Source organism: Hemiscyllium ocellatum, chromosome 24 (assembly GCF_020745735.1).
Source record: "Hemiscyllium ocellatum isolate sHemOce1 chromosome 24, sHemOce1.pat.X.cur, whole genome shotgun sequence".
Lineage (NCBI taxonomy): Eukaryota > Metazoa > Chordata > Chondrichthyes > Orectolobiformes > Hemiscylliidae > Hemiscyllium > Hemiscyllium ocellatum.
The window spans coordinates 59365903-59510081 of record NC_083424.1 but is presented as its reverse complement, the minus strand read 5'-3'; the positions used below and the strand labels follow the sequence as shown (position 1 = coordinate 59510081).

At 45.0% G+C, this 144179-nt stretch overlaps 1 protein-coding gene across 1 annotated transcript; it reads left to right on the top strand.

Annotated features, from left to right (window-relative positions):
- The first annotated feature begins 50778 nt into the window (after window positions 1-50778).
- Window positions 50779-142887, top strand: LOC132827233 (glutathione hydrolase 5 proenzyme-like). The gene is made up of 12 exons (XM_060843861.1): window positions 50779-51306; window positions 95735-95865; window positions 99084-99173; window positions 102219-102420; window positions 104965-105131; window positions 114354-114500; window positions 115737-115864; window positions 116652-116833; window positions 119508-119593; window positions 125646-125764; window positions 131731-131841; window positions 138490-142887. Exons 1-12 carry the CDS (start codon window positions 51137-51139, stop codon window positions 138637-138639), a joined length of 1683 nt encoding a protein of 560 aa, XP_060699844.1. The 5' UTR covers window positions 50779-51136; the 3' UTR covers window positions 138640-142887.
- The last annotated feature ends 1292 nt before the right edge of the window (window positions 142888-144179 follow it).

Genomic DNA, 144179 nt, shown 5'->3' with positions numbered 1-144179 from the left:
AAATTGATTGGATTGGTGGGTAAACTTGGAGTACCATTGCTAACAGCATCAAACAGACAAATAAAATTAAGGCACTTGGGCTTAGAGAAAATATAAGAGAGACTAGAGACACTTTGGAATCAGGTGATATTCACTTCCAGGTCGTGGAGCAAAATAAAGAAACCAGACATGTCCCAAAAAGATAATGAAAGAGAGAGAAAAGAATAGCCATGTGAAAAGTAGAATTGGAATTACGAAGGGAGAGAAAAGGAAGACAGGATTAGATTAGATTAGATTACTTACAGTGTGGAAACAGGCCCTTCGGCCCAACAAGTCCACACCGACCCGCCGAAGCGCAACTCACCCATACCCCTACATATACCCCTTACCTAACACTACGGGCAATTTAGCATGGCCAATTCACCTGACCCGCACATCTTTGGAGTGTGGGAGGAAACCGGAGCACCCGGAGGGAACCCACGCAGACACGGGGAGAACGTGCAAACTCCACACAGTCAGTGCCTGAGGCAGGAATTGAACCCAGGTCCCTGGCGCTGTGAGGCAGCAATGCTAACCACAGAGACAGAGAGGAAGCAAAAAAGGAGAGAATATGAATATCCACAACAAAAGAATGCATTTGATTCAGGAGATGACCCGAAGGGGGTGGTAGGGGTGTGTGAAATTAGTCTTAACTAAAAGTAAAAGATAAAAATGTTTTGAGTTTACACAGTCCCTACCCAAGATTGAGTCGCAGGATGTGGAGGCATTGTTGATGTCATTTGAAAATAAATTGAGTAAAAGGAGACACTGCTCATGCAGAGTATGTTGGCAGGTAAAGTCCAGGAAACGTACACTTCACTGTCAGAGGACATTCCTCAGGATTATGGCAATGGAAATAAAGCTACATTGGCTGCAGATGAATTAGCGCCTGAGGCACGTAGGCAAAGATCTCTGAATTTAATTAATTAGTCGAGGCTAATTAATTTTGAATGTGGGTATGAGTATTAGAAGCCAAAATGAAATATGAAGCTCTTAGAGAGAGTATTTTCTTCTAGGAAAGTGAAAACGTACTACCTTCTGGAATAAGATTAGATTACTTATAGTGTGGAAACAGGTCCTTCGACCCAACAAGTCCACACCGACCCACCGAAGTGCAACCCACCCATACATTTACCCCTTACCTAACACTATGGGTAATGGGCACCCGCATGGGCCCCAGCTATGCCTGCCTCTTCGTAGGATATGTGGAACAGTCCATCTTCCGCAACTACACTGGCACCACCCCCCACCTTTTCCTCCGCTACATCGATGACAGTATCGGCGCTGCCTCGTGCTCCCACGAGGAGGTTGAACAGTTCATCAACTTTACTAACACCTTCCATCCCGACCTGAAATTCACCTGGACTGTCTCAGACTCCTCCCTCCCCTTCCTAGACCTTTCCATTTCTATCTCGGGCGACCGACTCAACACAGACATCTATTATAAACCGACTGACTCCCACAGCTACCTGGACTACACCTCCTCCCACCCTGCCCCCTGTAAAAACGCCATCCCATATTCCCAATTCCTTCGTCTCCGCCGCATCTGCTCCCAGGAGGACCAATTCCAACACCGCACAGCCCAGATGGCCTCCTTCTTCAAGGACCGCAGATTCCCCCCAGACGTGATCGACGATGCCCTCCACCGCATCTCCTCCACTTCCCGCTCCTCCGCCCTTGAGTCCCGCTCCTCCAACCGCCACCAAGACAGAACCCCACTGGTTCTCACCTACCACCCCACCAACCTGCGCATACAACGTATTATCCGCCGCCATTTCCGCCACCTCCAAACGGACCCCACCACCAAGGATATATTTCCCTCCCCTCCCCTATCAGCGTTCCGCAAGGACCACTCCCTTCGTGACTCCCTCGTCAGATCCACACCCCCCACCAACCCAACCTCCACCCCCGGCACCTTCCCCTGCAACCGCAGGAAATGTAAAACTTGCGCCCACACCTCCACACTCACTTCCCTCCAAGGCCCCAAGGGATCCTTCCATATCCGCCACAAGTTCACCTGTACCTCCACACACATCATCTATTGCATCCGCTGCACCCGATGTGGCCTCCTCTATATTGGTGAGACAGGCCGCTTACTTGCGGAACGCTTCAGAGAACACCTCTGGGCCGCCCGAACCAACCAACCCAATCACCCCGTGGCTCAACACTTTAACTCCCCCTCCCACTCCACCGAGGACATGCAGGTCCTTGGACTCCTCCACCGGCAGAACACAACTACACGACGGCTGGAGGAGGAGCGCCTCATCTTCCGCCTGGGAACCCTCCAACCACAAGGTATGAATTCAGATTTCTCCAGCTTCCTCATTTCCCCTCCCCCCACCTTGTCTCAGTCGGTTCCCTCAACTCAGCACCGCCCTCCTAACCTGCAATCCTCTTCCTGACCTCTCCGCCCCCACCCCACACCGGCCTATCACCCTCACCTTGACCTCCTTCCACCTATCCCACCTCCATCGCCCCTCCCCCTAGTCCCTCCTCCCTACCTTTTATCTCAGCCTGCTTGGCTCTCTCTCTTATTCCTGATGAAGGGCTTATGCTCGAAACGTCGAATTCTCTATTCCTGAGATGCTGCCTGGCCTGCTGTGCTTTGACCAGCAACACATTTGCAGCTGTGATCCCCAGCATCTGCAGACCTCATTTTTTACTCGTAATTTAGCATGGCCAATTCACCTGACCTGTACATCTTTGGACTGTGGGAGGAAACCGGAGCACCCGGAGGAAACCCACGCAGACACGGGGAGAACGTGCAAACTCCACACAGTCAGTCGCCTGAGTCGGGAAACGAACCTGGGTCTCTGGCGCTGTGAGGCAGCAGTGCTAACCATGGTGCCACCGCGCCGCCCACTAATAAGAATTTAATAAACTCATGTTGTGGACCCAAGGGTTGTAACTGCTGTACTGGCAGCGATAATAGCTGGGGATTCTGAGTTAATCTGTAAAATCTAAACCTTTTCTCTGTCACCCTTATAACTTTGACAGGGATAGAAAATGGGAGAATGAAAATAAGACAAGTAACCGGGGCATGGAATACCGAGCTGGAAATTCCTGAGGGTCTCCTCAGATCAGACCGGTCAGTGCTGAGGGCAGAGGTGAAAATGAGAAGCCAAGGTCTCCCATTGGAACAAGGTGGGATACGCTTGTTCAGAAGGCTGGAATTTGGGTGGGAAACCCACAGGGCGTGTTGGAGTTTGTAAGAATGAGGCTGAAAAGGAAACTCAGAAGGAAAAGAAGTCATAAATACTTTAATTACAACCAAGGGATGGGAGGTAGACACTGCTGTGATTGTAGAAGAACTAGATGGAGTAGGTGAGAGATATGAAGGGATTTATTGAAAGCAAAGATAATCCCTTTTTCTTCAAAGGAGCATCCAAGCCCATAACAATGCTCAGAGAAACCAGGGTTATTCAAACTCTATTAGTGGAATGGAGCATGTAAGGACAAAGAGGGATGGGAGGTTCATGTGTTGGCATCAGCTAGCACTAATGTGGCCTAAAGGTGATAAGAGGTCATGGGGAGGTGGGCAGGGGGCATAGGTTAGCACCAAGTTGGCTTTGGGTCTTTGCGGATGGGCAGGGTAGCTGCATGCGCTGTTCTGAATAGCCAGATGAGGACATGGGAGGGATGTTTGGATTATAAGAGTACGATGGGATGAAGACTAATGTTTAATAGTGCATTTGGATCAAAATTCCAGAGAACTGCAGCAGGCTTTGAATCAGCAGCCAGGTAGCCCCTACCAGCCCCCAGTGGCTGCTCCAGGGTGGTGGCCCTGACTTGCATCCCATCCTCATCCTCATCCCTGCAATGAAGATTCGAGAACTTGGGCCATTACGTAGTGAGGCATGAGCAGTGAGCTGGAAGCTTTCATAGCTCTTGTACTTCTTTCCCCAGGGATGAAACCCCAAGATCAGGTCACAGACGGATGACGGCAATATTCTATCAATAGCAGCATTTGGCTAAAGGACTAATTTCTGTCAATACCCAAGCCAATTCATTTAAAAGTCAGAAAGACCTATCATCTAATTTTAAATTAATTTAATTTTCTTAAAAACAATTCCTCATTTTTGTTTTATTACACATTTGAAATCATTAACATGCATCAAGAAGACCCCAGAAAGTTTTCCTTTCTGACATATTAATGAACACACAAGGGATCGGCTTTTAGTTACATCCAACCTGCTGTCAGCAAAAAATCTCATACTCTTCTGCTAGCATTCAGACCACAGGCAGGTTTATAGAGGGGTCCTTCTCAACTGTCTTTCTGAAGAAGCTTCCGCATTCATTGCTCTATATTACCATCTGGGTAAAAGAGTCAGGAAGGTTTTAAAGACTACTTCACTAACAATGGCAGAGTCCAGGCTCACGTTTACATCAATAGTTCATCTACAAACACAAACAACACTGCAGGAATACAAGGCTGAAGGATTAGAATCATTAGCTTGTTTCTTGATTAACAAAATTTCAATGAGCCAAAGGGTTGTAGGTCACTATGATTCGAATCTAACCTAGTTCAGGACTTTAGAATCAATACCAAACTCTGCCCCGAGGTATTTCACTTGTCTTTCTTTTACCTTTCTAATAGTTTAGTCTCAAACATAGTGAAAGTGGTCAAAACATCGTGATCACGTGGACTTGTGTTTCTAGTTCTTTTCTGAGACATTTTTGTGGTCAGTTCCTCGTTACTTAATCTGTAGTTGCTCTGCATGTACTTCCACTTTCATATCGTGCTATCAGATTGGCTGTGTGTGATCACTCTTGCACAGTGAGAAATTCTTTCTACAGTCCATGATGCATGTCGCTCCTGGTTCTCACTATCACCGCTCTGTCTTCTCAGTTTCTGACCTTTCACCTGGACATACAACCAAAATATAATTTTGCTAGGAGTCTTCTCTGCCTGGTCACTGATGTTTCTCTATCACTGCATCCCTCCCTGCATGAAACCCCTCTGTCACATAATTTGAGGTCCTAATTTGGGTATGTGATTGCTCTGTCAGCCACATGACCATTTGAGGTTCAACCCACATCGATTCCTGCCTGGGGTATGCTGATTCAGGAGGTAGACCAACTCTGGCACAAAGCACAGCCTTCCCTTGGGATAATCCCATTTCGTGGCAGTCTGGCTGCATGGTCATGAGGTAGGAAGCTTCCAGCTGCCCAATTCCCTTTACATGCTCAAATCCCTGCCCCACTCTCCCATCATTGCAAAAGACTGCAACTCTCAGAGTAAAACCTGACCTAAGTAGAGCATGTCCTAGGGAAGGAGGACGAGCTGAAGATCCTTGGACAGCACCTTCCACGACCACTTGCAACTGGAAAGACAAGGACAGCAGATCCATCCCCTGCAAGTGCCCCTCCAAGCCACTCACCGTACTGACTCAGAAACAATCCCTACTCCTTCACTGTTGCTGGGTCAGAATCCTAAGGGCATTGTGGGTCAGCCCCCATCACATGGACCGAGTAATTTGAAAAGGCAGCTCACCACTACCTTCTCAGGGGCAACTAGGGACGGCAATGAATGCTGGATCCACCCAGTGACATCCACATGCCATGAATAAATCATAAAAACCACAAAGAACAGAATTTAACCTGTAATTGTAACCATGAACTAATTTGTAAGGAGTATATATATAATAGAACACTTTGTCTAAAATGATTTTTGTGAATGATCCTTTCCTAAAACAATAGTTCACTTACAATCTTGCTAAAATGATATGCATCATCACATCAATGAGAGACTGATTCCTTTTACAAAGATGATTTCAAAAGGCTGTCAGCTGATACCCTCCTGACAATGACTTAAATATTCTCTCAGCACAGCTGTAATGCTATCCCTTTTCAAAAACACCACTCCCCCTCCTCTCTTGCCTCCCTTTCTATCCTTCCTGTAGCATTTGTACCCTGGAACATTAAGCTGCCAGTCCTGTCCATCCCTGAGCTGTGTTTCTGTAATTCCTATGAAATCCCAATCCCATGTTCCTAACCATGCCCTGAGTTCATCTGCCTTCCCTGTTAGGCCCCTTGCATTGAAATAAATGCAGTTTAATTTATCAGCCCTACCTTATTCTCTGCTTTGTCCCTGCCTGCCCTGACTGTTTGACTTGCCTTTATTCCCAACTGTACCAGCCCCAGATTGAACTCTCTCCTCACTATCTCCCTGCCCCCCCCCAATCACCTTACTAGTTTAAATCCTCTTAAGCAGCTGTAACACATCTCCCTGCCAATACATTAGTCCCCTTTCAATTTAGGTGCAATCCGTCTTTCTTGTACAGGTCACTTATAGCTTAGAAGAGATTCCAATGATCCAAAAATGGGAATCCTTCTCCCATACACCAGCATCCTCAGCCATGCCATTTATCTGCTCTATCCTCCTATTCCTGCCCTCACCAGCACTGGGAGTAATCCAGATATTACTACTTTCAAGGATCTCCTTTTTAAATTCCTGCCTAACTCTCTATATTCTCCCTTCAGAATCTGATCCTTTTCCCTTTCCATGTCATTGGTTCCAATGCGTACAATGACGCCTTGCTGGTCCCTCTCCCCCATGAGAACATTCTGCACCCTCTCTGAGATATCCTTGATCTTGGCACCAGGGAAATAACACACCATTCTGATTTTTTGCTGCTGGCCACAGAAACATCTGACCTCGGACAAGAGCGTCCCCTAACACAATTGATCTCTTGGAACCTGATGTACCCCTCATTGCATTTCAGCCTGTCCTACCTTGTTCTCTGCTTTGTCAGAAACTTGGCTGTTCATGCTACATTCCCCTGAGAACCCATTACCCCCCGCCTACATTTTCCAAAGCAGCATACTTGTTCAATCTCCAGATCCAGAAAATAGCGCTGACTTATTCCTCTACAAAACATTGCTCCAGTTTCTAACTTAATACTTATGGCTTATTTTTAAGTTTAATCAACAGGCATATCTCAATAAAACATAAAATCAAGAAAGAACCCACTCCACTCACGACTGCAAACTTACTGTAAGACCACACCTAAAAACAGTTGCTTATCTGTTTCTGTGTCGTGACCTCTCCCAGTTTCCTCCCAGATTAGTTGCGAATTTCACTGTTTGTTACTGTTCCCAGACGCACTCATGTCCAGTGATACATGAATTCAAACAGCAAAGGCAGTAACATGCAGGTTCACTCCTGTGTCAGTTAGCAGTGTGGGTTTCTCTCTCTCTCTCTCCTGCACTAACCTCACCATGTGTTGCCTTTGCCTGTTCCTCTCCCTTTTAAAGGTGCTATCGTTTTGATAATTTTTTTTCCAAAGTTCCAAAACAATGCAACAGCATATGAAACAATAATTGCTGCTCCTGAAATTCGAAGAAATCACCTCCAACATCTAAACTACCTCAAAAAAGGAGCAGCCTGATAGAGCCAGAAATTTCTCCCATCCTCCATCTTGGATTATTCTTTGCCATTTTTCCACAATTTTATCAACAGCATTTTCTTGCCATTTTAATTAATGTAGAAACGTTCAAGGACAGTTCTATAAAACAGAAATGGGCGTATTTCTGCCATACCTTCAGATTCATGACGATTACTTTGTCTAATTGAGATTTTAAATTAGAATTGGGTAAGCATAAAATTTGTGCGAAGATTTCTAGCTCGGGTGCTTGTTGTTGTGGTTTTGTTCGCCGAGCTGGAAGTTTTTGTTGCAAACGTTTCGTCCCCTGGCTAGGAGACATCATCAGTGCTCTGGAGCCTCGTGCGAAGCGCTTCTTTGATGTTTCTTCCGGTATTTATAGTGGTTTGTCCTTGCCGCTTCCGGGTGTCAGTTTCAGCTGGCCGCTGTAGTGGTTGGTATATTGGGTCCAGGTCGATGTGTCTGTTGATGGAGTTTGTGGATGAATGCCATGCCTCTAGGAATTCCCTGGCTGTTCTCTGTCTGGCTTGCCCTATGATAGTAGTGTTTTCCCAGTCGAATTCATGTTGCTTGTTGTCTGAGTGTGTGGCTACTAGGGATAGCTGGTCGTGTCGTTTCGTGGCTAGTTGGTGTTCATGTATGCGGATTGTTAGCTGTCTTCCTGTTTGTCCTATATAGTGTTTTGTGCAGTCCTTGCATGGTATTTTATAAACTACATTAGTTTTGCTCATGTTGGGTATTGGCTCCTTTGTTCTAGTAAGTTGTTGTCTGAGCGTGGCTGTTGGTTTGTGTGCCGTTATGAGTCCTAAGGGTCGCAGTAGTCTGGCTGTCAGTTCTGAAACGCTCCTGATGTATGGTAGTGTGGCTAGTCCTTTTGGTTGTGGCATGTCCTCGTTCCGTGGTCTATCTCTTAGGCATCTGTTGATAAAGTTGCGCGGGTATCCGTTTTTGGCGAATACCTTGTATAGGTGTTCCTCTTCCTCTTTTCGCAGTTCTGGTGTACTGCAGTGTGTTGTAGCTCTTTTGAATAGTGTCCTGATGCAGCTTCGTTTGTGTGTGTTGGGGTGGTTACTTTCATAGTTTAGGACTTGGTCTGTGTGTGTTGCTTTCCTGTGTACCCTTGTGGTGAATTCTCCGTTCGGTGTTCTCTGTACTATCACGTCTAGGAATGGGCGTTGGCTATCCTTTTCTTCTTCTCTCGTGAATCGGATTCCTGTGAGTGTGGCGTTGATGATCCAGTGAGTTTTTTTTCTATTTCCGTGTTTTTGATGATTACGAACGTGTCATTGACATATCTGACCCAGAGTTTGGGTTGAATTTGTGGTAGGGCTGTTTGTTCTAACCTTTGCATAACTGCCTCTGCTATGAGTCCCGAGATTGGCGATCCCATGGGTGTTCCGTTGATTTGTTCGTATATCAGATTGTTGAATGTAAAGTGTGTAGTGAGGCACAAGTCCAGTAGTTTAAGTATGCCATCTTTGTTGATAGGTTCCGCCTCCTGTTTTCTGTTCTGTATGTCCAGTAGGTTGGCTATTGTTTCTCTGGCTAGGGTTTTGTCAATCGAAGTGAACAGTGCCGTCACATCGAATGAGATCATGGTTTCTTCTTTATCTATGTGTGTATTCCTGATGACGTCCAAGAATTCCTGTGTTGATTGTATGGAGTGTTTGGATCCGCTGACCAGGTATTTCAGTTTCTGTTGTAGTTCTTTGGCCAGTTTGTATGCTGGTGTCCCTGGTAGTAATACTATGGGTCTGAGTGGGATGTCTGGTTGTGTACTTTGGGTAGTCCATAGAATCTGGGGGTGTTGTTGCTTTCCGGTTTCATTCTTCGTAGGTCCGCTTTGGTTATCTGTCCGTTTTTTTGTAGATTCCTTAGTGTGTTATTTATTCTATTGGTGAGTTGTGGTGTGGGGCCAGAATCTTTCATTTGGTAGGTGTTGGTGTCTGCTAGTAGGTGTTGTGCTTTTTTGATGTAATCTGATTTATCTAGGATGAAAGTCATTCTGCCTTTATCTGCTGGTAAAGATATACCAGCAGATAAAGGCAGAATGACTGTCATCCTAGATAAATCAGATTACATCAAAAAAGCACAACACCTACTAGCAGACACCAACGTTTGCAACAAAAACTTCCAGCTCGGCGAACAGAACCACTACAAGCATAAAATAATGAGTAAATAATAAGAGTAATTAAGAGTAAAGTTTAATACGAGTAAAGAATACTTTTTATATATTTTCACTTTTTACTAATATCTCCCATTAACTTCACATATCTGTCATTCACTACAGTAATCAAAGTAGCAATGACATCATGGAGGGGCCAAACACACTCAGTGGGCTGAATGGCCTGTTTCTACTCCTACATCTTATAGCCATGTTGTGGAGGAGCCGATGTTGTACTGGGTAGGCTATGTGTGTGGGGGATGTATATGTGTGCATCTGACAGAGACCGTGTGTATGAGAGAGGGTCTGCATGAGTCTGAGTATGTAATAGTGTGTGTGTATTTGTGCACACTACAGGTAACTCCATTACACTACACTGTCTCTGTCTGTCTGTCTGTCTCTCTCTCTCGCACACACACACTCATACACACACTCTCTCACAGGCTTATACTCCGTCACACACACTCACACACTCTACTAAGCACACACACATGCAAACACACACTCTCACATGCACACTTACACTCACATGCACACATTCATATGCACACTCTCAGACTATCTCTCTCTCTCTCTCTCTCTCTCTTTCTCTCTCTCACACACACACACACACACACACAGACACACATAAATTACGGGGTGAATTTGCATTTGCAGAATTATATCTGCATATACACTCTACTTTTATTCAAAAAGCACACAACCTGCAGACAGTCTATCCATATAACATTTCATAAATTCCCACCTCGGAAATAGAACCATTCTGAGTTGAGATTGGGGTAGGGACACCTCACACCTTTAATGCATTGTCTGAGCTGAGATGTCACCTTTTTTAATAAAACCATAAGTTATCTCGAGAATGTGATTTTAAAGAAGTTCTGGGATTTACATATTAATGAACCAAAACCTGCAACCCATTAGAAAAGATGAAAGACTTAACAGTAATCTAGGTTTGTTCAATTTATCAATTTAATTGCATGTCACTGTGACTTATTGCTATAAATTCTGTGTCTTATGATCCTGCTCCACCTGATGAAGGAGCGTCGATCCGAAAGCTAGTGCTTCCAAATAAACCTGTTGGCCTATAACCTGGTGTTGTGTGATTTTTAACTACATCCTATAGAACAGTACAAGCCCTTAGGCCCTCACTGTTGTGCCAACCTTTTTTTAAAAGATTAGATTACTTACAGCGTGGAAACAGGCCCTTCGACCCAACAAGTCCACACTGACCCGCCAAAGCGAAACCCACCCATTCCCCTACATTTACCCCCTTTGCCTAACACTACGGACAATTTAGCATGGCCAATTCACCTGGCCCGCACATCTTTGGACTCTGGGAGGAAACCGGAGGAAACCCACGCAGACACGGGGAGAATGTGCAAACTCCACACAGACAGTCACCTGAGTCGGGAATTGAACCCGGGTCTCTGGCGCTGTGAGACAGCAGTGCTAGCCACTGTGCCACCGTGCCACTTTTATCCTACTCTAACATCAAACTAACGTACATACCCTTAATTTTACTATCATTCACGTGCCTATGCAAGAGTCACTTAATGTCTCGAATGTATCTGACTCTTCTACCACTGCTGGCAGAGCATTCCACACACCCACCACTCTCAGTGTAAAGTTCCGACCTCTGACATCTCCCCGAAACCTTCCTCCAATCACCTTACAATTAAGCCCCCTCATGATAGCCATTTCTGTCCTGGGGAGTATTCTCTGACTAACCACTCTGTCTATGCCTCTCATCATCTTATACACCTCTATCCAGTCACCACTCGTCCTTCTTCGCTCCAATGAGAAAAGCCCCAACTCCCTCAACCTTTCTTCAGAAGACATGCCCTCGAGTCCAGGCAGCATCCTGGACCAGAACTGAACACAACATTCCAAGTGTGGTATAACCATGGAGTTATAGAGGTGCAGCATAACCTCACAGCTCTTAAACTCAATCCCCTGCTAATAAGAACCAACCCAGCATTTGCTTTCTTAACAACTTTATCAACTTGGGTGGCACTTTGAGGGATCTCTGGACATGAAATCCAAGATCCCTCTGTTCCTCCACATTGCCAAGAATCCTGCCTTTAACCCGGTATTCTGCATTCAAATTCAACCTTCCAAAATGAATCACTTCAAACTTTTCCAGGTTGAATTCTATCTGCCACTTCTCAGCCCAGCTCTGCAACCATCAACAGCCCTCCACACTATCCACAACTCCACCAACCTTCTTGCTATCAGCAAACTTACTAATCCAGCCTTCCACTTCCTCATCCAAGTCATTTATAAAAATCACAAAGAACAGATCCTTGCAGAATATCACTGGTCACCGAGCTCCAGGCTGAATACTTTCCATCTACTACCATGCTCTGCCTTCTATGGGCCAGCCAATGCTATATCCAGACAGACAGATTTCTCTGTATCCCATGCCTCCTCACTTTCGAAATGAGCCTACCATGGGGAACCTTATCAAACACCTTGCTAAAATTCAAATACCCATCATATCCACTGCTCTACCTTCATCAATGTGCTTTGTCACACTTTTAATAGCAAGCTTTAACAATTAAAAATTAATTTTGAGTACATTATTAACATGATTTATTTTTCTTTCTTATCCTTGACATCAGATGCCTAATACTCTATAGAAAACATTAAGTTTTGGGAGGGGTAATATCCTGGTAAACTGCACATCAACTAATTTCACCAAATGAGTAGTCTATTTGTGGTCCATAACAAGTTTCATTAGCACAACTTTCATACAGGCTTTAATCAACAATTGTCACTGGAAATTACATCACTATTTCTGAAATGGTATACCCCAGCTGTTTTACATGGATTTGGTACTCTCTTGAGTGACCTCGAGGTTTTGTCATCACTAACCAGAGCATCTGGAGGAAACGCACACAGACACAGGGAGAATGTGCAAACTCCACACGGACAGTCGCTGGAGAGTGGAACTTGTGTCTCTGGCACTGAGAGGCAGCAGTATTAACCAATGAGAAGTACTTTTATACAAAGTATGGTCACTTTTGTAATTTAGAAATGTAGCAGCAATTTACCGACATGAAGGTCCCACAGTCAGTGATGAGATAAGTAGCCAGTTGGCTGAACCACATTGCTTATGGATTAACTCATGACCAAGGCATTGAGAGGCCTTTACTACTCGTTTTCTTTAATTTAACAGAGGACACAGTGGCTCAGTGGTTAGCACTACTGCCTCACAGCACCAAGGTCCTGGGTTCGATTCCTGCCTGCCTCTGTGGAGTTTGCACATTCTCCTATATTCATATCATGAGCAGGTTGATTAGAACACCCTGCTGGTTGCAGGTAAGTACCTTCAGTGAGTTTGATCAAAACAGCAGGATAAAGCAGAAAGGTGCCAGCCCCCAGGATGAGAAATCCCTGCTATTATTCCATTGATCATTCACACGGATTGAGGGATGGCAGATATATTCTGTTACTTGTTGCATTGTCCTTCCCTCCACCTGGTATAGTCTTAAATGTCCAAGCACCTTGTATTCACCTTGCTACAGCGCTTTGCAGCAACAGACACCTCCTCAAAACTCACTATTGCCAATGTAAAGTAGGCACTATAAAAATGCAAATCTGTCCATAGAACCTTCATGCAGCAAAGTGGAGGGATTCTTTCACCTATTGGTTGAATAATAATTAGGCAGTGAGCAAGCAGAATATGCAAGTGCCACCAACAGGGTCAGAGTGTTACTTTTATTTATACAAACTTCGATTTGCGACAATGATACTTAGACTATCAGTCACATGTAGATTTTTAAAATATTATCTAGATGTACTAAGTCAGAATCAATGCAAGATTAAAGATTGTAAAAATCATTATTTGGTGGTGGAGAACTTTCAGTATTGCTGAAGGAAGATACATTTTGTCAAAGCTATTCATCAGGACATTTTACAAGAAGACAGATTCACAGGCAAAGGCAGAGTTGAAGGTGCAGGAGGGGAGAAGGCTAATAGATTGGCGGGTGGCCTCTGAATGATAGAGACTTTTCATACTCCATGGCAACACCTCTACTAACCAGAGTCCATTTGTCAATCTATCAGCACTCACCTCTCAGATGGGGATAGATCCTGTTTTCGGTGAAAATAAGGGCTGCAGATGCTGGAGATCAGAGTCTAGATTAGAGTGGTGCTGGAAAAGCACAGCAGGTCAGGCAGCATCCGAGGAGCAGGAAAATCGATGTTTCGGGCAAAAGTCCTTCATCAGGAATATGTACTCATCAGATCCAGTTTTATCCCTGTGAATTGGTATTCCTGTGAAAACTGATGAGTACGCAATGAAAATCTTTGATGGATGTATCTTTTTTCAAGAACATAAATGCATTTAGATTTAGAGTCATAGAGATGTACGGCATGTAAACAGACCCTTCGGCCCAACTCATCCATGCCAACCAAATATCCCTACCAAATCTAGTCCCACCTGCCAGCACCCAGCTTCTTTGACCACACAAATTTGTCTCAAATCAAGATGTCTACCTCAGCCAATTCTGATTAAAGACAACCATTAAAGCACGTTTTGGGGACAGTATAGTATTAGCATTCTCATGTCTGAATCAGAAGGTCAAGGGAGCTCATGTCTAACTCCACAAAGTTGAGCGCCAACCCACCTCCCCCCTGCCCTCCCACCCCACTCCCCTCAGGCCACCACCTTTCACTGCCTTACAGCCTGTTCCAGTTACTATCACTACTGCGCACCCGCCCGCCCCCCGACCCCCCGCTATTCCCCCCTGCCTTACAGCCTGTTCCTGCTGGAATCTTGACATCACACCCTCCTCCTCCATGTTCTGACTGTGAATGCCATGGTGGTGATCATTTCCAATAAGTCCCTCTCCCGTAGCATACCTTGCCCTGGGATACTGATTCGTATACACGCCACTTAACTTGAGTATGACTCCCCGCTCCTTGTCCTCTCCTCAGAAAATGCCCCTGCTTCTTACCCGTGCTCTCCCCCACAGCCTTGATAGCATTATTCCTTCTGGCAGTGAGTGTGAGTGTGAATGTATGTTGCTCAGGACGGGCCTGTTTAACAAGGGGACAGGCCTCAGCAGCTTGTCTGGTGCTGCCTCCTGAAATGAGCAGATACCCGATACTGGCAGCAGCAGCAGGAGAGGCCCAGGCCTTGCCCCTAGCTCAGCGTGGGGAGGGGTGCCCTCTTTCATATGGCCTTGGGTGCTAGCACCTACCGCCAACAAATAACAGAGATTACAGAGGGCCACGGAAAGGCAGTTTCCTGGGACAGGCCTTCCTGTTCCTGTTTCTGAGGCTGGAGCTCCTCTCTCTTGCCCAGAGATGGCCAAGGTTTCATGGTTGGGGGCTTGGGTGTCACGTCAAGCTCAAAGGGAAGACTCCATCTATGACCTTTTAAGGGGTTGAAGAGACTGAACTTGCCGCAGGTAAGTGAATGACTGGGGAGTAGTTTTTAAAAAGTGGGCGGCACAGTGGCACAGTGGTTAGCACTGCTGCCTCACAGCGCCAGAGACCCAGGTTCAATTCCTGCCTCAGGCAATGGACTGTGTGGAGTTTGCACGTTCTCCCCGTGTCTGCAGCGGTTTCCTCTGGGTGCTCCGGTTTCCTCCCACAGTCCAAAAATGTGCAGGTTAGGTGAATTGGCCATGTTAAATTGTCCGTAGTGTTAGGTGAAGGGCTAAACGTAGGGAATGGGTCTGGGTGGGTTGCGGGTTGGTGTGGACTTGTTGGGCCGAAGGGCCTGTTTCCATACTGTAAGTAATCTAATCTAATGGCAGCCAGTGACAAGTGTTGGGACCACAACTTTTCACTTTGTACGTGAACGATCCAGATGAAGGAATTGAGGGCATTCAGGCTATGTTTGAGATTATACAAAGTTAGGTAGAGGGACAGGTAGGATTGAGCAGGTGGGGAGGGGCAGAAGGATTTGGACAGGTTAGGAGAGTGGGCAAAGAAGTGGTAGATGGAGTACATCGTGGGAAAGTGTGAGGTCATGCACTTTGGTTGGAAGAATAGATACATGAACTATTTTCTAAATAGGGAGAAAATTCAGAAATCTGAAGTGCAAAGAGATTTGAGAGTTCTCAAGGGAAACTTGCAGTTTGAGTCACCTGTTAGGAAGCAATTGCAATGATGGCATTTATTTTGAGAAGACTTGATTATAAAAGCAGGCATGTACTTCTGAGGCTTGATAGGGCTCTAGGAAGGCCATATTTGGAGTACTGTGTGCAGTTTTGGGCCCTGTATCTCAGAAAGAATGTGTTAGTTTGGAGTGTGTTCAGAGGAGATTCATGAGAATGGTCCCAGGAATGAAAAGCTTAACATATGAGGAACAAAAGTCGGTGGAGTTGTGGATAGTGAGGAAGGAAGTGGTAGGTTACAGCGGGATATAGATAAGTTGCAGAGCTGGGCGGAAATGTGGCAAATGGAATTCAATGTAGCTAAGTGCGAAGTCGTTCACTTTGGTAGGAATAACAAGATGATGGATTACTGGGCTAATGGTAGGCTACTTGGTAGTGTGGATGAGCAGAGGGATCTTGGTGTCTATGTACACAGATCTCTGAAAGTTGCCACCCAGGTAAATAGTGCTGTGAGGAAGGCATATGGTGTACTGGGCTTTATTGGCAGAGGAATTGAGTTCCGGAGTCCTGAGGTCATGTTGCAGTTGTATAAGACTCTGGTGAGGCCTCATCTGGAGTATTGTGTGCAGTTTTGGTCGCCATACTATAGGAAGGATGTGGAAGCTTTAGAACGAGTGCAGAGGAGGTTTACCAGGATGTTGCCTGGAATGGTAGGAAAATCTTATGAGGAAAGGCTGAGGCACTTGGGGCTGTTCTCATTGGAGAAGAGAAGGTTTAGGGGAGATCTGATAGAAGTGTATAAGATGATTAGGGGTTTAGATAGGGTAGATACTAAGAACCTTTTACCGCTAATGGAGTCAGGTGTTACTAGGGGACATAGCTTTAAATTAAGGGGTGGTAGGTATAGGACAGATGTTAGGGGTAGATTCTTCACACAGCGGGTTGTGAGTTCATGGAATGCCCTGCCCGTATCAGTGGTGAACTCTCCTTCTTTATGTTCATTTAAGCGGGCATTGGATAGGCATTTGGAAGTTATTGGGCTAGTATAGGTTAGGTAGGACTCGGTCGGCGCAACATCGAGGGCCGAAGGGCCTGTACTGCGCTGTATCCTTCTATGTTCTATGTTCTATGTTCTAACGTTTGAGGATTCTGTGTCTATATTCGATGGAGTTTAGAAGGATGAGGGGAGATCTAATTGAAACATACAGAATACTGAATGGCCTGGACAGAGCGGATATTGAGAAGATGTTTCCATTGGTAGGAGAGACTAGGACCTGAGGGCACAGCCTTAGAGTAAAGGGAAGACCTTTTAGAACAGAGATAAGGAGAAATGTCTTCAGCAGAGAGTGGTGAATCTATGGAATTCATTGCCACAGAAGGTTGAGGAGGCCAGGTCACTGAGTATATTTAAGACTGAGAAAGATAGGTTCTTGAGTATCAAGGGGATCAAGGGTTACGGGGAGAAAATGGGAGAATGGGATTGAGAAACTTATCAGCTGAAAATGTGTTGCTGGTCAAAGCACAGCAGGCCAGGCAGCATCTCAGGAATAGAGAATTAAATATTTAAAGGGGACCTAAGAGGCAACGTTTTCACACACAGGATTGTGCGTGTAGGGAATGAGCTGCCAGAGGAAGTGGTGGAGGCTGGTACAATTACAACATTTAAAAGGCATCTGGATGGGTATATGAATAGGAAGGGTTTACAGGAATACAGACCAAGTGCTGGCAACTGGAACTAGATTAATTTAGGATATCCGGTCGGCATGGACATGGTGAGCCAGAGGATCTGTTTCCGTGCTGTACATCTCTATGACTCTAAGACTCGTCCACCCCTCTGATCACAAATCCTTTAGCTCCCTGCTCTGATCTTCTTCCTGCACTTCAATATCTTTTCTCCGCACCTTCTGATGTCCTTCTAACCACCCCCACCCCCCCTCCCCCCCCCCGGCCCCCCCCCACCATGACCAATCTCCACTCCCAATGTCCTCTGTGCCTTGTAATCTCCTGTTGCCTGCTCCTTCAGACTAGACGCTCTGACTAAAACTTTGGGTGTGTTGCGGTGACCCTGGTGTGGGTCCTCAGGTTTGGTCTGCAATTACCATATTTACTGTCACACACACGATATATTTTATTCATTTTTACTTCTGAACAGAGGTAGCTGGGTAACAGTTAGAGGTGGGAAGGGGAAGAAGCAGGCAGTGCAGGGTTCCCCTGTGGTCGTTCCCCTAAACAATAAGTATACAGCTTTGGAAACTGATGGGGGGGACAGCCTTGCAGGTGTAAGCTGCAGTGACGGGGTCTGTGGCGTGAGGTCTGGCTCTGAGACTCAGAAGGGAAAGGGGGAGAGCAGGAGAGCGCTAGTTATAGGAGACTCTCTAGTTAGAGGGACGGACAGGCGGTTCTGTGGACATGGGCAAGACTCTCGGATGGTTTGTTGCCTCCCGGGTGCCAGGGTCCGAGACGTCTTGGACCGTGTCTTCAGAATCCTTAAGGGGGAGGGTGTGCAGCCAGAAGTCGTGGTACACATTGGCACCAACGACATAGGTAGGAAGAGGGGTGGGGAGGTCATTCAAGAGCTCAGGGAGTTAGGCTGGAAGCTAAAAGCTAGGACAGACAGAGTCGTCATCTCTGGGTTGTTGCCGGTGCCACGTGACAGTGAGGCAAGGAATAGGGAGAGAGTGCAGTTGAACACGTGGCTGCAAGGATGGTGTAGGAGGGAGGGCTTCAGGTATTTGGACAATTGGACTGCATTCTGGGGAAGGAGGGACCTGTACAAACAGGACGGGTTGCACCTGAACCAGAAGAGCATCAATATCCTGGGGGTAGGTTTGCTAGCACTCTTCGGGGGGGTTTAAACTAATTTGGCAGGGGGATGGGATCCAGACTTGTAGTCCAGCAATTAAGCTAGCTGTTTGTCAGGATGTCCAAGAATGTAGGGAGGCTGTGGAGAAGGTAGCACTGACAGGGAATACTTGCGGACACAGAGATGGGCTCAAGTGCGTATACTTCAATACAAGGAGTATCAGAAATAAGGTGGGTGAACTTAAGGCGTGGATCGGTACCTGGGACTACGATGTTGTGGCCATCACGGAAACGTGGATAGATGAGGGACAGGAATGGTTGTTGGAGGTTCCTGGTTACAGATGTTTCAGTAAGATTAGGGAGGGTGGTAAAAAAGGAGGGGGGGTGGCATTGCTAATTAGAAATGGTATAACGGCTGCAGAAAGGAAGTTTGAGGGGGATCTGCCTTTGGAGGTAGTATGGGCTGAAGTCAGAAATAGGAAAGGTGCAGTCACCTTGTTGGGTGTTTACTATAGCCCCCCCAATAGCAGCAGAGATGTGGAGAATCAGATTGGGAAACAGATTTTGGAAAGGTGCAGAAGTCACAGGGTCGTAGTCATGGGCGACTTCAACTTCCCAAATATTGATTGGAAGCTCTTTAGATCAAGTAGATTGGATGGGGCGGTGTTTGTGCAGTGTGTCCAGGAAGCTTTTCTAACTCAGTATGTAGATTGTCCAACCAGAGGGGAGGCCATATTGGATTTGGTACTTGGTAATGAACCGGGACAAGTGATGGGCTTGTTAGTGGGTGAACATTTTGGTGATGGTGACCACGATTCTGTGACTTTCACCTTGGTTCTGGAGAGAGATAGGTGCGCACAACAGGGTAGATTTTACAATTGGGGGAAGGGAAATTACGATGCTGTAAGGCAGGATTTGAGGAGCATAAGTTGGAAGCATAGGCTGTCAGGGAAGGATGTGGAACTTTTTCAAGGAGCAGATATGACGTGTCCTTGATATGTATGTACCTGTCAGGCAGGAAAGAGAAGGTCGTGTGAGGGAACCATGGTTGATGAGGGAAGTTGAATGTCTAGCAAAGAGGAAGAAGGTGGCTTACATAAGGTTGAAGAAACAGGTTTCAGACAGAGCAGTGGAGGGATACAGGATAGCCAGAAGGGACCTGAAGAAAGGGATTAGGAGAGCTAGGAGAGGGCATGAAAAATCCTTGGCGGATAGGATCAAGGATAACCCCAAGGCATTTTATGCGTATGTGAGAAACATGAGAATGAAGAGAACGAGGGTAGGTCCGATCAAGGACCAGTAGTGGGAGATTGTGTATTGAGTCGGAAGAGATAGGAGAGGTCTTGAACGAGTACTTTTCTTCAGTATTTACGAACGAGAGGGACCGTATTGTTGAAGAGGAGAGTGTGAAACGGACTGGTAAGCTAGAATAGATACTTGTTAGGAAGGAAGATGTGTTGGACGTTTTGAACAACTTGAGGATAGACAAGTCCCCCGGGCCTGACGGGATATATCCTAGGATTATGTGGGAAGCAAGAGAGGAAATTGCAGTACCATTGGCAATGATCTTTTCGTCTTCACTGTCAACGGGGGTGGTACCAGGGGACTGGAGAGTAGCGAATGTTGTGCCCCTGTTCAAAAAAGGGAATAGGGATAACCCCGGGAATTACAGGCCAGTTAGTCTTACTTCTGTGGTAGGCAAAGTAATGGAAAGGGTACTGAGGGATAGGATTTATGAGTATCTGGAAAGACACTGCTTGATTAGGGACAGCCAGCACGGATTTGTGAGATCTATTCCTGAGATGCTGCCTGACCTGCTGTGCTTTGACCAGCAACACATTTTCAGCTGTGATCTCCAGCATCTGCAGACCTCATTTTTTACTTTGAGAAACTTATCAGCCATGATTGAATGGCAATGCAGACTGGATGGACTGAATGGCCTAAATTTCTGCTCCTAGGTCTATGGTCTTATCATCTTATGATCATAACTCATTCACTGAAGGAACAGAACAATCCATCTTCCAGGTCATGTATTTTGGTTCTATCAAGTCATCACATATTAAAAAGTCTCCTGTTGTCCCTGAAATCCTTGCATACTCTGTCTGAAATCTGTGATTACTGAGGTTCCTGCTTCTGCAAATAATTTGTAGCAAATAGTTTGTTTAACAATCATGTATTAAATCATCACTTAACTACCAGACTGATTCCTGGGAAGGCAGTTCTGACAAGGGATTGGATTGGCTAGGATTGTATTCACTGAATCTTACAAAAAATGAGGGGAGATCCCATTGAGACTTCTCAGAACTGAGCAAGGGTAAACCAAGACAGGAAGGATGCTTCTGATGACTAGGCAGCCTAGAAACAGGAGCTGTAATTTAATGACTGGGGAAGGCCATTTAGGATTGAGATGGGGAGACATTTCTTCACCCAGAGAATGGTGAGCTTGTGGAATTCTCTGTCACAAAAAACAGTCAAGGTCAAACATTGAATGTTCTCAAAAAGGAGTTCGATGTATGTCTCAGGACTAACACGAATAAAGGGTTTGTGGAAAAACAGGGACCGAGGAACTGAGTTGGATGATCAGCCATGATCATATTTAATGGGGATGCAGGCTTAGAGGAACTGAATGGCGTATTCCTGCTCCTATTTCCCATGTTTTTGTAAACATTCTCTACTCTCAGAAAATCAATCCTGTTGGATCAGGTTTCTCTGCATCATCAAAGTTCCTCACGCCCGGTGTGACCCCCGGAAAATATCCAGAGTGTCCTCACTAAAGCTTCCCCCAGTTGGGATGTGGTGATTATTATTAATCTCCTTCTCATTTCTGCCAGGAGAAAATATGGGATGAGGGGTGAGTTGTTAACAATGAGCCCTCGATCGAAATCTCTGTGCTGGGGGTTTTCAGACGGGAGGTTGTTTGGTGGTAAATGTGAGGTGGGAGGGGTCATCTCTGCCATTTCTGGGTCAGAAAGAGCTGGGTCTGACCTTCCTCCCTAAGCAGGAAGAACCCAAGGATTTGTAGATCAAGCTTTCTCCTGTCTACCCTACCTGCTGAGTCAACGTATCCAGCTGCAAGGTGCAAATCAAAAGCCAGAATATAAGGGTGAGACTCCATCATGGAAATAATGAACTATGGGAGTCAGTTGTTTGGATCTTCAATCTACTCCATCATTCAAAGCCCCCAACACTTCCCATTGCTTTCCCACCTCATGGAAATCTCCCACCATCTCTGTCCCCTCACAGTGTCCCCTACACCCACCTAACTCTGCTTCAGTCTCAGCCAATGCAAATTCTGCCCGAGCTCTCTCATTCCCCATAACTTCTGCTGCTCTATTAATGAAGAGAAGGATCCTATATTCTTTGGAACAGTGGTTTCAACTTGCCCTGTTATCTTGTGTGCATACTCCAGGCCATGTCCCTATGTTTCAGAGTCCTGTTTGGAAATAGTGCAGTTTTTGTCTGTAAGACTAAAGAGGAAATTGGGAACCAAACTGAGAAGATATAAGATAGAAGCCTCTATTGTGTTCATCCAACCAGGAAGGGGGTTTAAAACTGAACAGGAAGGTTTGGGTCAGGTCAAAACATAGAACATAGAACATAGAACAATACAGCACAGAACAGGCCCTTCGGCCCACGATGTTGTGCCGAACAAGCACCCATCCATGTATCTATCCAATTGCCACTTAAAGGTCGCCAATGATTCTGACTCTACCACTCCCACGGGCAGCGCATTCCATGCCCCCACCACTCTCTGGGTAAAGAACCCACCCCTGACATCCCCCCCATACCTTCCACCCTTCACCTTAAATTTATGTCCCCTTGTAATACTCTGTTGTACCCGGGGAAAAAGTTTCTGACTGTCTACTCTATCTATTCCTCTGATCATCTTATAAACCTCTATCAAGTCACCCCTCATCCTTCGCCGTTCCAACGAGAAAAGGCCGAGAACTCTCAACCTATCCTCGTACGACCTATTCTCCATTCCAGGCAACATCCTGATAAATCTTCTCTGCACCCTCTCCAAAGCTTCCACATCTTTCCTAAAGTGAGGTGACCAGAACTGCACACAGTACTCCAAATGTGGCCTAACCAAAGTCCTGTACAGCTGCAACATCACTTCACGAATCTTGAATTCAATCCCTCTGCTAATGAACGCTAATACACCATAGGCCTTCTTACAAGCTCTATCCACCTGAGTGGCAACTTTCAAAGATCTATGTACATAGACCCCAAGATCCCTCTGTTCCTCCACCTGACTAAGAACTCTACCGTTAACCCTGTATTCCGCATTCTTATTTGTTCTTCCAAAATGGACAACCTCACACTTGGCAGGGTTGAACTCCATCTGCCACTCCTCAGCCCAGCTCAGCATCATATCTAAGTCCCTTTGCAAACGACAACAGCCCTCCTCACTGTCCACAACTCCACCAATCTTCGTATCATCTGCAAATTTACTGACCCTCCCTTCGACTCCCTCATCCAAGTCATTAATAAAAATTACAAACAGCAGAGGGCCCAGAACTGATCCCTGCGGAACTCCACTTGTAACTGGGCTCCAGGCTGAATATTTCCCATCTACCACCACTCTCTGACTTCGACCGGTTAGCCAGTTTTCAATCCAATTGGCCAAGTTTCCCTCTATCCCATGCCTCCTGACTTTCCGCATAAGCCTACCATGGGGAACCTTATCAAATGCCTTACTAAAATCCATGTACACTACATCCACTGCTCTAACCTCATCCACATGCTTGGTCACCTCCTCAAAGAATTCAATAAGACTCGTAAGGCAAGACCTACCCTTCACAAATCCGTGCTGGCTGTCCCTAATCAAGCAGTGTCTTTCCAGATACTCATAAATCCTATCCCTCAGTACCCTTTCCATTACTTTGCCTACCACAGAAGTAAGACTAACTGGCCTGTAATTCCCGGGGTTATCCCTATTCCCTTTTTTGAACAGGGGCACAACATTCGCTACTCTCCAGTCCCCTGGTACCACCCCCGTTGACAGTGAAGACGAAAAGATCATTGCCAACGGTACTGCAATTTCCTCTCTTGCTTCCCACATAATCCTAGGATATATCCCGTCAGGCCCAGGGGACTTGTCTATCCTCAAGTTGTTCAAAATGTCCAACACATCTTCCTTCCTAACAAGTATCTATTCTAGCTTACCAGTCCGTTTCACACTCTCCTCTTCAACAATACGGTCCCTCTCGTTCGTAAATACTGAAGAAAAGTACTCGTTCAAGACCTCTCCTATCTCTTCCGACTCAATACACAATCTCCCACTACTGTCCTTGATCGGACCTACCCTCGTTCTCGTCATTCTCATGTTTCTCACATACGCATAAAATGCCTTGGGGTTATCCTTGATCCTGTCCGCCAAGGATTTTTCATGCCCTCTCCTAGCTCTCCTAATCCCTTTCTTCAGGTCCCTTCTGGCTATCCTGTATCCCTCCACTGCTCTGTCTGAAACCTGTTTCCTCAACCTTATGTAAGCCACCTTCTTCCTCTTTGCTAGACATTCAACCTCCCTCATCAACCAAGGCTCCCTCACACGACCATCTCTTTCCTGCCTGATAGGTACATACATATCAAGGACACGTCGTATCTGCTCCTTGAAAAAGTTCCACATTTCCACCACATCCTTCCCTGACAGCCTATGCTCCCAACTTATGCTCCTCAAATCCTGCCTTACAGCATCGTAATTTCCCTTCCCCCAATTGTAAAATCTACCCTGTTGTGCGCACCTATCTCTCTCCAGAACCAAGGTGAAAGTCACAGAATCGTGGTCACCATCACCAAAATGTTCACCCACTAACAAGCCCATCACTTGTCCCGGTTTGTTACCGAGTACCAAATCCAATATGGCCTCCCCTCTGGTTGGACAATCTACATACTGAGTTAGAAAAGCTTCCTGGACACATTCCACAAACACCGCCCCATCCAATCTACTTGATCTAAAGAGCTTCCAATCAATATTTGGGAAGTTGAAGTCACCCATGACTACGACCCTGTGGCTTCTGCACCTTTCCAAAATCTGTTTCCCAATCTGATTCTCCACATCTCTGCTGCTATTGGGGGCCCTATAGTAAACACCCAACAAAGTGACTGCACCTTTCCTATTTCTGACTTCAGCCCATACTACCTCCAAAGGCAGATCCCCCTCAAACTTCCTTTCTGCAGCCGTTATACCATTTCTAATTAGCAATGCCACCCCCCCTCCTTTTTTACCACCCTCCCTAATCTTACTGAAACATCTGTAACCAGGAACCTCCAACAACCATTCCTGTCCCTCATCTATCCACGTTTCCGTGATGGCCACAACATCGTAGTCCCAGGTACCGATCCACGCCTTAAGTTCACCCACCTTATTTCTGATACTCCTTGCATTGTAGTATACGCACTTGAGCCCATCTCTGTGTCCGCAAGTATTCCCTGTCAGTGCTACCTTCTCCACAGCCTCCCTACATTCTTGGACATCCTGACAAACAGCTAGCTTAATTGCTGGACTACAAGTCCGGATCCCATCCCCCTGCCAAATTAGTTTAAACCCCCCCGAAGAGTGCTAGCAAACCTACCCCCAGGATATTGGTGCCCTTCTGGTTCAGGTGCAACCCGTCCTGTTTGTACAGGTCCCTCCTTCCCCAGAATGCAGTCCAATTGTCCAAATACCTGAAGCCCTCCCTCCTACACCATCCTTGCAGCCACGTGTTCAACTGCACTCTCTCCCTATTCCTTGCCTCACTGTCACATGGCACCGGCAACAACCCAGAGATGACGACTCTGTCTGTCCTAGCTTTTAGCTTCCAGCCTAACTCCCTGAGCTCTTGAATGACCTCCCCACCCCTCTTCCTACCTATGTTGTTGGTGCCAATGTGTACCACGACTTCTGGCTGCACACCCTCCCCCTTAAAGATTCTGAAGACACGGTCCGAGACGTCTCGGACCCTGGCACCCGGGAGGCAACAAACCATCCGAGAGTCTTGCCCATGTCCACAGAACCGCCTGTCCGTCCCTCTAACTAGAGAGTCTCCTATAACTAGCGCTCTCCTCCTCTCCCCCTTTCCCTTCTTAGTCTCAGAGCCAGACCTCACGCCACAGACCCCATCACTGCAGCTTACACCTGCAAGGCTGTCCCCCCCATCAGTTTCCAAAGCTGTATACTTATTGTTTAGGGGAACGACCACAGGGGAACCCTGCGCTACCTGCTTCTTCCCCTTCCCACCTCTAACTGTTACCCAGCTACCTCTGTTCAGAAGTAAAAATGAACAAAATATATCGTGTGTGTGACAGTAAATATGGTAATTGCAGACCAAACCTGAGGACCCACACCAGGGTCACCGCAACACACCCAAAGTTTTAGTCAGAGCGTCTAGTCTGAAGGAGCAGGCAACAGGAGATTACAAGGCACAGAGGACTTGGGAGTGGAGATTGGTCATGGTGGGGGGGGGGGGGGCGGGGGGGGGAGGGGGGGGGGTGGTTAGAAGGACATCAGAAGGTGCGGAGAAAAGATATTGAAGTGCAGGAAGAAGATCAGAGCAGGGAGCTAAAGGATTTGTGATCAGAGGGGTGGACGAGTCTTAGAGTCATAGAGATGTACAGCACGGAAACAGATCCTCTGGCTCACCATGTCCATGCCGACCGGATATCCTAAATTAATCTAGTTCCAGTTGCCAGCACTTGGTCTGTATTCCTGTAAACCCTTCCTATTCATATACCCATCCAGATGCCTTTTAAATGTTGTAATTGTACCAGCCTCCACCACTTCCTCTGGCAGCTCATTCCCTACACGCACAATCCTTTGTGTGAAAACGTTGCCTCTTAGGTCCCCTTTAAATATTTACCTTCTCACCAGCAACCTATGCCTTCTAGTTTTGGGCTCCCCTATCCTGGGATAAAGACTTTGACAGTACGCCCTGTCCATGTCCCTCATGATTTTATAAACCTCAGCCTCTGATGCACCAGGGAAAACAGTCCCAGCCTGTTCAGCCTCTCCCTGTAGCTCAGATCCTCCAATCCCAGCACATCCTTCTAAATCTTTGAGCTGGCAGAAATTTGAGAGAAAAGAGAGAGAGTGAGGTTGGAGTGGGAGGGGAACACCATGAGGAGCAATGTCAAAAGGTTGTTTGAGTGGAGAGCTGGTCATAGTCAGATCTACAGTGGGTTATCTAAACTCAGAATTGTGAGTGACATTAAGTTTAGTTTGAACATGATATTGGCCTCCTGTGTCCTCTGCATTTGGGAGTGAGCGTGCTGTATGTTTAACTTTCAACTCCAGGAAATCAGTACTGAGTGTTATTTATTGACTGAACTGGACAATGTGAATGCTGTGCCTGATCCGAACCTGGGAGTGTGAACCCTTCACTGAAATTATTTGTGTTTACCCTGGAAATTCTGCAGCTTGCCTGGAGCAACCATATTATTGAGCTACATAATGAAAGAGCCATGAATTGCTTCACAGCAAACTGGATCCAATTACATTTTCCAGACAAACTCTTGATCTTTGACTTTCTACTATTTTGAGAAACATTGTTTAGACGAGATGGGAAATTAAGATCCTAACTGCCTGTTTGAGTGATGTAAATTATTTCATGGTCCCATTTCAAAGAGGAGCTGGGGAAACCCTCCCAGGTATCCTGACTGTCCCTCAGGATATCACAGAAATAGATAACTGGTCAATATCACATTGCTAACTATACTTGTATGAATGTTAGTGGAATGTAGATGTTTAGCAGTGATGTTAAAGGAGTATTGCAACTCAAGCTTCCTCTAATTCTTGGCAATTCGAGAACCAGGGAATCCATATTGGGATTTTTAAATAGATCAAGCTGACTGGAAGAGACATGTGACTTTGGTTTAACCCTTAATGAGATGCTGGGAAACCGTTTGGGACGTATATTAATGATATAATCATGCAAAAGCACCTAGTAGTTGAAGTCCAACTGGACTTCAAACCACACAACTGTAGCAGAAGGAGAGGATCCTTTCTTAATGTTCTACAATGAAGACAAATGCCGAATATTCCTTCCAAGTCTCTGTCATTTCCGATTTTCCCATTGTTAATTCCCTCACCTCATTTTCTAAGGGACTAACATTTACTTTAGTTACTCTCTTCCTTTTAATACAAACAGGAAGGTTTGGATCAGGTCAGAAGCTCTTTTTTGATTAGTGTCTTGTGGTTTATTTCCACTCACCTGAAAAAGCAGAGAAAGCTTTGTTTTAATGTTTCATTGGAAAAGTAGCACTTTCGATAACAGACTCTCAGTAGTGCATTGGGGTATTGGTCTTGTTTATATGCTGAGGTTTCTGAGTGAGTTCACACCCACAATCTTCTGAATCAGTGAAAAATACACAGCATCCAGCTGAAATTTATACACTGTTGCAACTCTGGGTTTTTCCACATAATTATATCATTAATGTTACATTCTTCTTCCATGTAAATATAGCAATCAAACACAAAACTTGGTGTTCATTATTTGAAGATAAGGTTGGATGTTTATCTAGCTTATTAAGAGGCAAAGTATAGTACATCTAACACCTACCTTGCTGCTTAATAGAACAACGAACATTCCAGCGCAGTACAGGCCCCTTGACCCTCGATGTTGCGCTAACCTGTGGAACCAATCTGAAGCCCATCTAACGTACACTATTCCATTCTCATCCATATGTTTATCCATTTACCATTTAAATGCCTCTAAAGTTGGTGAGTCTACTACTGTTGCAAGCAGTGTATTCGACGCACCGACTACTCTCTGAGTAAAAACACTACCTCTGACCTCTGTCCTATATCCATCACCCCTCAATTTAAAGTTATGTCTCCCTGTGCTAGCCATCACGATCTGCGGGAAAAGGCTTTCACTATCCACCCTATCTAACCCTCTGATTAGCTTATATGTCTCAACTAAGTCACCTCTCAATCTTTTTCTCTCTAATGAAAACAGCCTCAAGTCCCTCAGCCTTTCCTCATAACTCCTTCCCTCTATACCAGGCAACATCCCAGTAAATCTCCTCTGAACCCTTTCAAATGCTTCCACATCCTTCCTACAATGCAGTGACCAGATCTGTACATAATACTCCAAGTGCGTCTGCACCAGTTTTGTACAGCTGCAGCATGACCTCATGGCTCCGAAACTCAATCACTCTACTAATAAAAGTTAACACTATTATGCCTTTTTATCAATCTTGGTGGCAACTTTCAGGGATCAATGTACATAGACACCAAGATCTGTGCTCATCTACACTGCCAAGAATCTTATCATTAGCCCAGTACTCTGTATTCCTGTTACTCTTTCCAAAGTGAATCACCTCACACTTTTCCACATTAAACTCCCACTAACAAATTAAACTAAGAAATTATGGAACTGAGCACATCAAATCACAACTATTAGAAGATACACTTTAGCTTTCACCTTCGGGGAGGTCATCTGGCACAGCCGATTACAACGAAACCCACGCAGTGAAAATCCAGCTGCTTCTTTACAGAACTTGGCCAGCCAATCTCACAGTGAGGGTGAAAATCTCGCCCTCTCTCTGTCTGCATATTTCTTCCCGTTAAATAGAATTAAGCAATTCTTCGTGGTTCAGGTTTAAGGTACTGTCTGAGTTAACATTTAGTCAGGAACACGACTGGGTCAGGGCTGGATGACTGAAGGACATCCACAGTGTGATGGTAGCTGAGGCTATTTGGGGGAAAGAGAGAGAGAGAGGCTGGTAGGCAGATTAGAAAGGCAATAGTCACGAGCTTGAGATATAGATTGTCTAATTTACAGCCAAGATTGTGAGTCCTTATGGTCTATTGCATTGCAGGTGCAAGGGTTCAGGACATAACGGAATGACTTGATAAACTTCTGGGAAGGGAGACTGTCCACCCACTGGTGGTGGTTCATGTGGGAATCAATGACATAGGGAGGAATAGCTTGGAAGGATTTGCAGGATCAGTTTCAGGAGTTAGGGAGTAGGGGTTAGTGGAACTCAGGACCTCCATGGTAGTAATGTTCTATGTTCTATGTTCTATGTTCTAATCTCAGAAATACTAGCTGTGCCACAAACGTCATCGTTTCGGCAAAGCAGATCAGGGAGGTAAATGTGTACCTTGAGGGATGGTGCAGAGGGAGGGGTTTTGATTTTTTTGGGGCATTGAGATCACTTTTGGGAAAGGAGAAAACTATTCAGAAGAGATGGAATTCACTTGGAACAGGAAATGAACTGATCTCCTGGCTGAGAGAGTGAATAGTGTAGCGAGGGTGGATTTTGACTTGTAAGGCATGGGCCGTTGGGTTGATTAGTGAGCCTAGTGTTGGAAGTACCAGACAGGGCAAAAGAAAGAAGATGGGGAACAGGGTAAAGGACTTGAGGGAAGGCTCGAATGCTGACAGTGACCAAAGAAATTATCGCCATTCAACAGACAAGAAAAAGATAAGGGCAGAGTTAAACTGTTTGTATGCAAATACATGAGGTATAATGAACAAAATTCGGGAGCTGGAAACAGAATTGCTCTGGGGGAATATGTCATAATAGCATTGATAAAACATGGGATGGCACAGTGGCTTAGTGGTAGCACTACTGCCTCACAGCGCCAGGGCACCCGGGTTTGATTCCAGCCTCAGTCAATGGTCTGTGTTGAGTTTGCACATTCTCCCAGTGTTCGTGTGGGTTTCCTCCAGGGACCCTGGTTTCCAACGATGTGCAGATTAGGTAAGTTGGCTGTGCTAAATTGCCCATCGTGTCCAGGAATATGTAGGTTATGGGCATTAGTCAGGAGAAACGTAGAGTAAAAGGGGAACAGGTCTGGGTGTGTTACTCTTCAGAGGATCAGTGTGGACTTGTTGAGCCAAATGGCTTGTTTCTACACTGTAGGGATTCAATGGCCCAAATTCGGACAGACTGGATATTTAAACATCTTGGGTTATAGAGCTTTTAGTAGAACAAGATTCAGTCCCTGAATTCGAATTTAAATTGTTGTAGGTGAGAAACAGGAAGGGAGCAGTGGGCCTTGTTGGGTATTTATTGTAGACTTCCAAATAGTTGGGAGGAAGTAGAAAAGAGTATTTGTCGGCAGATTATGAAAACCTGCAGGACACCTAGGGTGTTAGTCATTCCAATTATCCTCGGGTAGACTGGGAAAAGGTTGAGTGTGGGCACAGAAGGGAACAAATTTCTGCAATGTGGGCAGCAGATCGTGCTGAAACTGTACATTTCCAGCCATCCAAGGAAGAGGAATGTGCTGGACCTGGTCCGAGGAAATGAGGCAAGCCTAATGGATAACACCAGATTGGGGAGCATTTGAGAAATAGCAATCATAACATAATACGGTTCAAGATTAAGTTGGAAAAGGATAAAAATTAGCCAAGGATTGAGACCGTAAACTGGAAAAAGGAAATTTTTAGGGGTCTAAATGTTGAACTGGAGCGTGTTGAATAAAAACACATTTTGGTGGACAAAACCGTGGATAAAAAAGGGGAGACTTTCAAAAAAAGAGATGAATAGGGTACAAGCTGGGTACATATCCATGAGAAGTGAGGATATTGATAAGAAAATAAGGAGGAGGAAGGAGGCATATTGGAATAGTAATAGCAACAGAAATCAAATGCAAGACAGAGGTGAAGGCTAAAAGGAAGCTCGAGGAAAGGATGGCGGCTGTGCTGAAATTAATCGATTAGTGAAGGATAGATCGGGGCCCATAAGGAACAAGCAGAGTAAGCTGCTGACTACTCATTTAGTCCCTCTGTCTTATCTTGTGCTTCAGTGAGCTTCTGTCTTTACTGATATAGAATGTGGGTGTTGAGCAATTGAGCAGTATAGTGATAGATAAAGAAGAGATGCAAAAAGCACCCAAGGTAGGGAAGTCACCAGACCCAAATGGAATGCTTCCTAGATTGCTGAGGGAGGTAAAGGAGCAAATACTCTCTGTTATATTCCTAGCCTCTGGCCTGCTCTTGTATCCATTGTATTTATATGACAATTCCAATTGGGTTTCTGGTCAATGGTAATACCCAGGATGTTGATAGTGTGGGATTCAGTGAAAGTAACAGGGTTAATGGGTTAGATTGTCTTTTATTGGAGATGGCATTTGTGTGGCGTGAATATTACTTGCCACTCATCAGCCCAAGCCTGGATGTTGTCCAGACCTTGTTTCATTTGGACATAGACTGCTTTAGTATCTGAGGAATCGTGAATGGTGCTGAACATTGTGCTATCATCGACGAACATCCTCACTTCTAACCTTCTGATAGAGGGAAGGTCACTGTGAAGCAGCTGAAGATGGTTGGGACTAGGACACTACCCTGAAAAGCCCCTGCAGAGATGTCCTGGAGCTCAGATGACTGACCTCCAACAACCATCACCATCTTCCTCTCTGCCAGGTATGACTCCAACCAGTGGCGAGTTTCCCATTCCCTCTGATTATCTGATAGCTGGGTGCAATTTCACTCTTCCCAGACTGGATAGTAACAAACAAGAAGCTGTGAAAGATGTAGGAGGGTGATAGAGTGATGGGTTCTGGGCATCAATAGTATATGTGTGTAGAATGTGATCTCACACCAGCAGCTGATGACATGAAGGGAAAGTATCAGGATGAGGAAGAGAAGGGTGACAAGAAACTGCAGAACCCGAAGGAACTTGGAGGAAGGAGAAGATTTTGCTGGTGGTGTGTTCCAAGTTCAGTCCCAACAGTCTGCACAATGGGCCATAGCTTGTATATGCAGACATTGTGAGATGTTGAGAAAGATGAGGAGGGATAAATAGTGACACTGACTGTGACCTGTGGCCAAGGAGAACTTGGTGAGAAGAATTAAGAGTTACAGGAAACATGGACTTGAAGCTGAGGGTCAGGAACGCGTTGAAAGGTCTTGGACAGGAAAGAGGGAGCAGCTCCCTTAAAGTTGTCAGGACCTTTCAATGTACTTCACAGCCAATGAAGTGCTTTTGACATCAGGTCATTAGAAAATGAGGATAAGAAGCAACAAAATTGATGTGCAGCAAGGTTCCACAAATAGAAAGGAGGTCAGTTATTTTAGTGAAACTAATTAGGGGACGAACATGGCTCTCCAAACAAACACAGGAAATTTCTACCACCTGTCCACGAGGGCAGATGGGGCCATGGGTTAGCAGACTCCTGTGAACAACAGTACGGTGCTCTCTCAGTATTGAACTGGAGAGTCTGCATATGTTATACAGCGAAGTCTGTAGACTGGGAATTGGACACACACCTTCCACACTTAGAGACAAGAATTATAGGTCTGAGTCCATACCAACAACCGTGATAGCAACCACAACACGCTACGAGTTAAGTTTATTTGTAAAAGGAAAAAGATGGTGTACTTGGTGGATACCAACCATCCTGTACGCAGCAGGTACTCGTGTGACTCGGCCAACATTGTCTATCTCACAATATTGACCGAAAGGATGCCCCAAGGCATGGTATGTTGGCAAGACCAAACAGACGCTACAACAACGGATGAATGGACACTACACAATAATCCCCAAACAGGGATGTTCCCTCCCAGTCGGGGAACACTTCAGCAGTCAGGGACATTCGGCCTCAGACCTTTGGGTGACCATCCTCCAAGGCAGATTTCAGGATACAGAGCTCTGCAGAGTCACCGAGTGGAGGCTGATAGCCAAGTTCCGCACCCATGAGGATGGTCTCAGCCAGGATCTTGGACTCATGTCACACTACAGGTGACTCCACTGCACTACATACTCTCTCACACACACACACTGACACAGACACTCTCTCATACATGCTGTCTCTTAGGTACACACACATATACCCCGAGAGGCACACATGCAAACAAACACATCGAGTTAGGACTCTATCAACAAACACATTGAGTTAGACCCCATCTACTACCCCCTGAGAAAAGGAACAGGAAGTGACTTCACCACAGGAAATAACATCACCACAGGAAATGACATCACTGACCCAAAGAAACCCAAACACATAAAAAGAAAGCAGGTATTTTCAGCATTGCTTCACATGAGGCCCACTGAAGATGTTACTAGTAGGGTAACGAAATGTCTGGAAATGAACCTTCCAGCTCAGCGAGCAAACCTACATCCAAAACTTCAACCTGAGCTACAAACCTTCTCAAAACTCACTAACACACACATTCACATTGACACACACGCAGTCACATGAACTCACACACACACACGATCTCTCTCTCACACACATACACTCTCTTACATACTCACACACTCACGCAGACCCTCTCTCATACATACTATCTCTTAGACATACACACATACACCTCCTGAGAGGCACACGTGCAAACACACACTCACACTCACACTGACACACACAGTCACATGCACTCACACTCACACTCTCTTTCTCTCACACACACACACATTCCCTCTCTCTCTTTCTCTCTCACATGCGTGCTCACACGCATATGTATAAGTTTTTGAGTTGAATTTGCATTTGTAGAATTGTATTTGCAGATACATTCTATTTTGTTCTAAAAACATACAATCTGTAGGCAGTCAATCCACTTAACATTTTACAAATTCTATGGAAGTAGAACCAGTCTGACTTGAGATTGGGATACAGACAGACTCTAACCTCACACCGTTAATGCATTGTCTGAGCTGAGATGTCACTTTTTTTTATAAAACCCTAAATTATCTCGAGAATGTGATTTGAAAGGAATTCTGGGATTTACATATTAATGAACCAAAGCCTGCAACTGACTCTAAAAAATGAAAGACCTAACAGCAATTGAGGTTTGTTCAATATATCTCTTCAGTTGCATGACCCTGTAACCTTTTGCTATAAATTCTGTGTTTTATGGTCCTGCTCCACAACTACCTGCTGAAGGAGTGTCGCTCCGAAAGCTAGTGCTTCCAAATAAACCTGTTGGACTATAATCTGGTGTTGTGTGATTTTTAATAATCAAATAAAAGGTCTTGGATTGGCTGAAAGGCAGATTTGACCCAAGTGAAAGAAATGGGGTGTATTCTCCCATTTAAGAGCATTAAAAACGCTGAACAATGTTGACAGACTAAAACAGGGTATTCTGTTTCCATGAGTTGTTATGTCAGTAACCAGGGGTTACAATTTCAAGATAGTCAGTGAGAGAGCTACGAGTGAGATGAGGGGAAACTTCTTAACTCAGAGAGTTGTTAGGATTTGGAATGTGCTGCCTGGGAGAGTGATGGAGGCGGATTCCATTGGAAGCTTCAAAGAATGGATGAATTTGGAGGCCTACAGAGCTAGAGCTGGAGAATGGGACTAACTGGATAGCTATTCCTGGGGCTGGTTCAGACATGACGGGCTGAATGGTCTCCTTCTGTACTGAAAAATTCTAAGATTTTATGATGGGGGAGGTGATGGCCTAGTGGTATTATTGCTCAGTTATTAATCCAGAAGCCCAGAATAATGTTCTGAGAACCTGAGTTCAAATCCCATCATGGTAGATGATTGGATTTGAATTCAATTTTTTTAAAAACTGGAATTAAGAGTTGACTGATGACCATGACACTTGTCAATTGTTGGAAAAATCCAGCTGGTTCACTAATGTCCTTTAGGAGAGGAAATCTGCCATCCTTACCTGGTCTGGCCTACATGTAACTCCAGAGGCACAGCAATGCAGTTATTTCTCAACTACCCTGTGAAATGGCCTAGCAAGCCACTCAGTTCTCTCAATCACTAGAGACTCACAACAAAGGATTGAAACCAGACGGACCACTTGGCATTGACCTTGGAACCGGAAAAGACAATGACAATACACAAGCAGCTCTGGCTACCATACAACATTCTCCTTCCCAACATCTGGGAGCTAGTGCCAAAATTGGGAGAGTTGTCTCATGGGGAGGAGGAGAAAGTGAGGTCTGCAGATGTTGGAGATCAAAGGTGAAAGTGTGTTGCTGGAAAAGCACAACAGATCAGGCAGCATCCAAGGAGCAAAAGAATCGACGTTTCAGGCATAAGGAATGATTCCTGATGAAGGGCTTATGCCTGAAACGTCGATTCTCCTATTCCTCGGATGCTGCCAGAGCTGTGTCATAGACTAACCAAGAGACAGCCTGACATAATTATTCTTACAGAATCATACCTTACAGATAACACCCCATTACTATGCCTGGATATGTCCTGTCCCACTAGCAGGACAGACCAGCAGAAGGGGTGGCACAGTGGGATACAGTCAGGAAGGAGTTGCCCTGAAACCGGACCCCATGAAGTCTCATGGCTCCAGGTTAAACATGCACAAGGAAACCTCCTGCTCGTTACTATGTATCGTCCTCCTTCAGCTGATGAATCAGTTCTCCTCCATGTTGAACAACACTTGGAGGAAGCACTGAGGATGGCAAGTGTGCAAAATGTACTCTGGGTGGGGGATTTGAATGTCCACCACCAATGGTGCCTCAGCAGCAGCATTACTGATCGAGCTGGTTGGTAGACTGGGTCTGCTGCAGGTGGTGAAGGAACCAGCAAGAGGAATAAAAAAGACCTCGTCCTTACTAATCTGCCAACTGCAGAAGCATCTATCCATGACAGTATCTGGAAGAGTAACCACTGCACTGTCCTTGTGGAGATGAAGTCCCGCCTCCACATGGAGAATAACCTCCATCGTGTTGTTTGGCACTATCACCATGCTCAATGGAACATGATTTGGAGGAGCCAGTGTTGTACTGGGGTTGACAATGTTAAAAAGCTCACAACCCCAGGTTATAGTCCAACAGGTTTATTTGGAAGCACTAGCTTTCAGAGCACTGCTCCTTAGTCAGGTGATCATGACTAAGACACAGACTTTATAGCAACACGATTGCAGGGCCATGGAACTACATATTGAACAAATTTAGCTTAACTCTTTCACTTTTAGAACGACCATGTTAGATTCAGTTCCTTCATAAGTAAGTCCCAGAACTTTCTTAAAGTTACATTTTCAAGATAGCTTTTAACAATAGGTGTCATCTCAGCTCAGATACTGCATTGAAGGCGTGAAGGTAAAGTCTGTCTGTGACCCAGTGTTAGGTCAGACTGATTCCATTTCTAAAATGGGAGTTACAGAATCTTACATGGATTTATGCAGTTTTTGAGCAAAATAAAATGTAATTCTGCAAGTACAAATTCACCCCACAAACGTGTGTGTGTGTGTGTGCGCGCGCGCGTGCAGGGGAGACCGAGTGAGTGTGTGTATGGGGGTGTGAGTGTCTGTTGAAGAGTGTGTGTCGGTGTGTGAGTGTAATGGGGTATAGGTCTGTGAGAGAGTGTGTGTATGTGTGTGAATGTGAGTGTAATGGGGTATACGTCTATGAGAGGGTGCATGTTGTGAGTGTGAGTGTGGGTGTGTATGTGTGTGAGCGCATGAGAGAGGATTTGTGTATGAGTGAGGGTCTGCACGGGTGTGTGGAGAGAGAGAGTCTTTTGTGCAGTGGGGTCACCTGTAGTGTGACATGAACCCAAGGTCCTGGTTGAGGCCATCCCCATGGCTACCGGACTCGGCTATCAGCCTCTGCTCGGCCATATTGTGAAGTCTGCCTTAGAGGATGGTCACCCGAAGGTCCGAGGGTGAATGTCCCTTACCGCTGAAGTGTTCTCCGATGGGGAGGGAACACTCATGCCTGGTGATTGTTGCTCGGTGTCTATTCATCCGTTGCCGTAGCCTCCACATGTAAGATTCTGTAACTCCCATTTTAGAAATAGAATCAGTCTGACCTAACATTGGGAGACAGACAGACTTTACCTTCACACCTTCAATACAGTATCTGAGCTGAGATGACACCTATTGTTAAAAGCTATCTTGAAAATGTAACTTTAAAAATGTTCTGGGACTTACATATAAAGGAGCCGAAACTAACATGGTCATTCCAAAGGTGAAAGACTCAAGCTAAGTTTGTTCAATAATTATGTTCCATGACACTGCAATCATGTTGCTATAAAGTCTGTGTCTTATGATTCTGCTCCATAACCACCTGATGAAGGAGCAGCGCTCTGAAAGCTAGTATTTCCAAATAAACTTGTTGGACTATAACTTGGTATTGTATGATTTTTAACTAACTGGGACAGACTTCGAACCGATCTAGCAACTCAAGCCTGGGCATTCACGAAGCACTGTGGGCCATTAACAGCAGCAGAACTGTACTCCAGCACAATCTGTAACCTCATGGCCCGGCATATCCCCCACTCACCCATTACCAACAAGCCAGGGGATCGCCCCTGGTTCAATGGAGAGTGCAGGAGGGCATGCCAGGGGCAGTATCAGGCTGACCTAAAAATGAGGTGTCAACCTGGTGAAGCTACCAAACAGGACTACTTGTATACCTAATGGCATAAGCAGCAAGTGAAAGACAGAGTTAAGCAATCCCACAGCCAGCGGATCAGATCTAAGCTCTGCTGTCCTTCCACATCCAGTCAGGAATGGCGGTGGACAATTAAACAATGTACTGCAACACGAAGCTCCACAAATACCCCCATCCTCAATGATGGCGGATCCAGCACATCAATACAAAAGATAAGACTGATGTATTCGCAACAGTCTTCAGTCAGAAGTGCTGAGTGGAGGACCCATCTTGGGCTCCTCCAGTGGTCCCCAGTATCACAGATACGGGTCTCCAGCCAATTCGATTCACTCCACGCGATATCAAGAAAAGGCTGGAGGCACTGGGCCCTAATAACATTCCGGCAATAGCATTGAAGATGGGTGCTCCAGAACTTGCTGCTTCCTGTACAGTTACACCCACTGGCAACTACCCGACAATGTGAAAAACTGCCCAGGCATGTCCTATACACAAAAAGCAGGACATATCCAACCCAGCCAATTACCGCCCAATCATCATCATTAAAGCGATGGAAGGTGTCATCAACAGGGCTATCAAACAGTATCTGCTCAGCAATAACCCGCTCAGTGACATAGCGTTTGGGTTTTAAAAGGGTCACTCAGCTCCTGACCCCATTCCAGCCTTGGTTCAAATATGGACCGAAGGGCTGAATTCCAGAGGGGAGGGGAGAGTGACAGCCCTTGACATCAAGGCCACATTTGGCAGATATGGCATCAAGGAGCCCTGGCAAAACTGGAATCAATGGGTATCAGGGGGCAGGCCGTCTGCTGCTTACATTCATACCTGGCATAACTGAAGATGGTTGTGGTTGTGGAGGGTCAGTCATCTCAGCTCCAGGACATCTCTGCAGGAGTCCCTCAGGGTAGTGTCCTAGGCCCAACAACCTTCAGCTGCTTCATCAATGACCTTCCCTCTGTCATAAGGTCAGAAGTTGAGATGATTGCCATTCACGACAGCTCAGATACTGAAGCAGTCCATATCCAAATGCAGCAATACGCAGGCTTGTGCCAACAAGTGGCAAGCAACATTTGCACCACATCAATGCCAGACAATGACTATCACCAATAAGAGACACTCTAACCACCTCCCCTTGACATTCAATGGTATTACCATCACAGAAACCCCCCAATGTGAACATCCTTGGGGTTACTATTGACCAGAAACTGGGCTTACCACATAAACACATTGGCTACAAGAGCAGGCAGAGACTAGGAATACTGCAGCAAGTAACTCACCTCCTGACACCTAAAGTGTCAGGAGTGTGATGGAATACTCCCCACTTGCCTGGATGGGGGCATCTCCAACAACACTCAAGAAGCTTGACACCATCCAGGACGAAGCAGCCCACTTGATTGGCACCTCATCTACAATCTCTCCACCACTGGTGCTAAGACAGCACCTTCCAAACCCATGACCACTTCCATCTAGAAGGACAAGGGCAGCAGGTACCTGAGAAGTTCCCCTCCAAGCCACTCACCACCCTGACTTGAAAACATCCTGCAGTTCCTTCGCACTTGTTGGGTCAAAACCCTGGAATTCTCTCCCACCCGGCATTGTAGGTCAACCCACAGCAAGTGGACGGCAGCGATTCAAGATGGCAGCTCACCTTCTCAAGGGCAAATCGGGATGGGCTATCAATGCTGGCCAGCCAGCGACACCCAAGTCGTACAAATACGTTTTACAAAAGATAGAATTTGTTCGAAGTCGAGTGGGAACAGCTCCTTATGGGAAAGTCAACAGCAGAACAGTGGGGGATGGTCAAAAAGGAACTGATGAGAGGACAGGCCCAACATGTTCCCTTTAGTGTGAAGTGTAGAAGCAACAAATCCAGCGAAACCTGGATGTTTAGCAACGCTCAGAACCAGATAAGAAGGAAAATAATGACTTTTAATGAGTACAAAGGGAGCAAAGCAACAGAGGCCCTGGTGGAGTAGAAACAGTGAGTCAGGGGTTGGGCACTTAGGGAAGTAATCCGGAGAGTCGACGTTTCGTGTATGAGCTCTTCATCAGGAATTGCTCCTGCTTGAAATGCCGACTCTTCTGCTCCTCAGGTGCTAGCCTGGTTTTCCAGCACCACACTTTTCGACTCTGATCTCCAGTCCTCACTTTCCCCAGGTGATCAGGATAGCAAAGAGGAGGAATGCAAAAATACTGCTGATTAAAATTAGGGAGAATTCCAAGGTATTCCAGTAGCACCATCAAGGCGAAGAGAATAACCAGAGAAAAATGTAGGGCCCATTCGGGACCAACAGAGCAGTCTGTGGAACTGGAGTACACTAGTAGAATGATACATGAAACTTCACCTCTGCGTTTACTCAGGCGAAGGGGGGGCTGGAAGAGGCTGGCATTGTTTTTCTCAGAGTAGAGAAGGTTGAGGGGAGACTTGATAGAGACCTGGATAAGATTATGAGGGGCATAGAAAGGGTGGATAGAAAGCAAATGTTCCCCTTAGTGAAACAGTCAATAACAAAAAGACATAATTCTTAGGTGAAAGTATGATATTTAGAGGAGATTTGAGGCAAGTATTCTTTCACCCAGAGGGTTGTGGGAGCTTGGAATGCATTGCCTAGGAGGGTATTTGAGGCGAGGAAACTCATAATCTTTAAAAATATAATTGGATGAGCAATTGAAATTCCATAACATTCAGGCCTAGTTCAGGAAATTGGAATTAGTGTAGGGAGACCAGCACAGACTCGATGGGCCGAAGGACTCAATGGACTGTATGACCCTATGACTCCATAACTTGGAAGCTGAGAAATGGGACAAACATTTCTGCAGGTGAGAGACTTGTTTTATTTTCAAGAAAGGGATTGATCTTGGCTTCTGAATGAAGATAGAATGCTCACAGAAAACAGATCCTTTGGTCCAACTCATCCATGGCAACCAGACATCCTAAACCGATCTAGTCCCATTTGCCAGTATTTGGCCATTATTCCTCTAAACCCTTCCCATTCATGTACCCATCCGCTTAAATGTTGGAACCGTACCAGCCTCCACCACTTTCTCTCGCAGCTTGTTGCATACATGCACCAGCCTCTGCATGAAAATATTACCCCTCAGGTCCCTTTTAAATCTTTTCCCTCTCACCTTAAACCTGTGCCCTCTAGTCCTGGACTCTCCTACTTTGGGAAAAAGGCCTTGCCTATTCAACCTATCCATGTCCGTCATGATTTTATAAATCTGTATAAGGTCACTCCTCCCAGCATTCCAGGGAAAATAGCCCCAGTCTATTCAGCCCTTCCCTATTAGTTCAAACCCTCCAATCCCAGCAATATCCTTGTAAATCTTTTCTGAACCCTTTCAAGTTTCACAATATCCTTCCTGTAGTAGAGAGGCCAGAATTGAAAAGTGGCCTCACCAATGTTCTGGATAGCTGCTACATGAAATTCCAGCCCCTATACTCAAAGCCCTTGTCCACCACCCTTCTACCTGTGACTCCACCTTGACAGAACTGTGCACTTGCACCCTTAGATCTCTTTTTTCAGCAACACTCCTCAGGTCTCTACCAATAACGGAATACGTTCTGCCCTGGTTTGCCTTCCCAAAATGCAGCACCCCACTTTATTGAAATTGAACTCCATTTGCCATCTCTTGGCTCATTGACCATCTGATCAAGGTCCCATTTTACTCTGAGATAACCTACTCCCTTGTCTACTATACCACCAAGTTTGTGTCATCTGCAAACTTACTAATCATGCCTCCGATATGCACATCCAAATCATTTATATAAATGACAAAAAGCACTGAATCCAGCACTGGTCCTTGTGGCCTTCAGTCCAAACAACAATCCTCTACCACCGTCCTCTGTATCCAACCTTCAAGCCAATTTTGTTTCCAGTTGGCTAGCTTGTCCTGGATTCCATCTGATCTAACTTTGCTAACTGGTTTACCATGTGGAACTTTGTCGAAGGCCTAGCTGAAGTCCATATGGACTATGTCTACTGCTTTCCTTTCATCAAACATCTTTGTCATCTCTTCAAAACAACTCAACCAAGTTTGTGAGACACTATTTCTTATTCACAAAGCCATGTTGACTATCTCAAATCAGTCCGAGCGTTTTGAAATGCTTGTAAACCCTGTCCCTCAGAATCCCCTCCAACAACTTGCCAATCACTGAGGGTTGTAGTTCCCTTACTTTTCCCTACCACCTTCCTTAAATAATAGCACATTAGCTCCTCTCCAGTCTTCCGGTACCTCACTCTTGGCTATCGATGACACAATCACTTCCATGGCTTCCCACAAATGTTTGGGACACACCTGATCGCAGATATTTATCCACCTTCACACATCTTAAGATATCCAGCACCTCCTCTTCTGTAATACGGACATTTTACACGATATTGTTATTTATTTCAATAAGTGTGGTGCTGGAAAAGCACAGCCGGTCAGGCAGCATCCGAGGAGCAGGAGAGTCGACGTTTCGAGCATAAGCTCTTCATCAGGAATGAGACTCTCCTGCTCCTCAGATGCTGCCTGACTGGCATTTCCAGCATCACACTTTTTGACTCTGATCTCCAGCATCTGCAGTCCTCACTTTCTCCTCCATCATTATTCATTTCCATAGCTTGAAATATTGATGCAAAATATTTGTTTAGAAACTCAGCGAATTCCTGCGGTCCTGCACATAGGCGGCCATGTTGATCTTTAAGGGGCACCTATTCTCTTCCTAGTTACTCTTTTGCCTCTAATGTCTTTGTAGAATCTCTTTGGATTCTCCTTAACTCTTGACCAAAGCTATCTCATATCCACTTTTTCCCCTCCTGATTTCGCTCTTAAGTATACACCAACTGCCTTTACGTTCCTCTGTGGTTCACTTGATCCCAACTGGCTATACCTTAATTCTGTTGACCAGAACCTTAATATGTTTTCTAGTTGTCCAGCATTCCCTACACTTAGGAGAAGTAACAATTGACAGTTTCACTTGCCATGTTGGTGAGGAAAGGGTGTTGGTGGTCGGGCACTAACTGGGAAGGAAACTGTGCAAGATTCAAGATTGGCACAGTGGCTCAGTGGTCAGCACTGTTGCCTCACAGTGCCAGAGATCTAGCTTCGATTCCAGCCTTAGGTGACTGTCTGTGTGGAAATTGTACATTCTCTCTGTGCGTTTTCTCCCACAGTGTGTAGATGTGCAGGCCTGGTGGATAGGCCATGCGAAATTACCCATAGTATTCAGGGATGTGTAGACTAGGTGGGTTAGCCATGATAAGCATTAGGGTGTGGGTCAGGGTGCCATGCTCTTTGGGGGATTGGTGCAGATTCAATGGGCTGAATGTCTTCTTCACGCATTGTCGAGATTCTATGGAGCTTTTAGGGTCAAAATCAGCTTCCAGAGAGAAATAGGGAGATGTTTCTGAGGGATGGGGTCAGGACAAGAGTGAGTGGGAACCTGAAAGCAAGGGAAGGGGGAGAATACAATGGGGTTTCCTTGGTCTTGGTGATTAATGAGTCCTTCATTGGACACAAAAGGCATTCACAGTACAGGTGAAAGTTAAATGGGTTCAAGGCGAGGTCACCATAAATAGAAGGCCACTGAAGTTTAAGGGAAGCAGTTTCTGCTGAGGGAGATTCAGGCAGTAAATGGCTGGATCAGTTGTGTTCCAATAAAATACCAGTTATGAGTACAAATGTGTAGGGTTGCCAACCCTCCAGGATTAAGCTCAAGTATTCAGCTAGTGTCCATGTGCAATCGTGGTGACAAATCAGAGATGTTAAAAAGTAAGGGTTTATTTTTTATATTTCTTTGAACATTTCTCTTTATGAGATATACAAATATTGAAAACAGAAGACAAGAAAAGGTCATTAGCTTTCTAACCGATTACGTGTATTTGCAAATTGGCATAGACAGAACATTCATTCACAAGGATGGGTGTGTAGACTGACTAATGGTTGGACAAGTCTTTCAATAAACCCTCCAGGAACATACATAATCATAGATGGTAGCACTTGCCTGTTTCCTAAGGCTACAGGAGAGAATGATAGGAGCTCCATTGAGGAAAACTTAGAGTGAGAGAAACAGGCAAGGTGCATAGGAGTTTAGCAAATTGACAATTAACACAAGTCAAGGAATTTTGAGACTTTCAAAATCATGATTTTACAAGTAGAGGGTGAAAGTGGATGGCAAAGACACGAACTTTGTTTGAAGAAATAACAGAAAGGATTCACAAGGGCAGAGCAGTCGACGTGATCCAAATGGTATTCAGTATGCTGTTCCAAATGGATTTCAGTATGCTGTTCGACAAGGTTCCCCATGGGAGACTAATTAGCAAGGTTAGATCTCATGCAATACAGGGAGGACTGCCCATTTGGATACAGAACTGGCTCAAAGGTAGAAGACAGAGGGTGGTGGTGGAAGGTTGTTTTTCAGACTGGAGGCCAAGGACCAGTGGTATGCTATGAGGGTGGGTCATGGTGGGTCCATTACTTTTCATCATTTATATAAATGGTTTGGTTGTGAACATAGGAGATATAGTTAGTAAGTTTGCCGATGACACTAAAATTGGAGGTGTAGTAGAAGCAATGAGATTACCTCAGAGTACAATGGGATCTTGATCAGATGGGCAAATGGAGTGTAATTTAGATAAATGTAAGGTGCTGCATTTTGGAAAAGCAAATCAGGGTAGGACTTGTGTACTTAAGGTAAGGAAGGTCCTGGAGAGTGTTGCTGAACAAAGAGACCTTGGAATGGAGGTTCATAGATCCTTGAAAGTGGAGTTACAAGTAGACAGAATAAGGAAGAATGTATTTGGTATGCTTTCCTTTATTGGTCAGTGCATTGTGTAGGAGTCGGGAGGTCATGTTATGGATGTACAGGACATTGGTTAGGCCACTTTTGGAATATTGCATGCAATTCTGATCTCCCTCCTATAGGAAGGATGTTTTGAAACTTGAAGGAGTTCAGAAAAGATTTACAAAGATGTTGCCAGGGTTGGAGGGTTTGAGCTATAGGTAGAGTTTGAATTTTGGGGGTATTTTCCCTGGAGCGTTGGAGGCTGAGGGGTGACCTTATAGAGGCTTATAAAATCATGAGGGGTATGGATAGGTGAAATAAGCAAAGTCTTTTCCCCGGGGTGAGGGAGTCCAGAACTAGAGGGCATAAGTTTAAAATGAGAGGGGAAAGATTTCAAAGAGACCTAAGGTGCAACTTTTTCATGCAGAGGGTGGTATGTGTATGGAATGAGCTGCTAGAAGATGTGGTGGAGGCTGATACAATGACAATGTTTAAAAGACATCTGGACCATTAGGAAGCTTGTTGAACGCCTTTCTGAAGTCCATTTGGATCATATGACAACTCTGACTAGGAGGGATATGGGCTAAATGCTGGCAAATGGGATTAGATTTTTCTAGGATATCTGGTCGGCATGGATGAGTTGGAAGGAAGGATCTGTTTCCGTGCTATATATCTCTATGACTCTATGTAGAGAGACAGAGATTGGGATCAGTGATATAAGCAAGTCATGAGAACTGGCAGGACACCAGGACAATTCAACGACATGAAAGGGAGTTTAAGGAAGACTAGGACAATGTTGGATTCAGATAAAAGCTGGGATGGAACATTAGAAATTGTGATAGAGGTAGGGTGCAAGGAGCGAAGAGGCGAGTGAGGAAGTTTGAGACTTTGAACAGTATGTTGGAGGGAGGAGGATCAGGTGACTGGCACTGCCAAAGGGGTAACTACTGGTGATACAATGGACAGCACAGAGAGTGTGAAGAGAAGTACAGAACTCAGCTAGGAACTTACTCAGAGAAATTGATGCAAGGGATAATATTGACAGAAGTTCACTCTGTAAGCATGACATCAACCACTCTGCATTTTATGTCAGTCTGTAGTTGCATTCAACCAGGCTTATTGATTGTCATGGGATCCCACCTTTACATTTCTCCTCCTGCAGTTCAGGCCCTCCATGGTTTTGCTGCTCCCCATCCCAACCACCTCATCCAGGCTGATGGCCTTCAGACTCTTCTGCATCCCATCTGGCTGGCCTCCTGATAATTTCCACTTTCCTTGGACCAGCAACAACAGGCATACCATTACCTTCCCAAACATTCCCTCTTCCCTTAAAAGTACTGTGTGTGTGAGAGAGAGAGGGGTTTAAATAAGACATGGGGGCAATATTTTATACCCAGAGGGTGGTTGCGTGTGGAATGACCTTCCTGAGGAAGGGGTGGATGTGGGTAGAGTTACAATGTTTAAAAGATATTTGGATAAGTACATGAATAGGAAAGGTTTGGAGGTATATGGGACTAACATAGTTTGGTATTATGTTCGTCATGAACTGTGGGCACCGAAGGTTCAGTATCCATGCTGTATGACTCTATGTCGATCATGTGTTTGGTCACCTCTCCTGATACCATCCACTCACACTCAGTTTAAGTGTTTATTTGATCATGTTCCTGTTGAGGTCTCTTGAGATTATGTACTGAGATTAGAGATGCTATATACATGTTACAGAAGAGGAGAGTTTGATAAGCACTTCATTACAAGTTTAACATTTACTCACTCCCTATGCTGAATGGCAGGAGTGTGTATGAACAACATGTGTGCACTGTGTGTGTTTTGCCCACTGTATGCACCATCCACTATGTACTATTTAGGGGGAGGTAACAATTGCTGGACTGTTAATTCAGAAACCCAGATAATGTTCTGGGTTCAAACCTCACCATGGCAGAATATAAAATCCTTACAGTGCAGAAGGAGGCTGGATGGTCCATTGAGCCTGGACCATGTCTGCATTAAGTCTCACAATCCAAAGATGAGCAGGTTAGGACTGGCCATGCTAACTTGCCCATAGTGTTCAAAAAAGTGTAGATAAGGAGGATTAGCCACGCAGGTTACAGGTATATGGGGATAGGGGCTTGGAGGGTCTTAAGAGCATCAGTGTGAACTTGAATGGCCAAATGGCCTGTTTCTACACTGGAGGATTCGATGATTCTATGTGCACTAGCTACTGAGTGTACCACCTACAGTGTCATGGACATAGGGCAGTGTCTCCCCTTGTTTGTTGCTTGTAGGTTCCCAGAATAGCAAAAACAGGCAAAAAGAGTAGAGTGCGCTCAGGCTGTGTGATGGGCGGGGCTACTCAGGGGTAGGGCAAGGGTGGGAACCAGCAGCACGCTGTAAGTGAGGGAGAACGTGACGACTGCAGATGTTGGGGAGTCAGAGTCAAAATGTGTGGTGCTGGAAAAAGCACAGCAGGTCAGGCAGCATCTGAGGAGCAGGAGAGTCGACATTTCAGGCATAAGTCCTTCATCAGGAATGTGGGCAGTGTAAATGAGGCTGAGAGATAAATAGGAGGGTGGGGGTAGGGCTGGGGGGAAGGGAGCTGGGAAGGCGATAGGTAGATGCAGGTGGGTGGGTGATAGTGGAGGGTGATAGGTCAGCAGCAAGGATGGAGCAGATACCTGGAGGGCAGGAAGATGAATAGGTCGAGAGGGCAGTGCTGAGTTGGAGAGTTGGATCTGGGATGAGTTGGGGCAAGAAGAGACTAGGACATTTGTGAAGTCAATGTTGATGTTGTGTGGTTGGAGGGTCTCAAGGTGTTTCAAGGACCGCAATATGCCCTCCCCCATGATCAACAATGCCCTCCAGTGCATCTCCGCCACTTTCTGCACCTCCACCCCTTCAACCGCAACATGGACAGAACCCCTCTGTTCCTCACCTTCCACTCCACCAACCTCTGGATGCAGCACATCATCCTTCATCATTTCCATCGCCTACAAAGACTCCACCATCAGAGATATATTTCCTACCCACCCCTACCTGCATTCCACAGAGACCATTCCTTCGACGACTCCTTCATTAGGTCCACACCCACCCACCAACCTACCCTCCGCTCCCAGCACTTTCCCCTGCCACCACAGGAATTGTAAAATCTGGGCCCACACCACCCAAGTGGACAGGGTTGTTAAGAAAGCATATGGTGTTTTGGCTTTCATTAACAGGGGGAATGAGTTTAAGAGCAGTGAGATCTTGTTGCAGGTCTATAAAACTTTGGTTAGACCACACTTGGAATACTGTGTCCAGTTCTGGTCATCCTATTATAGGAAGGATGTGGATGCTTTGCAGAGGGTTTAGAGGAGGTTTACCAGGATGCTGCCTGGACTGGAGGGCTTATCTTATAAGAGAGGTTGACTGAGCTCGGACGTTTGTCATTGTAAAAAAGAAGGAAGACAGGGGACCTAATTGAGGTGTACAAGATAATGAGAGGTGTAGATAGAGTTGATAGCCAGAGGCTTTTTCCCAGGGCAGAAATTGTTAACACGAGGGGTCATAGTTTTAAGCTGTTTGGTGGAAAGTATAGAGGGGATGTCAGAGGCGGGTTCTTTACACAGAGAGTTGTGGGAGCATGGAATGCGTTGCCAGCAGCAGTTGTGGAAGCAAGGTCATTGGGGATATTTAAGAGACTGCTGGACATGCATATGGTCACAGAAATTTGAGGGTTCATACTTTAGGTTTATCTTACATGAAGATCAATGGTCAGCACAACATTGTGGGCTGAAGGGCCTGTTCTGTGCTGTACTGTTCTATGTTCTATGTTCTACCTACCTACTCACTTCCATTTAAGGCCCCAAAGGATCTTTTCCCATTCAGCAGAGATTTACCTGCACATCCACCCACCTCATCTACTGCGTCCTTTGCTCTCGATTTGTTCTGCTCTACGTCGGAACATTTCAGAGAACATCTCTGGGGCACATGCACTGAACAACCCCACTGCCCTGTGGCCAACCACTTCAACTCCCCCTCCCATAGACAAGGATGTCCGGGATCTCCACTGCCAAATCCAAGCCACCCGATGACAGGAGGAAGAACGCCTCAGCTTCTGTCTTGGGACCCTCCAACCACACGGCTTCAACGACGACTTCACCAGTTTCCAAATCTCCCCTCCCCCCACCTCACCCCAGATCGAACCCTCCATCTCGGCACCGCCCTCTTGAGCTGTTCTACCTCTTCACCTTCCTTCCCACCTATCCACTCCACCCTCCACCAAACCTATCACTATCACCACCACCTGCATCTACCTATCGCCTTCCCAGCTACCCTCCCCTCAAACCATATCCCCACCTCACTCCCACGTTCCCAACCCCCCATTCATTTTTTTATTTCAAAAATATACTTTATTCATTATATAATTTGATGGTCTGTACAGTTGGACATGTCATACATATGCTGAAAATGTGTTGCTGGAAAAGCGCAGTAGGTCAGCCAGCATCCAAGGAGCAGGAGAATGGACGTTTCGGGCATGAGCCCTCCTTCAGGACCATGATTCAGGACCCAAATACCCAGCACCTTCAGGTGGTCAGTCCTGACAGTGAAGGGGATCGAGGATTGATCAGCCCAGTTCCCGAAGAGCATGGCCTCGCTCTTGCCTCGGTTTACCTTGGCCCCCGAGGCCCGTTCGAACTGGTCACAAATGCACATGAGTCTGCGCACGGACAGCGGATCCGAGCAGAAAATGGCAATGTCACCCATGTACAGGGAGGCCTGAACCTGCAGGCCCCCACTGCCAGGAATAGTCACCCCTCTCAGGCTCGCATCCTTCCTGATAGACGCAGCAAATGGCTCTATGCAGCACACAAACAAGGCAGGAGAGAGAGGGCAGCCCTGCCTGACTCCAGATCTGACTGGGAAGCTATCTGATTCCCACCCATTGATTGAGACTGCACTGACAATGTTGGTGTAGAGCAGTCTGATCCAATTGCAGATTCCCTCCCCAAAGCCCATTTTGGAGAGAACATCACTTATATCCCTGTGTGATATCCTGTCAAAGGCTTTCTCCTGGTCCAGGCTGATCAGGCAGGTGTCCAACCCTCTGTCCTGCACGTAGGCGATCGTATCCCTGAGGAGTGCGAGACTCTCAGCAATTTACCTGCCTCGTACAACCCCCCCATTAATCTCTCAGCCCCCTCCCCTGCACATTCCTGATGAAGGGCTTATGCCCGAAACATCGATGCTCCTGCTCCTCGGATACTGTCTGACCTGCTGTGCTTTTCCAGCACCACAATTTTTGATGGTAAATGGGGGAGAACAGTTTTAAATCAGTCAACAGTGGAATACTAACTGAGAGACAGGTGGACTTGAACTTTTGAAATCCTTGAAACTGAATGGGGTATCTCTCACTGAAAGTCAAATTTGACGAGGTGCTACTATGATGGGAACAAATAGAGCGGTTACTACTGCAATGAACACTGTGCATCAGTCATTACATTGATGACTGATGCACAGATTAAAAGTACTGTTACTTCCTGGTTAAAATATTCCCTAAAAATGTATTTGCTGTCACCTCACATGCCAGAAGGCAACATGTTTCAGGTGATGGATTTTTATTTTGTGTATGCCAGTTAATTTTGTTAAAAATTATCACTAATTTTGCCTGTTGCTATGAGGGCAGCTCTTCACCGTCTTCTTCTCCAGGGTCATTGCAGATGGGCAAAAAATCTGGTCTCATTGATGGCACCCCACTTTGTCAAAGAATAAAAGAAGTGGAGAGAGGAAACATTGCAGCCAGGTGTTCTGGAGTTCAGGACGCACTGTGGGTCAGTGTGCCCAGTGGTGATGGTGACCAGCAGAGTAGGTGTGGGGAAGATGTTTCCATTAGCAGGAGAGATGAGAACTCAGGAATACAGCCTCAGAGTAAAGACGAGACCTTTTATAACAAAGATAAGGAGAAACGTCTTCAGCCAGAGAATGGTGAATCTATGGAACTTATCCCCACTGAAGGCTGTGGAGGCTTTGAGTGTATTTAAGATTGAGATAGATAGCTTCTTGAGTATCAAGGGGGTCATGGGTTACAGGGAGAAAGCCAGACAATTGAGAAACGTATCAGCCGTGATCGAATGGTGGTGCAGACTGGATGGGCTGAATGGCCTAATTTCTGTTCATATGTCTGAAGGTGGTATCAGGACTCTGAGCGAGTTAGGATGCAGGGAGCAGTGTCCCCTGTCTGTTAATACAGGAGAGGGAGGGAGAATGCAATTAATTCGAAGGAGACATGCTTTGATTTTGAGTCAACGTTAATGAGGCGACAGACTGGAAACCCCTCTGATGCCCCGGCACCCTCCTCAGTGCGGTAAAAGTAGTGGCTGTGAGCAGCACTGTGATTGGATTGTGAGCACAGTCGGTTCAGTATTAGCAACTGTGGAGCAATTACAGACTTGCAAGAAATGCGGATCGCACCAGGAACAGATACGGAAGGAAGAACCCCCACCCACTGGATACGAGGAATATAGGGGCCAGAGAGACAGGAGGAGTTGGAGAGAGAACTCCCCGAGAGGCTGAGGGAAGTCTGCAGGGGAGAGGCTGAGTGGGAAGGAGAGACTGGAGAGAGCAGGAGCCGGAGAGAGCAGGCAGCCTCTGACTGGAGGTTCAGCGGCGTGAGTCTGCAGCAGAGGGAGAGAGTATCGGGGAGAGAGGGAGCATGAAGACCCGGAGGAGCTGCTGCTGCTGCTGCCTTGTGCTGCTGGTTGTGGCGGCGGTGGTGACCATTGTCACCCTGCTGTTGGTGTGGAGACCCCGGTGCTCCGGCCACAGCCTGTACCCACACGCTGCTGTGGCGGCGGACTCACAGACATGCTCCGATATCGGCAGGTAAGGACCGCCCGGGGGGGGCCGCACAGCAAGATCCCAGCCCCGGGGGGGGCGCACAGCAAGATCCCAGCCCCGGGGGGGCACAGCAAGATCCCAGCCCCGGGGGGGGGGCGCACAGCAAGATCCCAGCCCCGGGGGGCCGCACAACAAGATCCCAGCCCCCGGGGGGCCGCACAGCAAGATCCCAGACCCCAGCCCCGGGGGCCGCACAGCAAGATCCCAGCCCCCAGCCCCGGGGGGCCGCACAGCAAGATCCCAGCCCCCGGGGGGCCGCACAGCAAGATCCCAGCCCCGGGGGGGGGGGGCGCACAGCAAGATCCCAGACCGGGGGGGGCACAGCAAGATCCCAGCCCCGGGGGGGGCGCACAGCAAGATCCCAGCCCCGGGGGGGCACAGCAAGATCCCAGCCCCCAGCCCCGGGGGGCCGCACAACAAGATCCCAGCCCCCGGGGGGCCGCACAGCAAGATCCCAGACCCCAGCCCCGGGGGCCGCACAGCAAGATCCCAGCCCCGGGGGGCCGCACAGCAAGATCCCAGACCCGGGGGGGCACAGCAAGATCCCAGCCCCGGGGGGGGGCGCACAGCAAGATCCCAGCCCCGGGGGGGCACAGCAAGATCCCAGCCCCCAGCCCCGGGGGGCCGCACAACAAGATCCCAGCCCCCGGGGGGCCGCACAGCAAGATCCCAGACCCCAGCCCCGGGGGCCGCACAGCAAGATCCCAGCCCCGGTGGGCCGCACAGCAAGATCCCAGACCCGGGGGGGCACAGCAAGATCCCAGCCCCGGGGGCCGCACAGCAAGATCCCAGCCCCAGCCCCGGGGGGGGCACAGCACGATCCCAGACCGGGGGGGGGGCGCACAGCAAGATCCCAGCCCGGGGGGGGGGGGGGCGCACAGCAAGATCCCAGACCCGGGGGCCGCACAGCAAGATCCCAGTCCCGGGGGCCGCGCAGCAAGATCCCAGCCCGGGGGGGGGGGGGCACAGCAAGATCCCAGACCCGGGGGCCGCACAGCAAGATCCCAGACCCCAGCCCCGGGGGCCGCGCAGCAAGATCCCAGCCCGGGGGGGGTGCACAGCAAGATCCCAGACCCGGGGGCCGCACAGCAAGATCCCAGACCCCAGCCCCGGGGGCCGCGCAGCAAGATCCCAGCCCCAGCCCGGGGCCGCACAGCAAGATCCCAGCCCGGGGGGGGGGGGGGGGCACAGCAAGATCCCAGTCTTGGGGGGCGCACAGCAAGATCCCAGACCCGGGGGGGGGCACAGCAAGATCCCAGCCCCAGCCCGGGGGGCGCACAGCAAGCTCCCAGCCCCAGCCCGGGGCCGCACAGCAAGATCCCAGACCCGGGGGGGGGACACAGCAAGATCCCAGCCCCCAGCCCCGGGGGCCGCACAGCAAGATCCCAGCCCGGGGGGGCACAGCAAGATCCCAGCCCCGGGGGGCGCACAGCAAGATCCCAGACCCGGGGGCCGCACAGCAAGATCCCAGCCCCGGGGGGGGGGGGGGCGCACAGCAAGATCCCAGCCCCGGGGGGGGGGCGCACAGCAAGATCCCAGCCCGGGGGGGGGCACAGCAAGATCCCAGACCGGGGGGGGGGGCACAGCAAGATCCCAGCCCCCAGCCCCGGGGGCCGCACAGCAAGATCCCAGCCCCAGCCCCGGGGGGGCACAGCAAGATCCCAGACCGGGGGGGGGCGCACAGCAAGATCCCAGCCCGGGGGGGGGGGGGCGCACAGCAAGATCCCAGACCCGGGGGCCGCACAGCAAGATCCCAGACCCAGCCCCCGGCGGGGGGCACAGCAAGATCCCAGACCCCAGTCCCGGGGGGCCGCACAGCAAGATCCCAGACCCGGGGGGCGCACAGCAAGATCCCAGTCCCGTGGGGCCGCACAGCAAGATCCCAGACCCGGGGCCGCACAGCAAGATCCCAGCCCCCAGCCCTGGGGCCGCACAGCAAGATCCCAGACCCCAGTCCCGGGGGCGCACAGCAAGATCCCAGTCCCGGGGGGCGCACAGCAAGATCCCAGTCCCGGGGCCGCACAGCAAGATCCCAGACCCAGCCCGGGCCGCACAGCAAGATCCCAGTCCCGGGGCCGCACAGCAAGATCCCAGACCCCAGTCCCGGGGGCCGCACAGCAAGATCCCAGACCCAGCCCGGGCCGCACAGCAAGATCCCAGATCCCAGTCCCGGGGCCGCACAGCAAGATCCCAGACCCCAGTCCCGGGGGCCGCACAGCAAGATCCCAGACCCAGCCCGGGGCCGCACAGCAAGATCCCAGACCCAGCCCGGGGCCGCACAGCAAGATCCCAGACCCCAGTCCCGGGGGCCGCACAGCAAGATCCCAGTCCCGGGGGCCGCACAGCAAGATCCCAGACCCAGCCCGGGGCCGCACAGCAAGATCCCAGCCCCGGGGGGGGCCGCACAGCAAGATCCCAGTCCCGGGGCCGCACAGCAAGAACCCAGCCCCCAGCCCCGGGGGCCGCACAGCAAGATCCCAGCCCCGGGGGGCCGCACAGCAAGATCCCAGTCCCCAGCCCCGGGGGGGCCCGCACAGCAAGATCCCAGTCCCGGGGGGGGCGCACAGCAAGATCCCAGTCCCGGGGGGGCGCACAGCAGGACTCCGAGCCCTCTGTTATTCACAGGAACCTGGCAAATAAGTCAAAGGACTTTCGAAAGTTTAAATAGACTGTGCTATGTCCCAAACACTATAAACCCAGTACAGAAGTAGTTTAGAGAGGTCATCTGCTTATAATTTATCAATCCTTGTCAGTTTTTGAGGCCCTGGCACATACATTTTGCCTGGAGACGTGTTCTGATCTGGATATTGAGGTTAGTTTGGGACTGTGTCAGTCTGTGTATTGATGGCTGGCTGTGGATGTTGGATGAATGTTTTGGTGATGAGGGCTTACGCAGTAAGGAAGGTCATGTTTAGTTATGTGGGGACAGACACAGAGAATCCTCTCATACATGGACTTTCCAACTTTTGCACTGTTTGAGTGAACCTCAAAACCGACTCATCAATCCACACAAGGTCAAACTAAATGCATTGTGAATAGTTAATTTACCTGAGTTCCAGGCTAAGTGCAGACTGGAGGGGAGGGATCTTATAAACCTATGTACAAGGACCCTGCCCAGTTTAAGTCCTTCTTCAGGTTGACTGTTGGTCAGAGAGTCTGGATTTGTTTCAGGAAAGTCAAACAGAAGTGCCTTTTATAAGAGGTTTTTGTGGGTGATTACATTCAATGATTAAATTGGTATGGCGGTAATAAACAATGGGAATCATTTCAATATGTTCAACAGAAATACATTCATTCATAAACAAAACATCTGCCAGAAAGATCTATCTGTGGTTTACAAACTCAGTTAAGGATAGTATTCAGTTCAGAAAAGAGGTTGAAAATGTTGTAATAAATAGTGGAAAGCCCAAGGATTGAGAATGGTTTAGAAACCATTGGGAGTGGGGAAGATATATTGAGAAAAAACTTATCTGAAATTTTAAAAGAGATCAGAAGAGTTTTTAAAAACAATTATACAAATAGAAAACAGCTGAGTTAAACATTCCTTTCTCCAAAGCTGACCCTGGTGGGAAGATCATGAGGAATAAGGACACGGCAGAGACAATACATAAGAACAAAGAGGAGGCCATTCAGCCCCTCAAGCTTGATACAATCATAGCTGATCTCATCTCAGTCTCAACTCCACATTGCTGCCTACACTCCACAACCCAAAATCTGTTTCCTCTTTAGATTTACTCAATGTCCCAGCATCCTCCACATCCCACAGATTCACCAGCCTTCGAGAGAAGTAGACTCATTAAAGATGTACAGCACAGAAACAGACCCTTCGGTCCAACTGATCCATGCCAAGCAGATATCCTAACCGAATGTAGTTCCATTTGCTAGCACCCGGCCCGTATCCCTCCAAACCCTTCCTATTCATACACCCATCCAGATGCCTCTTGAATGTTGTAATTGTACCAGCCTCCACCACATCCTCTGGCAGCTCATTCCATACACGTACCACTCTCTGTGTGAAAATATTGCCCCTTAGGTCTCTTTTACTCTTTCCCCTCTCACCCCTAAACCTATGCCCTCTAGTTCTGGACTCTCCCCCCCCAGAGAAAAGACTTCCTTTATTTATCCTATCCATGCCCCTCATGATTTTATAAACCCCTATAAGGTCACCCCTCAGCCTCCGACGCTCCAGGGAAAACAGCCCCACCCTGTTCAGCCTCTCCCTGTAGCTCAAATCCTCCAACCCTGGCAACATCCTTGTAAATCTTTTCTAAACCCTTTCAAGTTTCACAACAGTCTTCCGAGAGGAAGGAGACCAACGTTCCAAAAGTGACCTAACCAATGTCCTGTACAGCTGCAACATGATCTCCCAACTCCTGTACTCAATACTCTGACCAATAAAGGAAAGCATACCATACTCCTTCTTCACTATCCTATCTCCCTGCGACTTTACTTTCAAGGAACTATGAACCTGCACTCCAAGGTCCCTTTGTTCAGCAACACTCCCCAGGACCTTACCATTAAGTGTATATGTCCTGCTAAGATTTGCTTTCCCAAAATGCAGCACCTCACATTTATCTAAATTAAACTCCATTTGCCACTCCTCAGCCCATTGGTCCATCTGATCCAGATCCTGTTGTAATCTGAGGTAACCTTCTTTGCTGTCCACTACACCTCCAATTTTGGTGTCATCTGAAAACTTACTAACTGTACCTCTTATGCTCGCATCCAAATCATTTGTATAAATGACAAAAAGTAGAGGACCCAGCACCGATCTTATGACACGCCACTGGTCACAGGCCTCCAGTCTGAAAAACAGCCCTCCACCACCACACTTTGTGTTCTCCCTTTGAGCCAGTTCTGTATCCAATGTATTCCATGAGATCTAACCTTGCTAATCAGTCTCCCATGGGGAACCTTGTTGAATGCCTTACTGAAGTTCATATAGATTACGTCCACCGCTCTGCCCTCATCAATCCTCTTTGTTACTTCTACAAAAAAACTTAATCAAGTTAGCGATACACAATTCCCCGTGCACAAAGCCGTGATGACTATCCCCAATCAGTCCTTACAAATACATAAATTCCATATACCTTGTCCCTCAGGATTCCCTCCAACAACTTGCCCACCACAGATGTCAGGCTCACTGGTCTATAGTTCCCTGGCTTTTCCTTATCATCTTTCTTAAATTGTGGCACCACGTTAGCCAACCTCCAGTCTTTTGGCAGTAATTTCCTCATATCTCTGTTTTAAAATTGCTACCCTTATCCTAAAACAATGATCTCTCATTCTAGATTGTCCCACAGAAGGAAATATCCCTTCTATCTCGAATTTGCAAATCCCTTTTATAAATCATATATACTTCAATTAGATCTCCTCTCATTCTTCTAAACTCCTATGAGTATAATCCAAAACTGCTCAATCTCTCCTCATAAGACAAATCCCTCATCTCTGGAATCAATCTATTGAACCTCCTCTGAACTGCCTCCCTCCTTAAATAAGGGGAGCAAAACTATACACTTCTGGTGTGGTTTCACTGATGCCTAGTACAGTTGCAGCAATGCTTCCCATTGAACAATTATTGTCTGTTTTCATAATAGCAGATATAAATTACATACCCCATTGGTTACACTCCGGTTCTGATAATAGTCGTGAGGGAAATACCATCTAATCTAATCTAGTTGGCCATTTTAAATAATATCAGCAGAGACTTGCAGGAGTAAGATAACAGATTAAAGGCTTACAAGTAAGTCTGACATCAGTTGTCAGAAAAAAAATCTTAGAACAGATTTATTCCGGAACGGATAATATACTTTGAAAGCCATTGGACAACATCATTGTAGCTTGAAGAAAGACAATTCCTACTTGACAAGCTTACTAGAGTTTTTGAGGGAGCAACCAGTAAGTTAAATAAAATAAACCTGATCTAGTTTATGTAAACTTCCAAAAGGAATCGATAAGGTGCCACAGAAAAATCTAACAAGAAACATATCAATTCCTGGAGCTGGGGACAATATCTTAGCATGGCTAGTCTTGGTTAGTGGACAGGAAGCAAAGAGTAAGCTTAAATGAGGCATTTTCAAGTTATCAGTCTTTGATTTGATTTGATTTGTTCTTGTCACATGTGCTTAAATACAATGAAAAGTTTTGTTTTGTGAACAGTAACATGGAAACACATAAAAAATCATGGGGTGGTTGAACAGAGCGAGGGATACAAAGTTACAGCTGCAAAGAAGGTGCACAAAAAAGCCAGATCAATAATCGATTTGAAATTAGGGAGTTTCTATCCAGCAGTGTAATAACAATAGGGAAGAAGCAGTTCTTCAACCTGATGGTACATACGTAGCTTTTGTATCTTCTGCCTGACGGATGAGGTTGGAAGAGATTATAACTAAGGTGGGGAGGGGTATTTGCCTCTGCAGCAACAGGAATTGTAGATGGAGTCAATAGTTGCGAGGTTGGCTTGGTCTGGGCTGTGTTCACAACTTTCTGTAGTTTCTTATGCTCTTGGGTAGAGCAGTTGCTGTACCGAGTGTCATGAGATCATTCCTGGGGCCTCAGCTAATTACAATCTACATTAGTAACTTGGATAAAGAGACTGAGAATAATGCATCTAAACTTGCTGACGAGACAATGCTAGATGGGAAATGTGAGATGTGAGGACGATAAATAAAAACTGCGCAGGAATATAGAGCGTTATGTGAGTAATCAGCAAGCCAGCAGACACTGTGGATATGTGAGACTATCCACTTTGGTTGTAAGAATAGAAAATGTAAAACTCTGAAAAGTTTCAGAGGGACTTGTAGATTCACACAGGAAGTCCTTATTTTAAATAACATTCAGCTAATGCAAGCAATGAAGACACATTTCATGTTTTTTTTGCATTGGATTGAAGGACAAGAATAAAGACTGTTTGCTACAATTGTACAGTTGAGATCAAAGTTTGCAGAATACTTTGTCAGGCAGGATACATGTGCCTTGAAGACGATACACTGAGAGATTGAGCAAATTTGGCTCATATTCTCTGCGGTTTTGAAGACTAATAAGTGATCTCATTGAAATATGCACAATGCTAAAGGAGCTTAACAAGAAATCTAGAACATGATCTCCAGATAAGGACTTTTAGAATACTGCATACGATTCTGTTTTCCCTACTCGAGGAAGGATGCCATTAAACTGGAAAGGTTGCAGAAAAGATGGCCAAGGATGTTGCTGGGACTGGAGCATCGGATGCTGAGGGGTATCCGTATAGAGGTTTATAAAATCATAAGGGCATAGATAAGGTGAAAAGCAAAGGTCTTTTCCCCAGGATAAGGGACACCAAAACTAGAGGGCGTAGGTTTAAGGTGAGAGGGGAAAGAATTAAAAAGAATCGGAAGGCAACTTCTTTGCAAAGAGGATGGTGCACATGTGGAATGAGCTACCAGAGGAAATGGTATGGGTGGGTACAACATTTGAAAGACAGTTGGGCAGCTACATGAATAGGAAAGGCGTGGAGGGCCAAATACAGGCAAAAACCTGGTCAGCATGGATCAGTTAGACCAGAAGGTCTGTTTCCATGCTGTCAGACTCTATGACTCTAAGTACTGAAGTATTTTGGGCTAAGCTAAGGAGAAAGATTTTCACTCAAAGGATTGTGAATTGAATAGTGGTGTCAGGTGTGACATCCACAGAAATCGAGCTTTCGTTAGATTGAAAGTTGAGAAGCTGAGAAATAAATGTTTGTGCACCTACTCTTAAATGAAACAGAAAGTTACAATGCATTGGAATATTCTAAAATGTGAGGAATAGATAGTTTAACAGAAAGGATAGGAGCATTGGTGGCAGGAGTTGTATAGTAGACTTTTGCAATGGAAATTGAGTGTGTTGTTGTTAAGTTTTCTAAATAGGTTCTAAAAAGACCTTGACTCCTCAGAGTTGTGGATGTTCCATTGTTGATAAGTCAAACAGATCTTTGGTCCCACAAGGTACATGGGACGTGGGGATGGGTGGGAGAATGGAGTTGATGTGGCAGATCAGCAGTGATCATGCTGGATAATGGAACAAACTCAGGAGGTGGTATAATCCTCTGCTGCTCCCTTTTCTCATGTTCCTGAGTAGTTAGTTTGGCCATTTAGGTGATGACAATTGAATATTAAAATGTTGTGCCAAACACATCAGTTGCCATCTAAACATAGTAATCAATTAAAATCCAAATGAAGCTCAGGTCATCTCGTATATTGCTTGTTTAAGGGTGAAGCCATGCCCTGATATCTCATTGGCATTTTTAATATACCTCATTGTAATGCTAGCAGAAGAAGAAATCTGGAAATGCTATGTGACATCTGAGGAGAGAAATATTGCCTCAACCCAGCAATAATATGATTCTGTGTCCCTTATCTCTAGAAATTTGGATTTAAGCTTGCAGTCATTATGAAACAGTATATTCATGGAAAGCCCATATGTCCTGCCCATTTGGAGAGGATGAGCTGTGTACCTGGTGTTAAGTCATGGCATATCGAAGCAAAAGATGTACTGACTGCTTGAGGAAATTTGGACAATTTATCAGCTCTTGCATAACTCTGTGTAAGTCTGTTAATGCTTCAAGGAATTAGTCGCTCTGCATTGAGAAGAAATCCCAGCCTTTGAAACCATAGTGATTCAGTTTTTTGTGCGAGGGGCTGACTATCAGGCCAAATATTGTCGCATTTTGTTTACAAATGCCTCCGTGCTGTATCTTTGTCGAGATCTGTGTATGATTTCAAACTGTGTAGTTGTCCTTACTTTCAGGTTTATTCTAAAGTTACATTGATGGATTTCCACTCCAATGTTGCAGCAGCAAGTTTCCAGCATGGAATGCTAACTTCCCTTTCCTGTTGAGCATTTTCTATTGTTTGTTGCAACTTTAGTCAGAGTAACCTGACTCAACTCTTTAGATGTACAGAGATTGAGAGAAAATATCAGAAGATTGAGGAAACTAGTTCTTGGGCTTTCAGTTCAATGATTGGTCAATATTTTCTGCATATATTTGTCACACCCAGTCTGGAAGTTTGGGGATGATTTCAGCGAGTTGCATAGCAATTGGAGCTAATGGGATCAAAGGGAATGGGGGAAAGCAGGAACAGGGGACTCAATTGGATGAACAGCCAAGATTGTATTGGATGGTGGTGTTGACTCAAAGGGTTGAATGGCCTACTGCTGCTCCTGTTTTCCATGTTAACATTTATAGCCAGAGAGAATATTCGAATGTTGTAGGTATAAATTTTCCTTCAGGTGAAAGGACTTTTAATTGAGATATTAACACTGTAGCATTCTCTATAAGGTGCTGCTTCACCTGCTGAGTGTTCCTAGAATATTCTGTTTTGAATTTCGATGTTGACAATACTGTGATGGTTTGTTTGATTCACTGTCATGAGTGTGGCAGTTATTAATATTGCACTCTCATTAAAGAAAGGATGTAGAAAAGTGGGATATCCTGTTTGAATTTTGAGCTACTTCCTGTGGACTTGGCTTGTAACCAGATTGGAACACTTTCCATCAGAACTCCCTGCAGCAGCAGAGAGGCTGTGTGATAACACATTATGTGGCCAAACACCAAAGGGATACTATGATCGTGGCTTTCAATGTGATATTTTTGTACACTACACACTGACAGCCACACTTGTCTGTACCCAATGAAAACATTCAGCCAGGATATGGGATTAATCAACTTTAATTATGCCATGTATTGAATGGCCAAAACAAAATCTGTAACCATTGTTATTCTCCTCCTTCCTTGGGTGAACGACCTCACAGGACACTGCAGTCGAGAATAAAGGAGTGAGAAGGAGCCAAGAACATTTCCAGCTGTATCTGTGTGCCTTCTCAGCTGGTTCTCCAATGGACACTCTTTGGACTCCTGTTCACTTCCGCGTTCTACTTTTGTCCTAACCCTTCTTATGGGCTTTCACTCTTACCTCTGTATTGGCTATCTCTGCTGTATTTCCACACTTCTGCTTTCCCTCTTTCACTCTCTCTCTCTCTCTCTCTCTCCCCCTCTACAATGCCATGAATTCACAGACAGTGCTATGAAAAGCTGACACCACCATCTCACTGATTTCTGTCAGTAAATTCTTTATAGCAGAATGAAGCCACATTTTCATGCAGCACTTTAATATCACGTGTATTATTTCAGAATATAAATTTAGTTGGGGCTCAATGATTATAAATTAATTTGAAGGGGTTCGTTCCACCAAAACAGTTTGTGATCACTGTTTCATGGGAACTTTATAAAGTCGTGTTTGAGTCAAGTAAGGAGATATTAGCATCGCCCACCAGTAACTTGGAGACAGAGTAAAGCTTTTAAGAAGCAGCTTTGAGAAAAATGAAGAGGTTTAGAGATCAGCAGTTGAAGACATGTTAATCAATAGCAGAACGATAAACTTGGGGATACACAGGACACCTGAACTAAGACAGCACAGATATTTAAGTGGCATGTAGGGATGGATCTTGGGAGAGACAAGCCCATGGACAGGTTTGAAAACAGGGATGAGAATTATAAGATTGAGATGTTATTTGACTGGATGTCAGTGTAGGCCAGGTAGTACTGGACCAACGGGTAAACTGAAGAAAGCAAGAACACAGAAATAGATAAAGGAGTAGACCATAGTGCCCACCAAACCTGCTTCATCATTCAGTACCATCATGGCTGACCTGCCTGCTCCCTGTATACAGATATCCCTTGATTTTCTGAGAGACCCTCTCTTGAGAGCCTCTAAGAATCTTCAAGGGTGAAATATCTTCGTCCAAACTGATTGTATCCCTACCCCCTCCTGATGCTAGAATCTCTGTGACTACCTGAGTCTCTTCAGTGAGACATGGTTATGTTTTTAATGAGATTCCTCTCATGGTTTTAATTTCTAGAGGGTATAGACTCAATTTATTCATCCAGTTACAACAGAACAGTTCCCAGCAACCAGCAAGGGAACCTTGAATACCTATCCTTGGTATGTAGACCACGGTGCAGATAGTATTCCAAGTGTGCTCCAACCAACCAATCTACTTTGCAATCAAGGTCAAAGTGCCTTCCCCCTTCCTATTCAAACTAGTGTTCTTTGTAAGAGTACTTAAAATCAGCCTGTAATCAACATTTACAAGTTTCACACCTTTTCTAAAAAGAAACTTCTGCTTTTCCAAAGTGAATAACGACATACGTTTTCACATTATGCTCCAACCGCACTCCCCTGTTACTGACTGAACCTGTCCTCATCTCTTTGTGTCCTCTTTGGAACTTGCATTCCCTCCACATTTTGTAACATCAAGGTCAGGGCTGCAAGTTCAGAATTGATGAGCTGGCCAGGAGTACACTGGAACAGTCTAAGGCAAGAGTGAAGGCTTCTGCAGCAGATGAGCTGACATAAGGGCGGAGTCAAGGTGACATTAATGGGGGGGGGCAGTGGAGTGGGAATAGATAAGGTTTAATGACGGCACAAACATGTAATCTAAGTGAAGTATGACACAGGTTGTGAACAGTTTAAAGGAGAGGGAGGGGTATTTCCTGAGGACAGGGAGCACTCCCACCATTATGGGTTGCAACAGTTCATGAAAAAAACTCGCCTCTTATCGAACAGTAAAGATTAGGAGGATATTTAGTAGAGCTGATGAATAGTTTTGACAGTTTATCTTGAGAGAAACTTTCCTTTTGGCTGAAGAGTTGACAAACAAAGAATACCTATTAGCAACACAAACAAAAGTGGGCATGAGGAAATGTTTCCCCACAGTGAGTCGTGGTGATCTGGAATATGCTGCCTCACAACAAAGCTAATAGAATAGATGTCAAAATAGAATTCAATAAAGTAACCTGATGGGGAAAGACCTGTAGGCCTGTGCAGAAAATCAAGGAGACGAACATTAATTGAATAGCTCTTTTCCAAGTTCCAAGCCTGACACAATGCGCCAAATGGCCTCTTTGTGCTGAATAATTCTATGATATGTTTATGCTTTTCACACTTGACAAGGATGTTATGGGGAACACTTCTACCCTTCTTTAAATGAGCACCTTTGGATCTTAAGGATCAGCGCCTGAAACGTAGACTGGGAGCAGGCATCCACCTTGAAGATGGGGGTCTGTGTAGAGCCATTTCTCTACTCTGCGCTGTTGGCAATGCTGCCCATGATATATTAATGGTCGGGTGGCATGTGTGATCCAGAGTTGGTTCCACAGGCTTCTGAAGCAACTCCAAGGTGAAAGCATTCATGAGCAGTTGCTGTGGTGAGGAGGTTCAAAGCTGTGCTTCGATTTTGAGGGACATTAACCTAGATGACCCCCTACCTCTCACCCTGTCAACTCCTATCCACCCTCCCATAATCTCCTGATCTTTCCATGCCAACTCATCCAGGTCCAACACGTGTCACTCGAATAATGTTTGAAAATATTTTGAGATACCATACAATTGTCAAAGTAAACAGTCATTCAAAAACCACTTCATTAGATTAGATTACTTACAGTGTGGAAACAGGCCCTTCGGCCCAACAAGTCCACACCGACCCGCCGAAGCGCAACCCACCCATACCCCTACATTTACCCCTTACCTAAGACTATGGGCAATTTAGCATGGCCAATTCACCTGACCCGCACATCTTTGTGACTGTGGGAGGAAACCGGAGCACCCGGAGGAAACCCACGCAGACACGGGGAGAATGTGCAAACTCCACACAGTCAGTCGCCTGAGTCGGGAATTGAACCCGGGTCTCAGTCGCTGTGAGGCAGCAGTGCTAACCACTGTGCCACCGTGCCACCTCTCGAAATAGCAATTTCAAAATAAATACATTCACAGTTCCCTTTAAAACTTTATCATTAGAATCTGCTGGGCTGAATCCATAACTAGATATGGAGCTCAGCCAAGTATTCATGATTAAATGCTTTAATCAAAAGCTTCACAACAGCAGAACAGCCTTGATCCGAGGTTCACAGTACATCTGAGTGGTGTAAACCACCGTCACCTTTAGAAGTTGACCTGACTTCTTCAGATTAAACTGAAATGTCCAAGCCTGTAATGAAGCTGGCAACATTGGGCCAGCTACTTGCAGACATGCAACTCAAAACCCTATCCTACACAGTTCAAAATAATCCGCAACAGGAACGGGGGGCAGGAATCACTGGGATTGACTCCTGTCTGCTATTTATGAAGCCTGCCAGATGTGGATGGACCTCACGAGAAGTGACAAAATCTTGGTCATCCTCCATGGTCTCTCCCTTTTGCATTAGTGTCCAGTCTCCTTCCTCCTAACTGTTGTACAGTGTCATGTTTGATTTGTTAAAAACAACTGACAAGAAGGGAGCATTGTTGGGAGCTTTTGTTAACCCACCCTGCCACTGGGGGAGCTTTGTACTTGCAATACATACTCCAGGTATAAAACTGGATGGGATTTTGTGATGTGTGTTTGTGGGACTCAGTTTCATGTCTTATTTGAAAAATGATATGTACATAATGCAGCTCACCCTCAATCTAGCACTGTAGGATCAATTAAACATTCTGTTCAGTTTCTGGGTTTAGAATTGTACCCAGAAGTTCTGAACTCAGTGATGAGAGCATCCCCTGGACTGTGAAAATCACTGTCAACTTCACTGTAACTTTTGGGGTGGAATGTATAGTGGACAGTCCACATAACAGTGCCAAGGCCAGTATCTGTTGACACTTGATTACATTTATAACCTCAGTGATGAGACTCTGCAGTCTGAACCTGAGAACACACAATTCCCAATGGGAAACGGTGCCAAATCATAGGGTGGTATACTGAGAGGGAAGGGGGGAGTGAACCCCTTCCCCATTGTGTGCGACCTCTCTTGCTTTCCCTAAATCCTGCCAGTTGTCTGACTGGAAGATACTGTGAAAAGAAATTCAGGATGTTGGCTCCTGTGTGCTCTACTCTGTAGATGCTGTCATTGATAATCATTCCACAGCAGCGTCGCTGATAAACAGCCAGTTACGCTCTCAGAGCGAGCTACAGCGAGCAGGCACAGACTTGACTCTTAGTTCATGCTCCATTGTACCATCACCATCAGTCTTCATGTTGAGCAATGGAGGTGATTCACTCTAAATGCTAAATACAAGTGAAATATCACCATGTTCCAACTTCACCACAAGGCACGGGAGAAAAACACCACCGAGATTACGAACAGGATAGTAACCTGCTCTGCCTTTCAATAATATCATGGCTGATCTGATTACCTCACGTTGCTGACTATTCACTCCCTTGTGCACCAACAAGCTATCTACCTCTGCGTTAGAATATTCAAAGACACTGCTTGTGCTGACGTTTGAGGAAGGGAGTTCCCAGACTCATGACTCTCGGAGAGAAGAAAGATTTTAAATGGTCAAGCCCTGCTTAGTGACCCCTGGCTCTAGATTCTCCCACAGGAAAAAATATCCCTTCTGAATGCCCCCAGCCAAACATCCTTGGGATCTTGGAGGTTTGAATCAAGTTTTCCCTTACCCATAAGTTCTAACAGATACCAGTGTAGCTATTCCTGCCATTCCTGAGATGCCAGCCCAGCTATTGCAGATGTTCCTGAAGAAGGTCATTCCTGAAGAAGGGCTCATGCCCGAAAAGTCGAATCTCCTGCTCCTTGGATGCTGCCTGACCTGCTGCGGTTTTCCAACAACACATTTTCAGCTATTGCAGATGTTAGTCTAGTAAAACTTCTCTGAACTATAAGACCACAAGGCTTAGGAGCAGATGTTAGGCTATTCAGTCCACCATGGGTGATAAATTTCTCAACCCCACTTTCTCCCCGTAACCCATAATCCCTTTGACAATCAAGAACCTAGCTCAGTCTTAAATATACTCACTGACCTGACCTCCACAGCCTTCTGTGGCAATGAATTCCATAGACTCACCACTCTGGCTGAAGAAGATTCTCCTTATCTCCTTTTGAAAAGGTCTTCCCTTTACTCTAAGGCTATACCCTCGGGTATGGTCTCTCCTACCAATGGAAACATCTACCCAACATCCAGGCCATTCAGTATTCTGTATGTTTCAATTAGATCCCCCCTCATCCTTCTAAACCCCATCTGGTATAGACCCAGAGTCCTCAAACATTCCTCAAATGTTAAGCTTTTCATTCCTGGGGCCACTGTCGTAGACCTCCTCTGAACATGGTCCAGAATCAGTACATCCTGCCTGAGATATGGGGCCCAAAACTGTGCACATTACTCCCAATGTGGTTTGACCAGAGCTTTATTGAGCCTCAGAATTACATCCCTGCTTTTATATTCATGTCCTCCCAAAATAAATGCCATCATTGCATTTGCCTTCCTAACCAGTGACTCAACCTGTGAGTTTCCCTTGAGAGGATCCTGGACTAGAACTCCCAAGTTTCTTTACATTTCAGATTTCTGAATTTTCTCCTCATTTAGAAAATAATCCATGTATCTATTCTTCCTACCAAAGTGCATGAGCTCACACTTTCCCACTTTGTACTCCATCTGCCACGTCTTTGCCCACTGTCCTAACCTGTCCGAATTCTTCTGCAGCCTCCCCACCTCTTCAATGCTACCTGTCCCTCTACCTAACTTTGTATCATCTCAAACATAGCCAGAATGCCCTCAGTCCCTTCATCTAGATTGTTACTGTATAAAGTGAAAAGTTGTGGTCCCAACACTGAGCCTTGTGGAACACCACTTGTCACTGGCTGCCATCCTGAGAAGGACCGTTTTATCCCTACTCTCTGCTTTCTGCCAGACAGCCAGGCTTCCATCCATGCACCTTGTCTCTGACACCATGGGCCCTTATCTTACTCTGTAGCCTCCTGTGCGTCACCTTGTCAAAGCTTTCTTGAAGTCCAGGTAGATAACATCCATTGGCTCTCCTTGGTCTAACCTTCTCTTACTTCCTTTAAGAATTGTAACAGATTTGTCAAGAATGACCTCCCCTTGATGAAACTATGAAGACTTTGCCCTATTTTGCCAAAGGAGACAATGAGGTCTGCAGAGTTGAGAGTGTGGTGCTGGAAAAGCACAGCAGGTCAGGCAGCATCCGAGGAGCAGAAAAATCGACATTTTGGGCTGGAGCCCTTCATCAGGAATGAGGGTGGGAGCCTCAGGAGTGGAGAGATAAATGGGAGGGGGTGGGGCACTTCTGAGTATTCCGAAATCTTATCCTTCACAATGGATTCTGGGATCACCCATGTCTGAGGTTAGGCTAATCAGTCTGTAATTTCCTGTTGTTTGCCTTACTCCCTTTTTAAACAGGGGTGTCACATTAGGGATTTTTCCAATCCTCTGGGACTCTCCCTGACTCTAGGTTTTCCTGAAAGATCACCACTAATGCCTCCACTATCCTTCAGCTATCTCCCTTAGAACTCTGGGGTGTAGTCCATCTGGTCCAGGTGATTTATCCACCTTCAGACCAGTCTGTTTTTTGAGCAGCTTCTCCTTGGTGATTCTCAGCTCTGCCCCCAACCCTTTTGAATTGGTGGGATATTACTCATGTTTCCATCATGAAGACTGATGCGAAGTAATTATTCAGTTCCTCAGCCATTTCCTTGTTTTTCACTATTATCTCTCCAGTGTCATTTTTCAGCAGCCCAATGTTCACCTTTGCCCCTCTTTTGCCCTTTATATATCTAAAGAAACTCCTACAGTCTTCTTTTATATTATTGACTAGCTTACCCTCACATTTAATCTTTTCCCTCCTTATTTCTTCTCTTGTTGTCCTTTATTGGTCTTTGAAAGCTTCCCGATCCTCTGGTTTCCCTCTGCCCTTCATCATATTATATGCTTTCTCTTTTGCTTTGATGTTATCCCTGACTTCCCTAGTCAGCCATGGTTGCTTCATCCTCCCTGTACCATGCTTCCTTTTCCTCAGGATGAATTTCTGCTGTCTCTCCTGAATTATTCCCAGAAACTCCTGCCATTGCTGTTTCTGCTTGGCTCCTCTCCCAGTCAATTCTACCCCGCTCTTCCCCCATACCTCTGTGGTTGCCTTTATACAGCTGTAATACTGTTGCCTCTATCTTCTCCCTCCCAAATTACAGAGTAAATTCAATCGTATTATGGTCACTGCCTCCTAAGGGTTCCTTCACCTTAAGCTCCCTTATTAAGTCTGCCTCATTGCCCAACACTAATTCCAGTGTTGCCTGTTCCCTTGTGGGCTCCACCACAAGCTGCTCCAAAAGGCCATCACATAAACATTCCACAAATTCCTTTTCTTGTAATCATCTACCAAGCTGATTTTCCCAATCCACCTCCATATTGAAATCTGCCACTGTAACTTTACTTTTCCTACACACCTTTTCTATCTCCTGGTGTATCTAGCCCCCCAACTCCTAACTCCTGTTTGGAGGCCTGTACATAATGCCAACTATGATTTTTTTGACCTTTGTGTTCCTCAATTCTACCCGCACAGATTCTACACCATCTGATCCTACTACATTTCTTACTTTTGATTTAATTTCATTTCTTACTAATAAGGCAACCCCAATCTTTTCCCTACCTTTTCAATTGGATGTATATCCTTGAATATTCAGTTCCCAAATCTGAACCTCTTGTAGCCATGTCTCTGTGATGTCCACCATGTCATACCTGCCAACTTCAATCTGTGCCACAAGCCCATTTACCTTATTCCTTATACTGCGTGCATTCAGATAGGACACCCTCAGTGCTGTGTTAACCGTCCCTCTTCCCATTGTCAGTCATTTATCCAGTGTGCTTGAGGTTTTATTGCTAATCCTTTCCAAACACTATGTCCTATTTGTCTCTGTGCTGGAGACTTTAACAACAGCTTCCAATGCAGTTACATCTTTCTTCAATAAGTTGACCGAGACTGTATGCAATACTCCAGATGTGGTCTCCCTGTGTAACTGAAGCGTATCATCCCGAATCTTGCATTCAATTCCCATCTCAATAATCACACAACACCAGGTTGTAGTCCAACAGGTTTATTTGGAATCACTAGCTTTCGGAGCGCTGCTCCTTCATCAGGTAGCTGTGGAGCAGGATCATAAGATGCAAAATTGATAGCAAAAGATTACAGTGTTATGCAAATGAAGCGATATATTGAATAAATCTAGATTGCTGTTAGGCCTTTCATCTTTTAGAATGGGTTTTTTTTAAGATTAGATTACTTACAGTGTGGAAACAGGCCCTTCGGCCCAACAAGTCCCCACCCATTTACCCTTTTACCTAACACTACGGGCAATTTAGCATGGCCAATTCACCTGACCTGCACACCTTTGGACTGTGGGAGGAAACCGGAGCACCCGGAGGAAACCCACGCAGACACGGGGAGAACGTGCAAACTCCACACAGTCAGTCGCCTGAGGTAGGAATTGAACCCAGGTCTCTGGCGCTGTGAGGCAACAGTGCTAACCACTGTGCCACCATGCCACCCAATTGCAGGTTTCAGTTCATTAATATGTAAATCCCAGAACTTCTCTAAAGTCACAATATGTTCTGACACTGTGACCTTTTGCTACAAATTCTGTGTCTTGTGGTCCTGCTCCACCCCCATCAGATGAAGGAGCAGTGCTCCGAAAGCTTGTGCTTCCAAATAAACCTGTTGGCCTATAATCGATGTGCGATTTTTAACTTTGTGCACCCCGGTCCAATACCGGCTCCTCCATATCGCCTCAATAAAACACAGTATATTATTAGCTTTCCTGACACTTGCTGTAGCTGCATCTTAGCCTAGACCAGAGCGGTGCTGGAAAAGCACAGCAGGTCAGGCAGCATCCGAGGAGTAGGAAAATCGACGTTTCAGGCAAAAGCCCTTCATCAGGGCTTCTGCCCGAAACATTGATTCTCCTGCTCCTCAGATGTTGCCTGACCTGCTGTGCTTTTCCAGCACCGCTCTAATCTAGGCTCTGAATTCCAGCGTCTGCAGTCCTCACTTTTGCGTAGCTGCATCTTAACTGTCTGTGATTCATGAACTGTGACTCCCAGATCTCTCTGCATTTCTAAAATCTGCAACCTCTCAGCATTTAGATAATGCACTTTTATTCACATTTTCCAACATTACATGCCATTTGCCAGATCTTTGCCAATTCCCTTAATCTATCTATATTCCTTTGTAAACTGCTTATGTCTTCTACACAACCTACCTCCTACCTATCTTTGTGTCCTCTGCAAATGTAATCACCATACCTTTGGACTTTTCATCCATTTATAAAACTTGTACAAGGTCGAGGCCCCAGTACTGATTCCTGTGCACATTGCTCTTTACATCTTGCCAACCAGATGACCCATTTATGTCTACTCCCAGCTTCCTGTTAACCAGCCAATCTTTTATACAGCCCAATGTATTACCACTACATCACATTTTTCCATTTTTCACAATAACTATAGATGTGGCACTTCTATCAAATGCCTTCTGGAAATATAAATAAAATACATTCACTGGTTTATCAACAGTACTTCTTCAAAGAACTGTCTAATAAATTAATTCAACATGATTTCCTTTGACAAGACCATGTTAAGTGTGAGTGCCTGTGTGTGAGTATGCCTATGACAGAGAGTACTTGGTGGGTTGTGAGAATGAGAATGCAGTTGAGTGGCTGTTTGTGTAAGAGTTTCTGTTGATGTGCAATGGGCATTAGAATCATAGAAATTTCCAACAATAGGTCCATGCTATTCCAGATGTAATCTTCCAGCCTAATTCCATTCTCCAGTTCCTGGCCCATAGCTACGTAGATATCGCCTTCAAGTTCCTACCCAAGTACTTTTTACAAGTTGTGGGGGTTTCTGCTTCTATTGCCCTTTAAGGCAATACGTTCCAGATCTTCACCATCTAGATGAACACATTTCTTCTTGAATCTAATCCCCACCTCTCTCTTCCTGTGTGTGTGTGTGTGTGTGTGTGTGTGTGTGTGTGTATATATATATATATATATATATATGTATATATAATATATGTGTCTGTGGGTTATGTGTCATTCAAACAAGGGGAGTAGGGCCCCCTAACTACTCTACCTTTCAATTTTTTACATTCTGATTACATCTCCCTCCAGCCTCTTCAATTCCAAAGAAATCAATTCTTAATCTATTCAGTTTTTCCTCGTAATTCTGCAATCTAGTCAATATTCCTGAATGTTACCTTAGTCCCGCTCTAATGCAATCAAATCTTTCTGATAGACCATAAGAAATCCAAACAGGAGTAGGCAATTCAGCCCCTCCAGCCTGCTTCCCCCATTCTATGGGATGGCAACTGATCCTTAAATGTACCCTCTGTCCCCATGGCTGTCTGTAGCAGGGAGTTCCAAAGACACTCCACCCTTTCAGAGAAGAAATTCCTCCTCATCACAGTTTTAACTTGGTCTGCCTTTATTCTGAGACCACATCCTATGCTCTCCCATTACAGGAAGCTTCCTCTCAGCATTTCCCCTGTCAACTCCCTTAACAATCCCATTTGTTTTAATGCAGCTGTATTCCTGATGAAGGCCTTTTGCCCGAAACATCGATTTTCCTGCTCCTCGGATGCTGCTTGAACTGCTGTGCTTTTCCAGCACCATTCTAATCTAGACTCTGGTTTCCAGCATCTGCAGTCATTGTTTTTAGCTATTTGTTTTAATGGGATCACCACTCATTCTTCTAAATCCAGTGAGTAGAGTCCCAAACTGTTTATTCTTTTTTCATGAGACCATCCCTCCATACCAGGAACCATTCTCGTGAACCTTCTCTGAACTGTCTCGGTTGAAGTAATATCTCTCCTGAAATAAGGGTTCTAAAACTGCTCACATGTGGTCTCACTTGTAAAGTTGGAGTGAGACTTGTCCACTGTTATACTCAACACCCTTGCAGTAAAGGCCATCATTCCATTAGCCTCCCCTCATTACCTGCTGCACCTAGGTTATTGCTTTCAGTATTTTGTGTACAAGTCCCCTCAAGTGTAGTGACTGGAATAGTACTCCAACTGCTTCCTAACTGGTGTTTTATATAGGCTCAGTGTAACTTCCCAACTCTAACTCCTTAGCCATCTTGTCTGTCTATCTAGCCAGCTTTAGAGATCTATGGATATGAGTGTGAAAGTCCCTCTGCCCTTTTTCACCTCTCAGTCTCCTGTCGTATATTCTGCTGCTTTGTTAGCCTTCCCAAAACGCTTTATCTCTCATTCCTCTGGGTTGTACTCCATTTCTCATAGTTCTGGTCAGCTGACAAGTCCATTCGTATCTTCCCTCTTCATTATTCACCACACACTCAAGATTGTACTATCTGAGTACTCCCTACATTCAAGTCAAGAATACAAATCAAGTAAGGGACCCATTACTGAACCCTGCAAAGTCCCACTCAAAATAGCCTAGCAATACCTAAAACACTCATCAAAAATTTACAGTACACTGCATCTGAGCTTGCTCCACCTAACTTGCTCTTTCCTTCCCTTTCCCTTGGATCAACTGGATTTTCACAACCAGTCTTCTGCACAGCCTTGCTAAAATCCACAGATTACGTCAAGCGCTCACCTCTTATCAATACTTCTTGTTATCTCCTCCATAAGGTTTGAAAGTGTCATTGTATGTGAGATGATGTTTATTTAAACATTCGTGGGATATGGGCAGCTCTGGCTCGGCCAGTGTTTATTACACATCCCTAATTACACAGGGGGCAGTTAAGAGCCAAGCCCATTGCCCTGGATTTGGAGTTAGATGTAAGCCAGACCAGGTAAGGACAACAAATTTCCTTTCCCAAAGGACATTGGTGAACCAGGTAGCTTTCTTTTTTGAAAATATGCAATTGACAACATGGTCACCATTAGGCTAGCCTTTGACTGAAAATTTTTATTTGAATTTAAATTTTCACCATCTGCCCCAAAGGAATTTGACCCGAAGTGTCCAGGACACTAGCATGGGGTTCAGGATGACTAATCCAGACACATCTTGGGGAGTATGGTGTGAGAGTGTTGCACAGGGGTCAGGGAGTTATGGGTCTAGGATTCTGCTCGTGACTGTGTGATTAGATATGTCAGCGTGAATTCCAGAGAATGTATTACTCAGTGATGGGAAAAAGCCTTGTAGTCCCACGAACTTTCCATGACCTGTGGGGATCCTGCAGCACTGACTACTGAAGTCATGCTTTTGATGTCTGCTGTTGCAATATTGGAAATACAGCTGCCTATTTGCATATGGGAAACTCCCACAGATAGCAACTGGTTTGAATAGTGTCGATTGAGGACTATTATTGGTCAGCACCTCAGGAGAGTTCCACCTGGTTTTCTTCATAATTGTTATCAGAAGCAATTTAAACAGGCTTACACTAAAAGAGGCTTTCTGGCCCAACCAAACTATACCATTATTTTTATCACTGTAAGAACATAAGAACTAGGAGTAGCAGTATGTCATTCGGCCGGTTAACCTCTGTTTAACCTTTATAGTGATAGCATTCAAGTTTAGGAGCAGAGATTAGATTACTTACAGTGTGGAAACAGGCCCTTCGGCTCATCAAGTCCACACTGACCCACCGAAGCACAACCCACCCAGACCCATTTCCCTACATTTACCCCTTCACCTAACACTACGGGCAATTTAGCATGGCCAATTCACCTGACCTGCACATCTTTGGACTGTGGGAGGAAACCGGAGCACCCAGAGGAAACCCACGCAGACACAGGGAGAACGTGCAAACTCCACACAGACAGTTGCCTGAGGCTGGAATCGAACCTGGGACCCTGGCGCTGTGAGGCAGCAGCTAACCACTGAGTCACCGTGCCGCCACCGTGAAGTGAAATTTCTTTTCCCAGGGAGTGGCGAGTCTGTGGAATTCTTTACCACAGAAAACAATTGAGGCTAAAACATTGAATGTTTTCAAAAAGGAATTGGATGTAATTCTTGGGGCTAAAGAGATTGAAAGGTATGGGGCAGGAGACTGAGTTGGATGATTAACCATGATAAAAATTGAATGGCGGAGAATGTTCAAAGGGCTGAATGGCCTACTCCTGTTTCTCTGTTAACTCCTCATTACCTCCACAAATTCAAGAAGCCCGGTCAAGCAAGATTTCCCCTTTTGAAATCCATGTGGACTACTCATTGTTATTTTGTTGTTTTCCCTCTCAGTAAGGATTCCATCATGATTTTCCTAACCATGTGTTAAGTAGATTTGTCTGCAAATCCCTGAACATGTTCTGTCCACTTCTTAAAGGTAGGTATTATATTAGTTTTCTGTCAATCCTTTGATAATATACCTTTTGTAACGTGTTATGAAATATAAGGAGTAATGCCTTTGCCATGAGATTAAGCTCACAGAGAGAAACAGCTTCGGGCTCACTGTTATCCTGGATCATGGTGGGTCTTAGACAATGTCCACAGCTATCTCTAGACAAACCATAGATGTACGGTAGAGGCCATCAAGTAGTTGAAGATGTATAAAACGCCAGAAGAAACCAATGACCAGCTGAATTGTATTCAGTCCTGCGGAATTGGATTTGCCCAGTTTTGCTGGAACTGTATGAGTTTGCTTCTGGATGGTGTCAGTGGGATGGCGGGATGGAAATTGGGAGGAAATCAGACACCTGTGACTCATTACTGTCTACTGCAAACTATAAAATCCTGTCAAATCAGATCTACCCTGATCAGACTCACACAGGATCAGCTCGGAAACACGCTCTATATGTAAACATCCCAAGTTTGTATGTAAAAGGGGGTTACTACCAGCCCTGAGAAAGCCTTTAACACAGTTGTGCAGACCCACATGCTGGACTTGTTCTCCAAAACGAATTCGACTGTTGGATCCAGCTGCTCTGTGCAGGAATCAGTGAAACTTTTTCAGACAATGCAGGCTGGATCTGACCATGTTGGTCTGTTCAGTTGGATCATGCCCTTTCATTGGTCCCTCAGGCTTGCGTAGAAAAGCACCGTTGATCAAAAATTCATCAGGCATTGGATGCATGCAACTTCCACAGTGCTCAAGGGGATCATAAGTGCAGGTAGGTAATAATAAATGTAATGGTCTGGAAGGCAGCTCACCACCACCTTATCGTGGATAATTATGGATGGGGCAATAAATTCTGACCAGCCAGTGATGACCATGTCCCACCAGGGAACCAAAATATTATGCTGCATGATTTGCTGAGCTAACTATCAAACCATTGGCAGAGTAGCTGATTGTGCAGACAAGCTTCATGGTATCGCTTGGCTGGTGAGGAGTCAGATCCTTCCTGTTGATCCCGATTCTCTGCAGCTGGCTACCCCTGCCTCAAGGAGCTGCAGTGGGGACTAGACTGTGGTCCACCTCCTTCAGGGATGGGACTTTGCAAAAGAGGTCTAGAAAGGTTCATTCTGAGTTGCTCTAAAGCGCAGGATATAATGCTGTTCCCTGGGACATGTACTGAGAGGAACATGAGAGGCATCATCAAGGTGAAGGGTACTGTTTGGTCTGCCTGAAACATGTTGGTTTTTCAGTGCAACGGACTGGTACATCTAAAGAGCAGGGTGATGTGCTGATGTATGTATTAAAACCTGGATAGCTCCCTGTGTGAAGAAGCACAATTGTCTAGGGATCTCCCAGCACACAGAATGTATTGGAGAGTTGGAACGTTTTAAAACCCTATGGTGTGCAAACACCTGGGAATGTTAATTGTAAAAACTAGAAATACAATCATATAAACGTCTCTAACCTTCCACATACAATGTGACAAAAATGAAATTGTCTTACCAGAGAGAGATGACTGGTGGTGAGTTTAACCTGAGGGTCACCATACCTCAGGCAAGGTGAGAGGTTGAGAAGGAGAGGCCTTCATAGTAACCTCAACCAGTTATTGGTAAGCAAAAAGATTGGGAAATTTAAAAAAAAGGATGAAGTTTGACCAAAAAATAAATAAAATGGGGGACAATAACCTTTGAAGATAAACAAGCAAGTAACATCACCTGACAGGATGACTCTGACAAAATTTAAGGAAGTAGCAACAGAGATAGTGAATGAACTGGGAGTCATCTTCTTAGAATTCTGATTATCAGGAGAGATGCCAGAAGATTTATTTAAAAAGGAAAGGAGGTGAAAAACGGTCATCAATGGGCCAGTTAGCTGATGTTATTGGGAAATGTTAGAATCTATTATATAGCTTGTAGTAGCAGAAACATTGAGAAATGTGTAATATGATCAAGCAGGGACAGTGTGTATTCATGAAGGGGAAATCACGGCTGACAAATTTACTAGAATCCTTTGATGAAGTAACAAGCAGGATAGAGGAAGCAATGATGTCATATATTCAGATTTCCAGAAGGTGTTTAATAAGGTACCACATGTTGGGCTAGTTGATAAGGTAATAGATCATGGAGTTGGAGTTGTTTATTAGATTGGATGGAGGACTGGCTAACTAATACAAGACAGGGTTTTAGGATTAGATTAGACTTACAGTGTGGAAACAGGCCCTTCGGCCCAACAAGTCCACACCGACCCGCCGAAGCGCAACCCACCCATACCCCTACATTTTACCCCTTACCTAACACTACGGGCAATTTAGCTTGGCCAATTCACCTGACCTGCACATCTTTGTGACTGTGGGAGGAAACCGGAGCACCCGGAGGAAACCCACGCAGACACGGGGAGAATGTGCAAACTCCACACAGTCAGTCGCCTGAGTCGGGAATTGACCCCGGGTCTACAGGCGCTGTGAGGCAGCAGTGCTAACCACTGTGCCACCGTGCCGCCCACACTGGATGAGGAGGGCTTTTTCAGGATGGCAACCTGCAACTGTTGGACTGCCACAATTATGTATAATACATATTAATGATTTGAATGGGAGAAAATAATATATCATTTATATGTATTAATAATGTATTAAGTTTGTGGATGACACCAAAATAGATGGAAAGGCAAGTGGTGGGAGTGACATGCAGAATCTACAGTGTAATACAGGTCGGGAGGTGAGTGGGCTGAAAACCTGGCAGATGGAATACAGTGCAGGAAAAAGTGAAGTTATGCAGTTTGGAAGGAAAAATGAAAATGCTGGATATTATTTAAATGGACAAAGACTCCAAACAGCTAGAAAACAGGATTTTGGGATCTTGCGCATAAACCACCAAAAGCCAGCATTTAAGTTCAGTAGGTAATAGGGAAGACAAATGGACTGTTGACGTTTATTTTAAAAGGGATAGAGTATAAGGATAGGGAGGTTTTGCTAGAACTGTACAAAGCACCAGATAGACCATACCTAGGATACTAGAATAATTTTGGTTCCCTTATCTAAGGTAAAATATACTGGGATTGGAGGCAGTCCAGAGAAGGTTATCTAAATATGATACTAATGTGAGGAACGGTCAAGTAGGGTAGGTATTCATTGCAGTTTAGAAGAATGAGAGGCAATCTTATCGCAGCATACAAAATTCTTAGAGGGGCTTGACAGGGTTGATGTGGAAAGGCTGTTTCCCCTTGTAGGAGAGTCTAGAACCAGTGGCATAATCTCAGAATAAGGGGTCGCGTGTTTAAGACAGACTTGAGGAGGGGAATGAATCTGTGGCATCCTTTACCAAGCTGTTGAGGTTGGGTCATTAACTGTCATTTAGATCAATAGATTTTTAACCAGTGAGGGAATCACAGGTTCTGGGCAAAACCCAGGAAAGTGAAGCTGAGGATGATCAGATCAGCCATGATCACTTTGAATGGCAGAGCAGGCTTTGATGGGCTGAATGGCCTACAGCTGCTCCTATGTTTTATGGTACAGTTAGAAACCCTCCTGTTCTGTGCTGAATGTATCTGAGCTTTACTGCAGTATATTCTGTTGGTAAGTGATCGACCTTCACAGGTGTTTTAGGAGCAAGAAAGTGATCACAATTCAAGCTCACTAAATCTGGAGAAAAGGCAAAACCTGAGAAGCTGCAGATTGAGCATAAAGGCAGCAAGTCCTGGAGAAACTCTGCAGGTCTGGAATGGTGTGGGCTCAGAGAAGCAGAGTTAATGCCTTGGGTCCAATATTCTTCAGAAAAGAAATCTCTTCTCCCACATTCCCATAGAATCATTGACTCCCTACAATGCAGCAAAAGGCCATTTGGCCCCATCAAGTCTGCACTGACTCACCAAAGAGATCTACCTGGACCCAGCCCCCGCATCCTTGTAATTCCACCCTATCCTTGTAAGCCTCACATTTACCATGGATCATCCACCCAGCCTGACAACACTGGACACTGCGAGCAATTGAGCATGGCCAATCCACTAAAGCTGCAGCTCTTTGGAAACCCCTGCAGATACAGGGAGAATATGCAAGCTGCACACATACAGAATTTGCAGAAGTGCTTTGAAGAAGTATCATAGCAGACTCGAAACATTAACTCTGCTTTCTCTTCACCAATGCTGCCTGACTTGCTGAATTTCTCCAACACTTTTTTTTGTTATTATTAAATAAGGAATGTCCTCATGACGGTTGGAAATGAGAACACAATGAGTATTTTCCTGAACAGTACTTTCCTGAGATAAAGCCTTTTGGTTTCCATGTATTATTCCTCGTCATAAGGCTTGCCAGAAGGCTTATCTAGTCAAGGAAGAGGTTTCTCCTATCTACACGAGAGTCTCCCTCTTGGGGTCCTTGCTATTTGACAAGCACAATATGTCAACTGCTTTGGGAGGAAATAAGACAATTATCTTCAGGTTAATGAGCAAGTTGTTTCCTGAATGGGAGCACACAACTTCCTTTTGTAGGATCATATCGTATGAAGCACAGGAAATGTACTGGTGGATTTGTCAGTTTATTCATCAAGGGCAACAGGGAATCACAACATGAGGAGCTTTCTATATCTTGTCACTTGAATTGTTTTTGAAGTATTACTGGGTCATGTCATCACCTATTTTTGTCTCCTCCAGATTAAGGACAAAGCTTACAGTTTTATTTGGCACCTTTGACATCTCAGGAATTTCCAAAATGTTTTACAGCCAACTTAGGTATTTTCTAAGTGTAGCCACTGCTGTGTTGGAAGCTGACCAGCTAAGTTGAGTTCAGCAAGCTTCCACAGATCGGCACGTGGTAACAGGATTTCTTTTCGATAGTGTGCATTTTGGTTTATTTCATGCTGCTGGATGTGTGATAATTCTTGTTCAGGACAGTGGAGATGGAGAACTTGCAGTCATTCTTTAAATTTGGGATTGTTTGTGGGGCTCAGAGAGTAGCTGGGTCCTCCGTTTAACATTCCTGATGAACTGCACCTCTGACAGAATCGCACTCCCTTGATGCACAAACATTTCCCAAGCTTAACATGATTACTTCTGTGTCCAAATCCCTCCATGGCTGCATCCTCATAATCTCTGTAACCACCTCCAGTCCCACAGGACTGTGAGTCTCCCATTTTCCATTTATGACCTTGATTTATTCATTCATGAGACGTGGGCATCACCAGCTGGACCAACGTTTATTGCCTGTTGTTAGTTGGCTTTGAGAAGGTGGTGGTGAGCTGCCTTATTGACCAACAATGCCATTAGAGAGGAAATTCGTGGAATTTGTCCCAGGGACAATGAAGGAACAGTGATATATTTCCAAATCAGGATGATGGGTGGTTTGAAGGGGAATTTGGATGGTGTTTCCATATATCTGCTGTCCTTGTCCTTCTAGATGGAAGTGGTCATGGGTTTGGAAGGGGCAGGCTATCTGAGGATCTTTGATGAATTTCAGCAGTGCATCTTGTAGATAGTACACACTGTCGCTACTGAGCTGTGGTGGTGGAGGGAGTGGATGTTTGTAGATGTGCAAATCAAGTGGGCTGCTTTGTCCTGGATGGTGTCAAGCTTCTTGAGTGTTGGAGCTGCACCCATCCAAGCAAGTGGGGAGCACTCCATCACACTCCCGACTTGCACACTGTAGATGTAGATCGAATCATAGAGTCCATACAGTGCAGTTGGAGGACATTTGGCCCGTTGAGTCTACACTGACCCTCAGAAGAGCATCCCACCCTATCTCCATAACCCCACATTTACCATAGTTAACCCACCTAGCCTGAACATCCCTGGCCACTACAGGAGAACTTAGTATGGCCAATCTACCTAACCTGCACATCTTTGGACTGTGGGAAGAAACTGGAACACTCAGACACAGACACACAGAATATACAAACTCCACATAGATTGTGTGGAATTGAACCTGGATCCCTGGCACTGTGAGGCAGCAGTGTTAACCATCATGCTGCCCCCCTGACTCCCCAAACATAGGTTTTGGGAAGTCAGACAGTGTGTTACTCATCACAGTAATCCTACCTTTTGGCTTGCTCTTGTAGCCACTGAATTTATACGGCAAGTCCGGCCGAAGTCCTGGTCAATGGTAATGCCCTCTTGTGCAATGCTCAGTCCTTCGCTTCATCAGCTGATGAAGCCCAGGAACATGCTCCATCTGGCTCTTCATTAAATTTTATTTGATAACACTTTATTTGATAGAAGCACCTTGGGTTATTTTACCCCATTGAAGGTGCTATATAAGTTGTTGTTATCTTTTCAGCAGTGTGAATGGTGTAGACCCCATTTTGCTCCCTCTATCTGGTCAGTGTTACAGAGGGATTCCAGGGATCAGCTCCGTATAACAATGTGATTCTTAGTAATGCTGAGGTCAACACAAGGTCCTCGTTAAAAACAGGCTCTCACCCAAATTCTGCACACTCTCCAATCCCCAACAATCCCACCTCAAACATAATACACTCACTCACTTTCCCTCTCTCATAAACACACACTCTCACACACATACACACACACACACACACACATACACACACACACACACACACACGCACGCACACCAACAAAAACACGCACACAGACACAGGCACATGCACATTCATACACACCCACAGTACCACACACACAGAGATACACACACACAGACCCACACGCACGTGCGCGCACACACATATACACACACACATACATATATACACACACACGCACACACAAATACTAACACACACACGCACACAGACACATGCACATTCATACACACAGTACCACATACACACAGACCCACACACGCGCACACACACACACATACACACACACGCACACACACACTATGTAGCTGAGGAATGGGACAGAGAAATATACAAGCAGGTGAGGCTAGGCACGGGGGGAGGGTTGGTGGGAATGTGGCACTCCACATGCCTCTTTCTATCCCAATAAGTTGAGAGATGGGAGGAGGGTGCTGGGATTGTGCTGTTCCCCTCCATTGCTGGTTTCAGAACAGTATTCGAGTGGCAGTCACTAGCTACTGTGAGGCACAGCTTGGAGGCTCACAGTAACTCAGGGGACAGTGCCAGGGATACTGCTGAGATTGATGGGAAAGTCAGCTTGTCTCGCAGTGATACAGCTGGGATTGAGTAAAGCAATAGTTCATTGCCAGCCTGTGGCGGGAAACAATATCCTGTAAAGTTTTTGGGAATCTGACTGTGGTCCCCCACCTCGGTGTCTCTGCCACGCGATTATGGTGTGGCTGCCCCAGTAACCCCTTTTATATGGGTCATTGATGGCTCCTCTGTGCTGTGCCTGAGGAAACATTGGGTGGTGGATGGGGTAGGGGTGGGGTTGGAAGTGGAGCCTTGTGCCAGAATGGAAACACCAGGGAATATCGCTGGGTGGCCAGCACTGAGGCAGTTCCTGTTTCGGAATGCTGATATTGATGGCCTTGTTTGTTTGTTTCCTTTCCCCTTCACCCAGCTCTTACCAGATTGGCACTGACATGTCACCAAGTGTGTGGAGATTGAAGGACTTGACCCAGTAACTGTGCTCAGCAGTACTTGTCTCTATTCCCCAATGTGTCAGCGCATGATAGAGTTGCTGAGTTTAGCTGCATTCAGGGAGGAAACAGAGATAGCAGCAACCTCCCTTGGCCTGACTGCATTCAGCAAGGCTACCCAGTGAGAAGGTTGCTTTAACACCCAAACTTCAGAGCCCAACTGCACCACCAAATGTGGTTCCGGAAATCTGGAACTGCTGGGTGTCAGAAAGTAGAGAGATTCCCAGAGACTACCTCCCAATCAGTTATGTCCAAGTTCATTGTCCAAATGAAGATAGTGGCTAGGTCCGTGATGCCAAGTGAGCAGAGCCAACCAATCAGAATGGTTTGTCATTGTTGTGGGGTCTGCTTTTCCTGGTCACAACTCAATGCACCCTCTGCCGTCCCCCTTGCTCCATGGACCCCCTGATTTCACGCTTTGCCTACATTATTTACAGAATGTTTGGCCCAAAACATCCATGCAAATCTTCCCTCACCGTTCTTCCTCAGACCCTGCAGCATATTCTAGATATAAATGGATAGATATAGTTTTTGTGGTGAAAGGGATCAGAGGGTATGGGGAGAAAGTGGGCAGAGGGGGCTGAGTTGGATGCTCAGTCATGATCATATTGAATGGTGAAGCAGGCTTGAAGGGCTGAATGGCCCTACTCCTGCTCCTTTTTGTTTGCTTCACTAGTTTCTGTTAATCTGGCTGGATTGTGTTGAACTACTGGGTGGGCTGAACCAGCCACGAGCAGTATAGTTTCTGTTCAATCTGTCATTAATCACACATACACTTTGGACAGACCTGCAGCTGTTTAAACAGTTAGTGAGATTGTATCCTTGAGGACAAGTTACTGGGAAGCACCATCACCTTTGTCAAGACATGTTTAATTAACTTGTTGAATCATTGACTCTGCTGCTGGATTGAACAGAAGCTGTAACTGAGAATGCAGTGAAGGTTCAGTATTGATCACAATCACCTCTGGGGGTCTTCTAGCTATGGGGGTTTCTGTCCCTCAGCATGTGCTACTTTGATACCAGTTGTTAGCACGAATAGAGTGAGAAGGAATTTCATGGGTGCAAAGACACTATCAGTGCACAGAATTGATAAAGCAGCTGGGACAGTACAAGACACAGGAAATGGCTTGTAAAATTGAGATGTCGCAAAGTCTTAGCGCCACCAGCTGAGCCTTCTCCTCCACCTAGCTCAGTGATATGGCAGATTCCAGAGGGATCCCACTGCAGCACCTATACTGAATGCTACCTATACAGAGTCCGGCCTTGCTGCCAGGTTGTGGCTCCATGTACCTCTGGGATTTGAAACCACCATCACGACTGAAATACTACTACACTGCTGCAGGTGACAATTACTACAGAGAATGTTTAACCCTGCCTGCACCTTTTGGTGGATGACACTATTTCACAGAAGAGTCAATAAGTTCTCTCCTGTGTCCTGAACAATGTTTACTCCTCAAGAAAGTGGCATGGTGGCTCAGTGGTTAGCACTGCCGCCTCACAGCGCCAGGGACCCAGGTTCAATTCTAGCCTCAGGTGACTATCTGTGTGGAGTTTGCACATTCTCTTCATGTCTGCGTGAGTCTGCTCTGGTTTCTTCCCACAGTCCACAGGGGTGGGGGTCAGGTGAATTGGCCATATTAAATTGCCCATTATTTTCAGGTATGTGTAGGCTAGGTACATTAGTCAGGGGTAAATATAGGACAGGGGAATAGATCTGGGTGAGATATTCTTTGGAGGGTTGGTGTGGACTTGTTGATGAAGGGCCTATTTCCACACTGAAGGGATTCTAATTCTAAACAAGCATCATATTAATAGATCATTACTGCCTTCGTGGGTGCTGACTGTGCACAAAGTTGTTGTGAAGGTTGACTATACTTTCAAAGCATTTCGTCCATGATAAGGCATTTAAAGATGTTCTGAACTGTTACATCAAGTCAAGTCTTTTCTTCTGTAAAGCTCACTCTTTTTCCCTCCACTGATTATTCCTGGAAAAGAAAAAGTTTGGAGAATGGGTGGGAACACTGTAACTTGGCCTATGATGCTTCCCACAGTTGCATAGTCAGCCGATACTCACTCGTAGAGATGTAGAGCCATACAGCATAGAAACAGACCATTTGGTCCAACTCGTCCATGGCAATCTGGTTTCCCAACTGTACTCGTCCCATTTGACTGCTTTTAGCCCATATCCCTCTAAAACCTTTCCTTCATGTACTTGTCCAAATGTCTTTTAAATGTTGTAACTGTACCTGCCTCTATCAATTCCTCTGGCAGTTCTTTCCATACATGAACTACCCACTATGTGAAAAAAATTGCCCATCCGGTCCCTTTTAAATCTTTCCCCTCTCACCTTAAACCTATGACCTCTAGCTTTGGACTCTCCTACCCTGGGAAAAAGACCCTGGCTATTTACCTTTGTTAAGAAGTTGAAGGCCTATAAGAGACAGCAACTGCCATCAAGACAGAAATGCTAACATCTTGCTAACATCTAAGAAATTAGGAAACCTTTTCATATGAAACATACTCGCACTAAAAAGAAAGAAGATGACCCTGAGAGATCCTCAGGAGAAAGATACAGAAGATGACAGCAGCTGTGTGGTTTTGAAATTAAGTTGATGTCATTTTAATAAGTGTTTTATTGGAACAGCATATTGTTATAGAGTTGGAGCCAGATAATAAACAGTTAAAAGGAAGTGAGCTTAGAATTGTGAATGGTTGCTTATAGTTCACTTTTAGAATAAAAAAAAATTGATGTTATTTTCTTTAAATAGTGGAATTTTTAAGTTCTCTGTCACTCATATTTTAACCGATTATGAGGTGAGGTGAGTTTTTCTGTTTGTTTGGTTTAATCAACAGAAAGGTTCATTTCATGTCTTAACAACTTACTTATGCCCCTCATAATTTTATAAAACTCTATAAGGTCTCCTACACTCCAGGGTGGAAAGCCTCTGTCTATCCATCTAATTCAAACCCAGTCTCAGTAACATCCTTTTTTGCATCCTTTCCAGTTTAATAACTGCCCAACCGTGTAGGTAGCAGTTGTCTGTCTCGTGTACCTGTACATCCATTCCCCAATCCCTCCCTGCACATCCATTCCCCAATCCCTCCCTGCACATCCATTCCCCAATCCCTCCCTGCACATCCATTCCCCAATCCCTCCCTGCACATCCATTCCCAATCCCTCCCTGCACATCCATTCCCCAATCCCTCCCTGCACATCCATTCCCAATCCCTCCCTGCACATCCATTCCCAATCCCTCCCTGCACATCCATTCCCCAATCCCTCCCTGCACATCCATTCCCAATCCCTCCCTGCACATCCATTCCCAATCCCTCCCTGCACATCCATTCCCCAATCCCTCCCTGCACATCCATTCCCAATCCCTCCCTGCACATCCATTCCCCAATCCCTCCCTGCACATCCATTCCCAATCCCTCCCTGCACATCCATTCCCCAATCCCTCCCTGCACATCCATTCCCCCATTCCTCTCTGCACACAGATCTTTTTCCTCCAGACAGATGCCCAAGTAGAATCATAAAATCCCTAGAGTGTGGAAACAGGCCATTCAGCCCAACAAGTCCACACCAACTCTCTGAAGAGTAACCTATTACTTTACCCTATATTTACCCCTGAGTAATGCACCTAGCCTGCACATTATGGGCAATTCCCTGAACTCTATGGGCAACTTAGCATGGCCAAATCACCTGACCTGCACATCTTTGGACTGTGGGAGGAAACCAGAGCACCCGGAGGAAACCCTACACAGACACAGGGAGAACGTGCAAACTCCACACAGTCAGTCACTCGAGGCTGGAATCAAACCCAGGAACCTGGTACTGTGAGGGAGCATTGCTGACCACTGAGCCACCTTGTACATAGAGGCTCGATAGAAAGGATGTGATTGTACTAGAGTGGGTGCAGAGATTTACCTGAATATTGCCCGAAAGTGGATGAGATGTACACGTCAAATTCAAAGAAGCTGCACGATGTTGTTCACTTGATTCCTTCACTGTGTTATCCTGCTGATTAGTAATGTTTGATGATTATTAAGAGTAGAGCAAGGCTTAAGGGCTGCGAGTACAATTTTCTGAATGACAGAGATATCGTGCCTGAGAGAATTAGCACGCTGTGAATTGTTGGGTCAAGGTAAGCTTCATGTTTCCTTGATTAATCATTCCTTGTTAATGATTGCTGAAAATCCATTGTATTGTTTCAATACCACATCAACATTGCTTTTCGATCTGAGGATAAGTCACTGGTACACAGCCAGCCATTATGTCACTGGTACACAGCCAGCCATTATGCTGTGGAAAAAGTTATCCAGTTATCTAAAAACTAGATTCTGTGGAAAGGAAGGGTGTGTCCAAGGCTGCGTATGGAGGTGGGGTAGTGTTAGTATGTTCGCTGCTGTGTCATACAGAACTAATGCAATATAAACACTGCACACTGAATAAAAGGGTTTGGTACTGGATCCCTTGTTGTTTGTTGTGTACATTAATGAACTAGGAGAAAGTGAGGACTGCAGATGCTGGAGATCAGAGCTGAAAATGTGTTGCTGGAAAAGCGCAGCAGGTCAGGCAGCATCCAAGGAGCAGGAGAATCGACGTTTCGGGCATAAGCCCTTCTTCAGGAATGAGGAAAGTGTGTCCAGCAGGCTAAGATAAAAGGTAGGGAGGAGGGACTTAGCCTGCTGGACACACTTTCCTCATTCCTGAAGAAGGGCTTATGTCCGAAACGTCGATTCTCCTGCTCCTTGGATGCTGCCTGACCTGCTGCGCTTTTCCAGCAACACATTTTCAGCTACATGAATGAACTAGGCATGAATGGAGGAGGTATGATCAGTCTGATTGTCGATGACCTGAAAATTGGTGGGGTGGTAAATAGTGAGCAGAAAAGCCTTTGATTAAAGGCTGTTGTGTAGATGCATTGCTAATCTGGGCAGCTCAGTGGTAAATAGGATTTAATCCTGAACAGTGTGAGATGACACATTTTGGGAGCACTAGCAAAACAAGAGGGGCGGCACAGTGGTTCAGTGGCTAGCACTGCTGCCTCACAGCACCATGGACCCAGGTTCAATTCCAGCCTCAGTCTGTGAGGAGTTTACACATTTTCCCCGGGTCTGCTCTGGTTTCCTCCCACAGTCCAAAGATGTGCAGGTTAAATGAGTTGGCCATGCTAAATTGCTCATAGCATCCAGGGATATGTAGATGAAATGGATTAGCCATATGCCATGTTACAGAGATTCTGGGTGTGACGCTCTTCAGAAAGTCAGTGTGGACCTTGCTGTGCCAAATGGCCTGCTTCCACACTGTAGGGATTTGACGATGAGAGTATACAATAAATGGTAGGACCCTATGAAGTACAGAGGCTGAGAGGGACCCTCTTGTGCATGTTCATGAAGACAGCCGGACAGATCGTGAAGGTGGTTAAGAGGGCATATAGAATGCATACTTTTATTACTCAAGGCATTAGATACATGAGCAGGGAGGTTATGGTGGAGCTGATTCACCAGAACGTCACCGGGGCTGGAGCTATTCAACTATGAAAAGAGTCTAGACAGCTGCTGTTGTTTTTCTTAGAGCAGAGAATGCTGATGGGAAATTGAGGTATACAAAGTTCTGAGGGGCACAGACAGGGTAGATGGGGAGAAACGTTCCCCCTTCACACAGCATTCAGTAACCAGGGGGCACAGTTTTAAGGTAAGGTGCAAGGAGTTTAAAGGAGATGTGATGAAAAAGTGTTTTCATCCAGAGAGTGCCTGAAAGGGTGGTAAAGACAGAAACTGAGACACCATTAGATGAACACTTGAAAAGCATAGCAAGACTATGGGTCAAATGGTGGGAAATGAGATTAGAATAGATGGATGTTTTATGATCGACACAGGCATGATTGGTGAAAGGGTCTCTCTCCAGAGTGTAAAAATTCTTTATGACTCTAAAATCATGGAATTTCCCTTCAATTGGTGTCCATTCTGCTCTGTCTGACTAATTTAGAAAGAAGTAAAGAGCCTGCATTTGTATAATGCCGATCAGAACCTCTGGCCATCCGTTGCTTTGCTGAAGCATAGTTATTGTTGTAATGTTAGAATCAAGGCAGCCAATTTACAAACAGCAAGGTCCCACAAGTAGAAATGTGATTAGATTAGATTAGATTGCTTACAGTGTGGAAACAGGCCCTTCGGCCCAACAAGTCCACACCGACCCGCCGAAGCGAAACCCACCCATACCCCTACATTTACCCCTTACCTAACACTATGGGCAATTTAGCATGGCCAATTCACCTGACCCGCACATCTTTGGACTGTGGGAGGAAACCGGAGCACCCGGAGCAAACCCACGCAGACACGGGGGAATGTGCAAACTCCACACAGTCAGTCGCCTGAGTCGGGAATTGAACCTGGGTCTCTGGTGCTGTGAGGCAGCAGTGCTAACCACTGTGCCACCGTGCCGCCCTGTGATGCTGACTAGATGACCTTCTTTAATGATGTTGGTTGAGGGGTTTATTATTAGCCAGGCTGACTAGAGGGGTGACCCCTTGCTCTTCTTCAAAATGGGGCCAAAGGATTGGTCATGTCCACCCACAAGGGAGACAGAGCTTTGGCTTCATGTTGTATCTAACTAAGAGTGCCTCTGACAGTGTAGCACTCACTCAGTGGAAGTGCTAACTCAGATTATTGTGACTTCAACATTGAGCCTTCTAAACAAAGTAGCACAGTGGGTTTCTTTGGATTGATTAAAAGTGATGGATTAAGATTTGCAACAAAAGATTGATTCACTACAGAGGGAGAAATAATTACTAGAGAAGACATGGTGAAGAAATATCTACTTTATTTCATTGATCGAGTACAGGAGTTGGGAGGTCATGTTGCGGCTGTACAGGACATTGGTTAGGCCACTGTTGGAATATTGCGTGCAATTCTGGTCTCCTTCCTATCGGAAAGATGTTGTGAAACTTGAAAGGGTTCAGAAAAAATTTACAAGGATGCTGCCAGGGTTGGAGGAATTGAGCTATAGGGAGAGGCTGAACAGGCTGGGGCTGTTTTCCCTGGAGTGTCGGAGGCTGAGTGGTGACCTTATAGATGCAGGAAAGATGTACTTGATGGGGTGGGGTGTGGGAATCTAGAACCAGGGGTCATAGAATGCCTATTGTATGGACAGAGGCCAATCAACCCATCATGTCCACATCGACCCTCAGAAGAGGAGTCCACCCAGGCCCACCTCATCTCATTCCCATAACCCTGCATTTCCTATGACTACCCCACCTAGCCTGCACACTTCAGGTAACTTGGCATGGCCAATCCACCTAACCTGCGCATCTTTTGACTATGGGAGGAAAACGGAGCACCCGGGCAAAAACCCACACAGACACTGGGATAACATGCAAGGTCCACACAGACAGTTGCCCGAAGGTGGATTGAACCTGGGTCCCAGGAGCTGTGAGACACTGAGCCGCCGTTATAAGTTAAGGCTAAGGGATAAACATTTTAGGACTGCTATGAGAAGGAATACCGTCACCCAGAGAGTGGCCAGCCTGTGCAACTCATCACCACAGGCTGTGGTTAAAGCCAAAACATTGTCTTTTCAGAAGGAGGTAACCATAGCACTTGTGGCTACAGGGATCAATGGGAAGATGGGATTAGGGTATTGAGCTCAGTGACTAGCTGTAATCAGAATGAATGGTGGAGCAGGCATGAGGGGTTGAATGATCTACTCCTGCTCCTACCTTCAATGTGTCCAAGTTGAGTTCTGCTAAACAGACTGGTTTCCAGTAAACCACAGCAACTGAGTTCGAAGCAGTGTGGGAAGCATGGTTCCAGCATTCCGAAAACCCATTCATTTTAAAACTGTTGTTGTGTAGAGAGAGAGAAAGAGAGAGAGAGAGAGAGAGCGAGTTAGCATTTCAGTGTTTAAATGACTATAGAGTTCAAGAATGGGGACAGGGGAAAGACTGTGTTCTGGTAGAGTGCTAGAACAATTCAATAACGTAAGGAATGATCATGTGGTCTGCAGTGAGCGTATGAGGCAAATATAGATACATGCCATGGATTCAGAGGAGGTGGCATAGCAGACAGAGGGAAATGTGGGAAAGGGGAGAAGACACTGTCACCTGGGAAAGTGCTGATCATGTGCTGATTTATCCTACCCTGAGGATGGGTCCATCTCATCTCCACTCCAGTGGCTCAGCAATGGTCATTCCTTACAGCCATCTGTCAATTGAAAGGAAATACAATGATTAAGGTTGAAAGTTATTGAAATCATTGGGTGGAATATTGTGGGAGACTGAGTGAACATGGGCTCTGGTGAGATTTGTTGCCAGAACTGGGCAAGAAATCTGGCAAGGCCCACCCTAACATCAGGAGGTCATGCACTAACTTTTATGATTTTTCACAATTGGTTTCTTGCTCGGCCGTGGCAAGATGCCAGTTAAAGGGGAATATTGCTGGATGGTTGTCTTGGCAGTGGTCCAGCTGGCCTCATTAATATTCAGCTGTCTGTCTTACCAAACTCGCCAAACGAGTTAGACATTGAAAAAACTCAACACAGAGCAGGCACCTGCTGACTTCAGCTCTTTGCTCATTCCAACCCAACTCTATGTTGAACACCGCGCATCAACATCTTGGGTCACATCCCACAGGCAATGGCCACAGACACCCCACATCTGCAGACACTGGCATCTGTCATGTGCCAACCTCTAAGTACTCTTATGGCACATGTCTGACCTACTCATACTCAACACTGCCCCTCAGGCTGACCTGGTAACTCTCATTGTAACACTGCAGCAAGGATACTGTGTGCTCAGGGCCACACACCCAGCTCATGGATTGGCCAGGCTATATCCCCGGGCTGTATGCTCACTGTCACAGTGGTCACTCACTCTGAATCTACCTAAATGCTCACATCATCCACACCTTGCCTTGCCTTTTTGTGCTTAGCCCCCTCAGTTAGATACCAGACTGATACTACATGCTAAGTGGGCGGCACGGTGGCACAGTGGTTAGCTCTGCTGCCTCACAGCGCCAGAGACCCGGGTTCAATTCCCACCTCAGGCGACTGACTGTGTGGAGTTTGCACATTCTCCCCGTGTCTGCGTGGGTTTCCTCCGGGTGCTCCGGTTTCCTCCCACAGTCCAAAGATGTGCGGGTCAGGTGAATTGGCCATGCTAAATTGCCCGGAGTGTTAGGTAAGGGGTATATGTAGGGGTATGGGTGGGTTGCGCTTCGGCGGGTCAGTGTGGACTTGTTGGGCCGAAGGGCCTGTTTCCACACTGTAAGTAATCTAATCTGTTTAGCACAGAGATGAAACCAGGAAGCTTGTCATGGTCATTAACAGGTCTGGGGTCTGTGACACAGTGAGTCAGAGGCAGGCTCTGAAACCAGTCCCCGGGGCTTGGGTGCAGTCAGGTCAACCTCTGGGGGGGTGGAATTGAGGGTGCTCCCCACGAGAAGGGGTGAGGAACTGAATGTTGAACAGCCCACCATCCATCTCCAGTCATCGTCTGATTGAGGGCTGTTTCTCTCCTAAAATAAGAGACGGTTTAAGGGAGATGGAAGTGAACTTACTGTTGGCATAAGTGGGAACGTTTATCGAATGGATGTACAGAGGGGGTGCAGGGTTAGTGGTGTCATGGCTTGGGGGTGGGTAAGAACGAGCGAGGGAAGATGGTCGACATAATTGTAAGAGTGATAGAGCATGAACCTTAATGGGAGTTGGCTGCAGGAGCAGAAACAGAGTGAGAGAGGGTGTGGTATTGGAGAGAAGATGGCGGCAGTTTTGCGAGTGGAGTGGAGAAGGTCATTGACAGCACTGGGCATTCCCCCAGAGCGGCTGAGACTGCCCGGAGCTGGGTGGTAACCTCAGACCAGCCTGGGCATGTTGTAGTGTCACCGCCTCCACTCCCCGTCCTGGGGGAAGAGGACATGCTGTGTCTGCACCAGCCAATCCAGCAGGAGCTCCAGGGCACTGCCCACACCATGGGGCACTGACCACCCCCCTGTCTGCCGTGTCTGGGGGTAAATGTCCAGACTGACAATGATTGTCTGGGTGCACAATGGGCTTTCAAAGATGGCGCAGGAACAAGGGATGCTGGTGAATTCTGGGATATCTACTGAATGGTGTGTTCTTGTGGGAGTAATGTGGGGTAAGATTGGGCTGGGATAGGATCTGAGAGGTGCCCTAGGGATGGGATTGGTACTGACTCATGAGTGTTTTGTCAGATCTGAAGGGAAATAGCTCTTTCAATGGAAATCCCCTTAACCCCCCAACAGGTATGTGCAACTCAGACTTAGGCTTGAATCTTATTTTCTTTGGTTATGTTAGGGAGGGAAGAATTGGGAGCAGTTTCCACATCGTAGGTAGGAAGTACTTAGTTTGGTTGGAGTGGAATGTTGATTTGCCAGAATGGTACGTGCACTCCAAGGATTGGATTACAAAGCAAACTAGATTTGTACCCCCTGGAATTTAGAAAGTCAAAGGTTGACTTGACTGTTGCTTTCAAGATATTAAGTGGAACAGAGAAAATAGATGGCAAGAAACAATTTCCAGTGGTTGGGGAGTTTAGGACTAGGACCCAGAACAGTTCGAGCCATTCCCTTCAGGAGTAATATTAGTGTCACCTAGTCTCAGGGAGTGACATTGTTCTCTAGGAATCAATTCCCTCTTGAAGTTCCCTTTTGTAATCCCTGCACTGTGCAGCTCTTTAAAACAGATATTCACGAGTAGGTGCACATTGCTGTGTATTTATTTCAAAGGTCTGCTTGTTACCCATGGTCTCTAATTCCCTGTGCAGCACGTTCCTGAGTGCTGTGAAGCTGCATACTTGCACTCATTGAAGAGACAACACCAGATACAGTGAATCCACTCAACTGTTTCAAAGATATACCTCTGCCCAATATCTAAAACTGCACCCCCAAATACATATATTCATGTTTACATCCACTCTGACCACCAACGCTCAGGGCTAAAAGTGGGAGTGAGTTGCCAACTTGAAATACACTGAAGCCACATTTGACCTCTTCGTTGAAAATAATATTCTTTGTCCTAGTCACAGGGAATGTCTGCTTGCTGTCATGCCTTGACCAATGTCACTAAAACAATAATCAAGGCATTGTATCATTGTTGCTTCTGGGAGTTTGCTGTGCACAGTTTAGCTGCAGCGTTTCCTACCGTGATGAAGTCACCCTGAAAATACTTTTATTAGCTGTAAAGTGCTTCAGGATATTATGAGAAAGACTATATAGGTAGTTCTCCTACGATGTGTGTTTATTAAATGCGATTTGGCTGTAATGCGATTAGTGAATTGCAGACCTTTTTGTATAAAGCCACCTCCAGTTCTCTGTTATGTAATTCCATTCCCCAGCATTTACCTGAACAGCAAAACCCAGCCTCAGGACCCTCTGTCTGCAAAATTCCAATTCAGGGTGTTCAGCTAAAACAGGAATGCAATCAGCTCTGCAAGTCTTGAAGCTTAGCTTGAAACTGGGAATTGTAGTTTACATTTCGAAGGAACATTATTTCAAACTTGGGTGGGGGGGGGTGAGAATCTTGGGGAAAACTGGAATTCTGCATCGGCATCACGTGGTCAGTCAGCTCACGCACTTTCTGGTACAGAGCTTTGTGAAAGATGCTGTCACCGGTGATTTTAATGTTAAAGTGTTAAATTTACTGTATTACTTTAAAATATATGATTTAAGGGTTTACTCAAACTGTGCTATTGTTTGTGTTAGGCTAACTACTGCTTTTGTTTTGATTTTTACTGATATTTTTGGTAATTCTCCCCAACCTTATTTTTCCCATAGTCCCCATATATTGCGTGATTTTCTATAACAAGGTGCATCTACCGAGTTATAGGAGAGCTACCTATATAAAGGCCACTCAGCCTTTTTTCTTTCTCTGTCCTTAGTTTTCCATTAAATGCATTTAACAAAAGCTGAATTTGTTGTTGCAAGTCCATTGAGAAAATACTGGGCTTACAGCAACATTCTGCTTTGGGGGAAGCAGAAATAAAATATAGAGTGGAGGGGAAAGAAATGATAGTGACAGTATAAACTGGGATATGAGATTACAGAAGCAGTCTGAGCAATTAATAACATTGTGCATTCAGCTTACATGTACTTTTACCACAAAGAATGAGGAACACTGCCATGGTATTACAATGGTAATTGTATCTCTGCCTCATTGCACGTGCACTCCTATATCTGAGTGTAAATGCATGTTCACAGACATGAAACATGCAGCTGGAATTTCCAGTCGCTATGCAGGGTTCCAGCTGTTCTTAAAGGGGTTTAAAAATGCATCAGCTGGATTTCTGCTTCAATTTCCAGTAGCAGCAACTTTTACTGATTTTGGAAAGGAGTTTGATTGGGTGCCCACATGCTGTTGTTCCAACGTTGCCAGCGGTATTATGAAGGTGGGCATCTCAGAGCACCTGCAACTTTGATGAGCAATGTCAATCACCCGAGTAGAACCACGGAGGAGCCCTGGTTCTGGGACAAGACAAGAACTATACGAAAAGTTCATACAAAAAACATTGCGCTACTTCACTTGTCGTCATAAAATTCTGCGGCATGATGGTATCCATTTTCACTAAAGTGAGTGCTGATGATGTTATGATTTGAAAAGGTACGTCACTATTAAATAAGTATCAACCACGTTGGTACTTCTGACAACTGGCAAGGTGTCATATGAAGGAACAGCATTGGGAAAAGGGAAGAGTCTTGTGACACAGTAGAGAATAACTGGATAAAGTGCTATTCTGTGTTATAAAATATTGAAATGCTGGCCGGGTTTGAATCCAGACCTGGCTGTGTGAAATGCCCCTATTGCTTTCACTTTTTTCCCCTGAATTTCAGGAGCCATCTGTTTGACTGTTTCAAAACATTGATGCCTGAGCTTTTCACTGTTTTCAACAGCTCTGATGGATTGTATGTTGGGAGAGTGGGTTTGTATGTTGGGAGAGTGGGTTTGAAGGGGATAAAAGGGAGTTGGGAGAGTGTGAGGAAGGGTATGAGTAGGTGGTAAGGTGATCATTGGATGGTTGTACACCATATAATATTCCGATGAGGAGAGAATTCTTCACTCAAAGGGAGGTAAATACTTGCAGTTCTCTATGCTCGAGGCTGTGAAACAGATTCAAGGCAGATATTGATGATTTTCTGGAGACTAATCACGCAAAGTGATTTGGAGATAGTATAGATAAGCAGCCATGGTCTAACTGAATGGGAGAGCAGGCTCAATGGCTCAGTGTGATATTGGACAAATTCCCAATACCTGCTTCCAGCTAATCCATTTACTTTGTTCCTCTGTCCTCAGAAACTGCTGAGTGTTACTGATACTTACTTTTTTCAGTTTCTGAAAACCCTCGCTTTGTTGCTTCATTTCTGGTTTGATGTGAATGCTATTTTATTGAACAACAAAAGGCTGGAACCAGATATTAATCCAGTGAGTCAGCCTGCAGTCCTTTCTGAGGTTCCGCAAATAAATAATTGTGTTTTTTTTAAATGATAAGTAGTTTTACATTGCATTGGGCTAGCTCAGAAGAAGTATGTTCAGGTAGCCAGTATCAGACAATGAACATTGGGCCTGATCTTCCTGCTGGTGTCATGTTAATCTCTGCAGAGGAGAAAATTGAAATAGATTGGATGTGGACATGCAACCCACTGCTCCCATTAATTCTTAATTATTAATGTATCACTCCCTCTGTGCACCTAGATGTCACCCTAACATTATAAAGCATCATACTCTGTGCATGACCATCTTCTCCTCTATTCACTCTTCCAGAAAAATCCTGCTGCAGGGTGGATCAGCTGTTGATAGTGCGATTGCTGCATTGCTCTGTACCTCCCTCATCAACCCCCAAAGTATGGGCATTGGTGGAGGATCCATTTTCACCATTTACGATGCTTCGAAAGGTAATTTCCGTCAATTACTTGCTGAGTGAGATGCTGTAAAATCACATGTTAGTGTCCTTGCTGTACATTTACCTGATAGAGCTACAGTTGAGTCTGCTATAGCTGGAAAGATGGGAGAGGATAAGGGAAAAGAGCTGGATTAAGGCAGCCTGATCACATCCAAATAAAAGCACAGTGCAGATGCTGGAAATCTGAAATAAGAACAGACCGTGCTGGACAAACTGTATCTGAGGAGACGCTAGCAGGTTAACATTTCACGTCCAGTATGACTCTTTTCTTTGGGTCGTCTTCATTGTCCTGTTGTGAGTTGACCTGTTCTGGCATGAGGGAAAGAGAGGAAAGGGATTGAGCGAGATGGAAGAGGCTGGCTCAGCTGTTAGTGCTGATGCAGGTGGTGGAAAGATGGTGAGGGGTTCCACCGAATGCAGGGTTAGTACTGTAGAAGGTGGATGAGAGTGAGTGAGGGAAGATGTTGGAAGCAGTATTGAGAGTGGTGGAGTATGTACCTTTATGGGAGGTGCATGCAGTAGCAGAGAGTGAGTGCGAAAGGAAATGGTGGCACTTAACTTCACTATTGCTCTGTAATCTTTGCTGATTTTTGGGCTTGATTTGATTCACTTAAATCCTTATGTAAGCGTTGGATTTCTGGTGATGCTGCAACCGACCTGATCATTTCCAAGAGCCCATTCTGACACATGGTTCTCAAGATCAAATCAGTATAGCCCCTTTTTTCTTGGTATATTTGACTCTGGGATCTCCTTCAGGGTAGTTTCCTGCTTCCATTTTCACACTAATGTTTCACTGATTCTGAACTCCAACACAGTTTTTTGATGAGTTGGAAAAAGTTACAACTAGTAGCTTGAAACCGGTTTCTTGCTTCGTTCTATATTGTGTGGAAAATCAGTTTCTGCTGTTGTCCGCCATCTGTACTCGATGTTGGTGCATCTTAAATGCCTGATAGACAACACAGTCTGTATCACCTGCCTGACCTCCCTGAAACGATGGGTACGATGATTAAAACACACACTTCTGAGGTGGAATGTTGACGCTAATTCTTAAGGTGAGTGTTTCATATTTTTGCAATAAAGATTGGTGATATATGACCTGTACACCAAGTTCAGGCACAAGGTGCCAAAACATACAGTACGGAAGAGGCCCTTCATTTGCACTGACAAAAAATTCCTCTAATTCTACATTCATCCCTCTTTCCAGCACTAAGCCCAGAGCCTTGAATTTTACGACATTTCAAGTGCTTATCCAAGTACTTTTTAAAGGTTGTGAGATTTCCAATCTCAACTACTCTCCCAGGCAGCCCATTTCCAAATCCCCAACGCCCTCTGGGTGAAAGCCATTTTCCTCAAATCCCCTCTGAACCTCCTGTCTTTCACTTTAAAAATTATTCCTCCTTCAACTAAAGGGGCTGCGAAAGTAGCTGCAGGCTTAGCTGAAAAAAAACCTGCCACCAGTCTTAACCCCTTTCAAAATCTGATTTCCAAAAAGAATCCTGTATTTCACCTGAAAAACATGAAGAATGTCCTTGTCCTCAAGAATATTACTGAGCCTTCAACTACAATTCACCTACATCCAAGCTCCCCATGAAAGGAATTCTGCCTCACCAGTCAACTGCAAACCCACACTTGGATATTGACTTAATGGACGGCAGTTTACGTGTAGTGGTCATTTAAAGTTGTCACGCTTAATGTCATTTTGGCTGAACAAGGTTTATTGTTCAAGGACTATGTTTCTCTTCTGTGTCACTATTTTTATTTTAAAATCGTTGTCAATATCATCATCATCACAAATCAGCACCAAGGACCGAAGTTCCTGCATCCCAGACATTCCCTCCCCGTTGATTCTGGCCATGAACAAATGGTCTTGCCTCCTTCTTGGCCTTCCCTCCTGGCCTCCTCTCCCCCAGCCTGGTCTCCTGGCTTGCTCCAGCCTGGCTTTGTCTTCTCTTGGCCTGTCCCTTGCCTTGGCCTCATCTCACCCTCAGCCTTGATTTGACCCAGCCTCACTCCCAACCCCTTTTCACCAGTTAAAGTCTGATCTTCCCATCTGTGCTATTGGAACTTCATCCTTTGTGAATTGAAGCTTAAACCCTGAGCTCCAGGTAGTTGTAGACATTGGTCAGCGTAGGTACTCTTTGGAGTCGAGCTACCAGTGTCTAACTATTGCCACCAGATGGGGCTTAATTATCCAAAAGTATTGTGCAGTATAGATGAGTAGATTTTGATATATATTGTATTCCTTTTATGTTTAGGATTTTGTTTTGCAAGTTAGTTACGAATGCAGTGTTCCATATGTAGAGTACGGTATTTCAACTTTTACATTTTTTTTTGGGTGAGAAATACACCGAGGGAAGTAACTCTCACTTTAACATAGATTCTGATAGGAAGACATTCTTCATTTTAAAGTTGCTTCATTGAATGTTTGGCTTTTTCAGGAATGCAGCCATACCTTTAAGTGAGGATTTTCTGCAAATTGTGAATGAAACTTCCTTTCTTTCTTTCCTGTATGCCTGGGTGTTGGTATGCAATGCCATTTATTCTGCAGGTTGAATGCTTGTATAAATCATTTCTCTTTTGCTATAATGCCAAAGGGAACTTGCTGTGAGTCATTTAAAAATTGGATTTTACAAACAGCAGGTTTATTTAGGGGAGGGATTTCACCAAGAGCTGTTTTGAAAGGGAAAGAAAATTTTGTAAAAAGCACATTTCAAATCCCTCTTGTCCACGACTGTGTTAAAAACCATTATATTGTCTGTACTTCATTTGTGACAGTGTGTGTGTGTGTGTGTGCACACACCATCTTGCAGCCTGTGCTTCATCTGTGACAGTGTGTGTGTGTAGAACATCTCGCTGTTTGTATTTTTTCTGTGACTGTGCATATACAGGGCGACCCCTGTATCCACGGCTCTGGTTTCTGCAGTTTCAGTTATCCCAGTTTACCATTGCCCAAGCATATTATAGGGAATGTTCCAGAACCAGGGACCAGGAGGCTGCTGGGAAGATATATTTTCTTTTTAAGTGAATGGGCTCACTCTTATCTTCTGTTTTGGGCTTCCGCAGTATGTCTTGGAATATATCCCCCATGGGTATGGCGGAACTACTGTATTGTAGACCATCTCGCTGTTTGTTCTATTATCTGTGACAGTGTGTAAATAAACCATCTCACTGCATGTACTTTGTGTAACTCCTGTGTCATCTCTCCCTCAGGTGATGTGACAGTAATTAATGCCAGAGAGATAGCCCCACAGAAGGTGAGGCCAGACTTACTCAGTGGGTGTGGCCCTTATCCAAAACCAGGTAAGACATATCATGAATAGAAGATGGTGGCAGTCACAGATGTGAGGGTGATTCTAGGGGTAGTCCACTTCTCCCCCTCACCCCCTCCCCCAACCCCATGAAGCTAACAAGGGTAGGAAAGCCGAGGTAGAACTGTGGGTGGTGGAATGTCTAGGTGGAGCAATGGCAGGGTGGTGGGAGAACTGCAAGGGGCATAAGGTGTGTTGAAGGTTGAGGACAGGGGTGGAAGGTTGGGATGCAATGACTGGTGAATACTGATGTTGGGGAAAGTGAGAAGATTGGGGAGAAGGTGGAGCAGAAACAGTAGAAGGAGAGGGGTATGAAGTTAGCGATTGGAGGATGGGAGAGAGTGTGGGGTGGGGAGGCTGAAGGTAAATGGAGTGTCAGGATGGGGGGGTGGGGTATGTGTGCAGAAGGTGGTCCCGCTATGATTACAGGCTGTTTTTGTCTGTGATTCCACAACCAATCATTTACCTGAACTGGTTCTAACCAGCTTTGATGTTTAGATTAGATTAGACTTACAGTGTGGAAACAGGCCCTTCGGCCCAACAAGTCCACACCGACCCACCGAAGCGCAACCCACCCATACCCCTACATTTACCCCTTACCTAACACTACGGGCAATTTAGCTTGGCCAATTCACCTGACCCGCACATCTTTGTGACTGTGGGAGGAAACCGGAGCACCCGGAGAAAACCCACGCAGACACGGGGAGAATGTGCAAACTCCACACAGTTTGCTAACCACTGTGCCACCGTGCCGCCCACGATGTTCTTCTCATGCCTCATTAATTGAACTCTGTCAGTTGGATGACTTCTCAGTGTTTATTATTATAAACAGCTTCCAGTTGAGATATTTCTGACAAAAGAAACAATTCTCCCTCTGCTTACTGTATCAGAAAGGAGGTTGGGTTACTCAGTTGGCTGGACAACTGTCTTGTGGTGTAGAGTAACACCACCAGTGTGGGTTCAATCCCTACATTAGATGAGGTTATTATGAAGGATTCTCCTTCTCAACCTCTCCCCTTGCCTGAGGTGTGGTGACCCTTGGATTACAGTTGCTACCAGTCATCTGTCTCCAATGGAAGTGCAGCCCTCTAGTAGGGATATGGCTGTTTTACTTTTACCTGTTTAACTATATCAGGGGCATTCATAATTTTAAAGCTCTCTGTTTGATCTCCCTCAGCTTTCTTTTATGTAAAGAAATTAGCTTGCCAGCTGCTTATGCTGTCCTCCTGTATACTGTCACATTTCTGATACTAGTAATTCTTTTCTGCTCCTGTTCAATACCTCAGTAGCAGCCAGACAGCACACAGGATTCTCAATGTCATCTAATCAAGGTTTGATGCATGTTCAACATAAACCTCTTCATGTTTGAGATCTATTCTTTTCGAAATAATTCCGGTTCTTGTTTTATTTTCTTATGATCTTGTCAATCTGTGGTGCAACATTCCAGTGATTTGTGTATTTGTACAATCTCTTTGCTCCTCTACCCCAACTATACTCTCCTTTGCAAAATTATATCTCCCCCCAAGATCCTGATCCTACATCACCCTTCGATCTCTGGTACCCAACATCCCAAGCCCACAGGATCCAACCCCAAACCTCCAGACTCAATCTCTCCTATCCATCCTGACCTGTGTGAAACACTTGATCAATAGCTTGTCCCTTGCAGCTACTCATCTGGCACCCATATCCTACTCAACACTTGGCACCACACATACTTAGCACTGCAAAACTGGCACATTACCCTGTACCCAATTGACACACTATCCTCTAAAGACCTGGCACCCTCTCTCTATCTACCTGAGCATTTATCCAGCTGGCACATCGCTTTCTATTCACTTAGCACCCTACTTACCTGGCACTATCTGCTTGGTACCCTACACTCCCAGCAGTCTGGCTTTTCTCTAACCTTACATACCTATCCTTTCATAGTGTCACCATAATATTGGCTTTTTCCATTTCAGAATAGAGCTGCTGACTATTGTGATGGTGGGTGAGGGATAGGTGACATGGTTTTCCTTCTCCTGTCTTCTTTACACTGAAGGACTTGTCAGAATGGAGATAACGCTTGCATTTTTGGACAAGCCTTGATAGGAATTTCCTGTCAGAAACATGGAGACCTCTCCCAATACATAAAAAAACCGACAGCAGGGTGGCAATCTACATGATTGCCAACCCTTAGAAAATCCAGCTGCTTTTGTAACTCAAGAGACCTAGTCACTATAGGGAGTGAGAGAGAAATACTTTAAAATGAGTGGTTTCGAGGCTGGATAATGAGCACTGTTGCTGCACAGTGCTTTTCTCTCTTTACTTATAATATCAACAATCACCTGATGAAGGAGCAGCACTCTGAAAGCTAGTGCATCCAAATAAACCTGTTGGACTATAACCTGGTGTTGTGATTTTTGACTTTGTCCATCCCAGTCCAACACTAGCACCTCCAAGTTATAACAATTACTTGTATTTATACATCCACTCAACATACTTGTTTTGCAAGAATGTTATCGATGCAGCATCAGAGGAGGAGATCTTAGAACAAATGATAATACTTGGTCAAATAGGTACATTGTTGGCGCAGCACAGCGGTTAGCACTGCTGCTTCACAGCAAATGGGCTGACTCCTGCCTTGGGCAACTGTCTGTGTGGAGTTTGTATGTTCTCCCTATGTTTGCATGGGCTTACTCCTACAGTCCAAAGATGTGCAGGTCAGGTGAATTGGCCATGCTAAATTGCTCAGTGTTAGGTCCATTACTCAGGGTTAAACCTCGGGGAACGGGTCCTGATGGATTACTCTTCGAGGGTTGGTGTGGACTTGTTGGGCCAAACAGCCTGTTTCTGGACTGTAGGGATTTTAATCTTTTAATCTTAAGGAGAAAGGGGGAACCAAGTGGAAGGTTGAAGGAAAGAACTCGTCCAAGCAGGGACTCAGAAAGTAGAGGCTTCTGTTTAATCCAGCTTGGTTATTTTTACTGAATAACTGGAGTGGTTTGCCACTGATTGAAGGAACCACAAGGATGATTTGTGTATGTGTTAACTCCAGATCCAGGTGGCCAATGGGTTGCTGTTCCAGGCGAACTGAAAGGTTACTGGGAAGCTCACAAGAGATTTGGAAAATTATCATGGAAAGCCCTGTTTGAACCTTCAATACAGCTTGCACAAAAAGGATTCCAGACCCCAACATTTCTAAAGAAGATTTTAGATAATGAATTCATTCGCCATAGACTAACCCATCCAACACTGCGGTAAGTAAGGGCTCCACACAAGGTCACATGATTGCAGTCAGCTCAAAACCAACGCTGAATGTAGTTATTCCATCACACAATATTTTGATCGAACACAAAAACAACAGCAGCGCCAAAAAGGACGTGCATTTCAAAATAGCCTTTAACAAAGTAAAACCGCTCACAAACTTCACAGTAGTGTTACTGACCAAACGTTGCCCTGAAGACTGAAATATACAAAGAACTATGGATACTGGAAATCTGAAACAAAAATCAAAATTGGTGCAGAAACTTAGCAGGTCTGGCAGCATCTGTGGAGAGAAAGCAGAGTTAATGTTTCAGGTCCAGTGACCCTTTTTCAGAACTGATAATAACTAGGAAAAGGTGATACTGAAGGTGGGATGGGTGGAGGAGTGAGCCAGAGGTGAAGGTGGAACCCAGAGGGAGAGAGAGAGACCATGAGGAAAACAAAGGGATAGTTAATGGTCGACCAGGGAGAGAGATAATGACCATAAATGGATGAAAGTGGGTTGATTGCACAGAAAGCCTGGCAGAGAAGGGTAGATAAAGGACATGGAAGAAGGTGTTCAAACCCTAACATTATTGAACTAAATATTGAGTGCTGAAGGCTGCAGGATGCTCAGGTGGAAAATGAGATGCTGTTTTTCTCCCATGTTCCCGAGCCAACATTTCTTTCTCGGGCTTGCTGCTGTGCTTCAGTGAGACGCAGTCTAAACAGGAGGAACAGCACCTCATTTTCTGCTCTAGTTTTACAAAAGCCTGATTAAACCCACTTGGAGCACTGACAATAGATCGGGGCACCACAACTTAGGAAGGATATACTGGCCATGGAGAGAGCGAGCACAACATAGGTTTACGGAATGATACCTAGACTTCAGGGGCTCAGTTTTGAAAAGAGTTATATAATCAGATCTCTTTTTGTAGAATTTAGGTTTTAGAAGGTTGTTGAGTTGGTGGAGGTTGCATACATAAGGGACAGTTGCTCAGTGAAACAGAATTCATTCTCATTCCATGCCCCCTCACCCCACCCCAGTACTTCACACAATGCTTCTATACTTTGGTCTGTGTAAGACGGGTGATATACCTCTCTTGCCTTTATCATTTCTCACCCCTAACCAAACCACTTCCACATCTTCACTTCCTTAACTTAGAATGGAGGAACAGAAGTAGGCCATTCAGTCCCTTAATCCTGTCCTGTCATTCAGTGGAGACTATGGTTAATCTACAGCCTAAATCTATATACCTGCCTTTCACGCATATCCTTAGTTGCATTTTTGCTGAGGAAATGTATTATCTCAGATTAAAAATTAGCAACTGACGTAGCATCATCTGTCATTTATGGAAAAGAGTTCCAAACATTTCCCACCCTTTGTGTGTAGAAATGCTTCCTCACATCTGTCTTGAACAGTCTGGCTCAAATTCTCAGACTATGTGTCCCCGTTCTCGACTCTCCAAACAGTGGAAATAGTTTGTCTTTATCTACCCTGTCTTTTCCTGTTAATGTCTTAGAGATTTCAATCAGATCACCCTTAACCTACTCAATTCTAGAGAAAACAGACCTAATTTATATTATAAAACAAAGAGCTATGGATGATGGAAATCTGAAACAAACCAGAGAGTGCTGGAGAAACTCAGCAGGTCTGGCAGCATCTATGGAGAGAGAATAGAGTTAATGGTTCTAGTCCAGTGATCCTTTTTCACAAATTTGTGTCTCTCCTCCTCTCTTCCTATTTTGTCAATGCCATTGTTCATTCAGAGAATGACCCCTCCATCTCTCCCTAGCTTCTTGTTCACCTTAATGCCATATGCCCTTCAATATTCGAGACCCAATCTATCTCATCCTGCAGCAATGCCACTGTAATGACAATACATGTTTCCACATCTTTGCTAGTTTGAACCCTTGTCCCATTGTTAGTGCATTCTCCTCTCTGTTTGCTGAGTTATACAGTTAGAGTAAAATGTGAGGTCTGCAGATGCTGGAGATCACAGCTGAAAATGTGTTGCTGGTTAAAGCACAGCAGGTTAGGCAGCATCTCAGGAATAGGTTATACAGTTCAGTTCACTGGAATGCTGGCCTGTTATTGTGAAAAACTGTGCTAATGGTACAGCCCCATTTTTGGTACCTCATGAATCTGAATACTCTTTTCCCATCTTATTTCGCCCGTGCCAATCTGTGTGCGATTTAATTAATAATCCAGAGATAATTATTTTCAAGCCCAGCAGATACATTGGTACATTGTTTGTCCAGACTTTGGGTTTAATAAGCAAAGGGCCCTTCACATATCTCACTAATCTAGTAGTGAGCACAGATTGTGGATGAATGAGACTTAGTGTGAAACTGTATGTAGGAAACTGTTAAAATAATACATCGAGAAGATATCCACAAGTAAATTGATAGTGTGCTGAAAGCAGCTGCCAGAGGAAACCAAACCATTTTAATAGTACTAGCACCTTGATAGATATTTTTGAGACAGCATCAGGTGATTGAGTTGAATTGGAAGATGGTTCAGGGATTGAAGTTAATCAGGCATATTTTTATTTTAGTTCACTGTTTTACAACCATACTGATCATCCACGTGAGATTGTGAAGAATGAACAGCTTGCAAAAACACTGAAGATTATTGCGGAGCAGGGGCCTGATGCTCTCTACAATGGCGTAATTGGACGTGATCTCATTTTGGATCTACAGCAAGAAGTTGCTAACAATTTAGGTATTTCTCTCATTTTATCCTTAGGCGTAATACAAGCGGAAAGTTCATGGTGATGGCGTTGGCCAGTGCTGTAAGGGTGGCAGTTAGGGAAACTCAGTTGGTCCAGTTTCTGATTTTTCAGTCTCATAATTTGAACACCTGCGAATGTGTCCATGTGGTTTGCTACTTTCAATCACATTCCTGGGGAGAAATTGGGTCATGGAAGATTTTCATGTTTTGTTGTTGCTCCTAAACTCATCAAATCTCAAAGAATGCAATTCCAATTGATTTCTCTTCAACTGGCATATTAAACCTTTTGACACAATTCCACAGTTTTTGCATTGATCCACTGATAGTGAAGCAAAAGTCAGGATGGTGAGTGGCTTGGAATTGAACTTGCAGGTGGTGGTGTTTGCCATTTTTCTTTCAAACCCTTGTCTTTCAAGATACAAGTGTTGTGGGTTTGGAAGGTGATGGCTGAAGATCTTGGGTGGCCTCCTGTAGTGGAGTTTCTTGTTAATAGTACACACTACTGCTACTCAGCCTTGGTGGTAGATGGAGTGGATGTTCGTGAATGTGATGCCAATCAAATGGGCTACTTTGTCCTAAATGGTGTCAAGCTTCTTGAGTGTTGTTGGAATTGCCCCCATCCAGACAAGTGGGGAGTACTCTATCACACTCCTGACTTGTGCCTCATTGATGGCGGACAGGCTTTGGGGAGTCAGGAAGTGACTGTAGTATTCTCGCCTCTGGCCTGCTGTTGTAGCCATTCTATGTATGTAGTTGGTCCAGTTGAGTTTCTAATCAATGATAAAGCCAGGTATGACTCAAATCAGTAGAGATTTTTCCTTCAATTCCCATTGAATGTAGTTTTGCTAGGACTCCTTAATCCTTCCTTGAGACTAATTTTAGTTGGGGAAGGGATGCTCTGGAAAGATACATCTGCTTCCAAAAGAAAGAGATATGCTGGCAGAACAGGGAAAGTATTTTGATAATGATACCCAGACTAAAATGAAAAGTGACAGTACAAACATAAGGAAACATCAACAAATAGGATCAGAGGAGGAAAAAATTGCCCAAACAATAAAGTCAATGAATTTGGACTGGAAGTTGTAGAATCTATATATGTGGAGGTAAGAAATAATCAGAGAAAGAAGATGCTAGGAGGAGTGATTGGACCAGTTGAGTGAGTGTGCAAGTGCATTGCAGATGTGGTATAATGTGAATAAATGTGAGGTTATCCATTTTAGGAGCAAAAATAGAAGGCAGACTATTATCTGAATGGCCATAAATTGAGAGGGGAATATACAATGTTACCTGGTTGTTCTTGTACACTAGTCGCTGAAGGTAAACATGCAGGTCAGCAGGCAACAAGAAGTGCAAATGATATGGTGGTCTTTATAGTGAGAGGAGAGGAGTAGGACAGTTTTGCTGCAATTGTACAGGCATTGGTAAGACCACACCCAGAGTACTGTGTGCAGTTTTGGGCTCTATTGGAGGAAGGATATTCTGGCTATGGAAGGAATATAGTAAAGATTTACCAGACAGATTCCTGGGATGGCCGGGCTGATGAATAAGGAGAGATTGATTCAGTTAGGATTGTATTCAATGGAGTTTAGAAGAGTGAGAGGGGAATCTCATTGAAACTTGTACAATTTAACAGTGCTAGACATGGTAGGTGTAGGACAGATATTTCTCAATGATGGGGGAGTCCAGAACCAGCAGTTACAGTCTTAAGGATACAGGGTATATCATTTAAGACAGACATGAGGAGAATTTTCTTCACTGAGTGGTAAGCCTGTGAAATTCTTTGCTACAAAAAAGCAGTCAAGGCCAAATCATTGTGTGATTTCAAGGAGTTGGATATAGCATTTGAGATGTTATAGACAGATGGGTGACAGTGAGGGGGAGTGGGAGGAAGCAGCCAGTGCAGGGATCCCCTGCGGTCATTAGCCTCAAGAACAAGTATACCGTTTTGGATACTTGTAGGGGGGATGACTTACCAGGGGCAAGCAACGAGGTTCAGGCCTCTGGCACGGAGCCTGGCCCCGTTGCTCAGAAGGGAAGGGTGGAGAAAGGTAGAGCGATAGTTCTTGGGGACTCAATAGCGGGTTTTGTGGGGGCGACAGAGACTCACGATTGGTATGTTGCCTCCCAGGTGCAAGGGTACGTGATGTCTCTGATCGTGTTTTCCGGGTCCTTAAGGGGGAGGGGGAGCAGCCCCAGATCGTGGTCCACGTTGGCACCAACGACATAGGTAGGAAGAGGGGTGAGGATGTCAGGCAGGCTTTCAGGGAGCTAGGTTGGAAGCTCAGAGTTCGAACAAACAGAGTTGTTGTCTCTAGTTTGTTACCCGTGCTACGTGATAGAGAGTCGAGGAATAGGGAGAGAGAGCAGTTAAACGCGTAGCTACAGCGATGGTGCAGGAGAGAGGGATTCCGGTTTCTGGACAACTGGGGTTCTTTCTGGGGAAGGTGGGACCTCTATAAAAAGGATGGTCTACACCTGAACCTGAGGGGCACCAGTATCCTTGGGGGGAGGTTTGCTAGTGCTCTTTGGGAGGGTTTAAACTAACTCCGCCGGGGCATGGGAACCTGGACTGTAGCTTTATGGTACAGGACCTTGAGTGTAGGGGGGGTTAGGAACAAGCCATCGATCTCGAAGGAGGGTGCCTGTAAACAGAAGGGTGGTTTGAGGTGTGTATACTTCAATGCCAGAAGTATAAGAAATAAGGTAGGTGAACTTGCAGCGTGGGTTGGTACCTGGGACTTCGATGTTGTGGCCATTACTGAGACGTGGGTAGAACAGGGGCAAGAATGGCTGTTGCAGGTTCCAGGGTTTAAATGTTTTAGTAGGGGCAGACATGGGGGTAAAAGAGGGGGAGGTGTGGCATTACTTGTCAAGGATAGTATTACAGTGGTGGAAAGGACGATGGAGGAAGACTTGCCATCTGAGGTAGTTTGGGCTGAGGTTAGAAATAGGAAAGGTGAGGTCACCCTGTTAGGAGTTTTCTACAGGCCTCCCAATAGTCCGAGAGAAGTAGAGGATAGTATTGCGAGGATGATTCAGGAGAAGAGTGAAAGTAGCAGGGTGGTTGTTATGGGGGACTTTAACTTCCCAGATATTGACTGGGAAAGCTATAGCTCGAGTTCGTTAGATGGGTTGGTGTTTGTCCAATGTGTGCAGGAGGGTTTCCTGACACAATATGTAGACAGGCCAACAAGAGGTGAGGCTATACTGGATTTGGTTCTAGGTAATGGACCAGGCCAGGTGTGAGACTTGGACGTAGGTGAGCACTTCGGGGACAGTGACCACAACTCGGTGACTTTTACTTTAGTGATGGAGAGGGATAAGTGTGCACTGCAGGGCAAGAGTTATAGCTGGGGGCAGGGAAATTATGATGCAGTGAGGCATGACTTAGGATGTGTGGATTGGAAAAACAGGCTTCAAGAGAAGAATACTAATGATATGTGGAGATTGTTCAAGGAACAGCTATTGAGTGTCCTTGATAAGTATGTACCAGTCAGGCAGGGAGTAAAGGGTCTTGTGAGGGAGCCGTGGTTTAATAAGGAATTGGAATCCCTTGTGAAAGGGAAGAAGGCGGCATATGTAAAGATGAGGCGTGAAGGTTCAGTTGGGGCGATTGAGAGTTATAAGGTAGCCAGGAAGGATCTAAAGAGAGAGCTAAGAGCAGCGAGAAGGGGACATGAAAAGTCCTTAGCTGGTAGGATTAGGGAAAACCCAAAGGCTTTCTATAGGTATGTCAGGAATAAAAGGATGACTAGGGTAGGTATCGGTCCAGTCAAGGATAATAGTGGGAAGTTGTGCATGGAGGCGGAGGAGATTGGAGCGACACTAAATCAATACTTTTCGTCAGTATTCACTCAGGAACAGGACACTGTTGCTGGTGTGAATATTGAGTCACAAGTGATTAGAATGGATGGCATTGAAGTATGTAGGGAAGAGGTTTTGGGAATACTGGAAAGGATGAAAATAGATAAGTCTCCTGGGCCTGATGGCATTTATCCTAGGATCCTCTGGGAAGCTAGGGAGGAGATAGCAGAGCCATTGGCCTGGATTTTTATGTTGTCATTGTCAACGGGAATAGTACCAGAAGACTGGAGGATGGCGAATGTGGTCCCCTTGTTCAAGAAGGGGAGTAGGGATAGCCCGAGTAACTATAGGCCAGTGAGTCTGACTTCTGTGGTGGGCAAAGTCTTGGAGAGAATTGTAAGGGATAAGATTTATGAACATCTGGATAGGAATAACGTGATCAAGGATAGTCAGCATGGATTTGTGAAGGGCAGATCATGCCTCATAAAACTTATTGAGTTCTTTGAGCAGGTGACTAAGGAGGTGGACGAGGGTAAAGCAGTAGATGTTGTGTATATGGATTTTAGTAAGGCGTTCGATAAGGTACCCCGTGGTAGGCTAATGCAAAAACTACGGAGGTATGGCATTGAGGGTGCATTAGAGGTTTGGATTAGAAATTGGCTGGCTGGAAGGAGACAGAGGGTAGTAGTTGATGGACTATGTTCATCTTGGAGTGCAGTTACTAGCGGTGTACCACAGGGATCTGTTTTGGGACCATTGCTGTTTGTTATCTTTATAAATGATCTAGAGGAGGGGCTTGAAAGCTGGGTGAGTCAGTTTGCGGATGACACAAAAGTCGGTGGAGTTGTGGATAGTGAGGAAGGATGTGGCAGGTTACAGCGGGATATAGACAAGTTGCAGAGCTGGGCAGAAAGGTGGCAGATGGAATTCAATGTAGCTAAGTGTGAAGTCATTCACTTTGGTAGGAGTAACAAGAAGATGGATTACTGGGCTAATGGTAGGCTACTTGGTAGTGTGGATGAGCAGAGGGATCTTGGTGTCCATGTACACAGATCTCTGAAAGTTGCCACCCAGGTAAATAGTGCTGTGAGGAAGGCATATGGTGTACTGGGCTTTATTGGCAGAGGAATTGAGTTCCGGAGTCCTGAGGTCATGTTGCAGTTGTATAAGACTCTGGTGCAGCCTCATCTGGAGTATTGTGTGCAGTTTTGGTCGCCATACTATAGGAAGGATGTGGAGGCATTGGAACGAGTGCAGAGGAGGTTTACCAGGATGTTGCCTGGTATGGTAGGAAAATCGTATGAGGAAAGACTGAGGCACTTGGGGCTGTTCTCATTGGAGAAAAGAAGGTTTAGGGGAGATTTGATAGAGGTGTACAAGATGATTAGGGGTTTAGATAGGGTAGACACTGAGAACCTTTTACCGCTAATGGAGTCAGCTGTTACAAGGGGACACAGCTTTAAATTAAGGGGTGGAAGGTATAGGACAGATGTTAGGGGTAGATTCTTTACACAGCGGGTTGTGAGTTCATGGAATGCCCTGCCAGTAGCAGTGGTGAACTCTCCCTCTTTATGGTCATTTAAGCGGGCATTGGATAGGCATTTGGAAGTTATTGGGCTAGTGTAGATTAGGTAGGATTCGGTCGGCGCAACATTGAGGGCCGAAGGGCCTGTACTGCGCTGTATTTTTCTATGTTCTATGTTCTATGAAAGGGATCAAAGGATATGAGGGAAAAGTGGGAAAATTGAGTTGGATGATGAATGGCCGAACAGGCCTACTCCTGCTCTTATTTTCAATATTTCTGAGTAGTTGACAAACTGTAGGACAGGGAATAAATTAGGAGATACTGAGAACATGTAAATGAGGCAGTTGGTGGGTGGCACGGTGGCACAGTGGTTAGCACTGCTGCCTCACAGTGTCAGAGACCCGGGTTCAGTTCCCACCTCAGGCGACTGACTGTGTGGAGTTTGCACATTCTCCCCGTGTCTGCGTGGGTTTCCTCCCACAGTCCAAAGATGTGCAGGTCAGGTGAATTGGCCATGCTAAATTGCTCGTAGTATTAGGTAAAGGGGTATGGGTGGGTTGCACTTTGACAGGTTGGTGTGGACTTGTTGGGCCGAAGGGCCTGTTTCCACACTGTAAGTAATCTAATCTACATTAATTGTCATTGTTTTTAATTTTCCTAAAAATGAGAAAGTCAGGTTGCCACAAGGAAGAATTCGTAGACTGTATTTAGGACTATTTTCTAGAACAGTATGTGTTGATCCAATCAGGGATCAGGCTATTTTGAATCTAGTGATGTGAAATGAGACAGGTTCAATAAGTAAAATCACCAAAAGGTGGCCACAGTGGCTCAGTGGCTAGCACTGCTACCTCACAGCACCAGGGACACGGGCTTGACTCCAGTCTCGGGCAACTGTCAGGAGTTTGCACATTCTCCCTGTGTCTGCATGGGCTTCCTCTGGATGCTCCAAAAATGTGCAGGTCAGGTGAGTTGGCCATGCTAATTTGCCCATAGCGTTAGGTGCATTATTCGAGGTAAATATAGGGTAGGGAATGGGTCTGGGTGGGTTACTCTTCGGAGGGTCAGTGTGGACTTGTTGGGCCAAATGGCCTATTTCTATACTGTAGGGAATCTAACCTAAAATATCTCCTGGGAAACAGCGACCAAAGCACGGCAGAATTTAGGAATCAGTTTGAGGGGGAATGAGAAACAACTGTGCTAAATTGTAATAAAGGGGTAATTACAAATGAAAGGAGGTGTGGAGCTGGGAGGTGTGGACTGGGAAAGGAGTTTAGCAGAAACATTGGTTGAGAAGCAATGGCAGGTATTTAAGAAAATGGTTCATGACTCACAGCAAAGATATATCCCAGTGGGGGAGAAAAGATTCTCGGAAAGGGATGAACTGACCATGGTGACCCAGAGAAATTAAAGATGTCTGCTTTCTTTTTCTTTCAATTTGATACTATGTGGTAAAGATTAGAGGAAAGACCTTGTCTATTCACCCTTTATTGCCCCTCATCTTATTATAAACCCTCAATAAGGTCACCCCTCAGCCTCTGATGCTCCAGGGAAAATAGCCCCAACCTATTCAGCCTCTGCCTATTGTTCAAACTGTCCAACCCTGTCCACATCTTTGTAAATCTTTTCTGAAGCCTTTCAAGTTTAGCAACATCCTTCCTACAGTAGGGAGACCAGAACTGAAAGCAGTATTCCAAAACTGGCCTACTGGATCCGTTGCACCCGATGTGGTCTCCTCTACGTCAGGGAGACTGGACACCGATTTGCAGATCGTCTCCAAGAACATTTCTGGGACACCCACACCAACCAACCCCTGGAGCCTGAACACTTGAACTCCCCTTCCCACTCTGCCAAGGTCCTGGGCCTCCTCCATTGCCCAACCCTAACCATCCACCGCCTGGAGGAAAAACGTCTCATCTTCCACCTTGGGACCCATCAACCACATGGGGTCAATGTGGATTTCATCAGTTTTCCCATTTCCCTTCCCTCTACCTTTTCCCAGGTCCAACCTTCCAACTCAGCACCACCCTCTTGAACTGTCCCCCCTGTCCATCTTCCTTCCCACTTATCCACTCCACCCTCCTCTCCAACCTATCACCTTCTCCCCCACCTCCATCCACCTATCACATTCCCAGCTACCTTCCCCCAACCCCACCCACCTCCCATTTATTTCTCAGACTCCCAGCCCACAAACCTCATTCCTGATGAAGAACTTAAGCCTGAAATGTTGATTCTCCTGCTCCTCGGATGCTGCCTGACCTGCTGTGCTTTTCCAGCACCACACTCTTTGACTCTGATCTCCAGCATCTGCACTCCTCACCTTCTCCTTATTAAATTGTCCACCACCATTCCCAATTAGATGCGGCAGGAGTGCTCTATTGGTTGAGGGATTGCTTAGTTCAGTGTATCACATGCTGCTTGTGATATTTGGATTGTAACTAGCCCTGTTTGATATCTTCACCAGGCTGACACTTTATTTTTAAGCAGACTTTGTACTGCTCTGTCATGCATAGCTGCATTCTGCATTGAACCAGGATTGATCCCGTGGTTTGATGGTAATGGTTGAGTGGGGTATATGCCTAGCCATGAGGTTACAGATTGTACTGGAGTACAACTCTGCTCCTACTGTTGGCCCACAGCACCTCATGGATGCCCAGTTTTGCATTACTAAATCTATTCAGAATCTGTGCCATTTAGCATAATGGTTGTGTCCCACATCACGATGGATGGTAATCCTGAATGTGAGGCTGGAACGTTGTCACTTTCACGATTGTGCAGTGTTCTCTCTTATCAATATGGTCAGAGACCGACACACGTGACAGATTGCTGAGGATACAATCAAATAGCTCTCTTCCACTTTTTGATGCTCTCACCACCTGCCCAGTCCAATCGAGTAGTTACGCCCTTTTGGTTTCAGACAGTACTCATGCCCATCAGCCAATCCTGATGGTGGCCATTGTTGCGTCCACACCCACATCCCCATCAATACTGCGTTATGTGTTCTTGTCACCTGAATGTTTTCTCCAAATTGATGTTCAACACTGAAGAGTAGGATTTACCAGGAGGCAGATGAGCAGATGGATTGGAGTCTGGGACATTGTTTGTAATGTACGATTCTGTAGAACTGTCACATTGTCTGTGAGACTATTTAGGATACCTCTCAATTTTGGCACACACCCCAGATGTTCTAAGGATAACTTTGCAGGAAAAGGTGTTGGGATTTGCCATTGTCATTATCAGGTTGACGCCAGGTGACCTGTCAGGCTTTATTTCTTTTAGAACGTAGAACATATACCAGTATAGCACAGTACAGGCCCTTCGGCCCTCAATGTTGTACCAACCTTTTATCCTACTCCAAGATCAAACTAACATGCATGCCCTTCATTTTACTGTCATCCATGTGACTATCCAAGAGTCACTTAAATGTCCCTAATGTATCTGACTCTACTCCCACTGCTGGCAGTGCATTCCAAGCACCCACCACTCTCTGTGTAAACAACTGACCTCTGACACCAAACTCCCCACTGATATGTCGAGCCCTAAACACTGATATCCATTTCATAATCCTTGGTGCACCAGTACACAGCCAGGAGAGCCTCAGGTGGAGGTTCCAACCGTTTTTGAGCATGTTCCTGCTGGGTTTGTCACTGTAATTCCCAGCTGAAGTCTTTCCACCCTGACACCCCTTCATTTTGGTCACCTTACACATCAATCTTTGCAGAGTGTCACCATCTCATGGCCAACTCGCACAATGAACAGACTCATGGTTAACTGATTTCACAGTTCTTGGTTGTCAGTGCTAGTTTTCCTGATCATGCCTCAAACACTATCTGAATGGTTATTGAATGTTCAAAAATTTCTCAGATCATTGCTTTCTACTTAAATAGATGGCATTTTAACGCTTAAAGATTTGAAAGAATACAAAGCTTCCATTATGGTACCGCTGAATATTTCGGTGGGTGACTACGTGATGTACTTCCCACCTCTGCCATCCAAGGGAATCATTCTCAGCCTCATCCTCAACATTCTGAAAGGTATGGTTAACAATTAAAGTACCTGTGTATCTGTCTTCTCATTCGGTTCTGTTGTTTTATGTTGTCTCTGTTTATATATCTGTGTACTTGTCTAGCTGTTTGTCTGTGTTTCCACAAAGTTTCTCCTCATATGGTGCCATGGAAGATCTGTGAAAACTTCAAAGACACGACATTAACTCAACTGACCCAAATTATCTGCAGTTCTCACAATCAATTCAAGGCTAATGATCACGAGAAATTCTCTTCAAAATTCTGTTGCTTTACTCTTCCTGCTTGGTGCTGTTAAGCCTATTGTTAATGTGATACAGTGGGAGCTTTACTCCATTTCAAACATATGCAGTATGTGTCCTGTCACTGTTTGTCGGGACATTGTGCTGGAAGCTTCTCCTGTGTACCTAAGTTAATCTGTTCCCCCAGGGAGAGGACAGTGGATTGGGGCTTAACTCTGTATGTAGCCTGTGCAGCGCGGAGGGGAGAGTGGGCCCAGCTATTCAAGATGGTGGCACCAGCACCCCAGGCCTGTCTGCTCCAGATTGGCCAAATTCTTTTCATTTATTTCTCTCTCTCACTCTCCTTTTCGTCTTTTTTTCTGTTTCTTCTTCTTTTCTTCATCTTCCTGATGGTGTGGGGAGGCAGGAGCAGTGTTGGTGGTGACCAGAGCGGGGACTCATGGAATTGCTGACAAGGCGTTGGCTGCAATGGTGACAGAGCAGGGTCTCCTGGCCGTGGTAGGTCTGGACTGGGGGCCTTCCATAATTCCCAGAACCATGTTTGAGACTCCGGTTGATGAAGATGAATTCGATTTAATATTTATCTTTCTATTCTTTTGTACCTCAAAATGGCGCCAGATTGTGGCAACAGAACTCTTTTCCTGGTATCTCCCGAGATAAATTGGGTGACAATTCATTCATTTTCATTCATATTTGGAATGACAGAGACACCAGTGAAGACACCATTTGTTTCTTATTTCTATTTTCCTGAAATAACTCTTGGGTTTTGTGATTTGGTGTGTATTGTGGTCATTTATTTTTCATCTTTTGGCTTCTGAACCCAGCTTTGAATGCGAATTATGTAATCTAACATAAACAAGTATAAATTCCACTGCTTAAAGAAATCATTGCTGTGTTTGGATATGCAAGCTCTTACTTTTCGGCATTTATTCAAGGGATAAACAAACAAATCTGTGTTTCCCTCCGAGTGAATTGAATGGTAACATTTTTTTCTGGTCTACAACAGGTTTTAAATTTTCTGTTGAGTCTATGAAGGAAAATCAAAGGGTCCAGACATACCATCGTATCATAGAAGCCTTAAAGTTTGGAAATGGACTGCTAAGTAAACCAATGGATTCTAACTTCAACTCAAATGTTAGTGGCCTCTGTTTTTTTTTATCTCTGCAACTGTTGGCAAGGCGAGTTATTGCTGTGTGAATCTTGATTTGCTGGGTTGTTTGTTGTTTGCTCTTGAAGGTGCTAATTCTTGCTGGAGTACAACTCCATGGATAAAAATACTCAAGTTGTCATTGTTCATATGTCAGCCTGGACATTCTATTTCATTCAGTGAGTTGCATCCAGACAGAATGAAAATCCTGCTCTCCCACCCCACAATCAGAAATCCACTAAGGACACCTTCCTGGAATGCCCACCAGGTGTACTAGGCAGGTGTGGGAAGCAACGCTAATCTTCCTCTTCTTAATTTGGGAGCACTGAGACTGTTTATGTGCACAGCACGATCAACAAATGCATTGAACAACAAAGCCCTCATGGCGTGGAGGAAAGAGGGTACTGTTTAGTGCCACATGGCATGAATCATTTACTCACTCAATTAGCTGAGTAGCTCATTGGAACTCTATTGCAAGGGGTATCTCGCATCTACTCCTTTTATAATATTAAAGGCTTAAATGTTCCTAATTCTGCATGTGTTCTTCTTAATGATGTATTGTTCAAAACATATGCAAGTGAAGCATGGGAAACTAGATGAGAAGTGAAAACCAAACCAAAATAGACAGCTTCAGCAGTAAACATTTCTCTGTAACATTCTGATGTATCATATTCCTCACCACAGGAACCTCTCTTATACCACGACCTCTGTTGTGTGGGAGATAGATTTGTGCAATGTTCCCGGCATAACTTCTGGTCTCTCTTTGTAATTCAGATATCTCTGCTGCTCTCACATGGGTTTGCTGAGTCTATACGACGGTGTATTGATGACCAAGCACATTCTCCGGATTACTACAACACTGACCATCAGGCACCCGACACATACGGCACCAGTCACATTTCAGTGCTGGACAGACATGGCAATGCGGTTTCTGTCACTAGCTCAATCAATCATTTGTAAGTACAGATATCCTTCACCACATGATACCAATTTAATCATAGACTGGATACCTGCCAGGGAATCCATCACATTTGATGGGTGTGTAATCAGTATTTGGTGCTTGGAATCCAAACATAGTAATCAAACTATGTCACATGACCAAAAGCCTGTAATTCTTCTGAGCAATTCTTAGGGCAGCACGGGGCTCAGTGGTTAGCACAACTACTCACAGCACCAGGAACCCAGGTTCAATTCCAGCCTCGCGTGATTGTCTGTATGGAGATTGCACATTCTCCCCGTGTTTGTGTGGGTTTCCTCCCACAGTCCAAAGATGTGTAGGTTAGGTGGGTTAGCCATGCTAAATTGCCCATAGTGTTCAGGGATGTGTAGATGGCTCAGGGATAGAGGAGGTGGGGTGGTGAGTATGGGTCAGATGCTCTTTTGAAGAGTAGGCATGGACTTGTTGGGCTGAATGGTCTGTTCCCACACTGCAGGGGTTCTATTCTATTTAATGTTAGAATCTTTACCATTTAAATCAGTGTTAGTATTACAGGAAAGGAAATAGACTCAAATCATTTTGCTAGTGCTCTATTAATATACATGAAATGTGTTGCTAAGTCAAAAGGCATAGATCTTTATATTTGAATCATATAAAGCTGGTATCAAGCAACAGCTGTCCATAACTGTCTGACGAAATGAATGGTGTGTCACTGTGTGTCAGGTTTGGTATGGTTGGTAGCATTTTTGCCTGGATTATTGAAGGCTTTGAGTTCATGTTTCTTCCCAGAGACATGGCTGACACTTGATGGAGTACCGAGGGAGTACTGTGCTTGCTGAGGCGCCCTGTTCCTGGTTAAGGTGTTAAACTGATTCTCCATTTTTTTTCCCTATGAACAGCAGGAGAACTAACCACAGAATTTTAGCTAATCCTTCACCTCAAGCAATGCCTGTTATGCAGATGGTCATTAATTCAAAGCTATTTGCAGGAGTTGACAATATAAACTTTGGCTGCAATGTTTCCTGCTTTGCAATGATGGCGACACCTCAAAATGCTCCAATAATTCTAAAGTGTTTTGCTATGTCAGAAAGGATGTTCTATAGGTACAAATCTTTCTTTCACAGGTTTCATAAATATATGAAGTTGATGTCCAAAATGATACAGAATGCCTGTAGGATTGGAAGTTAAAGAAGCATCTCTTTAATGAAAGTGTTGCAGGAAAATTATGCAGGTGTGAAATGGCAACCACTCAAGTCCAACAGGTCCCTGCCCCATCTTCTGCTGCTGTATACCACAATATTGCTTCTTGGGAGAGGATTTCTTGGAAATCCCATGAGGTGGACCTACTGCAGGCTTTATCTCCAGCACTTCTGCTATCCCTGCTGAAGGGTCAGCGTATGGGTGGACTGGCAGCCAGTCAGGTTTCTAATGTTATGTTCAGAGACAGCACCATCTGGTAATCGCATTGTGTTATTACTACAGGCATAATGGTGCACAGAGTGTACATTCAAACATGTTTATGATGTCAAAAAGGTAACAAATTAAACAAATATCAGTCTGCTGCAAATATAATTTTGTAAATAAAATATTTTTCTTCCATTTCTCTTTACAAAGTGCTGAGTTTAGTCTGAGTGTAAGATAAATGTATAGTCACCGTAGTCCAGCTCTCTCATTCACGAGGGACAGCAGACAGTGAATTAACTTGAGGGTCACCTTGCCAATGTTGCAAGTGGTTAGGTTGAGAAGGTGGGACTTTCATGGTGACCTCAGCCAGTACAGGAATTATATCCACGCTGTTGGCATCACTCTGCATCACAAACCAGCTGTCCAGCTACCTGAGCTAACTGATCCCCTAAACCGGAATATCTATGCTTGCTTATGGAGGAAACTGGGATGAGAGCTGATATTCCCAGTTGGGAGTTGGACCTAAAGTCAGATGGAAGTTTGAATAAAAAATGTGATTAGCATCAAATATCAGTGGGGACAAGAAATTAGAATCTGAATTAAGATGGGGAGTGGGATAAGAGGGAAGGGTTGGGATATTATTTTGGATGGAGAAACTGAGGCCTGCAGATGCTGGGGCTCAGAGTCGAGAGTGTGGTGCTGGAAAAGTACAGCCGGTCAGGCAGCATCCAAGGGGCAGGAGAATCGACGTTTCGGGCATAAGCCCTTCATCAGGAATGTGGGGTGGGGGGCGAAGGGAGCTGAGAGATAAATGGAAGGGGGAGTGGGGCTGGAGGGAAGGCGATAGGTAGATGAAGGTGGGAGTGATGTTGATAGGTTGGAGTGGAGGGTGCAGCGGAGAGGTGGGAAGGAAGATGGACAGGTAGGACCATTCAAGAGGGCAGTGCCGAGTTGGAGGGTTGGATCTGGGATAAATTGGGACAGGGGAAATGAGGAAACTGGTGAAATCGACGTTGATGCTGTGTGGCTGGAGGGTCCCAAGGAGGAAGATGAGGCTTTCCTCCTCCAGGTGCCTGTTGGCTAGTTTCTCCAGCATTTGCAGTCCTCACTTTCTCTCCACAGATGCTGCCAGAGTTTTTCCAACAATTTCTGTTTATGTTTTTGAGTTACAGCATCTGCAGATCTTTGGTGTGTTTTTGTAAGATGTAAACAAAGATACTTTGGGGTGAAACTGGCTTCTAAATTGAATTGAATAAGTTATAAGATAAGCTGTGTTTTTGTTCTTACAGATTTGGTAGCATGATCCTCTCCAATCGTACAGGAATTATCCTGAATAATCAGTTGGCGGACTTTTGTGGCAGTTCACTTGTAAATAGTAAGTACAATGGAAATAGTAAGTACAATAGACAATAACATGCATTTATCATAGATGTCAGCAGGATTTACATATCAATCAGGAACAGGATTAAGCTGTTCATTCCATCAATCCTGCTGTACCAAGTAAAGATCATGGCAAAAATCCACATCCACACATACCCTTGATGGGCTCACAGTGCCCTGCTTAATAAGAATCTATCTACCTCAGCCTTAAAAATATTCAAGAACTTCCTGCTACTTTTTCCTGAAGAACCTTTGAAAGACTTGCAATCCTCCGCAAGAGAAAAAAAATGTTTAATATCTGTGTTGAACAGGGAACCCCCACCCCTGATCTTTAAATAGTGACCCCCAAGTTCTAGATGTTCCCAGAGTGAAACATCTTCTCCACATCTACCCTGTCAAGTCCTCTCAGCAACTTATGTTTCAATTCAGCCACTCCAATCGCAAGCCCAGCCACTCCAATCGCAAGCCCAGCCACTCGAAATCGCAAGCCCAGCCACTCCAATCGCAAGCCCAGCCACTCCAATCGCAAGCCCAGCCACTCCAATCACAAGCCCAGCCACTCCAATCGCAAGCCCAGCCACTCCAATCGCAGGCCCAGCCACTCCAATCACAAGCCCAGCCACTCCAATCGCAAGCCCAGCCACTCCAATCGCAAGCCCAGCCACTCCAATCACAAGCCCAGCCACTCGAAATCGCAAGCCCAGCCACTCCAATCGCAAGCCCAGCCACTCCAATCGCAAGCCCAGCCACTCCAATCGCAAGCCCAGCCACTCCAATCGCAGGCCCAGCCACTCCAGTCACAAGCCCAGCCACTCCAATCGCAAGCCCAGCCACTCCAATCGCAGGCCCAGCCACTCCAGTCACAAGCCCAGCCACTCCAGTCACAAGCCCAGCCACTCCAGTCACAAGCCCAGCCACTCCAATCGCAAGCCCAGCCTACCCAACTGTTCCTTTCTCAGACAACACACCCATTCCAGGTATTAACTTGGTAAAATGTCTTTGAACTGACTCCAAAGCATTTACATTCTCCTGGAAATAATTTGACCGATAATGTGTACAGTATCCCAGATGCGGTCTCACCAATGCCTTGTATTATTAATATAGTTGTATAGGAATAACCCCTGTTCTTTTGTATTCAGTTTCTCTTGTGACAAGTGAGATTAGATGTTCTCCTAATCACTTGATGTACGTTTATGCTAACCCTTATGATTTATGCCCTAGGACAGCCAGGAACGCTGTCCATCTCAGAGTACCCCATCGCTCACTATTTCCATCATATTTTAATCCTAATTAAAACAAAATACTACAGATGCTGAGAAAGCTGAAATAAAAACAGAAACTATTGGAGAAATTCAGCAGGTCTGACAGCATCTGTAGAAAGAAAATAAAACCGTTAATGTTTCAAGTGCATTTTGGATTTGAAACATTAATTTTTTTTCTGGCTGATGCTGCTAAACCTGTTGCGTTTCTCCAACTTTTATGGTTTGATTCTTCCTGCCAAAGTGGACAATTTCACATTTTCCCACACCTTTGCTCACTCACTTAACCTACCTATATATCTTTTTGTAACCTCTTCACAACTTACTTTCATAGAATCCCTACAGTGTGGAAAGAGGCTGTTTGGCCTAACACTGACCCTCCGAACAGTGTCCCATCCAGAACCACATTTACCCCTGACTATTACAGTTAACCTTACACATTCCTAAACTCTACGGGCAATTTAGCATGGCCAATTCACCTGACTTGCACATCTTTGGATAGTGGGAGAACCCAGAGGAAACCCACACAGACATAGGGAGAATGTGCAACAGTCGCCCGAGGCTGGAATCGAACCCGGGCCCCTGATGCTGTGAGGCTGCAGTGCTAACCACTGAGCCACTTTCCGATCTACCTTTGTGGTGTCAGCAAATCTGGTAACCATGCATCCTGTCTTTTACTGTACAACGTTGATATGAATTGTAAACAGTTGATCGCTAGCACCAATCCCTATAGTGCACGACACGTTACATCTTGTCAACTTAAGGAAGACCATTTGCAATTACCTTCTGCTTCATGGAAGCCAGCCAATCTTCTTTCCAAACCCGTGTGGTACCCCAACGCCATGAGCTTTTATTTTCCAAACCCGTGTGGTACCCCAACGCCATGAGCTTTTATTTTCCAAACCCGTGTGGTACCCCAACGCCATGAGCTTTTATTTTCCAAACCCGTATGGTACCCCAACGCCATGAGCTTTTATTTTCCAAACCCGTGTGGTACCCCAACGCCATGAGCTTTTATTTTCCAAACCCGTGTGGTACCCCAACGCCATGAGCTTTTATTTTCCAAACCCGTGTGGTACCCCAACGCCATGAGCTTTTATTTTCCAAACCCGTATGGTACCCCAACGCCATGAGCTTTTATTTTCCAAACCCGTGTGGTACCCCAACGCCATGAGCTTTTATTTTCCAAACCCGTGTGGTACCCCAACGCCATGAGCTTTTATTTTCCAAACCCGTGTGGTACCCCAACGCCATGAGCTTTTATTTTCCAAACCCGTATGGTACCCCAACGCCATGAGCTTTTATTTTCCAAACCCGTATGGTACCCCAACGCCATGAACTTTTATTTTCCACAATACATTTACAGTGGAACATCATCAAACGTTTTCTGAAAATCTGAGTAAAGCACATCTACTGATTCCCCTTTATCAACAGCAGACATTACATTCTCAAAGAACTCCAATAGATGGGTGAATATAATTTCACTTTCACAAAGTTATGCTGACTGTCTGATTACCTAGAACTTAAGCCAAGCGCCCTGGTATAATATCTTAGAAGGTATAATATCTTATACCTTCTAACACATTCGCTATGACAGAAGCTAAGTTAACTGCCCTGTGGTTTCCTGCTTTCTACCTCCCTCATGTTTTGATTAAAATAGTTATGTTAGCTATTTTCAATCTAAAGGAATTAACCTCAAATCTAGTGATCTTCAGAAAATTGCAACCAATACATCAGCTGTCTTGAAATCCATCAGGCTCTGGGCAGTTATCAGCCAACAGCTCCAATAATTTACTATGGGCTTGATTTTCCAGAGTTCCTCCTTTGCTTCCATTTCCTGATTTATTGCTGTTTCTGGAATTGTACCGCTAATCCTCAAGAGTAGGGGTGGGGGAGCGGGGTTGTGTGTTGGGGGAGCGACCTGCCAATTTGCATGTGGCTCATGTACTCATGCAGATTATATCACTTGAGGTTCTGCTTCCTAATTTGCCTAGCTCCATATACAGGCTATACACAACCACTTTCTTTTTCCAGACTGTATCATTGACCATGCTAACTGGTATCTCCCCTCTCCAACTCCATGTTCCTCTCCAGCCCTGAGTGGACATCCCAACCATTATTACTGGGCAGGCAGCACAGCCAACTGGAAAGCAAGAGGGATAACGTGTAAGCCAGCCAAGATAACTGTTCCTTTTGAGTTTAATATTTTAAACACAGCTCCAGTAATAAGTGCAAGCCCAGGAAAAAAACATTGAAGGCTGAACCCAAACCTTCCACAGTCTGGGTTAAGTTAGCTGAATGGCAGAGAGGGCTTGAGGTGCAGGGGGTAATGCACATACCTCTGGTTCAGAAGCTTCAGGAACAAGTCCCACTTCAGGACTTGATGATCAAAGGGAGGTATATCATGATATGTGTAAATGGGTAGATGATCAGTTCGTAAACTCTTCTGACATGACAATGGCAAGAATGGAAGAGCCTAACATCAGCGATAAGCAAATTGTTGGGGAGGATACTGAGGGGTGACCAACATTTGGATAGTCGAGGTCTAATGAGGGATAGTCAACATGGATTTGTGCATGAGAAGTCATGTCTGACAAATCATTTAGAGGTTTTCAAAGAGGATACTTGAGAGTACAGCAGTGGATGTTGTCTGTATGGACATGGGCAAGGAGCCACACGGCATGCTAGTTATAAAGGTTAGGTCACATGGCTAGGTTAGGTCACATGGGATCCAGGGAGAGCTAGCTCATTAGATTAGGGACAGAGGGTGATGGTTGAAGGTTGTTTCTCAGACCGGAGGCCTGTGACGAGTGTTGTGCCCCAAGGGTCAGTGTTGGGAGGTTTGTTATTTGTTAGTCACATTAATGATCTGGATGTGAATGTACAAGGCATGATTAGTAAATTTGCGGATGATACAAAGTTAGGAGGTATTGTTGATAGCAAGGAAGGTTATCAAAAATTACAGAGGGATCTTGATCAGATGGGGAAGTGGGCTGAAGATTTGCAAATACAATTCAATACAAACAGGTGTGAGGTGTTGCACTTTGCAAAGTCAAACCGAGGTAGGACTCCTACAGTAAATGGGAAGGTCCTGAGGAGTGTGGTGGAACAAAGGAACCTCAGAGTACAAATACATAATTCTTTGAACGTGGCATCAGAGGTAGACAGGGTGGTGAAGAAGGCATTTCGCATGCTGGTTGAGGCACTGACATAGGAATTGAGACATTATGTTACAATTGTATAAGTGATTGGTGAGGCCGCCCTTGGGATATTTGTACCGTTTTGGTCACCCTGTAATAGGAAAGGCATAGTTAAAGTGGAAAGAGTACGAAGAAGATTTACAAGCATGTTGCAGGACTAGAGTCGAGAAGTGTAGCACTGGCAAAGCATAGCAAGTCAGGCAGCATCCGAGGAGCAGGAGAGTTCATGTTTCGGGCATAACTTGACCTGTTGTACCTGTCAATCTTCCCTCCCACCTATCCATTCCACCCTCCCCACTGACTTAGCACAATTACTGAGGCGAAAGTGGGTACTGCAGATGCTAGAGATTAGAGTCAAGGTTAGAGAAGTGCTGGAAAAACACAGCAGGTCAGACAGCATCCGAGGAGCAGGAAACTCCACATTTCAGACAAAGGCCTTTCATCAGTAATGTCACAATTATGCCCCACCCTTCATCTACCTATTGCCTTCCCAGCTACCTTCCCTGCCCCCAGCCTCACCCCCACCCACCCCCCTATTCATCTTTCAGCCCCCTTTCCCCACCACGTTCTTGATTATGGGCTTATGCCCAAAGAGTTGACTCTCCTGCTGCTCGGATGCCGCCTGAACTGCTGTGCTTTTCCAGTGCCACACGTTTTGCTTCCCTATTGCAAGGGCTAGTAGGCCTGAGTTATAGAGAGAAGTTGGCCAGGATAGAACTTTATTCCTTGGACCATAGGAAAATGAGGGGTGACCTTATTGAGGTGTATAAAATCATGAAGGGCATAGATAGGATGAATGTAGATGATCTTTTTCCAAGGGATGGGGAATTGAAAACTAGAAGGCATTGGTTTAAGGTGAGAGAGGAAAGATTTAAGAAGGACCTGAGGGGCAATTTCTTCACACAGCGAATGGTGTGTATATGGAATGGGCTGCCAGAGAAAGTAGTTAAGGCAAGTACAATAGCAACATTTATAAAACATTTGGATGGGAAGGGTTTAAAGGGATATGGACCACATGCAGGCAATTGGAACTAGCTGAGTGGTCAGCATGACTAATTTGGGCTGAAGGGCCTGTTTCCATGTTCTATGACTCCTGATTAGGTAGTATCTTGGGGTAACTGCAGCACAAGAGCTTCCTCATGTTGAAAGACTCTTGGTTCTTGCAAGGAACAAGGGTTATCACACACACAGTCCAGAAATGCAAGTATGTGGACACCCCAAAGGAGGAAACCAGACCTTGCTACAAGACTATAAGTGATAGGAGCAAAAGTAGGACACTCAGCCCATCAATTCTGTTCCACCACTCAATGAAATCATCCTGATCATCTGATAATCCTCAACTCCACTTTCTTGTCTTTTCCCCATAGACTTTGATTCTCTTCTGGATTAAGAATCTCCATCTCAGCATTGAATGAGGTTGGGGATACGGCAGCACTAAATGTGCAAGAATACAGTGGAGCGTCTCAGTCTCTAGGCCAAATCACTTGGCAACAGTCAGCGCAAAGTAAAAGCTTTGTTGGGTCATGTTGTATTTTGTTCTTCAAAGTGTTTTTTAACATAGTGTATTGTATAATTGTGTCATTCTCAGTTGCAGGAACGCAGCCACCTTCTTCCATGGCTCCGACCATATTAGTATCACAAAACAAGAAATCTATCATGACGGTGGGAAGTTCTGGTGGGAGTATGATTATCAGTGCAATCGCACAGGTAAGTGTAGAGTGTGATGAATTAAGCAAGATTCATTTTTGCAGCAGGCGTATGAACAAAGGGAACCAGAAGACATTCCCCAGCATTTAGTCGGATTATGATTGAAATTCAGTAATATTAATAAATGAAGGTAAAAAAGAATAAAGCAAACTATTTACAAGCAACGCACATTTAAATATTTTAAAATACATGGTAAAAATATAATCTCCTTAATCCCAAAGCCACCCCTTTACAGTAGCCACAACAGAGAGAATTCCCTTCTCTATCACCCTGAAGGGTTTAACTTACTTGGTTGCAACCTGCAGTATTGAGAAACATCAGGCTTCTCTGGAGCCTTCATACAATTAAGCTTAAATGTTCTCAGCTTCAAATAACCCTTTCAGGGTTTTAACCAAATGCTTCTCATCCACTACTTTTACTCAATGCCTCATGCATAGATAATCTATTTCTCAAAGAAATTTCAACGTTCCCTTTCTTACAGGTCCATCTTCAGCCAAACTTCTGTAGAATCACCCAAATTGAAAATAAAAAAAAGTTAATGGATGCTTCTGCCTATCAAAACAGAAAGAAATTAATCCCTGACCATCTCAACTACAGCCTCATGCATAACTGTTTACCTTGTTCATAGAACATACAACAGTACAGCACAGTTCAGGTCCTTGATGTTATGCCAACCTTTTATCCTATTCTAAGGTCAAACTAACCTACGTTCCCTTCATATTAGTGTCATCCATGTGCCTATCCAAGAGTTGCTTAAATGTCCCAAATGTATCTGACTCTACTACTACGACTGGCAGTGCATTCCATGCACCCACCACACACTGTGTAAAGAACTGACCTCTGACATCCCGCCTAAACCTTAAAATAATGCTCCCTAGTGATAACAATTTCTGCCCTGGGAAAAACACTCTCTGACTAACCACTCTATGCCTCTCATCGTCTTGTACACCTCTATCAAGTCACCTCTCATCCTTCTTCACTCCAATGAGAAAAGCCCCAGCTCCCTCAACCTTTCTTCATAAGACATGCCCTCGAGTCCAGGCAGCATCCTGGGAAATCTCCTCTGCACCCTCTCTAAAGCTTCTACATCTTTCCTATAATGCGGCGATCAGAACTGAAACACTGTTCCAAGTGTGGTCTAACCAGGGCTTTATAGAGCTGCAGCAAAACCTTACTGTTCTTAAACTCAATCCCCCTGCTAATGAACACCAACCCACCATACACCTTCTTAACAACCTTCTCAACTTGGTTGACAACTTTGAGGGATCTCTGGACATGGAATCTAAGATCCCTCTGATCCTCCACACTGCCAAGAATCCCACCTTTAACCCTGTATTCTGCATTCAAATTCAACCTTCCAAAATGAATCACTCCAAACTTTTCCAGGTTGAACTTCATCAGTCACTTATCTGCCCAGCTCTGCATCCTGTCAATGTCCTGTTACAACCTACAACAGTCCACCACACTATCCACCAGTCTGCCAATCTTTGTGTCATTGTACACCAGATTCACTGCTCTACCTTCATTAACATGTTTTGTCATATCCTCAAAAAATTCAATAAAGGCTTGTGAGATATGACCTGTCCCTCACAAAGCCATGCTGACTATCTCTAATCAAACTATGGTTTTCCAAGTAATCATAAATCCTGTCTCTTAGAAACGTCTCCAATAATTTGCCCACCACAGACGTAAGACTGACTGGTCTGTAATTCCCAAAATTATCCCTATTCCCTTTCTTGAACAAGGGAGTAACATTTGCCACCCTTGAATCACCTGGAATTACTCCAGTGGACAGTGAGGATGCAAAGATGATCACCAAAGGCCCAGCAATCTCTCCCCCTGCTTCCTGTTATAACCTTGGGTATATCCCAAGGTTGTTGACTGGAAACATTCTCGCAGCGTAAACAAAAACCCATTATTTCCTGAATTTTTTCTGTCACATACTGTTCGCAAATACCGAAAACATATGCCACTAGGTCAAACTTCAAAAATGTAAGCTCAAAATAAGTGATATTAAATATATATAAATTATACACCTGACACCACAAGTGAGTGTTTGGGAAGTATGGGTATAGGAATTTCCTATTCCTGAGATGCTGCCTGACCTGCTGTGCTTTAACCAGCAACACATTTTCAGCTTTACTTTAAGTATGGGTATCCAAGGGTATCTGGGTGTGCTTGTCCAAGAATCACTAAAAGCCAGCATACACATGCAGCAAGCAAGTAGAAAGGCAAACAGTACTTTGACATTGATTTTAAAGAGATTTGAGTTCAAAAGTTAAGATTTTAGGAGGCCTGTATGCCCTACAGTTTTGAAGAATAAGAGGTGATCTCATAGAACTTTTACAGAAATGACAGAATAGACAAAGATAGCATGTTTCCTCTAGAACGACGACACAGTGGCTCAGTGGTTAGCACTGCTGCCTCACAGTTCCAGGGACCTGGGTTCATGTCCAGTATTGGGCCACTGTCTGTGGGGAGTTTGCACATTCTCCCTGTGTCTGTGTAGGTTTCCTCCCACCGTCCAAAGATGTGTAGGTTAGGTGGATTGGCCATGCTAAATTGTCCATAATGATCAAGGATGTGTAAGTTTGGAGCATTAGTCAGGGGTAAATGTTGGGGAATGGGTTTGGGTGGGTTACTCTTCGGTGTGGACTTGTTGGGCCGAAGGGTCTGTTTCCACACTGTCGGGATTCTACAATGAACCAAGGGACACAGTGTTAGCATAACGGGTCGGCCATTTAAGATGGAGCTGAGGAAGAATGGCTTCTCTCAGAGGAATTCTCCACTGCAGAGGGCTGTGGAAGCTCAATCACTGAGCAGTTTCAAGACAGAAATTGATAGGTTTCTGGACACTGGTGATATTAAGGGACATGAAGATTGTGCAGGGAAGTGGTATTGTGAAGATCGTCAGCAATGTTCTTGAACAGAGAAGCAGGTTGGATGGGCTGAATGGCCAACACCTGATAAAATTGATGCTGTCTTTACCTATATAGCAAAATACTGACTAACATGTGAGCTTACTTTAGGAAATCTCAGTGAACTATATTATATAATAATAAATGAATATTCAACCTTGTTAAGAACATCAGTGATGGAACACTTTATAATCAACAACATTAACAATTGAAAATACATGTTTTAAAAACATGTCTGGCATTGTGCGATCATTTGTTGATTTACATCTTTTTCTTTGGAGGATGCAGGGATGCTTCCATGCGATTTGAGAGCGAGTTGAGTGAGTGGACAATTACATCAGGGATGAAGTATAACGTAGAGAAGTGTGAGATTATCCATTTTGGTAATATACACAGGAAGGCAGGTTACCATCTGAAAGGTGACAGTTTGGGAAAGGGGAGGTGCAACAAGACCTGAGTGACCTTGTACACCAGTCACTGAAAGTAAACATACAGGTTTGGCAGGTGGTGAAGAAGGCAAATGATACATTGGTCTTCTTAGCAAGAAGATTCAAGTATGGGAGCAGGGATATTTTGCTGCAGTTTTGCAGGGCCTTGGTGAGAGCAAGAGTCTGGAGTATTGTGTGCTGTTCTGGTGTCATTATCGGAGGAAGGATGTTCTGGCTAAGGAAGAAGTGCAACAAAGGTTTACCAGATTGACTCCTGGCTTGGCGGGACTGATACATGAAGAGAGACTGGATCAGTTATGTCCATAATCACTGGAGTTTGGAAGAATGGGGGGAGGCAGTCGAATAGAAACCTATAAAATTCTAAGAGTACTAGTTAGGTAAATGAAGGAAAGATTTTCCTGATGATCGGGATTCCAGAATCAAGGGTCATGGTTTTAGAATACAGAAGAGGCCATTTAGAACTGAAGTGAAGAGAAATTTCTTCATCCAGAGAGAAGCGAGCTTGTGGAATTCTCTAGGCAGGTGCTGGAGATCAGAGCCAAGATTAGAGTGGTGCTGGAAAAGCACATCCGAGGAGCAGATGCTGCCTGACCTGCTGTGCTTTTCCAGCACCACTCTAATCTTGTGGAATTCTCTGCTATAGTTAGTGGTTGAGGCCAAACCATGAATGTTTTCAAGAAAGAGTTAGATCTCGCCTTTAGGGTTAACGGAATGAAAAAGCATCAAGAGAAGGTGGAAGCAGGTACACGGTTGGATGATCAACCATGATCGTTATTGAATGGGGGAGCAGGATAGAAGGGCCAAATGGCCTATTCCTGCTTCTATTTTCTATGTTTCTATTTTACACTTTGGGCCTTTACTGAGGCATCTCAATTGTAAATCTAGACCGTTGGTTCCACCAAGCCCTGAAATACCATCTTTCACTGTGCGCGTATGAAAACTGTGGTCAGATATTTCCGTTCAGTTAGGAACACACAAATCAGGCTATTCCCTGACATTGTGGTCCTGGTTTTTATAAGTCAATTCACTCATCTGGTATTTTAGTCTCCAGGTGTTGGGGCAGAAGTCCCATACTGACCCAGTGTGGCAATGGAGGTAGGCACACAGGGAGGGTGGCACCTTAGAAGGTTGCCTCTATTTACTGGGTCTTCATTCCAATTCAATTCCTTGTAGTTGGGCCCATAGCTCTGCCATTTCACACCATCAGTGTTCCTCATCGACCCCTCCCCCCACCCCATGTATTCTCACATCTTTCATGTCCTTTCATTTCTCCTCCATCATCCCTCCGGCCTCCAAGGCACCTTCCTTGTCTCCCATGCACCACCTGATTGTCATCGAGAAAGCAACAGAAGACTATAGGCTGCATCCAGAACCAGAGAACTTTCACAAAGAGTTTGGGAGCCTCCAGTTCCTTGCTGCTTTCTCAATGGCAATACTTTAGTCACTCAGAGGAAACTTACCAAATAATCAGTGTCCTTAACGCCTGTTGTATAAATGTTTGTGTTAGCTTGAAATTTGGCATTTTTTGTGTTTGTCCTGATGACAACAACACAATAATAAATATTTCTTTTCAACAAAAATAATAAATTCCTTAACAATTGCAAGTCATTGTTGTTGACTGAGTGGGCAGTAATTTAGAAAGACTGTGATTAAGTGCAAAAAAGATGTGAAGAGCTTAATCTTTGCCTTACCATCCTGTCTTCAGAATGTGTTTGTTAATCACCAATTAAAACTCGAATGATGACCCCTTTGTGTTGCGCCCTTCGGCCCAACAAGTCCACACCGACCCGCCAAAGCGCAACCCACCCATACCCCTACATTTACCCCTTACCTAACACTACGGGCAATTTAGCATGGCCAATTCACCTGACCCGCACATCTTTGGACTGTGGGAGGAAACCGGAGCACTTGGAGGAAACCCACACAGACACGGGGAGAACGTGCAAACTCCACACAGTCAGTCACCTGAGTCGGGAATTGAACCCAGGTCTCAGGCGCTGTGAGACAGCAGTGCTAACCACTGTGCCAGAATGGCTGTAATGCCAACATCAAAGCAAGAACTTGCTTTTCACTACTCCCAAACTGTTTTACAATGCCAATGAAGCACTTCTTGTAGTTGATTATATGAAATGCAGCATCAACGACTCATAATCTCTTAATTTACTTTTTTGTCTTCCTCTGTCAAAACATCTGGGTCTGCCCAGAAAAGGTGAAAAAAAATCTCAATTTCAAATACTCCTACAGCAAAGCTTAATGTGTATTAACCTCACTCCTTTAATAAGCAACTAACAGATCTGGCAGCCTCCATGGAGAGAGAAACACAGTCAACACTTCAAATTCTTTGACACTTCTTCAGAACCTACCTTACTAACCTCTCTCTTGTCAGTGTCGGTTGAAATAGATGTTCCCTTGTCATTGACCCTCAGCTAGAGAAAAAGGAAACCACTTCAGCTGCATTGGAAATATTGACCCTCAGCATCAAGAAGGAGATGATAGTGATCCACCTTATGTTTTCTGTTAGTGTTGCTGCCCTTTGTTTCTTCCTCTGTGTACAATGTGTTGCTGAATTGATGTGGACTTCTCTCTTCTTGGCTTCCAGATCATTATGAACAAGTTATGGTTTGGACTCAGCATGACAAAAGCAATTGAGAAAGAAAGATTATATGTGAATTCATACAATGTCTTACAGTTTGAAAATCAATTTGATAAGGTAAGTTCCAAGTTTAACAGATTATATTGTATGTCTAAGATTTACAACTTGGAACCATAAACATTGCCAATTAAAGATGAAGACATAAATTAATTGCTTATCTTTAGCATTATGAAGGGACATGACCGAGAAATGTGACTTCATTTCCAGATCTACTCCCTTGGGTAAAAGCACCACCCTATAGCTTCCATACTTGCACTTCTTTCAAAGCTTCCCCAGCCCCTGGATTTAGCCCTTAGGTGGCTTCTCCGTGAGTTTCCTTAGGTCACCATTTATGTGGGATTTTGATGCTAACCATTTCATCTGTATGACCTTCAGCTTTCCAAGATGAAAGCAAGTTCCTATACATCTGCAGTGGTGTACTGTAATGTGGTGGATAGCATTGGATTTTTGCAACAAGCTATGAAATAATTCTACAATATATAACACATGGAAATAAAACTATAAATCTTGTCTGACTGTTATAAGAACCAAAGTGCTTCCCTAATGTCCTTTAGAAAGAGTCCGGAATTTGCACCCAATATAGTGTGCCTGTCGCTCTGTGTCAGACTACACCATTCACTCATCTAGTCTTCTCAAGTAGTGTAACAGGATATTCAGTTAGATAAACAATTGCTACAGTTCACTAACATTGCAAACCTACAGCAGCTGAAAAAACCTGATCCTTGGAGTGTGGTGGTAGAAGTTGTGGGTGGCACGGTGGCACAGTGGTTAGCACTACTGCCTCACAGTGCCTGAGACCCGGGTTCAATTCCCACCTCAGGCAACTGACTGTGTGGAGTTTGCACATTCTCCCCGTGTCTGTGTCTGTGTGGGTTTCCCACAGTCCAAAGATGTGCGGGTCAGGTGAATTGGCCATGTTAAATTGCTCGTAGTGTTAGGTAAGGGGTAAATGTAGGGGTATGGGTTGCGCTTCGGCGGGTCGGTGTGGACTTGTTGGGCCGAAGGGCCTGTTTCCACACTGTAAGTAATCTAATCTGAAGTTTCAGGTGGGTTAAATAGTAAATTCCAATGAGTACACACTCAACCTTTCCTCTGGGATCAGCCCAGTGAACCGCCTCCAAATATCTTTCCAAAGATAAGCAATCTAAAACTAATTACCATTTTCAAACTGTCGTCTGAATGTCGTACTGTTTTGTTTTCTCTATTTTTATACTCCATTTTCTTTAGAATGAAGGCGATCATTCTATTTGACATCCACAATACCCAGTAAATTTGGATGCGAGCATTTTGTGATTAATCTGCAAGGATTACCAGAGCTGGAGCTTTCTAGAGACTTTCCTAGTAAAGGATTTTCAGCTTTTCTGTTCTTGGCCAAATGTGCAAAACCTCACATTTTCCCACATTATATTCCAGCTGCATTATTCCACATTGGGCGGCACGGTGGCACAGTGGTTAGCACTGTTGCCTCACAGCGCCTGAGACCCGGGTTCAATTCCCGACTCAGGCGACTGACTGTGTGGAGTTTGCACGTTCTCCCCGTGTCTGCGTGGGTTTCCTCCGGGTGCTCCGGTTTCCTCCCACAGTCCAAAGATGTGCGGGTCAGGTGAATTGGCCATGCTAAATTGCCCGTAGTGTTAGGTAAGGGGTTAATGTAGGGGTATGGGTGGGTTGCGCTTCGGCGGGTCGGTGTGGACTTGTTGGGCAGAAGGGCCTGTTTCCACACTGTAAGTAATCTAATTTTCCCACATTATATTCCAGCTGCATTATTCCACATTTTCCCACATTATATTCCAGCTGCATTATTCCACATTTTCCCACATTATATTCCAGCTGCATGTGTCTGCCCACTTACTTGAAATGTCTCTATTCCTGTGCAGACTCTGTGTCATCCTCAGCACTTGCGCTCCCAACTATTTTAGTGTCATCTGCAAACTTGGCTAAATGAAAGTTATTATTATGTACTGTAAATATATTTTTATGGCACAAATAGATTCTTTATGATCCAGGGGTTAGAACATTATCAGGGATATGCAGGCATGGAGAGTCAAGGTTAAAATTAGATGAGCCATGATCTTATTGAATGGTAGAGCAGGGTGAAGAGCTGAGTGGTCTACTCTTGTTCCTTCTTCATTTATTTCGTAGTCTCAGCACCAACCTCTGTGGCACACCACTAGTTGGTATCCTCAAAATTCCCCCTTTTCCCAACACTCTATCTTCTATTGGTTAGCCAATCCTCTACCGATCCTATTATACTACTTTCAACACCATGGGCTCTTATTAAGTTGCTTAATGATACCTTAGGAAAATAAAATTCGAATATATAATATTGACTGCTTTCCCGTTATCTATCCTGCTTGTTACCAGCTCAAAGAATTCGAGTGAATTTGTCAGGCATGGTTTCCCCTTCATGAAGCCAGGCTGATTCTGCTTGAATATACGATGTATTTCTGAATGCTCTGCTATAGTAAACTCTTACAATTTCTCAATAACATATGTTTAGCAAGCTGGCCTATAGTTACTTGTCTTTTTGTCTCCTTCCATTTTTAAATAAAGACGTTAGATTGAAAGTTTTCCAATTCTCTGGATACTTGGACCATTACTACCAGTTCAATTACTATCTCTGTGACTACTTCCTTTAATATCCCAGGATGCATCTCAGGTTAGCCCCGTTAGTTTTCCTAGTACCAGTTCTCCAGGGATAATTATTGTATTTGTTTCCTCTCCTCCTTTTGCTCCTTGATTACTCTGGAAATGCTGTTGGTGTGTTCTAACGTGAAGACTGATTCAGTGCCATTTCCGCAGTCTTGTTGGATACGCTAATGTTAGTTCCTTTCTTCCTTTTGCTATATTTAAAGAAGATCTTGTCTGCCTCTTTTTATATTACTTGAATGTTTACCTTCAAAGTTTATCTTCTTTTTGGTCATTTTTTAGTTAATTTTTAGATCTTTCACAGTCCTCTGGTTTACTCCTGATCCCAGCCAGATCATATGTTTTTGATTTCAATATGATGCTACATTGACCTTCTCTGGTTAACTATGGTTAATTTATGGTCTTCTTCCTCCCTGGAATAAATTTGCTGTTGAGACATGACAATTATGTTAAATGTCTGTCCCCCACTGTTCCTCTCCCATCTTTGCTGCTAATCTGCTCTCCCCAGTTCATTCCAGCCATCCCCGCCCTCTAAAACTGAATGCTAAATTGTACCATGTTAAGGTCACTGTGCTTCCTCGGGGATCTTTTACTCTGACGTCACTTGTTTAACCTTTCTCAATATACATCATCAGATTCAAAATAACCTCATCCTGGATTGTATCCACAGTGCATCGTTGCAGAAAATTGTCCTGACACACTGTATAAATTCTTCATCCTGGTTACCTCTGCCAATCTGAAAATGCCAATCTAATTAAGATTGAAGTCTTTATTACATGCCATCATAATCTCCTCATTTACTCTACTGTTAGGCAGACTTATAGATGACTCCTACCAATGTCTTCTTTCCCTTTTTATTTCTTGTCACAATCTATACGCGTTCTACACGTTTTGATTCAAAATCATTTCTTGTTATCGTATTTATTTCATCCCGTACGAACAATGCTGCCCATCACCCTTAGCATTCTGTCTGTCCTCTCTAAAAGTCAAAAACTCCAGATTGCTTTGTTCCTAGCTCTGATCTCCTTTTAACGATTTCTACGTAATGCCTGTAAGATCATACCCATTAATCTGTATTTGTGCCGTTAATTCATTCGACTTAGATGTGCGCGCATGACACACATATAAATCTATGGGGTGAATTTGCATTTGCAGAATTATATTTACAGACCCATTTTATTTTACTCAAAAGATGCAAAATCTGCAGGCAGTCAATCCATGTAACATTTTGTAAATTCCACTTTGGAAATAAACCCGGTCTGACTCAAGACTGGGATACAGACAGACATTAACCTCTGTCTGAACTGAGATGTCACCTTTTTTAATAAAACCTTAAGTTATCTCGAGAAAGTGATTTAAAAGAAGTTCTAGGATTTACACATTAATGAACTGGTACCTGCAACCCATTCTAAAAGATTAAAGACTTCACAGCAATCTAAGTTTGCACAAAGCATTATTTCAGTTGCATGACATTGTAATCTTTTGCTATAATTTCTGTGTCTTATGACCCCATTCTACATCTACCCAAATTGGACTATACCCTGGTGTTGTGTGATTTTTAACTTTGTCCAACCCAGTCCAACACCGGCACCTCTACATCATACATATAACAGTTCAAAAAATCTTAATGCATGCATGAAAATAAAATTTCAGCTTGTTTCCCAATGCCATCCTTGTTCCCAGAAAAATATTCCAACTTTTAAAATTTTTATTTAATTGACGTTTTCAATTTTCCTTAGGACCACGGAAACATTCTTTTTTTAAGCAATTCCTTTCCCAGTTTGATGGCATGGACTCTCCCAATTCTGATGGCCTAAACTTTCTCAGCTCTAACAATTTGAGGATTTTTATCCAAACTCTCCCGGTTTGAAAGCTCCATAGAATGGAAGCTATTCCAGCTGCTTCCTCTGAACTGAACTGGGGGAAATCCTTGGCTCTCTAGCGAGGAGAAACCGCTTTATCTTCTGAATTGAACTCTGGATTCGTCTGAAAGAACTTTGAGCCTCCTGTTCTGCAGTTGAAACAAAACAAATTGCTGTACTGTAGAATTATAGAGATGTACAATGTGGAAACAGACCTTTGATCTAACTTATCCATGTTGACCAGATATTCTACATGAATGTAGTCTCATTTGCCAGCACCCGGCCCATATCCCTCCAAGCCCTTCCTATTTATATACCAATCCAGATGCCTTTTAAATGTTGCAATTGTACCAGCCTCCACCACTTCCTCTGGCAGCTCATTCCATACACGTACCACCCTCTGTGTAAAGAAGGTTGTCACATACATCTCTTTTCAATCTTTTCCATCTCACCTTAAACCTGTGTCCTCTAGTTTTAGGCTCACCTACCCTGGGATAAAGACCTTGACTGTTCACCCTATATATGCCCTCGTGATTTTATAAACTTCTACAAGGTTACCCCTCATCCGTGACTGTCAAGGGAAAATAGCCCCCGCCTCTCCCTATAGCTCAAACCCACCAACCCTGGCAACATCCTTGTCAACCTTTTCAGAGCCCTTTCATTTTTTCTATAGCAGAGAGACCAGTATTCCAAAAGTGGCCTAACCAATGTCCTGTCAAGACACACCATGACCTCACAACTCCTATCTCAATGCACTGACCAATAAAGACAAATGCCTTCTTCACTACCCTGGCTACCTGCGACTCCGCTTTCAAGAAACTATGAACCTGCATCCCAACGTCTCTTTATTCAGCAACACTCACCAGGACCTTACCATTAAATGTATGAATCCTGCCTTGATTTTGCTGTACAGAATGCAGCACCTCACATTTATCTAATTTAAAATCCAACTGCCACTCCTCAGCCCATTAGCCCATCTGATCAAGGTCCTGTTGTATTCTGAGGTAACTTTCTTTGCACCTGGATGGGTATATTAATAGGAAGGGTTTAGAGGGATATAGGCCAAAATGCTGGCAAACAGGAATAGAATAATGTAGAATGTTTGGTTGGCATGGATGTGTTGGACCAAAGGATCTATTTCTCTGCTGTGCATGTTTATCGTTCTATATTAAAGCACTACACATCAAGTTTGGTGCCATCTGCAAACACACTAACCATACCTCCTATATTCACATTCAAATCATTTATATAATGTGCTTTCTTTGACAGTAACAAACCCAAGAGTATAAGCATTCAACCATTAACACTAGAGGGGTCTGTTAGGCACTTGGCTGAAGTCATATGCCTTTTTAGATTTATTTAGATCACTATTACAAATTGACTTTCTGACCTTTGTAAAAACAAACCTTTCCAGAACTAATTAAAATATCTCTGCCTTTATTTTAAAATCCAAATTCTAAACATGATCATGGATATATTTCACTGCACCTGCCTGTTCAAAATAAATTAGATGAAACATGATTTGGAAATGCCGGTGTTGGACTGGGGTGGACAAAGTTAAAAATCACACAACACCAGGTTATAGTCCGACAGGTTTATTTGGAAGCACTAGCTTCCAGAGCGACGCTCCTTCATCACCTGTTGGACTATAACCTGGTGTTGTGTGATTTTTAACTTTAAATGAAACAGACCTTCACCAAAAAAGTCTGATCTGTGCACACAGATTCCAAACAGCAGGAATACCACAGTTTGGGATTTCAATGGAGACATTTTAAAGTGAACCTCACATGCATTAACCTAGGACTGTCCCAAAACCTGCTCTTTCAGATTTTGAAAATGATGTGATCGATGGCCAGACTTGTAATTTTGGGGAGACATTTCACGATCAACATGATGGATAGGGTCTTGGCCTTGGAGTCAAGTTCATCTGAGACTCAGAATAGATGATGTGCAACCACCCCTTCCCCACCCCTAAGGGCTGTAGATTGTCCCTCATAATGACAGTCCTGCTGCATTTTAAATCCCCATCCTCACAACCATGTTATTCCCACACAATGTGAGTGAAATACATTCCCATGTCCCCCATGTGTACAGGTTTCCCAACATGCCAGGAATCCCTTTTGCCAAGAACAAATGATCCGAAAATAAGGCTTTTGCGTTGTTATTTAAAATGTTTGTTTATTTTACTGGGCAGACTGTCATTGAAGCATTGAAGGAGAAAAAACATGATGTCAATGACTCTGCGATTAAGCTGCCATCTGTTATTCAAGGAATATTTAAAGATCAAGTCTGCATCGAAGCAGTGTCAGATGACAGGAAGTTTGGAAAATCTGCTGGCTACTAGCACTTCAGATCTGGAGGTCACCTCAGATAAAGCTGAAGACTTCCGCTGACAACAAAGATGTAGTATTTGACTTTCTATCCTAGCATCTGTGCCAGACAGTGTGGGAAAGCGAGACTGCATCTACCATTTGGTCAGTAAGATAAAATGTCAACTTGCTCAGAAATGTGCAACATTGATCATCTGGTAACCAGACCGCCTAGTGAATCCTGAGCTTTTTGGACAATGAGTTTGAAATGAACCAAGCTGAATTTTTAATTGGTAAATTAGAAGGAAGTTGTTGAAAAAGATGGGACCAGGGTTGTTCTACATCATAAATCAGAGTGTGATGTAAGTTAGTCAGGGATTGACACTCAGTGATGTAAGAGATAGTTACTTTGTGTATTACATATTTAGCTCTAAAGTAGTGCATATTAATAGGACCTGCTTCCTTTAACAATCCTAGTTACATATTAAAACCACAGTTGGAATGATGCATATTTTATTGGGAGGGAAGAGAGTTGTCAATCTTAAGACAACCAAATCCATCTCGTAGCATTTTTCTGTTAAGTACATGCACTCAGTGTAAGGTAATTATGGGCACAACTGTAGGATGATACTGTGAAGCTCTGGATTAAACCCCTTGGGCTAGATTGAACCAGGTTTCTGGATGCCAGGACTGCATTACGTTGTAGATTGTTAGAGAGGTCAAAGCTGAGTTTACTATGTAACTGCAAAAATGTTATCTCTCTAAAATCAGCAATTATTGGTGGGATTGGAATCCAACTGAAGTGGTAAATTTGGATTTAACCAGTACGATCTGTGAGAATCTAATGTCAACTAGTCTACTGTGATGCTTTGATTGAGAAGTTTGTGTATGACTAATCTGCATGTTACAAAGGCTTTCTTGTGGGTTGGATTTGAATGATCCAGCACTGGTTGTTTGGAATTGGCAGAGATGGGTTGGCCCAGTATAATGTGGTGAGGGCTGCTCACTGTCTGCACCCAACCTATCTCCCAATGAAAGACCAGTTGAGTGCTCGGTCTTGCTCCTACCAATAAATTACCTGCCCGGCTCCACAGGAATGGGCACCTCCACAGCTTTCATTACTTACCTTTACTTAAGCAAGGAGACAAATGGAGCAGAGCCCACTTTTGAAGCCTGTTATGTACCTCAGAGGTAACTCTTACAGGCGATATCCATCCTCTTTAAAGCTCCCCACCCTCCCCTCCCTAGGGCTGCCGATACACTGGAGTCGTGGCACTCCCCAGCCTTCATCTGCTCCTCAGCTTCAGGCTGTGACCACTGCTGGGACAACAGAGCTGTCAATCATTGAGGATGATGGGTGGCTCTGCAAGACAGGAATCCATCCCGGGATAGGAACAAAAATCTCCATCTGAGCCCATTAATACCCAACCAAACACAAAATACCTGCCGGGCTTTACCGGCTTTTTGGTGGGTATGGCAGTGGGGGAACAGAATTCCTGACTGTCAGGGGCCTGAGGAATATAAAACCTTTTCTTTCCCTGATGTAGTCACTGTGGATGGGTCAATGCAAACACTGACTTTCAAATGTTGAAATCCACGTTGTTCAGATTCAAACGCAAGCTGTAATTTTCTTTTCACATGGTAATGAGTTTTAAACTGGAATGAAATATTCCATTTGACAAATGCATTGGACAGTCTATGATCAAAAACAGGATGGAGAATAAACTCTTTTGACATTGTCAGACCAGACCTGTCCCAAGACTAACCCTGCTTTTACTGAATAAGTGAAATATGGTTCATTTCCCACACCAGCTACCTTCGTCAGGGACACTGCCAGTTAGACAGGTGGTTTATGTGCAGAGAGCTCATACGCACTTGAAGTTAGTTGGAAACTAACCAAACTAAATGATGTAGCACTTCAACAGGGAGAAAGTGAGGACTGCAGACGCTGGAGATCAGAGTCAAAAGGTGTGGTGGGAGAAAAGTGCAGCCAGTCAGGCAGCATCCGAGGAGCAGGAGAGTCAACGTTTCGAGCATAAGCTCCTCATTGAAACATCAACTCTCCTGCTCCTTGGATGCTGCTTGACCAGCTGTGCTTTTCCAGCAACACACTTTTTGACTCATAGCACTTTAACAGCGGACAGAGGCTTTCACTCCATTGAATGGGCTTCAGATTAGTTCCACAGGGCAGCGCAACATCGAGGGCTGAAGGACTTGCGCTGTAATGTTCTATGTTCTATGAAATGAGCCCTCAGCTTTGATCAGATTACTTACTAAGTGTACTTTCTCTGCTGGGAAGCTGGGCCTTGATGTGTGGATGGGGCAAATGTCGGGTTTCGACAATGGAGAATGCTCTGTGGAAGTAATCCTTCACTCAGGGTTCAGACCATCAGTCACCTCTTTGAGATTTGTGTGGATTTGACACCCTCTAGTGGTCATACTATAAAATACCTCAAACATAGAATGATCTACATTATGGATATATCAAGAAGTCATAGAATCCCTACAATGTGGAAGTAGGCCATTCTGTCTATCGAGTCTATACCAGCTCTCCGAAGAGCCACCCAGAACCATCTCCCTACGTTATCCCTGGAGCTCTGCATTTCCCAGGGCAAATTCACCGAGCCTGCACATGGGCAATGTACCAAGGCCAATCCTCTTGACCTACACATCCTTGGACTTTGGAAGGAAACCCACACAAACATGGGGAGTATGTGCTGTCAATTTATTTTTTTTACCAAGCTGTTACTACTCCTGGTTACTTAACTGGTACTTATAGAAGCTTGCATCCAATGTGACCATTTCAGCCCATTTTCCTTCTTTTGTTCTTTAAAGAAATCACGGTCAGAACCTTTTTTGCCTCATAATTCCTCCATTTAACTCGAGTACCTTTTCAACGCCCTTTTCCAGTTGGGCATTTCAGATCTAGACAATTGAGTAAAAAGCCGATCTCTCTTCTAAATGGTCTGCAGTGATTTAAACCTCTTCCCATGCCCATGATGCTGTTCAGCATTAATTCTGTAATGTTACACCAGTTACTCCTTCCTCAACAAGATCCAGCAAGAACTTTACTGGAATGGCAAGATGCAGCTAATTATTTCACATTTTCTACTTGGTTGTGGTTTAGGAGGACATTAGCTGCATACTTTATGGGGAATTACAGAATCGTTGACAGCAATTTCTCCATTCTACGTCTAACTGCAAATGTCAGACCTGAGATGTTGCTGTCACTTTCAGAGGTGTCAAATGTTGACTGTTTTGTTGTCATTATGATTGCAAAATTGGGGCCAATGTGACCAGCCCACAGTATAAACTATAATGGTTCCAGTATTATCACCATATTCAAGCATGAAAATATTCTATTTGTACTGCAGAATGCTTATATTTTATCATCTTCTTTCTGAAGGAGCTGCTAATACAAGACTAAAACATTGCAGATGCTGAAAATCTGAAATAAAAACACAAAATGCTGGAAATATCAACAGGTCCAGCAGCATTTGTGGGGACAGAAACAGAGTTAATGGTTCAGACCAACAGAGTCTGCCGAATATTTTCACCAAAGAGTTGCTGGCTCCTGACGCGATTATCCTTTCAGTATAAACAAACTACTGGGTGAGATTTTCTAAAATCCAATGCTTCCCTTCTCAAATAAGCCAATTCATCTCAAACATTTCCACTGCTTTGCTTTAAAGGGAAAAACAATCAAAGCAGGATCACGGGGTGTTTTGTTTTACACAATAGGAATCTTGCACCTGATTTGAACGTTAACGATGCTCTGTTAAATAATTTTCTAATGATGATGGCAAACATCTTGTGGTAATAGCATCCAGCCTCCCACAGGGTCATTTGATTGTATGATACGACACACAAATCAAATGGATATTACACACTGTCTCATTAAATGTCAAAATATATTGTTAAGTGCAATGATATGCTCACTAGAAGCAGAAACCGAAGATTCTGAACTATTTTGTGACAAGGGTTCAATGTGTGTTTAAAAAAAAGATTTTTTGTTACAGTTGAAGTGTTTGTTATTAATTTTCTCTCGCACACATTTCATTGCTGAGACTGTATAGACATTTACTATTCCAGTGACTTATTAAGTCTGAATTGTTTGTGACTGTGACTATCTAACCAGCCAATCCTGCTGTAAGTATCAGTGCTGCTTGTGTTATTGTTTAAGACTGACCAGAGTGTTAATAGTTTTTTGTTGTATATAATTCCAGTTGGGATTATGAACATTTGTATCTTATTTACATTCAATAAAGAATTTTATCTATAAATTTCTGTATTTTCTGTAAGTATTGAGTACTTTGTCACCACATAACATTAGTGAGGTAAAAACACTGACTGCAGATGCTGGAAACCAGACTCTGGATCAGTGGTGCTGGAAGAGCACAGCAGGTCAGGCAACATCCAAAGTGCCGCAAAAATTGACATTTTGGGCAAAAGCCCTTCATCAGGAATAAAGGCAGTGAGCCTGAAGAGTGGAGAGATAAGCTAGAGGAGGGTGGGGGTGGGGAGAAAGTAGCATAGAGTACAATAGGTGAGTGGGGGAGGGGATGAAGGTGATAGGTCAGGGAGGAAAGGGTTTCTGGGAGATGATAGTTTAGTGATGGGGGCGTGGAGTCATGGTCGAGGGAGGAGGAAGAGGTATCTTCGAGTTGGTGTTTGGCTTCAGCGGTGTAGAGGTCAGTGCGCCAGACTACCACTAGGCCCCCTTTATCCGCTGGCTTGATGGGGAGGTTGGGATTGGAGCAGTGGGATTGGAGGGCTGCGTGTTTCCCTTGCCATTTGGTTAAAGATACCCTCCAACGCATCTCATCCACATCCCGCACCTCCGCCCTCAGACCCCACCCCTCCAACCGTAACAAGGACAGAACCCCCCTGCTGCTCACCTTCCACCCTACCAACCTTCGCATAAACTAAATCATCCGCCATTTCCGCCACCTCCAAAAAGACCCCACCACCAGGGATATATTTTCCTCCCCACCCCTTTCCGCCTTCCACGAAGACCGTCCCCTCCGTGACTACCTGGTCAAGTCCACACCCCCCTACAACCCACCCTCCCATCCTGGCACTTTCCCCTGCCACCGCAGGAACTGTAAAACCTGTGCCCACACCTCCTCCCTCACCTCTATCCAAGGTCCTAAAGGAGCCTTCCACATCCAAAGTTTTACCTGCACATCCACCAATATCATTTATTGTATCCGTTGCTCCTGATGCGGTCTCTCTCTACATTGGGGAGACTGGACACCTCCTAGCAGAGCGCTTTAGGGAACATCTCCGGGACACCCGCACCAATCAACCACACTGCCTTGTGGCCTAACATTTCAACTCCCCCTCCCACTCTGCCAAGGACATGGAGGTCCCGGGCCTCCTTCACCACCGCTCCCTCACCACCAGACGCCTGGAGAAAGAACGCCTCATCTTCTGCCTCGGAACACTTCAACCCCAGGGCATCAATGTGGGCTTCAACAGTTTCTTCATTTCTCCTTCCCCCACCTCGCCCTCGTTCCAAACTTCCAGCTCAGCACTGTCCCCATGACTTGTCCGGACTTGTCCTACCTACCTA

Coding starts and splice junctions, on each gene's coding strand:
- LOC132827233 (XM_060843861.1), top strand. CDS start 51,137: ATGAAGACCCGGAGGAGCTGCTGCTGCTGCTGCCTTGTGCTGCTGGTT. Junction 51,307..95,734: donor ACATGCTCCGATATCGGCAG/GTAAGGACCGCC, acceptor TCACTCTTCCAG/AAAAATCCTGCTGCAGGGTG. Junction 102,421..104,964: donor CTAACCCATCCAACACTGCG/GTAAGTAAGGGC, acceptor TTTTTATTTTAG/TTCACTGTTTTACAACCATA.